Source organism: Daldinia childiae (assembly GCF_008694065.1).
Source record: "Daldinia childiae strain JS-1345 chromosome Unknown Scaffold9, whole genome shotgun sequence".
NCBI classification, from domain to species: Eukaryota; Fungi; Ascomycota; class Sordariomycetes; order Xylariales; family Hypoxylaceae; genus Daldinia; species Daldinia childiae.
This window is the reverse complement of record NW_022984650.1, coordinates 1894108-2018895: the sequence shown is the minus strand read 5'-3', so window position 1 is coordinate 2018895 and position 124788 is coordinate 1894108. Positions and strand designations below refer to the sequence as shown.

General features: G+C 42.6%; 39 protein-coding genes across 42 annotated transcripts; 22 read left to right on the top strand and 17 right to left on the bottom strand.

Moving 5' to 3' along the window:
• Window positions 1–3910: 3910 nt before the first annotated feature.
• GL218_07745 (uncharacterized protein) lies at window positions 3911–4959 on the top strand (the record flags this gene model as incomplete). Its single annotated transcript, XM_033584518.1, has 3 exons — window positions 3911–4141; window positions 4197–4660; window positions 4713–4959. 3 exons carry the CDS (start codon window positions 3911–3913, stop codon window positions 4957–4959), a joined length of 942 nt encoding a protein of 313 aa, XP_033432463.1.
• A 4514-nt stretch (window positions 4960–9473) lies between these two features.
• Window positions 9474–10763, bottom strand: GL218_07744 (Serine-threonine kinase receptor-associated protein; the record flags this gene model as incomplete). The annotated part of the gene is made up of 4 exons (XM_033584517.1): window positions 9474–9646; window positions 9701–10359; window positions 10437–10572; window positions 10634–10763. The coding sequence occupies 4 exons, from the start codon at window positions 10761–10763 to the stop codon at window positions 9474–9476; spliced, it is 1098 nt and encodes a 365-aa protein (XP_033432462.1).
• Window positions 10764–12052: 1289 nt separating this feature from the next.
• GL218_07743 (Ubiquitin homeostasis protein lub1) lies at window positions 12053–14515 on the top strand (the record flags this gene model as incomplete). Its single annotated transcript, XM_033584516.1, has 3 exons — window positions 12053–12100; window positions 12173–13649; window positions 13716–14515. 3 exons carry the CDS (start codon window positions 12053–12055, stop codon window positions 14513–14515), a joined length of 2325 nt encoding a protein of 774 aa, XP_033432459.1.
• Window positions 14516–15619: 1104 nt separating this feature from the next.
• GL218_07742 (uncharacterized protein) lies at window positions 15620–16478 on the bottom strand (the record flags this gene model as incomplete). The annotated part of the gene is made up of 3 exons (XM_033584515.1): window positions 15620–15862; window positions 15918–16246; window positions 16340–16478. The coding sequence occupies 3 exons, from the start codon at window positions 16476–16478 to the stop codon at window positions 15620–15622; spliced, it is 711 nt and encodes a 236-aa protein (XP_033432458.1).
• A 1896-nt stretch (window positions 16479–18374) lies between these two features.
• On the top strand, window positions 18375–19235 carry GL218_07741 (uncharacterized protein; the record flags this gene model as incomplete). The annotated part of the gene is made up of 2 exons (XM_033584514.1): window positions 18375–19003; window positions 19094–19235. The coding sequence occupies 2 exons, from the start codon at window positions 18375–18377 to the stop codon at window positions 19233–19235; spliced, it is 771 nt and encodes a 256-aa protein (XP_033432461.1).
• Window positions 19236–19941: 706 nt separating this feature from the next.
• Window positions 19942–21315, bottom strand: GL218_07740 (putative integral membrane protein; the record flags this gene model as incomplete). The annotated part of the gene is made up of 2 exons (XM_033584513.1): window positions 19942–20537; window positions 20628–21315. 2 exons carry the CDS (start codon window positions 21313–21315, stop codon window positions 19942–19944), a joined length of 1284 nt encoding a protein of 427 aa, XP_033432460.1.
• A 3499-nt stretch (window positions 21316–24814) lies between these two features.
• On the top strand, window positions 24815–26977 carry GL218_07739 (Transcription factor spt8; the record flags this gene model as incomplete). Its single annotated transcript, XM_033584512.1, has 1 exon — window positions 24815–26977. The coding sequence occupies one exon, from the start codon at window positions 24815–24817 to the stop codon at window positions 26975–26977; it is 2163 nt and encodes a 720-aa protein (XP_033432385.1).
• Window positions 26978–27670: 693 nt separating this feature from the next.
• GL218_07738 (Protein rds1) lies at window positions 27671–29071 on the bottom strand (the record flags this gene model as incomplete). The annotated part of the gene is made up of 1 exon (XM_033584511.1): window positions 27671–29071. One exon carries the CDS (start codon window positions 29069–29071, stop codon window positions 27671–27673), a length of 1401 nt encoding a protein of 466 aa, XP_033432556.1.
• A 1730-nt stretch (window positions 29072–30801) lies between these two features.
• GL218_07737 (uncharacterized protein) lies at window positions 30802–33568 on the top strand (the record flags this gene model as incomplete). Its single annotated transcript, XM_033584510.1, has 6 exons — window positions 30802–30955; window positions 31005–32067; window positions 32128–32152; window positions 32269–32777; window positions 32912–32929; window positions 32986–33568. 6 exons carry the CDS (start codon window positions 30802–30804, stop codon window positions 33566–33568), a joined length of 2352 nt encoding a protein of 783 aa, XP_033432390.1.
• Window positions 33569–35183: 1615 nt separating this feature from the next.
• GL218_07736 (Helicase required for RNAi-mediated heterochromatin assembly 1) lies at window positions 35184–39233 on the top strand (the record flags this gene model as incomplete). Its single annotated transcript, XM_033584509.1, has 4 exons — window positions 35184–35219; window positions 35282–35605; window positions 35681–38268; window positions 38339–39233. 4 exons carry the CDS (start codon window positions 35184–35186, stop codon window positions 39231–39233), a joined length of 3843 nt encoding a protein of 1280 aa, XP_033432391.1.
• A 495-nt stretch (window positions 39234–39728) lies between these two features.
• GL218_07735 (uncharacterized protein) lies at window positions 39729–40960 on the bottom strand (the record flags this gene model as incomplete). Its single annotated transcript, XM_033584508.1, has 5 exons — window positions 39729–39784; window positions 39884–40301; window positions 40374–40539; window positions 40636–40695; window positions 40800–40960. 5 exons carry the CDS (start codon window positions 40958–40960, stop codon window positions 39729–39731), a joined length of 861 nt encoding a protein of 286 aa, XP_033432392.1.
• An 893-nt stretch (window positions 40961–41853) lies between these two features.
• On the bottom strand, window positions 41854–44241 carry GL218_07734 (putative glucan endo-1,3-beta-glucosidase btgC; the record flags this gene model as incomplete). The annotated part of the gene is made up of 1 exon (XM_033584507.1): window positions 41854–44241. The coding sequence occupies one exon, from the start codon at window positions 44239–44241 to the stop codon at window positions 41854–41856; it is 2388 nt and encodes a 795-aa protein (XP_033432732.1).
• A 1932-nt stretch (window positions 44242–46173) lies between these two features.
• On the top strand, window positions 46174–46773 carry GL218_07733 (uncharacterized protein; the record flags this gene model as incomplete). The annotated part of the gene is made up of 1 exon (XM_033584506.1): window positions 46174–46773. The coding sequence occupies one exon, from the start codon at window positions 46174–46176 to the stop codon at window positions 46771–46773; it is 600 nt and encodes a 199-aa protein (XP_033432386.1).
• Window positions 46774–47934: 1161 nt separating this feature from the next.
• Window positions 47935–49400, top strand: GL218_07732 (uncharacterized protein; the record flags this gene model as incomplete). The annotated part of the gene is made up of 3 exons (XM_033584505.1): window positions 47935–48275; window positions 48339–48397; window positions 48508–49400. 3 exons carry the CDS (start codon window positions 47935–47937, stop codon window positions 49398–49400), a joined length of 1293 nt encoding a protein of 430 aa, XP_033432387.1.
• An 860-nt stretch (window positions 49401–50260) lies between these two features.
• On the top strand, window positions 50261–50916 carry GL218_07731 (uncharacterized protein; the record flags this gene model as incomplete). The annotated part of the gene is made up of 3 exons (XM_033584504.1): window positions 50261–50350; window positions 50429–50498; window positions 50621–50916. The coding sequence occupies 3 exons, from the start codon at window positions 50261–50263 to the stop codon at window positions 50914–50916; spliced, it is 456 nt and encodes a 151-aa protein (XP_033432388.1).
• A 769-nt stretch (window positions 50917–51685) lies between these two features.
• On the bottom strand, window positions 51686–52333 carry GL218_07730 (uncharacterized protein; the record flags this gene model as incomplete). Its single annotated transcript, XM_033584503.1, has 2 exons — window positions 51686–51945; window positions 52018–52333. The coding sequence occupies 2 exons, from the start codon at window positions 52331–52333 to the stop codon at window positions 51686–51688; spliced, it is 576 nt and encodes a 191-aa protein (XP_033432389.1).
• A 1767-nt stretch (window positions 52334–54100) lies between these two features.
• Window positions 54101–54445, top strand: GL218_07729 (uncharacterized protein; the record flags this gene model as incomplete). The annotated part of the gene is made up of 1 exon (XM_033584502.1): window positions 54101–54445. The coding sequence occupies one exon, from the start codon at window positions 54101–54103 to the stop codon at window positions 54443–54445; it is 345 nt and encodes a 114-aa protein (XP_033432641.1).
• Window positions 54446–56945: 2500 nt separating this feature from the next.
• Window positions 56946–58275, top strand: GL218_07728 (putative phytanoyl- hydroxylase protein; the record flags this gene model as incomplete). The annotated part of the gene is made up of 5 exons (XM_033584501.1): window positions 56946–57248; window positions 57350–57444; window positions 57496–58039; window positions 58093–58185; window positions 58237–58275. The coding sequence occupies 5 exons, from the start codon at window positions 56946–56948 to the stop codon at window positions 58273–58275; spliced, it is 1074 nt and encodes a 357-aa protein (XP_033432640.1).
• A 675-nt stretch (window positions 58276–58950) lies between these two features.
• GL218_07727 lies at window positions 58951–61519 on the top strand (the record flags this gene model as incomplete). 2 transcript variants are annotated; one of them, XM_033584500.1, is made up of 5 exons in its annotated part: window positions 58951–59118; window positions 59169–59385; window positions 59437–59825; window positions 59890–60266; window positions 61258–61519. In XM_033584500.1, 5 exons carry the CDS (start codon window positions 58951–58953, stop codon window positions 61517–61519), a joined length of 1413 nt encoding a protein of 470 aa, XP_033432645.1. The 2 variants fall into 2 exon arrangements, with proteins under 2 accessions (XP_033432645.1, XP_033432646.1); XM_033584499.1 differs by lacking the exons at window positions 58951–59118; window positions 59169–59385; window positions 59437–59825; window positions 59890–60266 and having other exon boundaries at window positions 61259–61519.
• Window positions 61520–62933: 1414 nt separating this feature from the next.
• GL218_07726 (uncharacterized protein) lies at window positions 62934–64459 on the top strand (the record flags this gene model as incomplete). The annotated part of the gene is made up of 6 exons (XM_033584498.1): window positions 62934–63047; window positions 63101–63196; window positions 63249–63285; window positions 63340–63407; window positions 63474–63871; window positions 63937–64459. The coding sequence occupies 6 exons, from the start codon at window positions 62934–62936 to the stop codon at window positions 64457–64459; spliced, it is 1236 nt and encodes a 411-aa protein (XP_033432644.1).
• A 422-nt stretch (window positions 64460–64881) lies between these two features.
• On the top strand, window positions 64882–66983 carry GL218_07725 (uncharacterized protein; the record flags this gene model as incomplete). Its single annotated transcript, XM_033584497.1, has 4 exons — window positions 64882–65715; window positions 65845–65893; window positions 65952–66709; window positions 66774–66983. The coding sequence occupies 4 exons, from the start codon at window positions 64882–64884 to the stop codon at window positions 66981–66983; spliced, it is 1851 nt and encodes a 616-aa protein (XP_033432643.1).
• A 197-nt stretch (window positions 66984–67180) lies between these two features.
• On the bottom strand, window positions 67181–69413 carry GL218_07724 (Siderophore iron transporter mirC; the record flags this gene model as incomplete). The annotated part of the gene is made up of 7 exons (XM_033584496.1): window positions 67181–67205; window positions 67276–67370; window positions 67425–67897; window positions 67971–68039; window positions 68169–69016; window positions 69070–69093; window positions 69166–69413. 7 exons carry the CDS (start codon window positions 69411–69413, stop codon window positions 67181–67183), a joined length of 1782 nt encoding a protein of 593 aa, XP_033432642.1.
• Window positions 69414–70038: 625 nt separating this feature from the next.
• GL218_07723 (Lactose permease) lies at window positions 70039–72103 on the bottom strand (the record flags this gene model as incomplete). 2 transcript variants are annotated; one of them, XM_033584495.1, is made up of 7 exons in its annotated part: window positions 70039–70178; window positions 70243–70473; window positions 70529–70895; window positions 71039–71264; window positions 71327–71588; window positions 71642–71848; window positions 71893–72103. In XM_033584495.1, the coding sequence occupies 7 exons, from the start codon at window positions 72101–72103 to the stop codon at window positions 70039–70041; spliced, it is 1644 nt and encodes a 547-aa protein (XP_033432649.1). The 2 variants fall into 2 exon arrangements, with proteins under 2 accessions (XP_033432649.1, XP_033432650.1); XM_033584494.1 differs by having other exon boundaries at window positions 71642–71821.
• Window positions 72104–73819: 1716 nt separating this feature from the next.
• GL218_07722 (Golgin IMH1) lies at window positions 73820–77437 on the bottom strand (the record flags this gene model as incomplete). Its single annotated transcript, XM_033584493.1, has 4 exons — window positions 73820–73877; window positions 73934–76802; window positions 76854–77340; window positions 77429–77437. 4 exons carry the CDS (start codon window positions 77435–77437, stop codon window positions 73820–73822), a joined length of 3423 nt encoding a protein of 1140 aa, XP_033432648.1.
• A 789-nt stretch (window positions 77438–78226) lies between these two features.
• GL218_07721 (uncharacterized protein) lies at window positions 78227–79581 on the top strand (the record flags this gene model as incomplete). Its single annotated transcript, XM_033584492.1, has 3 exons — window positions 78227–78250; window positions 78378–78613; window positions 78684–79581. 3 exons carry the CDS (start codon window positions 78227–78229, stop codon window positions 79579–79581), a joined length of 1158 nt encoding a protein of 385 aa, XP_033432775.1.
• A 1039-nt stretch (window positions 79582–80620) lies between these two features.
• GL218_07720 (putative cutinase 1) lies at window positions 80621–81556 on the top strand (the record flags this gene model as incomplete). Its single annotated transcript, XM_033584491.1, has 3 exons — window positions 80621–80860; window positions 80928–81242; window positions 81398–81556. 3 exons carry the CDS (start codon window positions 80621–80623, stop codon window positions 81554–81556), a joined length of 714 nt encoding a protein of 237 aa, XP_033432647.1.
• A 1810-nt stretch (window positions 81557–83366) lies between these two features.
• GL218_07719 (uncharacterized protein) lies at window positions 83367–84751 on the top strand (the record flags this gene model as incomplete). Its single annotated transcript, XM_033584490.1, has 3 exons — window positions 83367–83462; window positions 83562–84226; window positions 84286–84751. The coding sequence occupies 3 exons, from the start codon at window positions 83367–83369 to the stop codon at window positions 84749–84751; spliced, it is 1227 nt and encodes a 408-aa protein (XP_033432364.1).
• Window positions 84752–84928: 177 nt separating this feature from the next.
• Window positions 84929–85972, bottom strand: GL218_07718 (putative feruloyl esterase-like protein; the record flags this gene model as incomplete). The annotated part of the gene is made up of 1 exon (XM_033584489.1): window positions 84929–85972. The coding sequence occupies one exon, from the start codon at window positions 85970–85972 to the stop codon at window positions 84929–84931; it is 1044 nt and encodes a 347-aa protein (XP_033432365.1).
• A 3079-nt stretch (window positions 85973–89051) lies between these two features.
• GL218_07717 (High-affinity glucose transporter RGT2) lies at window positions 89052–91000 on the top strand (the record flags this gene model as incomplete). Of its 2 annotated transcripts, XM_033584487.1 has the most annotated exons (9): window positions 89052–89192; window positions 89265–89412; window positions 89473–89618; window positions 89672–90053; window positions 90109–90377; window positions 90438–90567; window positions 90646–90756; window positions 90811–90839; window positions 90905–91000. In XM_033584487.1, the coding sequence occupies 9 exons, from the start codon at window positions 89052–89054 to the stop codon at window positions 90998–91000; spliced, it is 1452 nt and encodes a 483-aa protein (XP_033432358.1). The 2 variants fall into 2 exon arrangements, with proteins under 2 accessions (XP_033432358.1, XP_033432357.1); XM_033584488.1 differs by having other exon boundaries at window positions 89265–89618.
• Window positions 91001–93347: 2347 nt separating this feature from the next.
• Window positions 93348–94310, top strand: GL218_07716 (11-beta-hydroxysteroid dehydrogenase-like 2; the record flags this gene model as incomplete). The annotated part of the gene is made up of 1 exon (XM_033584486.1): window positions 93348–94310. The coding sequence occupies one exon, from the start codon at window positions 93348–93350 to the stop codon at window positions 94308–94310; it is 963 nt and encodes a 320-aa protein (XP_033432359.1).
• A 997-nt stretch (window positions 94311–95307) lies between these two features.
• On the bottom strand, window positions 95308–95903 carry GL218_07715 (putative c2h2 type zinc finger containing protein; the record flags this gene model as incomplete). The annotated part of the gene is made up of 2 exons (XM_033584485.1): window positions 95308–95820; window positions 95895–95903. 2 exons carry the CDS (start codon window positions 95901–95903, stop codon window positions 95308–95310), a joined length of 522 nt encoding a protein of 173 aa, XP_033432355.1.
• Window positions 95904–96304: 401 nt separating this feature from the next.
• On the top strand, window positions 96305–97396 carry GL218_07714 (uncharacterized protein; the record flags this gene model as incomplete). The annotated part of the gene is made up of 2 exons (XM_033584484.1): window positions 96305–96533; window positions 96630–97396. The coding sequence occupies 2 exons, from the start codon at window positions 96305–96307 to the stop codon at window positions 97394–97396; spliced, it is 996 nt and encodes a 331-aa protein (XP_033432356.1).
• A 1556-nt stretch (window positions 97397–98952) lies between these two features.
• Window positions 98953–100521, bottom strand: GL218_07713 (MFS antiporter QDR2; the record flags this gene model as incomplete). The annotated part of the gene is made up of 2 exons (XM_033584483.1): window positions 98953–100334; window positions 100389–100521. The coding sequence occupies 2 exons, from the start codon at window positions 100519–100521 to the stop codon at window positions 98953–98955; spliced, it is 1515 nt and encodes a 504-aa protein (XP_033432362.1).
• A 335-nt stretch (window positions 100522–100856) lies between these two features.
• On the top strand, window positions 100857–101585 carry GL218_07712 (uncharacterized protein; the record flags this gene model as incomplete). The annotated part of the gene is made up of 2 exons (XM_033584482.1): window positions 100857–101279; window positions 101373–101585. 2 exons carry the CDS (start codon window positions 100857–100859, stop codon window positions 101583–101585), a joined length of 636 nt encoding a protein of 211 aa, XP_033432363.1.
• A 101-nt stretch (window positions 101586–101686) lies between these two features.
• Window positions 101687–103045, bottom strand: GL218_07711 (uncharacterized protein; the record flags this gene model as incomplete). The annotated part of the gene is made up of 1 exon (XM_033584481.1): window positions 101687–103045. The coding sequence occupies one exon, from the start codon at window positions 103043–103045 to the stop codon at window positions 101687–101689; it is 1359 nt and encodes a 452-aa protein (XP_033432360.1).
• A 568-nt stretch (window positions 103046–103613) lies between these two features.
• On the top strand, window positions 103614–104339 carry GL218_07710 (haloacid dehalogenase; the record flags this gene model as incomplete). The annotated part of the gene is made up of 1 exon (XM_033584480.1): window positions 103614–104339. One exon carries the CDS (start codon window positions 103614–103616, stop codon window positions 104337–104339), a length of 726 nt encoding a protein of 241 aa, XP_033432361.1.
• Window positions 104340–104519: 180 nt separating this feature from the next.
• On the bottom strand, window positions 104520–105750 carry GL218_07709 (Protein HOL1; the record flags this gene model as incomplete). The annotated part of the gene is made up of 2 exons (XM_033584479.1): window positions 104520–105678; window positions 105731–105750. 2 exons carry the CDS (start codon window positions 105748–105750, stop codon window positions 104520–104522), a joined length of 1179 nt encoding a protein of 392 aa, XP_033432629.1.
• Window positions 105751–116549: 10799 nt separating this feature from the next.
• Window positions 116550–117914, bottom strand: GL218_07708 (Salicylate hydroxylase; the record flags this gene model as incomplete). Its single annotated transcript, XM_033584478.1, has 2 exons — window positions 116550–117005; window positions 117060–117914. 2 exons carry the CDS (start codon window positions 117912–117914, stop codon window positions 116550–116552), a joined length of 1311 nt encoding a protein of 436 aa, XP_033432628.1.
• A 2467-nt stretch (window positions 117915–120381) lies between these two features.
• GL218_07707 (Nitrogen assimilation transcription factor nit-4) lies at window positions 120382–123167 on the bottom strand (the record flags this gene model as incomplete). The annotated part of the gene is made up of 4 exons (XM_033584477.1): window positions 120382–121303; window positions 121356–121590; window positions 121672–121790; window positions 121840–123167. The coding sequence occupies 4 exons, from the start codon at window positions 123165–123167 to the stop codon at window positions 120382–120384; spliced, it is 2604 nt and encodes an 867-aa protein (XP_033432620.1).
• Window positions 123168–124788: the final 1621 nt, after the last annotated feature.

Here is a 124788-nt window from a genome sequence, read left to right as displayed (position 1 = left end):
TTATTAATATTTTTTTTATTTTATATTTTTTTTATTTAAATATATATTATAATTTTTATAATATTTTTTATTAATATTTTTAGTTTATATTTTATTTTATATTTTTATTATATTATTTTTAGTTAATTATATAAATTAATTAAATAAAAATTATATAATTATATTTAATTTAAATATTATAAAATAAATATATATATATATATATATATATATATAAAATTAATATAAAAAATATATATACAATTTAATAAATTTATATAAAAATAAATATAATATTTATATAACTTTTATATAACTTTTAATTATAATTAAATAATATAATTATTATTTAAATAAAATCCTTTTTACTATTAATTTAATATTATTTTTTATTATTATATTTTATTTTTTATTTTTTTATTTTTTTATTTTTTGATAATAATTTTTTATTTTATTTAATATAAATAATAAATTTTATTTTAAATATATTTTATTTAAGACTATTGCTATTAATACACCCTCGTTTTGCTATTGGAACTTATTGGTATATTTAATACATTTAAATATATCTTATTCATTTTTAACTACTAATATATTAACCATTATAATTTATATAATTTTACAATATAATATATAAGATTTATATTATTATTTTCGCCTTAATTAAAATTATTTAATAATATTTATCTCAATTGAATATATACATTATTTAAAAAGTTATTTAAATATATATATATATTTGATTAAATATTTAATTAAATATAAATGTAACCGCAAAAAAGCTTTTTACAAAGCCATATTTAAAGCCTTATTTAAAGACTTATTAAATATATTAACTTATATAACCTATTAAATTTAATAATTTAATATATATAATTTATATTAATATTTTCGCCTTAATTAAAACTATTTAATGATATAAATCTTAATTAAATACATATATTATTTTATAAATTACTTAAATATATATTATTCAATCTAATATAAACAAAAAGATATTACGTAGTTCCTTAAAAACCACTACCACCACTACTAATATACATACTTAAATAACTTTTAAAATAACATATATATTTAATTAAAACTTATATTATTAAATAATTTTAATTAAGGTAAAATAAATAATATAAATTATATAAATTAACTTATTAAATTAAGTAAATTATATAGGTTAATAAATTAAAATATAATTTAATTAATTTAATTAAAATAATTGGTAAGGATATATCTATTATATAAAGTGTATTAATAAGCTTTCGATAACAAAACGAAAGTGTATTAATAGCAATAATTATATTTATAATATTTAAAAAAAAAAAACTATTTAAAAAAGTATGCTAAAAACATGTTTTATTTATATATATATATACTTTTTTTTTAATACGTAAAAAACGTAATTTTTTTTTAATTATTATATAACTATTATATATTATTATATATATTTTGGTATTATTGTTAATAAAAAACATGTAAATATAAAAATGATTTACATTTATATTAAAAATTAATTATAAAAACCTTAAAACAATTTCCAATAATTAATTTATTTTAATTAATTTAAATTAAAAATTTGAAAATAGTTTAAAAAAAAATACTTTTTTTAACTACATTTTTCTTTAATTAATTACATTTTGGTACATTTTTTTAAAACATTTTTAAATTTTTAATTTAAAAGGATTTTAAATATTTTTTATTTAAACGGCCATATTAATAATTAAATTAATTAAAAATATAATAAATAAAATTTTTATATAAAATAAGTATTAATTTAATTATTTAAATAAGTTATTATATATAAAACGTACGTGTTTTAAGTTAAAATTAATTATAATATCGGTTATAACGTAATAACCGTAATAAACGTTAAAACCTATAATATTATAACGTAATATTTTATAAATATACAAAAAAAACGAGAAAATAGTAAAAGTAAAAAACTAGCCTCGAATGATTAAAATAAAAGGTATTTTAAACGTGGTTATAAGTGGTTATAAATGGTTGTAAATATAAACGCATGGGTGCAAACGCGTGAATATAGCGATTTAAAGTTATTACGTATTTTTAAACGTCGAAGCTTATAATATTACAACGCGATGTTATATAAGTATACAAAAAGGGTTAAAAGGTCCGGGTAATTAAATAAATAGCCTTAGATTAAAAAATAAAAGGTATTTTAAACGTGGTTATAAGTGGTTGTGGGTGTAAGTTTGTGGGTATAACGTTTTAAAGCTATTTAAATGTCGAAGCCTACGATATTATAACACGATGTCGTATAAACATGCAAAAAAAACAAGAAAGTAGCGAAAGTAAAAGATTAACCTTAAGTAATTAAAATAAAAGGTATTTTAAACGTTGTTATTGCCTATTGTATTATCGTCGATATAATCTTATTAAATGTTTAACTAAAATCCTAAAACCTTAAAACTTGTGCCGGTTCGCTTTACATTGTGCGAAACTAGCTAAAACTACAATTGACCAAGTTATAATATGGGACAAATGTATCCGTGCGTTTACTTCATTAGTACAATATACTTTTCGATTTGACTTGAAAAAGGAGGAAAAAAAAAGTCGACAAATTTAACATGTTTATATATGAACATTTTCTCAGTCCTTAAACACATTAACACTTATCAAGCATATTGATGTTCTATGGTTTCGCATGTATTAGGTATCGACCAGCTTAGTCTCGACGGCATAGAAGAAGCTGTGCTTATAATGCTCATGAAGTTTGTTTAGTTTCCCCCCGCTGCGTCTGTATAACGTTTAACACTGGGATCAGGGATTGATGCTATTTTCTAAGAGCATCGAGTTTTCAAGTGGCTCTTCTGATAGTATCTCCGTGGGACATGACCTCGTCAATGATCGTATTGGCTTAACTGATGCTGAAAGAGGGTTGCTCGGTTTTCACCAGTCACCGAAACCCCGAGCCAAAACCCTTGGCTAGCTGAACTGATATACTATGTGGATAGGTTGAATATGTGTAAATTGAATGGAAAACAGACTATTCTTTGAGGTGGAGAAGGGCGTGAAGCTACGATATCGCAATACCGTACATATGGCATAGAAAATATCGTTGCATTCTCACACTCTATGTCAGCTTATGCTGTAGCTATTTTTTTTATTTTCCAAATCCCGAGCTAATATCCCCGAAATCATTCGTCATCGTATTGGCGTTTTATGCTAGAACTCGTCGCTTTTATTTCAAACGCCAATATCTTAGATGTATAACAATCAATCCGCAGGCGTGTTTGCTTTTCCACCGGCACATATGTTTACCTGATAAAATGGAAAAAGTTCGGAGTTACCAGAGATTGTGATAACTTCGTATATCAGCATTGCCTATAACAATGTCCCAGGGACATCAAATGTCCTAATCTTATTTGTCATGTAAGTAATTCGCGCTGGAAAGGTTCGCCCAAAACAGAAAACTCATGCATATGTCATGACACTTAGAATGAGACGAGCTGTGCTGGCTTGATTCAGCTCCGATAATGCCACCGAAGTCCGCACTTAGCTCCATCTCGATGAGGGCAATCAGCTTCGAAAAATCAATGGCAATTAAATGAGATACATTAGCTTCAATTAAGCTCATATTGCTGCCAATTACCAACCTTAAAATGAGCTTATCTTGCATTATCTTGTCAAGAACCCATTAATCACAATGTCTAAGCATTTCATCCAACCCATAGACAGTTGAGGAATCCAGCTACTGATATGACCACTTCGGTATCAGATATATTATTGGTTTCTTACGTATCAATGAGGTTATATTTCCCACGAACTACATTCAAACTTGACGTTGCAGAATCTATATATCCTCAAGCCATTCCCTCATAATTACCCGTTGCAATAGGCAACGAGTCGCCACTACTCCGTTAGCATCGGGTAATTCTTATAATTTCTAAGGCCTACGTGACTTTATAGATTAGCCATGTCACAGAGCAAACGGGGACAACATACTACAGATACGCTGGGAGCCGAGCTATACCTTCGTCCGTTAATCTCGTCTTTCATATCAAACATCGGGTACACGACGGCACCAGTGATCAGCAACGAAACATATTGGTCAGCTCTACGCCGACGTGCAGTTAAGACTGGTATTCCACATCCTGAGGGGTCACACGCTTTCAAGTGCTTAAAAGTAGGGGGGAATTATGCTATTGTATTAGCACTAAGTATCTTCTTATTCTACCATAGCTCAGCTAATAGTATCACAGGCTTGCCTTCCCAACCATCCTCTAGACGTCCAAGTATATGTCGGTATTTATACCTGGCTTGCCATTGTCGTTGACGATGTAGCATGTCAGTCTTTGGAAGATTTCGAGCCCTTTCACGAACGCTTCGCTAGCGGAAAGCCTCAGCCGACAATTCTTCTTGAGACTTGGGCAGAGATAATTCGGTTGGCCTTTGATTATTGGGACCCTATGGTGGCCAATTTTATCGTCGCCGCATCCCTTGACTTTCACAACGCGTGCGTCTTAGAGGCGCGTTCGGAACTCCGCCGCCTGGTACGAACTAAAGGCGGTCAGAGCTTGGCCTGGTACATGCGTAGCAAGTCCGGTCTTGCAGATGCGTATGCGTATTTTACATTCCCTAAGGCCGTATATCCTGATATTTCATGTTTCCTAGAAGCGATCCCGGACTTATCTGCTTATTTCTGTCTGGCTAATGATGTATTGTCGTGAGTATAGAAATACTTTCCGATGGAGATCCTACTAATAGTGACGTGATAGATTCTATAAAGAAGAGAAAGCAAAAGAAAAGGACAACTACATCAATTACAGAGCTTACTACGAAGGCAGTGATACCCGAACGGTTCTGTCAGAGGTAATTGAGCAGACGCAAAATACCGTCCGGCGTATGCGAATTGTAGTTAAGGGACGAGAGCCGTATGAGCAGGCTTTAAACAACCACATCTTGGGCTACGTAGCATTCCATATTCTGAGCGATCGCTATATGTTGTCAGAGATTGGTTTGTGAGAGGATGCACCAAGCGTGGTTAATGGCGAGGTTCTCTAGGTCACTTTCGTCAACTACCTATACGTTTGAAACATGTGTATAAAGTATAAGTTGTCTCGTTGAAGATAATGATGGGGTTATCAACTAACCCTCAAAATTAAGCAAGCTATTAATCAAAAAAAAAAATTTTCAAGTTACTTAAAACACCCTTGTTTACATCCATCAATCGACATCGTGATGTTTCTTTCTTATAAGTTCTCTCTACGGTGCTTAAATATTTTCAATCATTGCCCTGAACAAGTGGTAATGATATTGCTATAGTAGTTATTGTCAACATACCGCTACACCACTAAAAGGTTATTTGGTAACAGATTTTATTCCATCACATTTTATATGTCGGAGAGACATTTATGTTGGACAGTTGTTATGTCCGAAGTAAGAATCTACCTAATTTTATGATAATATATACTACATGATGAGTATATGGACCTTAGATTGCCCCGTAAACAACTTATATATATATATAGAAACTAATAGGCTATTGAAAGTTGCTTCTTACGAGATTGAGGTGAGCTATTAAACTGACCACACCTCCTTTTTAAGTTTTACAGTTAATATTCGTGATACGCGCGACACCCAGCTATTTCTCGCACTGTCGACTCCCAATTCTGCTGGGTTGTCTTTCGTACCCAGAGGGCTTCCAGAGCCTAGCTCCGGCATCGGTCCATCTGTACCTAACTCGGCACCTGGATATCGAATCGGTCGTATCGCTGTAGTCTGATGCGAAGGCAATCCGTTCTTCCGGTTCGCAAAAATCCGACTTGCTAAAGTACTAACATCAAAAGGAAGGAATTTCTCTATTTTACCCGCCCGGTACCGCCGGTATCGACGAATAATTACTGTTGCGAAGTACCCTAGTATAATGCCGATTAAAATTCCAGATAATGCCATAGCTGCCGTATTGGCGCTCGAGGTAGCGCTGCTAGAGGAATTTCCGTCGGCCCCGCTCCGATCCGTAGTGCCTCCGTTATCCGCGGAGGGCGTGCCGCTAAGCTGGGTAGACGATGTTGTAATTGGCCTGCTTGTAAGCGGAGAGGATGATAGACTTGCCGATTCTTCCTTCTCAGTTGTGGTTGGAGTTGGTTCAAAAGTTATTAATGATTGGCTGATTTCGATCTCCGTTGTTGGAGTAAGTGACGTTATTTGCAGGGCGGTCGATGATACTTGAGCTGGTAGCGTCTTAGAAGTAGATGTAGTGGCTTCGGGCAAAGCTAAGCTAGTAGGCGTCGGTGTGAAGATGCTAGTTGAAGTTGTAACCAAACCAGGAGTCAAAGGATCCGTAGCGAGGTTGATTAGGTCTTCTTCCCGCCAGCGGATCTGGAGAGCTGGTCCTACGGTAGCTAGAACACCGTTCGCTAATGTTGTACGCGTGAAGCCCCAAACGCCCCCGCGAAAATCTGTGGTATCCGAGGTGCAGGTAAAGCCGCTAGAAATCCCACACCTAAATTAGTCAAGCTACTTCGTATTCCCAACGTCATTCAGACTTACCTTGGAACACAGTACATAGCCGTTTCTCCGGCTGTGATAGCAGGAAAGCCTTCTCCCGATCGACCACTGCTTGCAGTGCAACCTACGATAAATCCACTTGGGCAGATAGCAGGCGAATAATACGCGAATCCTTTCTGGGCGATATTATCCTCCCAGGACGGTGGGTCGCAGGAGATAGGTCCGGACGTAGGGAATGGTGGATATTGTGATGGGACTTTCGTAGTGGTTATCAGCCATGTTACCGGGCAAGGTGGATTGAATATGGTAGTAAGCTCGGAGAGGCGATTGCCGAATGCTGCCCGCCGCGCGGGAGTCGCTTTTGCCAGCGCCATAAGCGAGATGCGAGAGGAGACGGAAAGGAAGTACGCCTCTTATGTCGAAGGCTAGCTCCTCGCGCCCGCCAGCGGCACTACGCAAATAACATAACTGAGTCGCAAACCGGCGATGATGCTTTTTATTTGATCCGGGGCATCTTTACCAGATAACCCCTCTCTAGCTCTCGAGCCTTCAGTTTCCAGCTCGCCTTAATATTATGCGGCTGAATATCCGGTTCGGTCACAATCCCCTCCGGTCTCTACCCCGGCCGCCAACTCTTTGATTCACGAGGCCCAGGATCGATCAGCCATGCTCTCTATTGGATCATTGTTGGGAAGGATACTTGGCAAGGACCTAGATTGCCATATAATTACTGCTCTAAAACACCATCAAAACGTGATACCACCCCGCTTCAGACACCTGGAACCCCCCCTGCATACAGTTTCACTTTGTCACGTCCAACAACCACATTTTACAGGAACTGGCTAGCTTTAGCCAATTACCTTGTCCCTTTCCCTACACCCAAACCCTTAGTTCTTCTAAGTTGGTAGTAAGTACGGCGCCTGCCGTGAAGAACATCCCAGAACATGAATACTGCCTTGCCATCCGCTTTGTCCAACGGTTTAACACGTGTAGGGCCTAGCATATACCGCAGCTCTTAGGATAAGAATCTTGTTTCTAATAGGATCTCGCCCCGAGACCCCTCGGATCCTATGTCTAGATCTTGTCAATCGGGTTTAAGGCATTTCTAAAGTTGTGGTACTAACAATGACATATCTGTGGTTAAACTAGTTAGAAGATCTCGGTTTATTCTACAACTGCCACAATAGAACTCTTGGAAGCTAGCGTCTGTCTAGTAGGCATATAGATTATAGTCACACATGAGCGGACGGGTTATCATCCTTTTCCGCAGTGCCCAGTCATAGTTATTCCACAATGATTATAGACCCCACGGCCTCATGCAAGACTTATCGCAATGTGCTCATAATCACAGTTCAATTATCATAGTTAATCCAAGTTGTATCAATGGTAGAGCGGATATTATAGAAATTTGACATCTGAATATCGATAGACTTGATGCCAGCCGAATCAGGACCTAGATCATGTTCATAGGTAGGATAGTAACTGAATCAAGCAACATTAGAACTAAGTAAAGTTGACCCTATATTAAAATATATCAGTTATTGATTTAGTTATAATTGAGAAGTGATAACTAGCAATTCCTTCGGTAGCCTGTAATAATGTATCTTCGAAGAGATCAGGAGAAGCTATGCCCCTATTCTAATCGTCCAGATTGACGTTGCTGCTGGAGTTGCTATAGCTGTCACTTTGTGGGTGATAGAACACGTTAAGACGCCCTTATAAGCTAGTATAGCTTGTGCCCTTTTCTCCTGTAGTCATGCGAACTTACAAATAGAAGAAGATGATTTATTACGAATAAAAATGCTTACCGAGAGGCTTGAGGTAGGATCGAGCTCGGAGGCATAGGTTGGGACAAGAGAGAAGGGCGCCGAATACATCACCTATATCAAAGATAGGCATGACATGAGAGATAGGGGAGGCTAGGTTAGTATAAGAAGAGGATTATTCACTAGCTTACTCTATAAACCGCAAGATCTTATATTCGACGTTGAAGCCTTTTCGATGGCACCACTATGGATGGAACTTCAATGTTCTTCAATACCATATTTTGATAGTCCAATCCAGCCATTTGAAAATCTATGCTGTTGCCTCGAGCCTTCTAGAGGCGGATGATTACTTTCAAGTCACCTGCCTTAGCCACCTCACACTCGCGGTAGAACTCGCTGAGTGCTGCTGTACGAACACGATCATGCACGATATTAGGATTGGCGGGCACTGCCATAGCTAACCAAAAGTTGTTCGTAACGTATTGAAAAGGTGATCAAATCACGCATCCTGGACCTAGCAAGAGATTTGAATATTACAAGAAAATATATGATTCTTACAGTGCCGATCTGCGTGTAGGTACACATCATAAATAATCTAGTAGCAAAGCCATCAGCAACAGTCGGATTTTACGTCTTGCAGCCACCTTGTCATGGTAGTAGGTACCTGGGCATTCAACATAGCTACCAACGAGATACAGACCCCTGGGATATCGCTCTCGGTCGATCAATTTTAGCTGTCTTTATTACAAGAGAAAAAAAGCCTTTCTGTTCCGAGTCCCTTCTTGTTTTCGTGTCTTGTAGTATCTACTACGCTAATGTTCGACCGAGACCAGTTACCATGTAGTTCACCAGCTGCAAAAACTGACAACGAAGGCAATATTGCATTATGATCATATCTTTGTAGTCTACTCTGGGCTTACTGCCATATCTGCTCCCCAGTTCCAAACAAGATAGTACGGCAATACCCTGTCCCAATAATGGTATTTTCGCACGTCTACCTAATGACTATAAGATGACCAGCAAACATCATCTCAAGTTACTTGTCTACTTGTGACCCAAAATGGTCTAATATGCTCCTCCCTCGAATTCTGCTCACGAGACGGCAAGATTCAGAAGACGCTGTGCTAAAGCTGTTCGAGTGCTCGTTTTAGTCGAGATAGGAGTAGGCGTTGCTTCCTATAGCGACTCCTTGTTAGAGTTCGTCGAAACATCTGGGCTATCTCGGCTTGAGGCGGTTGAAGGTCTTCCACGAAACGCACCACCCTACTCGGCGTTCCTCTCCGGTCCCCCGCCTGCACCTCCGCGCCAGAGCCCGTAAAACCCTTCACAGTTCTTCCACATCTTGATCGTCCCGTCTTCCGAGCCGGTAGCGTAGAGCTTGCCGTCCGGAGAAAAGGCCACCGACCAAACAGGTCCGTGATGGCCCTTGTGGATGTCTGTTCGAAGCCGTTAGCAATACGTGGAGGGTTAGAACCGAGATTAGTACGAACCTATCTCTGTGTCGTCGTCCCATCTGTAGACTCTTGCCCACGTTGCCGGAATATCTTCGCCTACGACGATCTTCCTTCCCTTAGGGTCTAGGGCGACGCTGGCTACCTTGTAATTCATCTTGGTGCGCTTCAGCTCATCCATGGCGCGGAAGCCGCCCCAGAAATAAATAGATTTCCCAGCAGCTACCGCGAGGACTGGCAACCCCTCGCCGATGTCCGTCTTGGACGTAAATTCTGGAGCCAGGGCACAAAACTCGCAGGAACCAATTTCTCCGTCCAAGACTTCCTGCTTCACCACGCTCCTGGTAGGCAAGTCAAACCAACGGAGTGTGTTGTCAGAAGCAGTGATCAGGATATTCGGATCTCTAGTCCAAACTATGAATTTGATAGAGGCGGTGTGGATACCAGACCCTATCTCGAAAGCCGAGGAGGCTTGGATGGTGGACGGTACGATAGCGGGCTCGGGATTGTTTCCGTTCGTAGAGGCATCGGGCGCAGACTTGGGCTTCATCTCTGTCAAGTCGAAAATACGCAGCTTCTTCTCCATCCCGCCGGTGGCAACGAGGTCGGAATTATCGGGTGGGTAGGCAACAGCTCGTACGATGTGGTCATGTTGAAGAGTATACAGGAGTTCTCCCGTATGCGTATCCCAGATTTTGCTGTCCGGGGAGATTAGCAAAAGCATAGGAGACTTGTGGGCGTCACGTCACGTCGAAATTAGAACAGCAGAACTTACGCAGTGAAGTCTGCGGAAGCAGTTGCGGCAGTTGCGGCATCAGGACTAAGTCTCGCTTGCCAAACTGCACCTTTGTGGCCGATGAATGTACCAATCCAGTCACCAGTCTGGCCGTCACGAAGCATTGGGTTACCATCTGTAACGCGTTAGGGATGGATTGGCACAAGTTGTACGGAGCGAGTAACCCGAGCACGCACCTTTACAAGCCGAGATCAAATAGTAAACATCATCCTTCTCTAGAGGCGAGAAACTGATGTGTGGAACAGGACGGGAATGACCATGGCAGGTCAGAGGGACATATTGTCTCGGCGCCTCCGGGGTGGCCATTGCTAGAACAGAGCGATACAAGATAGATTCGTTGAAAGGAATCTTTAGAGTTGAGAAGCCAAGACGGAGGTAATGTCCTCTGGTAAAGATTAGATCAGGATGTCGGAACAAGTTATCCCGTAGGGAAGATCCGAACTCGCGTCTGGCGTGTGCTTCGAATAAGAATCGGAGCGTCGTTCAAGGAGTAAGAACAGGCTCAGCGTAAAAGGTGTGAAAATCCCTATCGGAAATGGGTTATAATTGCTGCAAAATAGATTGAGAAAGATAAAGGATAGAGAAGAAGATGCTCGTGACTAGTCGTGACGGGTCGTAAGATTGATATCGCAAAAGGGTGACGGAAATAGAATCGTATTCATTAATAAAAGGACAGGAGCATGTGGTATTTGGATCGGCGCAAGTCGGGTTTTAGATGCCTTTGAGCCCTCCAACTGTCTCCAAAGTAAACAGAAGAGAAGGAAAATGAGAGTCCAAAGAACAAGACAATTGAAGTGTAAGATCCCAATCGATAATGAGCGACAGGGGAGAAAGAATCGTTTAGCGCAAAGGTTTGAGAGAAGGAAAAAAAAAATCAGTCGTCAAGGCTGTTGGAGATTTGGGATAGGTAGAAATTCAATTGACGAGCCTCATTTGATGCGTCAAGGCCGCCCTGACAGCCCTGGCAGCCCTGGCCTGGGGGTTCGACAGAGGTACGAGGGTACATGAATCATGAGCTAGCAGCGGGAATGGCGTCAAAAAAGGTGGCGCATCTTACCAATACTAAAAACACATTAACTTTTAACTTTTAACAGCTATATTTTAACAAATTTAAAACCAACTAAATGGTAAAAAAAAAAAATTTTTTATTCAAGAGTTCAGTTTCATTCTTTAAAAAAAAAGATTCAATTTTCTACAGGATTGGTTTGGGTGTTGAATAACTTTTTAAATGTATTACCTTTGTATATGCTAGTAAGGTGCACCAGCTTTTTTGAAGTTATTCTCGCTAGATGCATGTACATAGGTACCTATGCTGCATAAGGTGGGGCAGAGATATCAATTACCCCACTTACCTCATGAGCAGCTTCAGCTTGTAAACTGCACTGCGACAAGGCTTAGGTAGCTCATAGAAATCGCCCTATCGCATTAGATAATCTCTCCAACTTCACCATTTCTCCCCAACTTTGTCATTTGTGTCTGACTCCCAAGCTGACGTTGCCGCTGCCGATCTTCCAAATTAGCCTCCTTACCTACACCCTGAATATCAGCATACACAACTGAACTCGAAATATAGACGGTAACAGCCCGGTCACGCTATGGCCGACTTCAAGCTGTCCGCGCAGCTTGTCGGTCATGATGCTGATGTATGCGTTACCTCCAATTATTATTTTCAAACCCCGGGTGTGGTCTTCTAATCATTGAGTACTATTCTCTAGGTTCGACATGTCTGCTTCCCCTCTCCCGAACTTATTCTCTCCGCTGCTAGGGACTGTACCGTTCGTGCGTGGAAACGCACCAGTACGTCGCCTCCTGCGTTCGAACCCTCCGTAGCTACCAAAGGATCCGAGTTCTACAATAGCCTAACCTACTTACCCCCTTCGTCCGACCACCCCGACGGCTTAATCGTATCTGCCGGAACCGATACTATCATTGATGTCAGAAGGGCCACCTCGGCGGCCTCGGATAACGCTGAACGTCTCCTTGTCGGCCACGCTCGAAACGTTTGTGCTTTGGCCGTTGTTCCCGGTGGTCGGTATATCGTGTCGGGTAGTTGGGATAAGACTGCTAGAATATGGAGTGTAAATAAGTGGGAGACGGAAGCTATCCTGGCTGGACACGAGGAGGCGGTGTGGGATGTCCTTCCCTTGGACGATACTACCGTCGTAACGGCTTCTGCTGACAAGAATATTCGCATCTACGACCTCAGGACTGTTGTTACCGGCCAGGTCGAGCCTCGATCCACTATCTACACCTCTGACGTCATCCGAGCTCTATGTCGGGTTCCCAGTGGCCATCCGAGCGGTGCCGATTTTGCTAGTGCCAGCAACGATGGGGTCATCCGCCTATGGAAGCTGAGTGGCCAAAAGGTTGGAGAGCTCCATGGCCATGAAAGTTTCATATATGCCCTCGACACATTACCCTCTGGCGAGCTGGTCAGTTCGGGAGAAGATCGAACGGTCCGCGTATGGAGAGGTACCGAGTGTGTCCAGACCATTACTCATCCTGCCATCTCGGTGTGGACTGTGTCTGTGTGTTCGGTAGATGGAGACATCGTGACAGGTGCCAGCGACGGTGTCATCCGTGTGTTTTCCCGTGATCCAGAGCGCCTAGCCAGCCCTGACACTCTAGCGCACTTTGATGAATCCGTCAAGAGTTCGTCGATACCACAGCAGCAAGTCGGTGGGATAAACAAGGAGAAGCTTCCAGGCCCCGAATTTCTAAAGACCAAATCGGGTACCAAGGAGGGACAGGTGCAGATGATAAGAGAGGAAAACGGTTCCGTGACGGCTCACCAATGGTCGATGAGCCAACAACAGTGGGTCAACGTCGGCACCGTGGTCGACGCAGTAGGCAGCAGTGGGCGCAAGGTTGAGTATAACGGCCAGTCTTATGACTACGTCTTCGACGTCGCTATCGAAGAGGGTCAGCCTTCCCTGAAACTACCATATAATCTATCCGAGAATCCCTACACCCGAGCCCAGAAATTTATTGACGACAATGAGCTTTCGCAAAACTTCTTAGATCAGGTCGCGCAGTTCATCATCACAAACACGCAAGGGGCTACAATTGGACAAGACTCTGAGGGTTCAGGCACGGAGTCGCGGCATCGGCCGGGTGATGACCCTAGCTCTTCTAAGGCCCGATCTCTACCGCAGCGCGAGTATCTCGATATCACGGCTGCAAAATACGAACGTAAGTAACCTAATAAAACTTGCAACATTTTCCAGGGGACTTAATTCTAACCATATAATCGTTTAGCCATAATTAAGAAGATTCTCAGTGTTAGCTCTTCTCTTGAAGCCGCGGGACGCAAAGACCTTTCCCTAAACCCACCAGCGCAAGAAGTATTACTTGGGTTGAGGCAGAGACTAGAAGCGAACCAACCGGTAGTGGAGAATGCCTCTATCAGCTTAGTCGTCATGATGTGTACGGAATGGGACTACTCGGATAGGCTAGCTCCTCTCGACCTTTTCAGATGCACCGCGACGTCGCCCGCTGTAGCCAAGTTCAGATCGGCCAACCTCGGCAGTCCGGTACAGATAGCCATCTCCGCCGCGCTCGAGGGCATCCCGCCTGGTGCACAACCTAACGAAAACTGCGCTATGATGGCGGCCCGAACAATTGCCAATCTTTTCAGATCTACCGAAGGTCGAAGATTGCTCGCACAACATTCGGAAAGCCTCCAGATCGCATCGTTCGTCGACCGGGTATTAGGTATCGGTGGCCAACCTCCGATCGGTCCGTACAACCGTAACCTATTAATCGCCTTGACGACGACCATTGTGAATCTCGCCGTTCTTGCATCGAGAGAGCCGGGAAGCGTCTCAGCCAACGTTCAGGTCCGCCTGCTAACCGCGCTTGCTCGGATTCTTCAAACGCAAACCGAAGGAGAAGTTATATTCCGAGCGTTGGTGGCTGCGGGTACCCTTATTACCGTGATTGGTAAGACTGCTCCTGAGGCTAAAAGCTTGTCGTCGTCCATAGCGTCGAGTAAAGAACGTATCTCCGAACCGCGTGTGAAAGAGCTAGCCGATGAGTGTCTATCACTACTAAGATAGCCACAGTCGAAGGTAATAACATTAAATCAAGCAGAACGTCCGCCTTCCGAATAACCATCCTCGCCAAGTCTTTTAAACTGGTTGTTGACATTGATGCCAATCCTTCTTCTACATCATCAGGAGCCGGTGTTGAGCATCTCGCAGTAATACTCCCTTAAAGAATTGGTATGGTTTTACTGCATTCGGCGCCATCAGAATTACTCGAATAGACAGACTCATGCGATGTGAAATTTTAAAAAGAGTTAGCCACAGTAATATAGACGGCCTCGGAATCTCGTCTAAGTCGTGGTATTATGATAGTTCGTTCAACTGCATGAGTTTTCACCACGTATATGAGGTGTGTTTTATAAGACTACCTGGGTATATTATATAACTCCTAAGTTATACTTTAATACATCTCGATCAACCTCAACTTGATAAATCTTCACAATAATACGATCATTGGTACACATGGTATCGACTACACCTGACCCCTTTACTGTTTCTGGGTAGCATTGAATCCAATATAACCCTTTAGAAAATACCGGTATCAAATGACTTACCCTAGGGTCGATACATTGTAGTTTCAGGACTTTCTCCTAGTTTCTGTCTAATCGGCTGCTCTGACGCGTCTCGTTACCGGTGTAAGCTAAAACACGTTCTTAACCGCCAAGTTTGAACTATACCCTATGACATGCGGCCTTACGACGGATAAGGTATATAGGATGTATTAATCATCTATTCCCTTCTCCTTTATATATCTTAATTCTACCTACTGAAGCAAATGCACTTGAAGAATAGGGGCAGGGTCCTTGTAAGGATCCAATTTAATTAAAGGGGTATCAATTGATCCTCGAGACAATGTAAAGATCTATAAAATCTGCATCTTGAGATGATAAATGGTATAGTGGGATAGATATTTTAATCCTGTCTCCCGAAAATTATAGAGCCCGGTCAGCATGAAAAATCGCTCACCAGTACCCAAAAACGCTCAACCGCCCACCTTGTACGCCAGTCCCAGATGCCACACGGTATATACAGATACAAGGTGTTACAGCCTAAAAAGTGATTCACCTGCCTCATTCGTTTTCCGTCGTTGTCGTAAATTTCCGCGCTCCTTAAATCCTACAGTAAAAACCCTAGAGCACATATGAATATCGGGAAGTAGCCGAGCCAGCTCCACGTTGCAGGACTGTGGTTCCAAAGACCAGAGGCGCTGCTAGTACTCACGTTCGCCGCCGAACCCATCTCTTGCGTTGTAACGGTGTATATCTCAGCGAATCCTAGATCTGTACTGTTAAAACAGTTAGACCCGTTAACTTTAGCGATCCTCTCGTCTCCGGGTTCAGCAAATGTAATATCGGAACACTAGTACAATACGATTAGTCTTTAAATCATAACCGTCAGTGAAATCGTAACCTACCGAAAACAAAGCAGCTCCGTGCTGCGCTATCTCGACAACTTGTATAGTCGCGTTGTCCCCGGCGTTGAAGCTCATGTTCGCGGGGAGGGGCACCTGGGGCAGACAAACCGTCCCGGGATACGGACCTTTCGAGGGACCGAGGAGTTGGAAAGGAGCGATCATAGGGAACGACATATTTTTTGGCCCGTGGTCAGGTCCGTCCGTGCCGAATCCGAGATTGATGTAGAGAAATGCCGTCTGATGACCTTGAAACCAGCCTGGTTGAAACGCGACGGCGCCACCCGTAGTTGGCCAATACGACCTATTCGTCGTTAAGGGCATACCACCACCTGTGTTAAACGCATTAGATCGAATTGATCCATACCGGAATTGATAACAGCACATATAAAGAGAACTAAAGCAAGCTAGATAGGTTCACTCACATGGATAGGTCCATTGCATGCCATAAGGAAATGTAGAGTTCTCGATGAGATTGTCTCCCCGCCATCCGGGATAAGTAATGACTGTATGAGCCGTTACTATGGTCGAGACGACCACAGCTAGTAGTATTGAGGACAGCATTATGCGTTAGGCAGTGTTGTTGTTTTTTTTTTCCCTCGTCTTTCGGACCCTTCAACAGAAACGGTCTAATGAACCGGCGTATAAGGCAATCCCGTCGCACAGCAATCAACCGGCAATTTAGAATGCGGTTCCCAAACTTTCCCGCAGAGCCGATTGCGAAGATTGTCGAACGTGAATGTTATCCCTGTCTGCTGGTATATGCAATCGAAAGGACACCTCTACGTCCAGCTCTAGTCAAATAGTTGTTATGGTCGTGATTCTAGCAATAACCCCAGATATTACTCTGCAGTATGCGTATGTCCGTTTAAAGTGCTAGAATATCGGCGCCGGTGATGGAAGCGATGAGAAAAAGGATCGGGAAAAGATGGTAGGGCAGAAGGTGCTCATTATTACTGACGGGTGGGCGCAATAATTACAACGCCATCCGTGTCTGCTCGAAGCACCTGCATTGCCTAACCAATACCATCGATGGGCTCCCCGCCCCAAGAGATCAAGGGTCAAAAGAAACGGGCGGCATTTTGGGACAAACGGTCCAGTTAGAAGGACAGAATAATGTGCACGACGTGCAGCCGAAGCCTGTCCCTTGTCAACCGATCGGGCATAGCCAATAGGGTATCGATAATAATACTTGGGCGAGTCGCTTGGTCAATGTATAGACGAAGGTGATTTGTTCAAAAGTAACCAATAATATTGATCGACGGCAGGGGAGCTCCGGGATCACAGCAGCCCTTACTGATATAGTTGAACATAACCCCCGAAGAGGATATGGTTGGTGACAATAAACAGCGCCGGCACCACTTAAGACAGGGGTTAGGCACAGCTCCCCAGGGCAAACAACCAATGATGATAGCCATCATTAAGCGCCGACGAAAAAGCCCCCCCTCGGGAAGCCCCAATCTCTTTCGATCTTAACGTAGGTACCTTGGTAGACCCATCCTACCATCTCTCCTTGCAAGGCTGGGTTGACTATGGGGCTATTTTTGGCCGAATATGAGCGACCGGTATCATTCCCACCCACCACGAATCTTTTCTAGCAAGTAAGAAGAAATCACTTTGCCATTTCAGCTAACAAATTTGTACTGCCCCCACCAAAATAAGTATACCTTAGGAGGTAGATATATATTTATATAAGACCGGGCAATACCAATTTGACGTCCTTTCCACTTTGATGCAGCTTGGATAGCCTTGCGATACTTCGCAAGGATGATGACGATGACGACGATGACGGAGAGAATCTTCAGTACCCAGACGGAATAATTATTAACAAGTAACCTTAAGAGACATAATCTTGGCGCCCCTCCAGGAAATTATTATGGATTATTATTAACGACCGATATAAATTCCGAATTCCAAATCAAGTTCCCAAGTGTCATTCGGGTGTTTTCTATGATCGTAAGAACGTGGTAACCCTATAATATGACGCTACCTACCGTACAAGCTCAAACGCATGTTCTTAGGTTGTTTGAGTTATTGAATGAGTTTGCGCCATTGATTCTTCTTTCGCGTCTCATCTCATCTCATGCATGAAGGCGGCTAATACCTATAAGTTAAACGAAGAGTGTAAATCTTAGGTGTGGCTAACAGGTAGGTACTGTGGCTTTAACAGTTGACAGGCTCCCGTGCCGGAAACATGGAATTTTGTTACTAACAATTTGTTTCCCTTGTGTGGACCTTATTGATAAACCACTATCTTAAGTGCTATTTCCAACATATTAGAAAAAAAAAATCAAAAGTCATTCCTAGCTATTCTATCAAAATTATAATTGTAGACAGGTATTTACATACTTCGATCATAACTTACGGCAAACCCCCAATAAGATCGTTTATTAGAATTCTTACCGCGAATTTCTACATGGCCATTCTATTTATGCAGATGTCACTCATATTGATTGCTCCATGGCCTCAACAGTGATAAATGGTCACGAGGAAGCAGCCGAGCCTGAAGAGCAATGGACCCGGGTTCATCACAAGGGACGGCGCCGACCTAAAGCACCTCACTCCGTCGCCCCTTTGTGTATCGCGGGAGGTATCGCTGCCTCGGTGCGGTCGTCGTCCTTATCCGTTCCTACTATCATGGAGGAGCACAAGCGTATTAAGCAACAATGGGAGAATTCGATATGCTATCATAAGTTGCAAGATATCTTCGAATCGCACATATCCCTTTCTAATATTTCCGACGCTATCTGCTTTGGCACAGGATCGTTCGATCCCGAAGATAGCTCTTGGGAGATGAAGCGAAAGGCACATATACAACTGGCCGCTTTTCTTTTCGTCGTTGAGCAGCTTCAGCGTAATAGTTCGCGTACGATCCGATGTATCTTCCAGGAGCCCGTTTTCAATACGTCGGATAAGGCTTTTATTCGCGCTTTGGGCCACGAAGTGGTTGATTCGCCTCTAGCGTTCGAACTAGTCAGCCCAACAACGCTGGCGTTTGGTGTTCACTTATATAGGGACGTTTATGCACAAATCATCGACAAGTGTCTCCCTGCCATGTTCATAGGGACACCGCAAGAGGTTTGGGAAGAGTAAGTACAAGTAACCCTGTTTCCCGGGTTTGAATGGCATGCTTTTTATCTGTTAATCTTGTTGACGGTATCCCGGCTGACAACCGATAGATGCTACGGCTCTGACCCTTTGGACTGGGTTGAGCTGGATAAGCTGAATAAAAGATGCGATAAGGTTAAGTTTCCTGAAGATACGGGATATACTACCTTCTCGAGTACCACAATTCACTGGAGGCGATGTGATGAGATATGAGCTGCACCCCAGAACTCGCATTTGGATAATTGCGATATATTGACGCATCGCTGATTCCACTCCCGATTGTTGGAAACTGGATCGGAATTACGTTCGATATTGTCGTCTACTCATACGGCCTCAGTATAAGATCTCCGAGTAGGTAATAGCAATTCCAGTCGGATCTGGTACAAATTCTGAGTGCGAAAATCCCCCTAAAGAAACAACCTCATTCAGAAATTGGAGGAGGCTACCTACTATTGGTAAGGCCTGAAGAGTCAAGCATTATATTTTTCACTACGTAGAAATATTAGTAGTGAGTGTATAAAAATGCTACATAACGATATCACACCCCTGCCCCTTTCATATTTCATATAGGGTGGTTCCATCATGTTATCAGATACATTTGTCAGTGAATATCCCTCGACTTATTGTCGTTCATTAGGACTTGTTATTCAATGATATTTGTACTGATCTCAATAGGTAACCATTTTCTTTCTCGGGCAGTAATGTAATCGATCGCGATTTCATCAACTACCAGTGCTAATCAACACTACATCTTAATTGATAAGCGTAATTCTAGGACACGGCGTTTACTGTCCACATTTTAATAAAGAAAATTATTATTTCATGTCAACACGCTGTAAACTCAAGTTATTTCATACGCAATAGTAATGGTTAACCTATATAGTATTGATAAAATTTATTTACTTGCTATTGCGGGATTCTATCTCGACATCTCTGCAACCCATGCTTGATGCTCCCTTGCGAGCTTGATGGGATCGTTCATCTCAAACGAATAATCAAATGGCATGTCCTCAGTAAGCGAGCCCAATTCCTGGTCGCCTGCGCCGTGTGAGCTTTTACCGCCGACATGCTGGATCAAGACTGGCGTGACAGCCCAGCGCAAGCTATCGTGATTATTGGCCCAATCCTCTAGAAATGTATCAACGGCAGCGTGATTATCGTGGGTCTCACGGTATAGGGGGAGCAAGTTCTCGAGTACCTGACGCTGAGGAAATATGAGTCCTTGGGCGCAGCAACCGTACTTATGCATAAGGTGAACACCGGGTTCTTTTGGTAGCATGCAATTACGGCCGGCCGCGAAGAATAGACCGATTAGCATGGGAGTACAAACCCCACAGAGTAAGAAGACGACCGAATAAGTCAGAGTTTTACGAAGCATAACGATACGCCAGCGAAGAGTTACCAAAATCAAAACTTCGGCAATTAATATTGCTATGCTTGATTCGACATATAATGGCCATTCCTCGCTATTCCAGCCGAGGAGCCTACCATCATAGAAGACGCGTAGGTAGAGAACTACATAGATGATAATCAGGTTAGTAATAGTAAATACGAAGGTAATAATTTATGGGGAGTGTCTTTGGTAATAGATGGATCGAAACATACAGCTGTCTCGTCCGAGCTCTTGGGTCTTCCTCGCGGCAGTATGCAAAGCGCCGAGAGCTCGGTGATACCACCCATCTAAAGCAATCACGTCGTCCTCCAAGGTCATGATGTATTTAGCGCCAACACTGGTACATTCGCCTAGTAGTACTGTGTAATCAATCTTCTGCTTTCGGGCATGGGCTTCGTAGTCCCCGCTAATCTCGAGCTGTCGCACAAGGTCAGAGGTTTCGGGGTCGTCTGGGTAGGTTGGGAGATTGTCGGCCATGTTGATGAGCCAGGGTTGGTTGAAATCTTCGTGTTGGGATTGATCGGTGTGGGCAAGGAAGACGACAACGTAGATGTGTTGACGTTCAAGATCATCTAAGCCGTCGAGCACCGACCCGAGGGTTTCTTTCAAATAAGAGAACCCATGCCGGCTCACCGAAGCGATGCCGATACAAAGTTCGGGAACGGTGGAGTTTGCGACCCATTTTGTCGGGGTATGTAGCGTAGCTAGATCTGCATATTTCCGGGCTTGTGCCTTGCGAAAGGAAGAATATGTCAGGACTCGGGCGGATTCAGGCCTAAAAAAGAGGGAGGATGGATCGCGGTAGCACTTGGACCGCAAATAGAGAGCGATTATAACATAGCAGAGCAGAAAGCTCAAAAAGAACGACACGACGCCGCGATTTGGAGTTGTAGCGAGCATCTGAAAGCTGCTAGCTCGCCCCCTCGCTCCCAGAGAACCAACAACTTCCCCCCTTGTCGAGTTGATATATAAGAAATAGCGATTTAGGTGGTATAAGAGAGAACTAGCTATAATATATTGTTACATGCTTCGATTGATAGTTAACAGTTAGAAATTAGGAATTGACAATTATCAATTAATAGTTGGGTAGTTGGGTAGTTGGTAAGTTGGTAGTTGGAAGAAATCAACCAGGCTGGACAATGGACCCCCATAGTGGTAGTTGGTAATCCAGAATTGGCCTAGGTAATCACGACTATGCGTTAGCAATCCTATCCGATACAACCGATAATAACAAATTATTGATGAAGGATCGTGGATTCTATGCTTGTAAATCGTATGCCCAGACTTTGCCTAGAACTTTGCCTAGAGGCTAGTATCTAACCAACCGTTGTGCCACTGTGGCGGAGTGGCTGTGCATCTATTTCCCTTGATTGGAGGTAGATATTGCCTTATATCGTGTCATATACGTCTTGCTATGATGTTTAGGCCTTTATTTTCAATTCCAGCCAAACTACATACTTAAGAGTCATTCTATAAATCCCCAACTTCAATTTTGTTTTCCTTGGTATTAATTTTATGATGTTTAACTCTCTTGGTAGTTACTTACTTAACAACGAACAATTACACTTATAGTATAATCATAATTCATACAAAGTCTTAAAAAAACATAATAAAAGACTTATATGCAACCCTAAGAACTACAAAGATGAGTGCTATAGCTCAAAAGCCGTGTCAATACCACTGTATCTTAGTGAGTATATGGGGCGAGTATATTGAGTGAGTTAGCTAACTCAAAGAGTAAGTTCTGTCAATACGTTATAGTTTAGTAAGAATTTTAGTAGACGGAAAGGAGCTTTCTAGGACTATACAACAGCGACGATTTTATCTATAGTTACGAAATAGCATGAGCGTGTTGAATTGGTAATTGGATTTATGCCTAATTTTCCTTGTCAGGTTAGTTGTTAATATTGTGGATTTTATTAGGGGTTTAGGACGTTTAGCGGCTTCGTCTACAAAGAATCCTAGAGATTTCAATTGCTAAGAAGCCTCTTTTCATCTTACCTAGACGCTAGGTTGGATCGCTATATCTCGAGCATAATTTCTTGTCTTTTCCGTACTCGCTTTCAAAGACAAAGGGGCACTAGGTGCCGGCCGAAACCGAAGTTTGACCTCCGATTCAGCTTGTAACCCATTGTGCTCGTAGGTCGTCGGATTCGGCGGAGCACAAAGATATATTAAGAGTTCAGGCTACTAGGAACGCCCACGGCCACCTTTGTTAGCAAGCGACAATATCTTAATAACTTCAACAGCAACCAACCGACGCATCCATTATCCAATAGGTCTGACCTACTACGCAGTGTTACTCCTCAGTGGTGTAATAAACTATACTAGAATTCACCTGTATTTTATTGCGATACACAACTTACACGCAAATACGGCTGTTGATGGGACAACGAGCTTAGTATCACCAGTACGATACGAAATACTACCCAAGGCCTATCATCGTTTGAGATCCTTCATTATATAAGGCAATAACAAACATGCCGAGCACCTCGCCAGCGCAGGTACTATGCGGGACCCAAGGATCGGACCAAGGACAATGTCGGCAAAAGCATATAGAACTACCTGGTAGTAACTTACCTCGTCCGCCCAATGGCTGGCCAGATATAAGAGGTCTTAATCAACTTCAGGCCAACCGCGAGGAATGGCTTAATGGTGATGCTCTTGATAAATCGTTAAAGGTGTACCAGAACAGCTTGCCAAAGTTAGCCAAGGACTTGATCCATATTGCAGACACGAGTATCGAAGGATTATTTGGGAGTAACGAGAGGGCGTTTCAGGACATATTGAACAGAAACTATGCAAGATTTTGCCGCAGCCTTAAACAGACCGAATATACCCTATGGCCGATGAATATTCATGGTAACCATTGGGTATTAGGTGTTATCCGTAAAGTGAATTCGACTAACAAAGCTAACGGATGGACAAGAATTCTTCAGGTCGGCATTATCGATTCGTGGAGAACTAGAGGGGGAGGGGTGAGAAAACAATTCATTGGAAATCGATTGCAAAAGTTTCTCAGAAAAAATCACTTCACGTTTGCTCGAGATTACCATCGTGAAACATCGACATCCCAGCAGTTAGACTCTTGGAGCTGCGGTCTCCGAACGTTTTGGGCAGCAAGGAATATTATGAACCGGATAGTGGGTATGGTGCATGGCGAGGTCTATCATTATGACGAAAGTCTCTGGGAAGATTTGAGCGGGTGGTTTAACTCTGACTTGGTGCGATGGGAGATGATTGGCCTTACCGCATACGAAGCTGTTCGCGAAATGGGCTACAAAGCACGTATCGCGGTGGAAGTGGTTAGCACTGTTCGGGACGGACTTCGAGACGTAGACGCGGCAACTTTGATGGAGCCGCCGGAAGGTGGGGACTCAGTCATAGTATACAACGCAGACGCTAGAAAGCGAGTAAGAGAAGATGATGACGAGGCACAGCCTTCCAGGTCAAGAAGAAGGTCTCAAAAATTACCGGTCGCTAATAAGCCGACAGTGGCACCGGATTATACGCCAGGTGATGATTATGAGTCCTTTGAGAATAAGAAAACCAACGCGGTCTTCCCTAAAGGACGTAGTGCTTCTAGTAGTACTCCGAAAGAGACAGAGACATCTTCCCAAAGCAAGGAGAACACTCAGAAAGTTCACAGAGGGAGGGAAACAAGACTCGGCAGAGGCAGGGGGGGAAGACTCGCCAGAGGCTGGTATGGCAGGGTTAGGAATTAGCCGTTTATTTGACTACTACTTATTATGTCTCTGGGAAAACCTGATGATTGTGGATTGGAAAGTGATGGGGGTAGGGGGATACGGAGGTATGGGAATAAAGGGGCGAAGGGAAGGGAAATGGGACGTTTAGAGTTGTAAGAGTCTTAGGTGGGAGTTGAGGCGCTTTAGCCTTACATGCAATTTGTAAATTTTATGGCTCTTTTATTTACTTACATTGAGATTATACTTGAGGAATTTTGTATGAATAATTTATCACTTATTACTAGATATTTCCGTGATATGTACGTTAAGCACGCTGTAGGTATATATACACACATATATACGGAATCTTGGCAGCGAAGTTAGATGCCCCGCATATGTATCGATCTATACTCGGACATGAATACACTTGTTTTATACATATCATCATTCGTTATTCATTTATCCGACTTGCTAAATCTCCTACGCGCTCGGCCGTCTTTGTCTTATAATTTTAGGTTAGGTTATTATCTTTTCACTCTTCACTTTTCACACATTTAAGTAGACATATTTCTTTAATATTGCTACAATAGCTACAGCATATACTAAATAATCCCAAACAATCCAAAACGAGGCTATAGAATGCTATTCGTAGGTTGGGAGATAATCGTGCTTTGTCGTACTCGATCGTAGTCGATAGCATTCATTGTTCAGCCATGGACGACTTTGACCGAGACTCCAATGCGAGCTCGGATAACGAACACGATGACGATATTATGATCCACGAGGCGGATGGCGATGGCGATGGCGATGTAGATGTAGATGGCGAGGACGAGAATGACAATCCAGATCACGATGAAGACGACAATGACAACGATAACGATAATGAGAACGAAAATGACGAGGAGGAAGACGATGACCCCGACCAGCACGAGAATGAAGACGAAGATGACGCTCATGACCACCAGCAATCAAACGGTTTAGCTAACCCGGCCGTCGCTCGAACCTCGGCTACCCCCGGTCCTCTCGCTACTCCCAAGTGGAAGCCCAAGGTTCGCCCGGAAGCGCTCACCGCAGCTACGTACGATATCGTTCCGACTATGGCAGCTCCCATGGCCACCAGTGTCAATGCGATAGCTATAACCCCCGATCTTCGTTACTGGATGACGGGTGGAAGTGACGGATACATCAGGAAGTACGACGGGCCCGCTACAATCAACGGTAAAACCCTCTTAACCGTAGCGCAGCGTCATCCATTCGTCGACTCGGTAACCAAGGCTGGTGTCTTGATGTCGTATTGGGAAAATGCCGAGCCTCAACCTGCCCCTGTGCGACAGGAAGACTTGGTACTCAGCCCCGTCTACAGTCTAGCTGTCCACTCCCAGGCCTTGTGGCTCCTGTCCGGCCTCGAGAGCGGCGGCATTAATCTCCAAAGCGTGCGTCACGACGAAGGGAAACGGATTGCATGTCTCAAGAAGCATACCAATGCTGTCAGCGTTCTGACTCTTTCTCCGGATGAGAAGAGTGTATTGAGTGGCAGCTGGGATAAGAATATATTTGACTGGGATCTGAATACGGGACAGGTGGCGCGTCAGTTTGATGGAAGTGGAGGACAGATTTCTGCCGTCGAGATTCGGCCCATGGGAGGACAACCGATTCCCCCGGAAGCTAGCGAAGAGGAGATACTAAGCGATACGTTCTTTAGCAATAATACGCATCCTGGTGCCGACGGCGACTTAAAGTTTGAGATGGATGGCACATTTAGCATGGATATCGATACTGGCGTGAACGGTGTAGGAGCTAATGGCGTTTCTGGCCAGATGGCTAATGGGAGAGACGCGATGGCTGATGGTCGAGGGAGTCCTGCGCATGACAGCCTATTTGGTGGTAGTCCAACAGTCGGCTCCGATCTCTTCGGTGACAACGACGGCATGGGCGCTTATGAGGGGGAAGAGGACAACGAATTTTCCCGAGCGATGATGCAAGATTCGGCTCAGGATGCCGACGTTGCAATAGGTAATTATAATATCTCTGGTTCAGCCTTTGAACCAGGGTCGGGTCAAGTGCCAACCACCCAGCCTCTTCCTAATTCGAACTCATCAGACCCTACTATATTTGGCGACAATGCGCTCAGTTCTTTTGGGACCGACGTAAATATGGACCCGTCGTCTCTGCCCTCTATGCCGGAGTTTTCGCAGTCAATCAACCCGGGCGACAGCACGTTAAGATCGCAGCTAGCAGATATGCCGTTGCCGCATGCTCAGGGTGGCCAAGCGGAGTTACCTCAGTCACCGTCCACTGTTTTCGCCGCCCCGCCCCCCACGCATTACGATATGACACAGACTTCGGATAGTACTTTTCTTTCCGCGTCTATGGATGGGACCTTACGTATCTGGGATCGTCGAATGCAAAATCCCGTGGCGCGTATTGGGAACAGGCCTGGTATCCCTCCTTGGTGCATGGGGGCGTGCTGGAGCCCGGATGGCAATTGGATATACGCGGGCAGGAGAAACGGTACGGTAGAGGAATTCAGCATACAGAAGGCAAAGGGTGGTCGCGTAGGTTGGCAACCAGAACGGGTTTTTAAGTTTCCCGGTGGAAGCGGACCGGTTAGTTGCGTTCGATCGATGGTCAACGGACGGCATCTAGTTTGTGCCTCTCACGATATTCTTCGACTTTACGATCTTCGCTCCGAGCATTCGTCTAAACACTCGCCACCACCTTTCCTAATTATCCCTGGCCCGCCACGCGCCGGTGTCATATCCAGCTTATACATCGACCCGTCAAGTCGCTTCATGATATCAGCTGCGGGGAACCGAGGCTGGGAAGGGACAACTACCGAAGTACTCATTGGATACGAAATAAACGTTCCATCATGATAGCAGCTGCATTTTTTATTCATGATACGTGTATGCGGAAATGCAGCAGCTCGCCGGTACATATTCTATCGGACTCACCGGATCAATACTAATTCGGAACTTTGGGATTTCCGTGTGCGCTACTATTGCGAACCTCTCTGCCGTTATTTACACGGCTTATTTTCTCTCTCTCTCTCTCTCTCTCTCTCTCTCTCTCTTTTTATTCCGATGATTCAACAGCTTATTTGGAAAAGTAGATACCCAGTGTTTGATTTGGAAATGGCGAAACGGAGTAATGGTGCTTTCTCCGGAATTCATCTTCTAAGGACTATCACTAGATGACGGGATAAGAATTGATGGCAGTATCCTTACAGTATCTCAGCGTGGTGCTTTGCGAGGAGCTAGAGGTCTTTGGAGTAAGTGACGCATAGATCCGAACATGTTTCCGACGTTGTCATTCACTTTAGAGACTGTATAGTACCAATAGCGTGGAGAGAGCAATCGCGACTGAAAAGTTTGGGTTAACTTGGTTTCTGATCTATTGTGGCTATGAAATGCATCTTGTGCGTGTAACAAGATACCATTGTGGCCTATGTCTTGATCCTGCCTAGTTTCTTGTCGTTTCTCTTCTTACCCTTCCCCAGCATACTGGCTTCAATCAGCCTGTTCTCCATACTCAGTCTGCACCTGAAAATGAATTGTGAAAGCCACAGCTTATCCCGCTTGGTAGATGGCCAATGCATTGACATGTGGGTTCATCTGCGTGATGTTGAATGGCGTGACGTATAAATCGTCGTCTGTGATAGCTAAGAAGATGGTACCGTTCACAGCAGGATCACCTTCGTATGTCGAGGTGTTAGGTTGAATGGTATACGCAGTGTTGCCATTGATATTCTGTAAGGGGGTATAGGTGACGTTGAGCTGAGAGACCCAGGCGGCAAACTTAGGATATCCTGCCGACATGCTAGTGACGTAGCTGTTGTTTGGCCCGATGAGATTGCCAGGGCTATCCCACTTCAAGAAAACTTGACGGCCGGGATATGATAACGGGGTGGTCCTATTATGGGTAATGGCCGGACTGCAGTTTTGACCGATGCCACCGTGCAGGCAGCTCTCTGCTGCTGATATATTTCGAGTGCTGAGTGTGTTCGCGTACCCGCCGGTAGTCTCGTTCCAGGCGTCAGAACCGTTGATACGAGCTGGGTTTGGCTGGTTGATGACGCGTAGTGAAGGGAAGTTCTGCCATATCAGGCGAGTCTGGTTAGCCGGACACGACGAGATATACGGGGCCAGGAGGGACCACGCCCAGGATTGCGGGATGCCTATCTCAAACCACACAGGCATAGGAAAGAGGCCATCGAACTGGCGGAAAATGAGCTGCTGTCGTGCCTCTGTTGTGATAGACTGCAAAAGTATCTGAGCCGATTCACGCGAATCAAGATGATTCAAGAAACCATATACGCCTGACTCTCCCCATCGGGTTAATTTCTGATTGAAGTCGATGAATTCTCGCACGCTTGTCACTGGGTAGTTATAAGTACACTGGACCGGAGCGTTATCTCCCAGCAAGTTTGTCAAAGCTGTAGCATGACCAACTTCTTGCTCAGCCATGAACTGGATGAGATACCGATCTTCGGCATTCAATCCGGCGGCTTCGAACTCCTCGGTGGAGAACCTGGCTAAACCCCAATGGAAGAGATCGAGTTCTATCCACTCTTGGTAGAGGGCCAACGCAATAGACTCGTAGTCAAAATCGCTTATTACGCGATACACTGGCTCGGACCCGTTGGTTCCTAGGCCACCGCCGGGCGTGTATGGTGCGGGTTGTGGTTGGTGAAGCTGCCCGTCTGCCGGATATTGCAGCTTGTAGGGCTCTGGTGGCCTGCTTGGAATCGTTAAAGCTGTGACCTCCGTGGAGAGTGCGCCGGTTGTCGTAGCCGGTGGGCCGGTATATGGACCATGAGAGGTCACATTCGTCACAGGAACGACAGGGACTGTCGTAGTCGCATCGGATTGCACGGTAGTTTGAGCTTCGGAGACGAAGGGAACCGCAAGAGAGTATGGCACGACGAGTGCTAGGACGCCGGCACTTGCCAAACCGATGAAGTGTGGCATGGTTATTCTTACACTGATTCTAGCAAGGTGGAGAAAAAAAAACGAATACAAATGCTCGTACGACTAACTATTTGTTAAAAATTAAATATGTTAAGGGTTTATATGTGGTTTATATGTTGTAAGATTCTATGGTATAGCTGCACGGTCAAGTTACCATGACGAGTCGAAGTATCTCTCGGTCAAGTTATCCGTCCTTGTCCAGATTCTTAGCGTCATAGTTAAATTCGAAGGCCAGTTGGTATAAAACCTGGATATCGCTTTGCCATAGTGAGTGGCTAGCATCCGGGATATTCCTCGCCGAATAATAAGTCATGTATTCCGTGATGGTTACGTTACGAAATCGTAATCCCATTTCATATTGTCAACGTCGGAGGCCGCGATAAAAAGGCGGCATACACGTCATTTATTTATTGGGAAACCTTTAATTGCCCCCTTGGCATTTTGATCTCGCAGAGGGATTTGCTTCTCATGGTCTATTCGTCATCAACACACGAAATACGCGTGGAACGAACTATCGAGACGTCGCAGCCTGCAGTAGAAAGAGGCATATACCAAACCTTTGAATAGTCTTTTGGGTGAGGAGCGGGAGTCAAAAAGATAAGGTTAATTTGGACCATTATCATCATCCGATAATGACAGGCCGGGATGCTAACAAGGGACGTCCCCATGTTGCTGTAAGGGAAAACCATATCTCCCTTCGTCCCTTAAAATCTACTAGAGGACAAAGCTTTAAAGTTTGATATCAGATCTGAATTCTCGACCCTTTCCATCATGTGAATACGATGAGTAATATTCGGTCCCTGACTCCAATGTCCAGGTAGGTTACGGTGACGTTGCCCAGCATAGAGCCGAGGCCGAGGTCGATGACCGCGACAGTGAACTTGGCAGTCAGTGCCTTGTATTCCGGTTCATACTGCACCTAAGCATAGAAGTTGTCATATATCGAGCTTCGCCTTCTTTTTACTATTCGTAATATATTAATGCTTTTCGGAATAAGGTGTAGTTCTTAACTTAGTAGACTGCTACAAATTAATGCAACCAACCACAACGAATACTTTAGCTAGCCAAAATATCTGTAAACATATTCTCTTCTTGATTGCATTTGGTTTGAAATAGTGAAATATCAATCGCCTACCAGAATCGCCGCGAAGAGACCTTATTTACGTTGTTATCAAATAATGTACCTCAAGTGTAGGTAAGGCATTTATTTACCGAATTCCGTGGACAAGTCCCTTGCTTATAACCCCTCACATGGGTGGTACTACGTATTGTAGTCAATTCAGCGCACTGCCTATGTTATATCAATGTAGAAACAATGTAAAAGGTATCAACAATACTCCCCTTATGAATAAGCTAGTAATCTTGGAGATATTAGATTCTATATTGGCTCGTCTCTTCGCGCTCTTCTCATTTGTTTGGACCGGTGTTCGTCTTAAGGCACTGCATTCTGTAAGAAGGAATACTTGATAGGTAGACAGGTGAATAATCTTTGTTCCAATGCTAGAATTATCTGTGCTCTCCACAATTATGAAGATCACCGCATGGCCGTTTGGGCGACCTTTGTAAGGTCAACCATTTCAGGAAGGTCGCAAAACGCCACCGTCTAGGGAGTAGATTTGACGTGGTGTTATTATACATAGACTTGCCGGCCTTGATTTTCTCTTTTGCATTTTTTTAAAGTAAAGTTATATCATCCATAGTCCTACCATTGCGGTCCTTATTAACTTAGGATGGCATGTCGGCGACTGTCTTTCGTGACCCCGCTACTTATTTACATTTTTTCCACCATCTTTCCTCTTGCTGCAGTCTGTATCGACGTGCTCCAATTCGTAGACCCTCTTATTGGTAGCACTAACGGCGGAAATGTATTCGCGGGTGCTACAAGTATGTTCTCTCATTTCCTAGTAGACATCTGCTAAGCATACTATTGTAGGGCCATACGGTTTGGCAAAGCCTGTTGCGGATGTGGATGGTCAGAATACCGGGGGTTTCTCAACCGATGGCTCAAGTATCACGGGCTTCTCAGCAGCTCATGACAGCGGCACAGGCGGGAACCCCAGCCTAGGAAATTTCCCTTTATTCCCTCAGATATGTCCTGGAGGTGACGTGAATAATTGTAACTTCCTCATAAGCGAGAGGGCCACTCACTACGTAGAAGATTCGGTTGTTGCTCGACCAGGCTACTTCGAGGTGGAATTGGTCTCGGGGATAAAGGCCACAATGACCTCTAGCGATCACGCTGCATTATATAAATTCGAATTTCCGGCAGGGGATGATCAGTATCCTTTAATACTACTCGATTTGACGGATCTATGGAAAAGCCGCCAAAATGCTTCAGTTAGCGTAGATGCCGAAAGCGGGCGGCTAAAGGGAAATGGCACATTCCTCCCTAGTTTCGGACCCGGGTCGTACGTGATGCACTTTTGTGTGGACTTCTTTGGCGGCGATGTCGTTGAAAATGGGGTATGGGTCAATAATCGAGCAGGCACGGATCCAAAAGAACTTTTCGTTACTCGTGGTTTCAACCTCTTCTATTTAGAAGCCGGCGGATGGGTTGGGTTCAGCAAGCTGGCTAATAATACGTTAACCGCTAGGATGGGAATAAGTTTCGTAAGTGCTGATCAGGCTTGCCGACGGGCAGCAGAGGAGATTCCTAGCCCGCTTAACGATTTCGACGGACTCGTGGCCGATACGGAAGATGCGTGGCGAGAGAAGTTGAGCCCGATATCTGTTGATGCTGGCGGCGCCAGTGAGGAATTCCAAACTAGTTTCTGGAGCGGTCTGTATCGCACCATGATCTCTCCCCAGAACTATACCGACGAAAACCCGTACTGGGATAGTGGGATACCATACTTCGACTCATTTTATTGTATTTGGGATTCGTTCCGCGTTCAGCATCCGCTCCTTACCATACTTGATCCACACGCGCAAATTCAGATGGTCAACTCGCTTTTAGATATTTATAAGCACGAGGGCTGGTTACCCGATTGTCACATGTAAGATGTTATGGATTAATTTACGCAAGGCTAAACTAACCAAACATTCTACGTATCCAGGTCACTCAGCAACGGCTGGACCCAGGTAAGGAACTCTGGATTTGCTCAATAACCTCAGGGGCTATCCGAATAACTACCTCTCTTATTTCACATTAGGTTTTTATCCGTACCTAGGTATACAATACTTACCAACTCATACAGGGTGGCTCAAATGCAGATGTCGTACTTGTCGATGCCTACGTCAAGAATCTTACAGGCATCAGCTGGGATGTCGCGCTCGAGGCTATCATCCAGGACGCCGAAGTTGAACCATTGGAATGGGCATATCACGGCCGGGGTGGCCTACGGAGCTGGAAGGATCTCCAATATATTCCTTACCTAGATTTTGATCCGGTAGGATTCGGTACTAACTCGCGCAGTATTTCAAGGACGCTCGAATACGCATATAATGACTATTGTCTTGCTACATTAGCACGAGGGCTCGGGAGAGACGATTTATACGATAAATATGTTCAGAGAAGTGCCAACTGGCAGTATCTATGGAAGTCAGATCAGCGCTCGGTTATCGATGGAAATGATACTGGATTTACGGGCTTCGTTGAGCCAAAGTACCAAAACGGTACTTGGGGATTTCAAGACCCGATTGCATGTTCGGCGCTTGCAAGCTTTTGTTCGCTCACCTCCAATCCTAGTGAGACCTTCGAAGCCAGGTTAGTATCTCAAGTTTACTATCTTCTTGATTAAAGTGAGAGAATGTGAGGGGATTTATATAGTGACTCATTTCTTTCCATATGTTCTTAACTAAACTATTAAATATGGTGGTTACTGATTCTTAACCCGGCAGTATTTGGCAATACCAGTTGTAAGTAATAAACTCATTCCAAGCGAAGCGTTCCATATAGCTAACAAACTTAACAGCCTTGTCCCACAGTCGATGTCTGCCTTAATCGAGCTAATGGGGACCGAAGAGCCATTTATTCAGCGCCTCGACTTCTTTCACACGTCAGGGCTAGCTGATATTTCTAATGAGCCCGTTTTCTCGACGGTATATCTATATCATTATGCCGGTCGTCCTGGGCTATCCACGAAACGGCTACACACCTATATCCCGTCGGCATTTAACACGTCCCACGGAGGACTCCCAGGAAACGATGATTCAGGTTCGATGGGCGCATTCGTCGTGTTTGGGATGATAGGCCTCTTCCCGATATCTGGGCAAGATGTGTACCTCATTTCGGCGCCATTTTTTCGGGAGGTCAACATAACAAGTCCTCTGACAGGGAAGACGGCACAGATCAAGACAGTTGGGTTCGATGCCGGATACAAAAATATTTACGTACAGAACGCGACAGTAAACGGCAAGCCGTGGACTAAATCTTGGATCAGCCACTCCCTTTTTACCGAGGGGTGGACGATGGAACTGATGCTTGGAAGCCAGGAGTCTGAATGGGGCACCAAATTAGAAGATCGGCCACCCAGTTGGGGCGAGGTGATGGTGTGATTAATAGAGCATATACCTACCTGGGGACCTCGATATCGAATGTCCCATAACTATAACTACCATTGTATTCAACATATTCTTAGCGAGAAACAATAGCAACGTAAGATATCAAGTAACTAAGCCAAGAACACTATATATTAATTGACTATTTTCATTATACTTTATTAGAGACTTACCTAAATGGAACGCGAGAAAGGTATAAATTACCCGAAGTCTTTGAAGAGGGTAGAGTTGGTATTTCACGAAGAAATGAGAGGTTTTTGTAAGAGATACGTGGGCCTGTTATTTGAGCCAGCTCTACAACTTTGGCAACAACCATGGTAGATGCCTAGGTATATTCTTAGATGAATAGAACTGAGAGAAACACTCACTTTCATCACCATGATTTTAGCAAGAAATTCCAATTACTAGTAACTGCGCCTGAAATAAAATAATATTGTTATATATAATATTGTTATATAAGCGCATAACCGAACCGCAGTGGCCATGATCCTACCGTTATATTTGAAAGGTATGTTTTTAATGTTCATATTTCGCAGATGATCTTATTTAAGTAGACCAATAACGAAGACACAATACATCTTAATAGGTAGGTACCTATACATAAATGGTACCATTACCTTACTCGGTTTGTGCTTATTATATTTGATAAAGACATGACCACTGGGACAAACAGCTCTATAGCTCTATACCTTACAAACATACTCACAAACACGTAAAGTTAAGTTTGTTTACGTAGCCGGGTGGTGAGGTTTCATAACTTTTCGTTATTCAATCTCTACAATATCATCTAAGACATGATACCTACCTGTTTTAATTTAATGAATTTAACAAAGAGAAGACAAGTAGGATGCCGGCATGTTTGCTAAACGTGCTGCATACTTGAGGCATGATACATATATGTACCAAATGTACCTAAGGTACCCAGTGAAAAGAAGGTTATAAGGTAAATTTCTGATTTGAACATTTCAAAGCAACTTGCCGTACTTTCTCTACCAACGGTATATGCATAAGACACATGCCTTCCATGTTTATAAGTACCAACCTTAAGTAGGTTAGGTACATACATGTAAGCACTCAAGGAAGGTACACAAGTAGCCGTACATATAATATTGGTAGAGTGCCTCCTACTTTCAAGTACCTAAGGTATACATCCGTATTAACTTTGCTACTTCCTTGTTTAGTTGTACGAGATCAAGAATACATCATAGCAACCTTGGAACTGTACTCAATATCGAAGCAACTGCAGTCATCGCATCGTTAATAACAAGGAAACAGCAGGGCAACAATAGATTATATGTAATAAGGCAATTATCTTAGATGCGACGAAACGTTTGATCAAATTTGTTTACTTTAGGGTTTTTTTTTTCCCTTTCTCCGCCTCTCCTTCCCCCCCTTCATGTTTGCTTTTCTATCTCAGCCTCTAACCATCATTGGGACCATTCCTCCCTGCATAGAGGCTTTCCCTTTGACTTTGACTTTGACTTCGATAGATGCTTTCTCACTAGGCATCGAGCAGAGCACTCAGATCTTAATCACACTAACCCAATATTTCAAGAACGATATCTCCCGAAACACTACCGACTATCCAGGAGAGTTTAATAACTAGGCAGTAATGGGCGACTTCAGCCCTGACGGTGCTGATACTCAGGTATGCCTTCGCACGGCTGTTGCTTAATATTTTATTGTGTACTAATGATAGAGTACGTTTAGCGCGAGTTAGACATCATTAAGCACCATATCAACTTTGACCAGGACCGTCTACCCCCTATCCCCGGTCAAAAATGGCGAAACTATCCCGAATTACCTACGAGTCGGGATCTCAACCCCGATTGGGATAATGAAGAGCAACTGGCTGAGATACGAAATCTTCCGCCTAACACATGGAGGGAGCCATGGAAGAACAAGAATGCTTATCTCGAGACGCATTACCGTCTCCAGAGGGAAGAAAGCATCACTATGCTACGCTACTCGATTAGAAAACTGAAAGATGAACCTACCATGATGGATGATAAAGAGACATGTATCTACACTAAAGTAAGTCAAGCCTTATGCGCCTCCCCTAGAGTCACCAGGTAGCTTGGCGTTAATTAACTAACTGATCTTCTGAAGGTTTTTGTAAGAGGCTACTTGATGACCCGCCTTGGACCTATGTGCCAGGTCCAATTCTCGACTGAGAGATCTGGCAAGAAGATCCGCTGGGGTCAGACCCGACGACTCACGGTCGGAACCTTGGTCGCCATCTCGACTGCAAAAGATCATTTTAAGACGATCTGTATGCCAGCTGTCATCTCGGAACACCGCATTCGAGATGGACTCGACCAAAATCCGCCAACTATTTACTTTCAATGGAATAATCTTAGCGATGCCATTATGGATCCGAACCAAGAATTAATTATGGTAGAGACACGTTGTGGTTATTTTGAAGCTGTTCGTCATAGCATGATTGGCCTACAGCACGTCGCTAATAATGAGACCCCGCTTGACAAGTACTTGGTCCAGGCAGACAAGAGTGATCTCCTTGCAAAGTACGTCGAAGATAATCCTTTCCGGGATGTTAGGTCACTCGTGCATCACATCCCAGATTCCTCGTCGATGACAGAGAGTGAGAAACGCGCAAAGATAGCCGAGGTGTGTGAGCCTCTTCGGAACTACTCTGTGCTCGAAGGATTTGACGGCCAGCTTTCTCGGTATACCAATCTGGACAATTCTCAGCTCAGTGCTGTGCATCGTATCCTTACTAAAGAGTTGGCTATCGTCCAAGGTCCTCCTGGGACTGGGAAGACGTTTACTTCGGTGCAGGCTCTGCGGATCCTTCTGGAAAGCCAAGAGAAAGGTAGCAATGTGATAATTGTCGCGGCTCAGACGAACCATGCTGTTGATCAAATTTTGCTTCAACTAATCAATGCCGACTTTAATGTTGTACGGCTTGGGGGACGTACTCAGAACGAGGAGATCAAACGTTACAGCATGTACAACCTTCGGAAGCGCACCAGGACGCTATTGAATCCACAAGTAGAAAGAGATTTCAAAACATTCGAGTCGGCTCGTAAGAGGAACATCGTAGAGTTGGAAAAAACCATCGGCAATGTCTTCCCTGATGACTTGATCGATCCCAAGATCTTGAGATCTACAGGTATTATATCGGAGAATCAGCTCGATTCTCTCCTTTCCGAACAGGAATGGGCCGACACGCCATCCTCACAAGACCAGCCATCCGGCCTGTTGGCGGAGTGGTTAGGAGATCAACTAACGAAGGCGAAGCGGCAAGATGAGAAAGATCCCGAATTTGAAGCATTCGAAGACAATGATAGTATTGACATGGACGTGGAGGATTACGATATGGAGCTCGACAACTGTATTGATGATGAGGATGAGAATAATGGTCGCATAGAAGGCAAGTTTTTGCCGATTAAGCATCTATGGACAGGTTTAAATACCCACAATTACACTGAGGATGACCTTGTCATTCGCAGAGAGCTTCGTAAGCCGAACCTGTGGGACATAGACGTTAAGCATCGCGGTGCCGTCTATCAGTTCTGGCAGAAGGAGCTGCTGTTACGACATCGCCAAAGATTCTGCGACATACTTGCCGACAACGCTCGAATAACAAAGAATCTCAAGGTCAGCCGCTGGTACAAAGATACACAATGCATCAAATCGCAGAAGATTGAGATTATAGGGTGCACCACCACGGGCTTGTGCAAGTATCGTGGCTTGCTAGCTGCCCTCCGGCCACGCACTATGCTAATCGAGGAGGCAGCTGAGACTCGGGAGGCAAATATCATTTCAGCATTGTACGAATCGCTTCAGCAACTTATTCTAGTCGGCGATCATCAACAGCTGGCTCCGCATAGCGATACGCCCGGTCTAGGGGACGAGCCGTTCTGTATGCGGGTGTCTATGTTTGAACGCCTTGTCTATCTAAATATGCCTTTTACCTTCCTGAACATGCAGCGGAGAATGATCCCGACGTTACGTGAAGTACTGAACCCATTTTATCCAAACCTTCAAGATCATCCCGTGGTGACCCAGGGCCATGCTAGACCACCCATTCCTGGCATGATGTATCCTTCTTTCTTCTTCCATCATTATTGGGCCGAGGGCCAGGATGAGAACTTGAGCAAGTTCAATATCCTAGAAGCTGAGATGATAGTCCACTTCATAGACTATCTACTCATGAACGGTATACCAGCAAGCCAAATCACCGTTTTGACATTCTACCGAGGTCAAAAGAAGAAAATTATCTCTCAGTTCAGGAGCAAGATGAAACAATGGGTGCCCTTTACGAACGTTTTCACAGTGGACTCGTACCAAGGAGAGGAAAACGACATTGTTATTTTGTCATTAGTGAGAAGCAAGGGTCGTGACGGACCGCACCAAGCAGGCTTCCTCCAAGATAAGAACCGTGGCGTTGTCTCAATCAGTCGAGCTCGCCGCGGCTTTTACATCTTCGGCAATATGGTTAATCTGGCATGTGCGAGCGAAACATCATGGGACATGTGGGGAAGAGTAGAACAAGTCTTTAAAGCGCAGGGTCGATTTGGAGATAAATCTCGTTTCCCAATCACATGCCAGAAGCATCACAGGACAACTTGGATGTCGCACCCAGAAGACTGGGTTAACTGTCACGGCGGTTGCGATATGAAATGTCCAGATCGGCTTAGTTGTGGCCATTTATGCGGACGTCAATGCCATTGGTACGTACACAAGTCATGTTCCCATGGCGGTTGGCGGTCTATTGCAGCAAAGCTAACCTTTTCTTTCTAGGGCAACCCATGATAGGTTGATTTGTCAAGAACCATGCGAACGAGTCCTCTCGTGTGGTCATAGATGTCAACAGCTTTGTGGCGATGGCTGTCAATGTAGCTGTGCTGGCTTCACTGGCGCTTATCCTCACGATGAGTTTTTACCTGAGAATGGGGTCCTCGGAGTACAGGAGCCGGGCGTGGACTATGATAAATCCCGTGTCGCACCGTTCATAAGCCCGGACCAACGTCGCGCGGGTGCAGTATCGGGTGGTAGAAGCAATCTACGAGGTAGTCGGCGCCCCCTTGGCTCTAGGCCAGGACTGGGGTATGGATGGGCCGCTTTCGATGCTCAAATGGATGATGAGAAGACATCAAGAGAAGCTCTAGTGGGATCCTCTCATCCGCTCGTCGGGACTGCGATTCAAGATACTTTCAGGCCAGTAACATTAGACTATGGTGTGCGCAACGTCGGGAAAAGTATTGTTGCCAGGACTTCACCGTCACCCGAGAAGAGCAACAATGGAGTTCTTGCATTGAAGGATAACGTAGAGACAGTTGTCCTCGGCACTGGTTCGCTGAACCTTGGTCATGGTGGTATCCTTAGTACACCGGCTAAATACGGCTCAGCCATACTCCCAGCCCCAGGTGGCTTACTACAACATGACACCGATATAACGCCATCACAGCTGCAGGCGGGAAGGATTGCCTTAGGTTCTCATTCGCAACCTCGAGAAAATTCGTGGTCCTCTAACATTACGACCGCGCCCGCAGGATATCAGGCTGACAAGCCGGAATGGGAATTGTCCACTTATGCCGACACAACCTCCGATACGAAGAAGAGTGACAACGAAGTGGAGGATGATGCTGCGGTGGGACTGGATAGTGACGTTGGAGAGGATTTGATTACCTTTTAATTCTCTGCTTGGCTCTTTGACCAGGAGGGGAGAGGTATTGAGGGGAAAGGTATTGAGGCTTCGAAGATACTGGTATAATGTGAAAAGCTAGGTAAGATGCCAACATTAGCTTCGAGTATTACTGGAAATGGCCACTCGCTAGTCTATAGCTTGATAATTTAAACATTTGCTCTCAGGTACCTACCATTGACTGTTTGGCAAGATAAGACGTGAATAGAGTGTAGTAAGTGTGATTTGTAGCGTAATATCATGAAAAGGGGAAGATTCGATGGAATTTTCTTGTTCGGTATATACTCATGGTTTGATCTTCCTTGGAAACACCTTCAGTCTTGGATTCCATGGGGTAGGGAGGCTCAGCTAGTTATGATACCATATATCCTGTGCTATTCGCGATATTATTTAAAACGGCCTCGGAACTCCACACTGCGGTGTGCTAGACTTCTATCAGGATACTACAAACCCATGCCGAGAGCCAGAGAGGGAGTGAATACTTCACTACCACCTCCCATAACCAATACCTCGATACGGTCCATCGTAGTAGGTGCTATGGTCTATAAGAGTTAGGTATATTAGCATATAAGGTACGCAGAGACCTGGTTATATAGGTATCTAGGTATGTAAGGTTATAGCACGTTGCTACATTTACTTACCTCTTCTACGGCTGATTCCAAGCTGGTCGGCGACATTTACGTAGCCGTCAGAGCCGACGATGCCTTTATTCTTGATCTTCTTTACTGTATCATCGTCACCCTGCCAGGGGGTGCGGCACATAGGACAAGTTACCTGATCTCTGGTGTTCTTTCGTTTGGTGGTCGCCCACATCTCGAAACATTCTTTATGGATATTCTGCCCGCAGGTCGCACGGCAATAGACGGCGTCTTCGGTGCCTTCAAAAGGCGTGAAGCAGATTGGGCAATCATCCTCAAGGGATTTGCGGTTCTTGTCGTACGTCTCTTGGCCTTCCGTCTCGATGGGAGGGGCGTTTTCTAAGATATCCTGCAGCTCAGTGGCTAGCAACGCAAGCTGATAAACAAGGTCGAAGCGTGCACGAAGAACTCTTGACAAGACCTAGGTAGTTAATAGTTATTAGAGTGCACTTGGTTGGATAAAAGACGTCGGGTGTGTCCTTGAGAGACTAACATATATAATATGCTTGCATTGATGGCCGGATTGGGCATGAGGACAAGTACAGGTAGGCTGCTGCGCGATGTGGGTGACGTAGATGTTACCAGTAGAGCCGGTTAACTCGACGAACTCCTCGGGGCAATATACCGTACCAGCGCGCGTCCTCTCAAGGACATAGAATCTAAGTTACCGAAATTAGTGGGTGTCTTATATTTTAGGAACATATTAAGGATATATGAATGCTACTGGTAATACACTCGTATAAGAATATACGAACCTTTGCGATATAGCTCGATCATAAACAGCATAAAAATTTTGGGGAGGTTTAGCACGAAATCTAGGTATAATTTAAGCATTAGTTATTCGTTTGTTTGTTATTTATTATAATTGTACGATCACAAACGAGGCGATTATTGGGTAGAGGCTACATATATGACTGACCTCCTTAGACGTTTCTCTCCAGAATCGACCTTTTTTTGAGATTTCTTAGGCTTTGCATAATCCTCAAGCTCGATGAGGTCATCTTGGATGGGGAGAGAAGCTTTACGTTTTCTCGAAGTATGTGCGCCGTTCGAGGCGTTAAGTTCAAGTTGTGTGCCCATCTCGCATATATTGCGTAATCTTGAATGGCGACTTTATGTAGTCTATTCACGATAGTCTACTCACGATAGGGATAAGAGATGCGTTGGCGCTTACAGTAGAGGGGATTCATAAAAAGGAGAGACATAAGTAATAGAGGGACGGTAGAGCATTTCCATATTTCTACAAGTGTAGATTGCCAAAGTGACACCAAGTCATGTGACGTCATTATCTTCATATGTACGTACCTAAGTACACCCTAAAGGGGGAAACATGGAGGTTGACAAGTTCGGAATGGAATTACGAATTACATGAATCCATAAGAGTAAGCTTGCATGCAATGCTAGTTAATGACTTTTAAACGTACTAATCATATACCTCATACCTCAAAGTGAACGCAGTTAACTCGACCCTCGACAACAAACCACATAGGAGAGTCCAAGTCTCCAAGTAGGCCTAAAATATATACCGAACCGAACCAAACCGAACCGGAGGCTCCGCAACACCGTAATGACTAAACTATAACCCATGATAATGCTATGCGTACACGACGACAATTAACATCTTGCCGCTACTTAGGTAGTCATACCCTCCATTGATGTTTTCTAATGCTCTGCTCCCTTAATCCTCTGCGCCAGGAATCGTGCCGATAGAACCATGAAACGTAAACGACACTTGAGCCGAGACATCCATATGTCACCGGTTGAATCTCCACCTCCGCCGCATCTCGTATAACCACTGCCTATACCGTCGTCCCTAGTATAATACAACCCTATACCGTCTTCGAGTTAAAGAAGATCATGTGAGGTACCCCGTCAAGAATATTAGCCAGGCTACTATTCATGACCGCTTATTTATCAAGTCGATCACAGCGCCCTTTTTAGGAACAGAGGCAAATAGCCTTAACCCCCACCGTTCAAACTGTTTTACCTCCGCAGTCCGGAATCTTGACGCCCTCTTTCAGGTTCCTATTGACATCCATGAGGCCCCATTGATCTTCCCACTCTTTTCCGGGCGTGTCGAAGCTGATTTTCCAAGGCTCGTCAAACATCTCAAACCAGAAATAGTTGGTCCCATTCTCTAGGGCCTGGCAAACCCAATTCTCCATCAGCGTATTCAATTCGTCGATGCCGGCCACTGATCCGTTAGGACAGTCTGTCACCTTGGCGTCACCACAGTTAGTTCCACCCTTCGTCGGCCAACCGATTTCGGAGATGATATTCTTCTCGGTTTCCGTCTTGAAGAATCCGTGGGCCTTGTTCTCCCAGAACTGCCACGTCCAAGAAGCGGCGTCCTTAGCATTGACACCGGCAAAGAAAGGATGGATATTGCCCATGATGTAATCGCTCATACCGGCTAGTTGCGAATCCCAGTTGTCACCGAGATCGCTCGTGGCCACGGGGAGATTCCAGTTATGCTTAGTCAAGTTAGTTCGTACCGAGTCCAGTAGTTTACTAAGCTCTGAAGCGGTCATCTGCTGTCGGAATAAGATCTCGTTGCCAACGATGAGTCCCTTGAATGGATCAGCCCCGTACTTATCCAGGATGTTCCACATCTTGCTTAGTTGGCGCTCATTTGTAGTGTCGTTTCCGTCTTGCCAGACTCCAAGCCATATCTTGATATCATTCTCGAGCTTTAATTGACGTAGGGCATGGATCGTCATCTCCGTTTGGTTGCAATCGGTGCCGTAGAGTCGAATGGTATTTGTTAGCTGCGAGAGTACAGCAACATCTCGGGTGACGTTATTCTGGGAAGGCGGGTTCTTAAGGCAATCCGGGAACTGAACGTTGATAGGCGTGTAGTCGACACCGGGAAAGACCTTGTGCAGGTTGCGATTGTTCATTAGCGTTTGAATCTCAGTAGATGTGTCGTCCAGATCCCCATTCAGAGCTGTGTCCGACTCGGCGGATTGGACTCCACTAGAGCTGCCCGAACTACCACCACCATTGTTTCGACTGGCCAAGATTCCGCCGACCACACCACCTGCTATTCCACCAGCGATAATAAGGCCGACGACAATCAGAATGAACCATTTCCACTTTTTGCGGCTGTTATTTTGACTGGACAACCATTCGGACTGTTTCTCTACCCCGGTGCCGGTCTTATATCCACTACTTACGTCGCCAAGCCTGCCAGCAGAGCTCGTATTCTGTACTGGGTCATAATTAATACCGCTATTCCGATTCCTTCCTATGAGTCCACCTATTACGCCGCCGCCGGCCACGGCACCAGCGACGCCGGCCGCAGCGCCGTTACCACCTCGATTGCTCGATCCCCCTAGACTCAGTATGCTATTCCGAGTGGAACGTCGGTATTCGAGGCCGTCATCACCGTCATCGTCAATGTCGTTCGGATTGAACTGGCCGAGCCTAGGATCCATCCTCTGCCCGTACGCCATATGAGGATCCCGGAACGGATCACCAGGGTAGCCCGGCATGCCCCAGGTTGGCGTCCCTTGGCCCGAATGAGACACGGCCGCAGTTGCTGATGGAGCTAGACTGGGCGAGGAATTGTAGGCCTGACCGGATGGGGGATAGGGACCGGGCCCGTATCCCGGCGATATGTCATAGCCTCGATCGTATACGTGACTCTGGGGCTCATCGTAGGGAGCTTGCTCCGATGGTGTAGCTTGGTAGGCATCTGAGTAAGGGGCCTGCTGGCGCTGCGGTCCTGTATACTGCTGAGCTTGTCTCATAGCTTCCAGTCCACTTTGTCGTGCGTTCTTATCAGCAACACTCATAGCTAGACCAGACATGCCACCAGCGGCAGCCTCGCTAAAATTGTCGGCACCGGGAGTGATGTTAGACTGAGGTGGCTCGGGTGCCCAAGTAGATATATTGCTCTCGCGATGAGACGGCGGGACGGGTCCAGATAAAGATGGGTGGCCCGCAGCATAGGCTCCCCCAGCTAAAGCTCCGACTCCGACTCCGACTCCAGCTCCCGCTCCCGCTCCAGCTCGAATCGCAGTCCTAGGCGCAGCGACTCTTTCTACCCCTCCGCTATATCTATTCTGGCGTAGCCTATTGAATGCTGAGTCGGGGTGAGCGCCGGGGTGTACTGATGCTCTCGTGGGTGAAGGATGCGCTGGATGGCGATACGACTCGGAAGAGGAAGCAGGAGAATCTTGGTAGAAATGAGACTGCGATGTTGGCGAGGAAGGATGGGAAGAACGAGAGGGATAAGTTGGACGGGAGGGAGAGTGTTGTTGCTGATTGGAATGTACGTAGCGATAGTTTGGGTGGTTTGAATTGTCGAGGGGGTCGCGCTCGTCAGGTTCAGAATTGAAAGAGTATCGACGACTCATGATTTAGGAAAAAAAAGTAGAACAAGAAAGAGGGAAGAGGGAAGTGCGGGACTCAATTCGATACAATTGCATACGGAAGTAGCTATCGTCACTGGTACTAGGAGTGGAACACGAAAATGTCCGGTCCTTGATCTGAAAGTGGGTTAACGTTAGTACAAGTAAGGTAAACAACGATGTACCTATCAAGGTACATTACCTTTAGGTAACCTAAGTTCACTTAAACCACTGTAGATTGTACCTAATATACATACATGTACCTAATAGCAGAAACAAAAGCAGTAAGAACGATGAAAGAGTAGAAGGTGAAGAGACAAACAATGGGAAGCAACAGGTGATAAAAAGTTGAGGAAGATTTAGAACCAGATGTAACACATGCATATGTATTGTAGGTAGGTACTATACCTGCATTGATGTACTACGTATGGTTACATGTGCCTTATATGTATCGTTGCTAGTAAAATGCTTGAATGCAACTATAACAAATGTAAACCAAGTGGTTGGCGACAATATATACATACACTAACTTAGACGCTTATGTGCCGATCTAGTTCTATTCTAAGAAAGATACCTAAGGTATCAACATCTAAAAATGTTATTATTATTTCATTATGGAATACATATCTTGTAATTATATGTACCATGCGACAAAAATACAACTTCTTGAAATAAGTGTTAAAAAATCAACATGGTAAAGCTATAAATGTATATTATACGAAATATTTACTGACTAGCCCCCGCAGTCTTCGTATTGGTTCTCTTCCTTGATCTGAACTGCTTGAATCCCTGTTTTGGTCCCTGCATCGTATCGAAAAGTCATGTACCTGCCAAATCTAACCGAATAGCCGGGTACCCAGGGTGCCTGAATCGTACCTAGTCCAAGCGCTATTTACATAAGTGTCGCAGGTATCGATATATACAGTATAGGCCGATTCTATTGGTTACCTCCTAACGTTGTAATTGACGGTAGTGAATTTGGCCCAGCAACCGCCGATGGACCATACAGACAATAATTCTCTTATATCAATACCTGATATAATAATTATTTTTATATCCCATTTATCCAAATTTTGTATCCTGGTAGCTTCCACATTTTAGAACGAGAGGGTTGCTATAAAATACTACTCAGACACACGAAACACTACACGAAGTAAATATAGAAGTTTAAAGTGCTAGGTAGAGGTGGTCTTTCCGTCCAATGCCAGCATACAATCGCCCCGGGGGCTCGGAGAGGGGAGGAGGGGGGGTTGGCTTATGTATAAGGGAATCGCAGATCTGTAGTTGGCCAACCAACCATCTACTATGTACCTACGGAATATATACATTCACTACCTCGAAGAAATCCCATATCAGATACCCCGTGCATGAAGAAGGAAGTAGGGCCATGTCATCGTCCTAGCGTCCTACATAATACCACCCGATATACACTATGACCCTCTTTCGTAGAGCCTCAACTCTGATATACCTACCTAATAACTACGACATCCATAACGTGGATTTAGATAAATGCTATCACCGAGACTTCTAGATCGAAAGAAAATACCAATCTAGGTAACTAATAGGTAACCAGTATGTGATATGAGCACATTGATAAGTGCTATCCGCAGCAAAAGCTCCGACCATGTTGTCATCACGTCGATCGTGATGCAGAAAGCAAACGCCATACATTGTCATTCTCACCATTAATCAAAGTTAACTGCTTTTCTCTCCTTTCGTTTATCTTCCATCGATGCAACGGTGTTATGTCAGACCTCCTCATAGCAGCTTCGTGACGTCACCTCACTCATCCCTCACTATCCTCTTATTACATAGGTAGGTAGGTATATATAAAGGTCTACGACCATAGCTCTAGATGAGTCTGACTAGTTCTTTCAATTACACCCAGAAACCTAAACCAACATCTTCCTTTCTCTGTTTTCCTACTACACGTTTACAATGTCAGCAGCTAGAAATACCGAATCCATGTCTAATCAGGGCGAATTCCATAGCCGCGTGCCGCCTGCGGAACCTCTCACAACTACCGGGCATAAACCTGGCGTTAAGGTCGGCAACGATGCCGTGCCAGAGTTCCACGCTGAAAAGTATCCTTCTGGCACCGCGCCCCGGGAAAACACCTTTCAACCCCGACCCGATGGCGAGAGACCAGCTGAGGCTCCGAACGTCGGGTCCCAAAGCTTGACCGATCCCGTGGATAGCCTCGGCGGTACTACATCTCAAGCCGTCCATACCGGTCTAGGTAAACCAATCCAAGGTCAATCGGGAGCTGAGCTGCACGGCAGTCTACATGGTGATCATACCAACCGACGAAAGAAGGAACATGCTGGGTTAGAAGGTACTGGGGCAAGTGTTGGTGATAGCGTCCGTCAGAAAGGGGGAGACTTACCTGAGGGCGTGGGGAAAGGCATGAGAGGGAAGGGTAGCACCGAATATCCTTCTGCAGCAGACCGCGTCCCGACTAGTGCGGAAGAGTTGGCGGCAGAGACCAAGGTACCGGAGCGCGCCTACGATTACACGCAATCTGGAAACTTCAAATAGAGAGGTTGTATGGACAGTATGAATGATAGGAAGAAGACAAGTATAAAAACAAGTATACAGACTGCTTAGTAGAGGTGGTTGTATATAGGTGTTAGCCGGTTGATCTAGGTGTCCCAATAATTCGAGTATATCTTACCAACCCAACCTGGTGATTATCTAGTTGACTATAATTACCTAAGTATCAAGTATAATCAGATCGAGACGGTATAATCCAGCTATCAGAGCTCCTCACTGCTTGCTTCACGATTATCATGTGTAGGACGATAGGATTGGAAGACCGAACAAATAACGTCAGAGGAGATGCGGGTACCAAGTAATAATCTACTCGATATACATAGAGCAACCAACACACGTTATCCAGATATTTAATGCAATAAGATGTTTAATTTCCCGGTCCTATCATAGCACCTCTCGCTTAATTTATGGCCATAGCTGAAATAACCCCTGTCGTCCGCCTAGGATTTCAAACCTTCTCTTCTGGTCTACACTAGCATGAAGTTGGTCCGTTCCCTATTTCTTTAGGGTATATTCTGTCGGCTTTTTCATATTCAGATCCGGATATAGATTATCTCTTACGGGGAGCCCGCTATTGTCCCTAACCTACATAAGTCCAATCGTTTTCTTTGAATGATCTATCCCGCAATGGTAGACTGTCATCTATTTGTTAACATCCACGAACTTATATGCCAAGAATCCGCATCACATATCTTGGACCCTGGTAATATGAGATGAGCTGTACAAACAGCGTTCGCAATGCTACTAAAGCAAGCTACCCTAGATATGCAAGGAAAAAAAAGGTCACTTGGCGACTGAATTAAGCAACCAGCTCCAACTTTATTGACTTTACGTCCCAGCCCTTGTCCCCTAGCATCACCGCCATTGGTCTCGACTCTGTGGTCGCCAACAGTGCCAAGAAAGCTTTAAGCCCTGTGTGTTCTGACGAGATTTGACTAAATGGTCTTGAGACGCCGTGGGACGATAGAGACGGTCAGAGAAAATTTTGGGAAAATGTCTTCTCTCTTCTCTTCGCTCCCCTTGTTCTTAATAATTGGATGAAACTGTTTCCTGGCCTCTCCGTGACGAAGAGCATTCATTTATCACGCTTCGGATCGTTGTATTGTAGGCTGTCATTCGTTCCGATCTATCCCCATAATTATTATAATGGGATTCGCACCGCTCACAACGACGATCACGCCAACCGCTCTAGCACCGCGGGCGACTTCTGTTGATCATGACGGTACACCACCTGTAGCTGCGCTGACTACGGTATGGACGCCTTCCGATGGCTGCTTTCCGGTTTCTACCCGTCCTACGACGGACATCGATATATTTTGGTCTTCTAATCCCGAATGCGCTCCTCCTGGCTACGCTAGCTACTTCGAAACGTACTACTATTCTCCCGCCATATGTCCCAGTGGGTTTACTGTTGGCTGTTCGCGATACGGCAACTTTCAAGGCCCATCTGTCGAACTCACTGAAACAGCTGTTCTTTGCGTTATGAGGTAGGTTTACCCTCAGCTAGGCTAGCTTCTAAGGTTGTCATAATAAGGCTTAACTCTTAACAGTGATTATTCATGTACTCCCGATGAATGGAACTACTACGCAACTAACACCGACTTATCGTGTATGTTATATTGAAGGTCCACCCTGACCCGTCAAGAATTTCTCAATCCCTACATCCCAATATCCCTATATTTCCCATGTGATAGAGCAATCACTAATACGCCCTTATAGATGCACAAGTAATGATACAGATACGTTGGGCGTCGAGTGATCTTTCTATCTTGGAAACGCATCCCTTGACGCCTGGCCTGACTTTAGCGGCAGGAACTTTAGGTGACGAGACCGACGTATCAAGGACCCAGTCATCATCTAGCACAGCAGTAACAGGGCTATCTTCAGATCCGGATAGCAACGGCGTCAGCTTATCTGTTGGTGCTCAAGTTGGGATTGGTGTCGGCGCGGGCCTGTTTGGTCTCTTAGGTCTCGGATTAGCGATCTTCTTTATACTTAGATACAGGAAGAAGCGTACGAACGGACAGGCCGCCAGTCAGCCTCCGCCCATGCAGCAGCCTCCTCCAGGCCAGTATCCATTTCATCAATACCCTTATATGTCCGGTTCGGGACCTGCTGGACAACCGATCCAAATATATCCCCAGACTACCTATCCAGGATATTCAGCCTATGTCGACCCTAAAACTGGTACCACAACTTATTATTCCGCGGTTCCCCAACCTACGGAGTTAGCAGGCACTGCTATCAACGGACCAAACACGCCTAGCAGCCAGGAATTATCATCCGTCCCAGGGTCACAGCCAACTCAACTTCGAGATTCTACGTTTTCTAACGGCCAACCAATGCCGACGCACTCAGGTACCAATAACAATCCTTCTATCAGTCACTATGAAGCTTCCGGTGAGCTAGCAGTAGCTGAGATGTCTGCGGATGAGGGACTTGCGCAATCTATAGGAAGTACCGATAAGCCGCAAGTGCAGCAAGAAATGGCACATCTGATGGCTGAGCAAGCGAAATTGGATGCCAGAAGAACTCGACTAATGGAATTGGCTGACCTGGACGAAGAGGAACAACGGATACGAACAAGAATGCAACAACTCGGACAGGCATAAAGATGAACCTCCCTGGCACCTAGACAGTATCGGGTTACAGGTAGTTACCTCATATTATAATAATTATTTAAGCGTTATAGAAAGACTAATGAGAAGCATAATATCCGGTTAGATGTCTCTATCTTTCCAATTATCTGTTAATACTATTCAACCGAACATTAATGGGGTATACGCGTGATATTCTAGTGCAGTTTGCCTGCCATTGGAATGTTTGGCTTTGAGCAAAAATCAGAATACCCGCGGCTCATATTGGCCGAACTGAAGGTTAAAAATCAAGAAAAAAACATGCGAATGTTGAGCGGGAAACGATAAAGATATATTGAGTGTGTGGCTTTAATCCTCGCCAATATCTCTTATTTATAGAAAAATATAGATAAAGTCACGGTCGTTCTTCAGTTCAAGGGTTATATATTCACATCAATATACATCTCCGTAGCTGACAGAACACGAGGGGTAAGGCTGCGTAGTTACTTCCCAGGTATTTATTTGCATAATTATAATAAGACCGGTAGTAAGGCAATCCTGATAATCCTACCGCAGACGCATCGACAAGTTACAAGTCATTTCGTAGGACTTATGAAAATACAATTAGAAAAAGCAAACTTGTCACAATCAACCAAGCGCATCTACCTCTTCCTTGAACCCCCCCGTCAAAGCTTCCTCACCATCTTCATCGTTGCCTACCTACCTACCTTCCTTCTCTTTACAACTTCTTCATACGCTTCACGCTATCACCGCCACCACTTTCTACCACAAACATCACCCTTCATACTCGTCTTTTCTATTCTCAATCACCAAACCACCAAATCATAGTATCGTTCAACAACCTACTTAAACCCAAACCCAGTACTACTGTCATCATGGCATCCGTCGACAAGAAGAACGACATTACTGAGAAGGAGACTCAAGTGCTTGCCATGGCTTGGAAGTGCTTCAAGGCTCCCCCCGAGGTAAGCGCTTCCGGATCTGCTATATCTAGGCTATCACATATTGCTTGTAAAGTGACATACTAACATATTTCTTTATAGGTTGACTATGACAAGCTTGCTAAGCTCACAGGCTATACCAACCCCAAAAGCGTCCAGAATGTCCTCTACAGTGAGTTTTTTCCCGTATTTTTGCCAGTCCCTTGGATGATATGTAGATATACGGCCATCATACCATTAACTACCGACATCTTCAAAGGGGGTTTCATACCTAATTCTAACTTATTATTACAGCGGTGAAGAAGAAAATCGAGAATGGTGACGAGGGTCCAGCTACGCCTACCAAGCGTACCCCCAAGGCCAAGACTACTCCTGCCTCGCGCAAGCGCAAGGTTACTCGCAACGATGAGGAGGATGGTGACGATTCCATCACTTCGACTCCGAGAAAGCGCGCTCGTGGCAAGAAGCTAGCTCTCTCCAAGGAGACCGTCAATGATGATGATGACGATGACTCAGAGTCCGGAAAGAAGGATAGCACACAGGATGATATCGATGTCAAGGAGGAGATTAGCGAGGGAGTCGTAGATTAACGTCCAATGAATCATTGGTAACCCGGCGAATCACTTGGGAAGCATCGCTTCACGATGACAGTCGATTGATATCAGTCGAAAACTAGTCTTACCCTGCCTTGATATTCCTTATCACTTTAAGATAGCCGATATTTAAAACTGCAGCAAGCTCATAGTGAATCGTACTGCTTAGTTTTCCCATATTCCAACGAAGCTGCCTAATTTGTGAAGTGCCTCTATCCCTATTTTTTCCATAGGGTAACATCAACTTGCTTGAGCCTACCTTGTCCCAAGTCTCCTGACCTATAACTACTGTCATTTAACACTACAGGAAACCACCCCCTTACCTATGCTAAATCCACCCTTTCCAATGTTAATACTCGCACTCGTTGAATTGGCGCAGTAGTTGCCCAAGGAAGAGCTCATTTCCCCCTGATTCTACATATAGTGGAACACCATAGGGATTCTTGCCTTGATTCAACGAGACCCCCGGCTGATAAAAGATATAAATAGATAGGGCGCAAATAGCTTCTAGAAGCCACCACCGTTGTTCAGACTACTGGCACCCGTTCCAAAAATACGACTAGCGCGTATGCGTTGTGGTCATATGAGTGCGATTCAACTACAAATCATAAATCGAGATACTTCAAACAGGCCAACAAATTTGAGAATAATAAGGTAGTTTACCTAGGTAATTAAGTAAGTTAGGTAATTAAAGCGCGTATCTAACTTAGGCAGTTAGATTCGATTTACATGAATGCAACCTGATAAACTCTGCCGGCTAAACCAATTACTCAGTGTAGAGGCAACCATTAGGGTTAGAAACCTCTACAGCACGCGCCGAGAATCCAAGACATCCTTCATTTCCAGCAGGCTGGTCGACGCCGGCAGAAACCCACACACTCCAAGCACCGTCGATGCTATTAGGGCAGGCGAGGAAGCCTGCTCCGTTAAGCGTCAAGTCGTTTGATTCATCGAGAGCGAAGGTAGTCCTCTCGCCGTTTCTAGGGGCCGGCTGAGCGCCAGTTGTGTATCCGAGCTTGCCCTGGCCTATAAGTTAAGAGGTTAGCATAAATTTTGTGAAATGCCTCGAAATTGACGAGAAGATGTCATTCAACATACCCATTCCAGAGCGATCAGCGTAAAGCTGCTGCGGCGTTGCGGAGGCAGCGTAGAGGTATAGTCCGCCGTCCTTAAGGTAGAACGTGGCGTAGTCGGCAGGGCCAGCATCGCAAGAGGCGTTCTGGCTGGGTAGCTTCAAAAAGAGACTGCCCTTGGCCGCTTCGAAACCGGCAAAATGAACCTCACTGGCAGACCGGAGAGCCATTAATGAGAAGGTGGCATCGGGTGCAAGTGCTGCTCCCGAGGCTGCTTGTGGCAGAGCAGTTGAAGCTCCGGCGAGGAAGGGGACTGCGAGGGCGAGATTCTTGAAGAACATTCTGGCGGTTTGTATTAATTAGAATTAATTAGAGTGATGTAGAGGGTGATATTAAGGTTTGGTGAGATGGTGAGATGGTGAGATACTGAGATGGTTAGATGTATCGAAATGAAAGAGATACAAGAGCCTTTTATATCATTCTCTATCAAGACTTGAAGTCTTTGGGGCTCTGTAAAGGAGAAGCTCGGCCTGACATCATATGCCTAGGTAGTAGCCTATGTGCAACAAGGTCAATACGAAGGTAGAGAATACGAGGATTCGAAAGTGTTCTGGGCGATGCCCCGTTACAGAACAGCTCAGTACCAAGTTAGCCGATTGGCTCAGCTCTGGGGCATTTCAAGGGCCATCTCGAGATGTGGAACCGTCCGCTGGAGATGATCGACATCATATGCCGGCGAATGAACCCACAACCTCCTTAGTCCCTTTTCTACACTACGAAATCTGGCCTAGCATTTTATTATCATTATGCGTTATCGCCCATTTTGAACTAGACTGCTTTATAAAACTGTCCCATAATAAAAATACATATGAACTAGGGAGCATATGGGGAGACAATATCCTTACAAGGACGTTTTTAGCCTAGCTACGTAAATGAAATGTTGAACTGGTGATTCGAATGTATAGTTATGTTATAATATTTGTATACAATCGCAACATACTCCCAACTATAAAATCCTAATAAACAGATTTTAAAAGCCTGAGCTGTTAACTAAATCAGAGTTTACCGTAGCAGTCATGGTCATATTTAGCACAAGACACAATGTTATGTATTCTTGATCAACTTTATTCCAATAATATTGTTGAATTAACGGGCTGGTTATGGAAGAAAAAAAAGGGGGAAGGGAAGAGGGGAATGATATGGAGAAATTAATGGGATCAAATGATTTAGTTCGTTTGAAGCTTTTCAATTTCTTAGAGTATTGGTTACATAATTGCCTACCTGGTTACTTTATAGTTGGGTAGTTATAGTTATTAATACTCTCGTCAGTTCTCGTATTTATGGCTTGGCTACGCTGCCACGCAGTATAATACCTACCTATGTACTATAAACTTGTGCTAGCTTCTGAAAATATGAAGATACTACCTAGGTATCTACCTATTTATCAGATTTAAATAGTATTGGTATTAGTAGCTTTCGCCTCCTCGTACTTAAAAGGTACTGCGCATTAATTATGGAAATGGGCAAGACTAAAAATAATCTCTAAGCTAATAAGGACCTTATTCGAGTCTTGAAAATAATTGGAGATACAAATTTTAGCGGTATTTAAGAAAAGTACTTCGAAATAGGAGGGAAGCCTGCCCGTTCGGGAGTACCTCGGATCGGGTAGTCTTGCCCCGTATCCTTAATTATATAATGCGCAGCACCTGAGGAGGCGAAAGCCACTAGACACCCTAACAAAGATAGTTATGACATCAGATCCCGCCCTATAACTACCGTAGTGTGTACTACACACCTAGGAAGCTAAATAATTGCTTATTATGGCATTCCATATGGTATTATGGAGTCTAATTGGATGAGAGTGTGAAGTGTATACGTCATTTGCCATGCTTCGAACAAATGAGTGTGTTATTTTATAGTTGTGTCATAATAAGAGGCTTGCGTTGATATTTACCTATCTAACCAACCCAAATATTTTGAAAGCTTTCGATATTCCTTTACTCTAAAATCCAGCAGCAGATACCATCCGTTATATAATATCGCTAAATTCAGGCATCTCATATCATACGAGCGCGTCTAAATTTCCTATCTCGAATCAAGCCGCAACCATGTCAAAGTTAATAAATGACGTCAAAACAGGCATCAAAGGCATTCGCGGAGCTGGGGACGCCATTCGAGGAGAGGCAATGGAGGTGACGGATCAAGTATTTGACAATAACCCAAACCATCCCGAAACCCAAACAGCGCAAACAAAGAATCGAACGATCGCAGAGAAAGGGAAGCAAGACGTTAAAAATGTTGATAATATGTTTGCTCAACGTGAATGGGAACGTAAAGGTGTTCCGAGAACAGATGGAGCTGTTCACGGAGCTTCCCATCACTCGACTACTCCCGGTGGGACAAATACGCCTACCCACAACACAACTAATAGCGGTGTCCCAAAGGCCATCTGAACGGAGTAAAGGGATTAAATATTAAACACCAGCAAGAAACTGTGGAGAATTCTTGATATGGCTGAGGAGTTACTCGATAACGGGTATCATTATCTTGGTCAAGCTGTACGAGGCTTAATAATTTTTAAGTAGCAAGGGAGTCTAGGGGTAGTTAGACAAATATCATCTTGGAGGGTCCTCAAGATGAACAATGCCGATTTTACTGTTGACTTCTGTTCCACTTCTCCTTGCTAGCTTACTTTCGATGCCGAAAAGAGCAGACATCTCTTCAAGCGTCTTCCCCTTCGTTTCCACTGCGATTGTTAGACCTAGTGATAGAAGAAATAGGGGTTATGCTTACCCATCGCGTATCGTACGAATATAAATGCAACTACACAGATGCAGGAATAAATGATATAAAGACCCCAGCCGATAGATGTGGCTATTGGGGGACTTGCCTGCGCTACCACATAGCAGCTCAGCCAAAGGCTCGCGGTTGAAAGAGCGTTTCCTTTTGCCCGATACACGACGGGGAAGATCTCTGTAGCGTATGTCCAACTTCCCACACCCCAGCTGATGTTGAAGAACACATAGAACAAATACGGAAAAGCAATGATAGCGTAATTTCCATTGGAGCCGGGGTTTCTCTCGGCATGCCACTGCAAGACGGTGATGCCTATCATTGCACAGCACATTCCAACCAGGCCTATCTGTAGCCATGTCTTGCGTCCAAGACGATCAAATAGAAAGATCGGAATCCAAGAAAAGACAAACAAAACTATGCCAACCCCTCCTGTAGCTAAGTTGGCTGTCCTCGGGTCTATGATTCCTCCACGCTCAAAAAGGGATGGCTGGAGATCGTTTAGCATATCATTAGCCATACAATAAATGGAGCGAACGTACAGTATAATATAATATCGAGTTAGTACCTGTGATCTGCTGGAATGATTGGACACCCATGGCGAGCAGAGTAACACGTAAAACGGGCGACTTGAACATATCAGCCCATCTCGCTGTAGCCACTGTTTTCTCAAAGGCTACCTCTTCGGCTATCTCTAACATTTGTAGATCGGCTGCTTCATCGCCGTGAAGCCGGGCGAGTACTTCACGAGCACATTGGTGTCTATCTTGTTGAACCAACCAACGGGGGCTGGGTAGAACCCAAAACCAGCACCCGATTCCCAAGACAGCCGCTGGCACAACTTGAATGGCGAGTGGGATACGCCACCAATCGGGAGTATCTAGAAAGTTAAACCCGTAATTCAACCAGAAAGCCACAAGCTCGCCGAAACAAAGAATCATCTGCTCTATTCCGATAATGCGACCCCTTAGATTTGCCGGTGCGATCTCAGATACGTACAGCGGTACGCCGCCGGCGCATGTACCTACACCATATCCTAATATGACACGTCCGACCGTGATAGAGATGATATTATAGGATGCTGATTGAAGTATAGCACCGATGATAAAAACTACACAGGCGATTGATAGTGTTCGCTCACGGCCACAGTGGTCGGCAAGAAAACCTATAGACATAGCACCGATCAAACACCCAATATCGTAAAGCGATACTACCGCTCCCGTAACCCAGCTGTTAGCCGGTTTCATAAGGGAAATCCATCTAGCGTCCGCTACGATGACTCCCATAACACCTTGATCTGAGGAATATCGTCAACCCACTATTGTGCGGAACGTAGTAAATTCGACCTAATAGATGTATAGGCGAGCTTACCATATCCAAAAAGCAATGCACCAATGGAGACGAACGCAGTAAGGAAGTAAACGTAGCGAAGGTTTTCAGGACGCTTCCCAGCTTCACCAGCCGTTCGGCGAATAGGATTCGTTTGCTTTATGTTGAACATACTCTACTTATCTTAGGTACCTAACTTCGAGATGATCGAATACGCATCAAATTCATAATGCAAAGAAGTTAAAGGGAGAACTGAAGCATTGTGCCTTCTATATCTAGTTGCGTAAGTACTTATATGTAAGTTATTAAGTAGGGGATTATTTCTACATAGGCGATTGTATCGGCGGATGCGGTAGGGGAGGGTTGGATTTCCCCACACGTGAATTTGGGATTCTGCGGGGTGATCATGGAGAATGATGGAGAAGATACAGACTTGATCTGGGGTGCTGATCGAATGAAAGTTGTTGCCCTTGTCGTGATACCTTATTTGAATCCCAATTCAGTCAAGATCGTCGCGATGATAAGTACCGAGGCTTGAACCGTACTGAATCCTAATATCAAACTAGCTACTAATTACACAACGTTAGTGTTGCCGACAACGGCAGACTCAACTTTGGATAGCCAGTTAAAAGCTATCTGACGTTCCTCAACAATATAGACCAGCAAGATCCTTCAGTGGAGACTCCATATCGTTCTCGCTGAGGTCTATTTCTTTTTCGTTACTCTTTCCTCTCTTACTAGCTAGCTCTAGGTTCTTTATCTCAGGGGTTGCCCGTGTCTCGATATAGAAATACTGCAAATAACAACAGTTGTTACTTTTTGTCATAAAGTATGCCGCACGCTGCAAATCCACCTCTCCCCGTTCCTCTATATGTCAACGACGGGCTGTTAGAACCTGAGCAAGTTGGCTCTCTCCGTCACTCGTCGCCGCATGAACCTTTGGAGGACCTACGTCAGCGGTACAAAAATGATGGTTATCTTTTCTTGAAAAACCTCCTGCCGCGGGAAGACGTACTCAAGGCTAGAGAGGCATATTTTACCCTTTTAGCCCCTAGCGGCGTGCTTGCACCCGGAACTCCTCCTGTAGAAGGGGTGTTCGATAAGGAGAAAGATAAATTGAATTTCCCAGGAATGGTAAGTGTCCTCTATCAGTATTGTGAATCCTCGCTTAGGGGAACTCATTATATACTTAACTACCTAGGTACCTCTATTATTACTAACAAACCTCTAATTAGTATGTAAGGCATCTTAATTGTACTCTCCTTATCCTGTTCCATGGTAATACCTATCTGAAAGAATGCTTCTTCACTAGCTCTCCGAATCCTACGTTGTATATTATGAATAAAAGATAATCTCCCGAAGAGAGCTAACGTAGAACCAGCGGAGCTGGTTCAACTGATGCGAACGGGCGTCCTCGCGGAGGTCTTTTTGTTGATCTCGCATTGCAAGCCCATGAGGAACCTTGGTATAAAGATGAATTTTGTAAACATCCAACGCTCCATTCGTTTATCAGCAAGTTCACAGGATGGGGTGATAATACTCTCGGTCTGACCAGGTCCCTTTTGAGAAACAACACGCCGCAAAACAAAGCAATAGGTGTACATTACGACCAGATTTTCCTCCGATATGGTGAGGATACTAGTATGACTGCTTGGATACCTATGGGCGATGTCGCCTTAGACGGCGGTGGTCTCATTTACCTAGAAGGGGGCCATACTCTTGGTCAAGATATCGAGGCATCTTTCTATGATCTTGCTGAGAAGACCGGGCTTTCCGAAGAAGAGACAAGGAATGCATTTAATAAAAATATGATGAGTGGAGGGCTACTTGCAGACGGGCCAAAGGAGTTTTCTGAGGCGCATAGACGAAAATGGCTTGCTGCGAACTACGAGGCTGGAGACGTTGTTCTTCATACACCGTACACGGTAAGACAATAGAGTGGAGGCACAACAAATATTCCAACTAACCATTGTTAAAGATTCACGCCTCGACAATTAATAAGGACCCGAAGAACATTATTCGTCTTGGTACGGATCTGAGATTTGTCGACTCTTCTCGGCCGTACGATAAGGTGTGTATGGGGATCTTTCGAAATAGAGTGTTTTGCTAATATGCTTCATAGCGTTGGTTAAATGTATACACGTTCGGAGATGGTGTATAGTAGGTTTAACAGGCGGCCAGGCGGCCAGCACATTGGTATAACTTGGAAGCAAGATCTATGCCAACAAATAAAATTGAGCTGTATTGGCTATTCTTTACGAAAAGAAGGCAGATCTTTACTTAATTAAATGTCGTACTTACCTAATAGCCAGTTAAATATCGTGGTTGAAACATTGCATTCATTAGATGCACTCATAGTGCAAGCCTCAAGCTGTCTGCCCGCCCTATCCATTCTAGAACGTGGTGCTCTTAAAGTAAATTGGCCAGAAACTACGACGTATAGAGCTGAAGCTTTAATCCTTGAATAACTGGTGCTTAGATGTGGCTTATACTACAGCAGTTCGGATATAAGTGGTTAATAGGAGTTAATGATCGTATATAATTAAGATATCTTAATGTACTTCTCTAACACTGGGGAGGATTAGTATTGGCCTGGGGCGTATAAGATGCGGTGAAGATTAAGCACTGAGTAATCCTTGTTTGTACATAATCCTGCGCTGGATTCTAATCGATTATATAACCCCCAACGCCCCTGGTGCAAAAGCGTCTTCTCTTCTGAAATTCTTGGAGAGATATGGATAGTATTTAACAACTCAACGCACTGTTGCTTTCTGAAATTGTTAATACTATTATGGACACCTAAGCTACTATATAGGTACCTAGGATTATTTATAAAATGGAGTGGCCATCCTTAAGCAGAGAAATTCAGTGGCCTAACGGGACCATAATTCACTACTCAGGATCAGAAGCATTTGAAGCCGCAACGCTGCGATGGTCTACATATAAAGCCCCCAGGTTCGCAGCGGCCATTACTCCGATGAATGAGGAAGCAATAGCGGATATTGTAAGTATTTAATAATTCGCTAAAGTATCACGGTGGCTGATTCACTTTAGGTCAAGGTTGCAAGAGCTGCAAATATCCCTTTTCTAGCTACAGGAGGTCGTCACGGCTATGGTACTACACTAGGAAACCTACAAGGTGGACTAGCTATTGATCTTAGCCAATTGAACGCGATCAAGGTTGACAAAGCTGCTGGTACCGTGACAGTCGGCGCTGGGGTTCGAATTGGCGATGCTATGCGCCCCGTTTATGAAGTCGGATATGAGCTCCGTAAGTTTTGGGGATTCCGCCAGTTGATAATAGCATATTAACAAATCGCAGCCGTTGGTTCTTGTCCTAACGTCGGCCTAATTGGTGCAACGCTTGGCGGTGGCGTAGGAGTCCTCCAAGGCCTCTTTGGTTTGATAATCGATTCTCTCCTATCCGTGAGACTCATTACGGCCAACGGAGATCTCGTTGAAGCGTCAACCAGTTCAAACCCAGATTTATTTTGGGCTATTCGCGGTGCAGGATTTAACTTTGGTATTATCACTTCCGCCACCTATAAGCTAAATAAAGCTGTCAATGATGGAAAAATCATGACTGCTGATATGGTTTACCCTCTCAATATGAAGTCAGCCTACTTCAAAGCTTTACAGGCGTTTGAAAACGAAATGCCGCAGGAGTTGGCCATTATCAGCACTATTCGTTGGGATGCTGTCGCCGGTGAAGTAGGCAATCTAGAAATATCCCCGTTCTGCTCGTTTATATGGATGGTGCTAATAGTATATGAAGACTCAAATTATAGGCACCTTCGTGTATAGCGGTACCGAACACCGAGGTCGTCAGATTCTTGCGCCATTCTTCGAATTAGATCCCCCCGTCGTCCGCGTAAGCGTCGTTCCATATACTGAATTGTTTCCCACTATACTCTTTGGCTGGATTCCTGCAGTCAGTACCCCAGGAGGGATTCACGATATATATTCGGCCAATGTCCGTAAGTTTGAATTAAGCACACTGAACTCTGCCTGCGACAAATTCGACGCCTTTTATAGGGCGTATCCAGATGGAAGATCCAGTGTTGGTGTACTAGAAACTTTTTCTACTCACGCTGTCAGCTCTGTGTCGGCTGATGCAACGGCTTATCCTTGGAGAAATGCAAAAGGAAACTTGTACGTGTCTTGTTCATATTATCTACAGTAACTCTAAAGACACAGTACAGATCGACTAAAGAAACAGCACATCCACTTTGCACGTGATGAAAGCCACTACAAGCCACCACAAGCCACCATGCACGGCCATTTGAAACTGTACCCAACCCCATGCATATACCCCACTTGCATTGTAACCAAATGAAATTTCTATAATTTTTAAATATTATCTTTTTAAAAATATTAATAAATATATAAATAAAAATAAAATAAAATATAAATAAAATAATAAAAAATAATACGTAAAATATATAAAATTATATAAATTTTATATAAATTTAATATATTTATTTAAAATAAAATTTATTAGTAAATAAATTAAAAAATTATTATAAAAAATTAATAAAATAATTAATAAAATAATTAATAAATATTACGTAAATAATTAATAAACGTATAAATTAATAAAATTTTATTATTATATTATTTTAAATTTAAAATAATTTATTAATTTTATTTATATTTATATTATATAATAAAAAATAAAAATAATTAAAAATAAATATAAATAAATAAATAATATTAATTATATTACGTATTATTTTATTTTATTTATTTTATTTATTTTATTTATTTTATTTATTTTATTTATTTTATTTATTTTATTTATTATTATAACATTACGAAATATTAATAAAATATTTATTAAAAATATATTATATTTAAAGTAAAAAATTAGAAAAATAATAAGCCTAGTTGCACGTGATTTGGACCGAATTTGGGAAAGTTATGTAAATTAATATATATTAAATATTATAAATATGTCAATATCTACCTAAGTATTTATGTATCAAATGTATGGTCGGGTGCACGGTTGGCGCATCTCACGTGAAAGTGGATGTGCTGTTTCTTTAGTCGATCTGTACTGTGTCTTTAGAGTTACTGTATTATCTACCTATGGTAAGATTTGAGACGTCTATTTCCTAAGCTAACACCCTAATTACTAATATAGCATGTTTCAAATGAGCTGGTCAGAACTAGGTAGTTCCGTCGAAGAAGCCGCAAATATTCTTGCTCGTGAACTTCGGCGAGATTTTAGCAAAACATCGGGGTTCGATGACCTTTCTGTATACGTGAGTTATGCTCATGGAGACGAAACAGTTGAACAGATCTACGGCAAAGAAAAGCTTCCTCGCCTTGTGTCCTTAAAGAAAGAATGGGACCCAGATAATGTTTTTAGGTATAATAATAGCTTACCGCTAGAGTACCCATAAACAACTGCCAATAGTCAAGTGCCAACAGTTCGTGCAGATAGGGATATAATTCAATATCACTAACTTTATAGAATGGTATCTTGCCGATTGTCTTATGTATACCTACTAGGTAGGAAAATGTTGAAGTAGATTAATCGTATTTAAACTTACTTGGCTGCCCTTTTCTTTCTGGTTTAAAGGCACTGCCAATCAAGAAGCGTGTATTAATTATCCAAATCAAACGACGACATTGCTAATTACTACACTAGTTGATGTTTAAAGGGGAGAAGGGTTTAATACAATTTGTGCTAAGGGCGATAAGGGCATCTTAAGATTGTAGCCGCCAGGTAATAGGTTTATATAAGTAATGTTCTAGGGAACCCAGAACATCAGGAGCCTAAAGCTTGCTGCAAGAACTTATATACATGAAAGATCAAGATGCCTGACTCCTGACCGTGACAGCAACCTACAATTACCATTAAATTAATTTGCAAAGGCGTAGAGTATATATTATATATGAAACAACCGCATCTAGGCTGAAAATGATGATAATGTCTCAAAATCTAACAGAACTGGGTAACGATTAAACGGGCTGGGAAAAGAGTAGTAGAAACGTCAAATCTCAAGATCAGGACGTTTTCTTGCTGAATTTAAACTTAAGACACGTATTACTGTTGTAATAGCTACCGTTATAGTTATTCTTTCAAGATTGTTAAACATATTATTGGTTCATATAGTTATCCTACCTCTGGAGGGAAACTACCTAATGTATTTCCATTATCAACGTTTAATCGTAACTACATTCGTTTCAGCTCGTACGACATAATTCACTAGCGCTGTTAGAATGAGCTGATTTCGAATTCTCTGCCTCAAAAAGGTTGGTTTGCCTCCCATTCAGCATAGCGCAGTCTAGTATTTCCTCTAGCATGGTGCTAAATGTTTGCAAAGCCCAAGCGAGTTGCTAGCCTTGCCGCACCAGTGACTTTAGTAGCCCAGCTAAGTGGATTTCTCCAGCCTTATTGCCCCTATAAGCCAAGCGAATGACAGAAGGAAAGAAATTATTCTTGATTGAAGGCTATTCTACTGGCTGTGAGGCGACCTACTAAGGCCACTAATCATGGTCTATCAATCGCTACCTATCTACCTACCTATGTAGTTAATAAAGATTAGGTGAAGGTAACAGAGGTAAAGCTAAAGCTAACATCTCATAAAGATTCGCTGTAACCCACCACGCGACGAATGTTACATTGATCTTCAGTTTCCATAACGCATCAAAATGAACGATGATTAAAGACTTGAATTTATTGTGGTAAACCGACAGGGAACCAAATCCGGGCCAAAAACATACGACGAAGCCAGACGTTTGGAATGATTTACTAGGCATACATAATGTCTAACATTCAAACGCTCATCTGAGAAAAGCGACATACCAATCATGGCAGAAGGGGAGACGCTGCTAGATAATATAGGGATCTACAACAACCTCGATGAACCTATACCGTCATGGAATCGCCCAGGAGTTATTGCGACTGTTGCGGCCTCTATGTTTGTAAGTGTAGTTAATAAAACCGATATGAAAACCCTTCTGACATTATTTACTAGTGCATCTCTTCTATCTGCGTAGTCTACCGTCTTTACATACGATTCTTTGTGCTGCGAGCTAAAGGCTGGGATGACTACTTTATCTTGCTATATCTTGTAAGGCAGTACTACTAGTGGCTAAGAGAATAGCTAACACTGTATAAAAAAGGTTTCAGGATTAATCGGCGGGATAACGATCTGTCTGGGTGAGTAGGGATCAATGAGTACTGCGGTTTCGAAAGGCGCTGACCTTTTTTCAGCTCCCCAGTATGGGTTGGGTCAACATTTCGTAACCCTTGACTACGATGATATGCAATCGTACCTAAAGGTATATTGTTGATCGTATAAATAATTACGAGATGTAGTATAAAAGTTAACTTAACGGGTGTTCTAGATATTCTACGTAACGAATGCGTCTTATAACATGTCGGCGACCCTGATCAAGATGTCTCTCCTATTTCAATACCTACGCGTTTACCATAGCGGCAGCCTCCGTATAACATGCATTATAATGTTAATCGTTGTTAGCATCTGGGGTGCGGTGTACTCCTTTATGGGTTGGGTACCCTGTTTCCCAGTCAGCGGATATTGGAAAATGGGAATTGGAGCGAAATGTTATGGATTCGGTTCTACAAACGCCAACGAGGTTTTCAAAACATATATAACGCATACTTCGGTTAATACGATACTGGATATGATCGTGTTTGCGATCCCAGTGCCACTATACTTCCGACCAGGCACTGTTCGAAGGACTAAACTTGGATTGATTGGATTGATAATCATGGGGGCAATGTATGTGAAAACATGGTTAAGCGATGCGTAAATCAATGCTTAACTCAATGCTAATCTTACGATAGCGTGAATGGGCTTACAATGTGGCGGCTTGCGACACTCGTTAAACATAGAGCAACAACCAGCCCGACTTTCGATCCGACCTGGTACAGTCCGATTAGCATCGTACTTGGGGCGTTGGAGGTTAACGTAGCAAGTATCTGCGCCTCGGTACCTATTTTCTGGCCTTCTTTAAAGGCCCGACTTGATGAGATATTTGTCACCAGAGAGGTTACAATTACGCTTCACCGTCGTTCGAACAGATTCTCTGGTGATGTTGCAGATAACATCGAACTTCAGCGTACAGCAAGCGAAGATCGCGAGAATAAATGGAAAAGGTGTCCTAGTAGAGCAGGAAGCGAGTCGAGTCAGAGCCGGTTGGCCGAAATAGCCCCCGTGGAAAAGAGAACTCAACATTACATGGACGATTTTATCTTGAATCAGGTAGATCCTCTTAGGAGAAAAGGCGGGTTTGTTGTCGAGTCGGAGATTGTCTCGGATAGTCTCTCAAGGCAAAAGTCGAAACGGCAATCGCGAAATAAAGGTTAATAGTTGATACCTACGCGTGTATATTTATTCGGAGCGTTCATATAGGAGGTACCTAACATATCCGTGTCAGAATTGTTACAACTTATTTAGTCAAGAACCGTAATTAGTAAAAAAGGGGTAGCAATGCCCCTCCATTTGTAATCGCATAATAGAATATGCAGCTAATAATATTAGGTATGTATTCAATTATACATGATGCAGTCAACGTTGATCTGATAAGTATCGAAAGGGTCCATCCATTTCAAAGTCTCTCCCTTTCAAAGATAAGGAACCCCCCGTCCCCTCCTCTCCCCTCCCCCCCGGAAAGCAACCGCGGCTAGGTTAGGCATTTAACCTAGATATCTTCCTACCTGTCTATATCTCGGCTGCCTCTCCTTAGTTCTAATGATGTTTTTAATAAATACCCAAGGCTGTCCATCAGAATGACGCAGCATTACGCGTTACACGCTAAGGGCCATATCCCGTTCTCACCAGACGGGTCGTTAGCGGTATCACGAGGAGTATCGCGACCACAGGCTTGGAAATTGGTGCTCAATGTCTTCATTAGCCTCTTCTTGCTAATCCTCCTGCTCTGCCAAGTAGACGGGGAACGCATGAAAACGATAATCCATCTTTTTACGAAATTAAAATCTCAAGATACATTACAAGTATCTTCCACCGATTGGGATTGGAGCGATATCGAACCCAGTAGAACTTTACAGTGGCAGCGTTGCTACAATGACACTTATGACTGCGCAAGACTCGATGTGCCGATGGACTGGCTCAGTCCATCTGAGGATGCCCAGGCACGGGTCATTTTAGCCGTCATACGCCTCAGAGCTGTTGAACTTGACGACTATAAGGGTCCCTTATTTTTTAATCCCGGAGGTCCTGGAGGATCCGGGGTTTATGCACTTAAAGATCGTGGCGCACTTCTACAGGCTATTGCTGGTAAGAACTACGATATCATATCCTTTGATCCAAGGGGTATCGGCGCATCGCTTCCGCGGATTGACTGTTGGGGATCTCAAGAGAAGAGTCGCATCTGGGCATTGCAAGATGTTGGCGTAGTAAATTCCCATCCGGGAGTCATATACGACGCATTTGCACGAGCAACCGCCTTTTCACAGGCTTGTGAGAGAAATATGAACGGCTCTGGTCTTCTTTCGCACATAAGTACTGCATCGCATGCTAGAGATTTACTTGAAATTCTCCATCAGACCGGGCAGGACAAGCTCAAATACTGGGGCTTTAGCTATGGGACGATACTAGGCGGCGTAAGCATCCCCTGAGACTGAGTATATCATTTATTGTGCTTGTATCGACGAGGAGATCCTCAAATAGGGTCGCTTCTCTATATAGGCAATTCACAACGTCACCATACTAACCTCTAATAATTTGTCTAGGTATTCGCCGCGATGTATCCTGACAAGGTCGAAAGGCTCGTTAGCGACGGTAAGATTGGCCTTACGGCAATACCTGGCTAATAAGTATTAACGAGAATGTTTTTTAGGTAATGTAGATTACCGGGAATGGCACTTAAACTCATATATCAACTTTCTGCACGATACTGATAAAGTTATGGAAGCTTTCTACAACTTCTGCTACGAAGCTGGCCCTTCTAGTTGTGACTTCTACGCGTCAAGTCCGACTGCCATAGAGAGAAGACTGGCCAGCCTTCTTGAGCGGATCAGAGAGCATCCCATAATTGTGCCAGCCTCTGAATCAGGGCCTGATATGCCGCAGCTAATCACTTGGTCCCACCTCAAACGATTGATCTCGGCTTCTCTTTACCGGCCTATCTTCATGTTCAAAAAGTTCGCCAAAGTCTTGAGGGCCCTGGAAGGTGGTGACGGCGAGCCTTTCTACCAATTAGTTAAGTCGGAGAACCCGACGTCACCGATATGCTCGATAGAAGCAATACCACCCAACGTACCAAGATTAGAGGAAGGAAACGATAACGCCTTTCCCGCGATTCTTTGCGCAGACTCGCCTCCTATTTCTGACACAGTATCAGAATTTGTAGAGTTTGTCGAAAAGCTTATGCGTATTAGCTCTGCTGCTGGCGATGTCAATGCTCTCTTTAGATTAGCTTGTATAGGCAGGACTATTAGGCCACATTGGAGGTTTGAAGGTCCATTCGAAGGCAACACAAGTCATCCAATCCTCTATGTAGCCAACATGGCCGATAACATATCTCCGCTCATCAGTGCAAGAAACAACTCGCAAGGTTTCCCAGGCTCTGTCGTCCTAGTCCAGAATTCCTACGGCGTAAGTGATCGTATCTTCCGACTTCTATATAGATCCTTATAAGCTAACATAACCCCCTGTGCAGCACACTAGCCTTTCTGCCGCTTCAACTTGCACCGCTAATTATATCCATGCCTACTTCCAGAACGGCACACTTCCAAAACCAGAAACTACTTGCGAGCCTGATTATTATCCATTTCAAGATACATATCCTAATCATGTTGATGAATTATCATCAGCTTCTCGCAAGTTGTCCCAAGTCAATTGGGGTTTTCAGCCTAGATTAACCTCATAGTTATCAAGAAGTATGATTTACGATCCCTTTTATAGCCTATAGAACACAATTATAATTGATTTTAAACTACCAAGGTATCCTTTACTATATTTACTTCAATAACTCGAATACCTAGCCCGTCGTGGAATATAAGTAGGATGGATCGGCGGTTGCCTATATAAAGTATCGGAATATTAGAGCTTCGTCCTTGTCATTCTTCACTCGACAAGATTGTTTTTATCGCTAGTAATTCATTAACAACCATGACTTAGGTACACCCCAGGTACGCAGAGTAAGCCATTATGATACTTACGGTAATTCATAGTTGGGCATAAACAGTGATCCGATTAAGGCAATCGCAGAGGGCCCTACGGCTGCGTATGTTATGTATTTCATTACCTCCGTAAACTGTCGCGAAATGAGCAGGATGTCATAAGTAATGCTAGGCATTAAACTACTCACTACAATATTAACAGCAGTTCGTTCGGGTGAACCCCATTCGGGAAGAACGGCTGTAATCGAATTTGCCAATGCAGATACGGTGTCCGTCGTCGATAGGTCGCCTAGGGCCATTGATAATTCAGTCTGTATCATACCTGTGTATATACCACCAGCGATGCAGGAACCTACGCTACTCCCGACGAAGGCGAAGCAGACAACCAACGCAGTGATTTGCGGCATTTCAGCGTGGGATACAACAACCTGGGCTGGGATGAGTAGAGTTGAGCCGACCATTCCGCTGCCAATTCCCTGGATAAGCTGTACAATAAATATTTCCGCAATACTATTATCGGAACCTCGAAGGCGGAGCATAACCCCATAACCTATTAAACGTACGGTAGCACCGAGTACGCAAACCCATTTATAGCGTTTAGTCTTAGCTATTGCCAACCCTGCAACGATTGCAATTAGGCATTGGGTTACTCCGTTGGTATCTTGCGGCAGTTAGCGTTCAGAGGTGAAATCTAAGTACCTCCATATTAAAGGGAGAACGTAGTTCAGTCTTACAGGTGAAAAATGTAGCATCACGGGCATCAAGGCCTCGTGCCACGGTAACCCAGGCGTATATGTACGTATCTGTTGCCCAACGTTAGCTTATTCCTATGTGAGGTTCCAGCATTATAAGACTTTAGGATACAGATTATCACGGTTCATGTAACCAAGATAGTGCTACATCGGTAGGGAGATGTTCCAAGGATATCTTACGCGTTGCAGAAAAGCCAATGTTGTCCATCGCGATAAGTATACAGCATAGGGTTATTGTACGACTGGTAAAATAGCGAGGAGGCACCACGGGGTGTTCAGCGAAATACCGTTCATAAAAAGGGAGCGCAATAAGTAACACCGTGCCAAGTACAATCAGCGCATCAACCCATGGAGCCTTCCAACTCGATGGAGTTGTGGCAGCTAGAGTCATCGGAATGAGCAAGAGGGCTAGACCACCGCTAAACAAGATCACACCGCCAAGGTCGATTTGCGAACAGAACTCGTATAAGGAAATCTTTTCCCTGAGTACAAGCCCCTCTTTCTGTGCTCGGATCTGGTAATACAGTAATGTGGTAATAATGAAGCTTGCACAGAACGGCATGATAATAGCAAGCATACCTATCCCCCAACGCCAGCCAATACCTGTAGGTGCGGTTACACTATTGATAATAAAAGCGGCAACCCAGGGTGTAACCAGGAAAGGCCAAAATGAGAGGGCAATGCCGAAGGCTCGATACCGGGCTGTCGTCAAATCTGCAATCACGATATCGTTCATTAGATTTGTCGAGGATTGGCCGAGTGAATAAAAGATAGAGCCTGCGGCATAGGCATTGAAGGTTTTAGCTGAAGCCATGATAATGTAGGCCAAGATATAGAAACTGATGGCGATGAGGTATGTCCCACCACGGCCGATGACATTTGACAACTTGGCAATAGGTGGTTTCGCAACAGCAAATATGATCGTCCCAGCTGTACTTAAGGTAGCAAGTTTGGATAACTCCCCAAACTCTGACGAGGCATAGTTGCGGTAAATATAGACAGTGCTATTGTCGATCTCGCTATACCGACTAGATGTTAATTGGGAGTCTCAAATCCGTATGAACTTCTCGAGATTTCTTACTATACAATCATGATTAAACATAAACTAAGGATATTAGCTATATCATCCCAGGTGCCTCATCATCAATACATCTCAAATCCTCAAGGCAAAACCTACCCGATGATGACGATCAACCGACCTCTCTTACCCCAAATAGCCTGGACCACCTCGATAGCCGCCGTTCCCGTTTCGACAGAAACATCAGGAATTACCTGCTTCCCGGTATCGATGCCAGTTTTCTCCGTATTGGCCTCCCTATTAAGCTCTTGGTCATCCCGAAGAGTAGTGCCGGGCGGTCGACTTCCTGGAGGGTTGTCAAGAGGACCAGTACCGATTGCTGCCTGTATAAGTTTAATGAAGGACATATTTATGACCCTCTTAGATGGGTATAATATTCAAGAGAGTATGTCGTCTCTGATAAGAAAACAGAAATCCTACATGTAGTAAACGCTCACTTTTATTTAAATACTTACCTAACCTATGTGCTTATCAACGCTGCAACGTTATTCAAGCTAGGAAGGATAGTTGTATACATAGGTAAATATATTTAAGTTGATTAGTGCTACCCTAGATGGATCCTGTACCTCTTCTAACATACTATAGTTGCATAGTTCCCACCATAGCTTATCACGAGAAACCAATGAAGAGGGACTACACTTAGAACAAACCTTTCCGAAGAGAATGTATTGGTTATCATCAGTCTCGGATTGGGGGGTGCTGTGGGGGTATGCAGGGGATGAAGACGGGGAAGTGAGCCAGGTTTGGGGTAAGACTTCAGCTGCCAAAAGATAAGGCATGTCTAACACTACGAGGTAATTTTTAAATTCGACATGAGGGGTATCTGCGTAATATGAAGCTCACGTATGTCTCCTGAGCACTATCTTCAACTAAGATCTGCTTACATTTTTATTATAGAATGACCATAGCCGGCACTTTTTATCATGCAAGGCTATGATATATTTAGTAGTTAGAATATTAAAGATGCAATACTTATACTTCTTCTTTCGTAACTGCAGAGGCTGCAACATTTCCACCCGACGTCCCCTTACCGATAATGGGCTCTTCGTGGTGAGCGACTACTTTCTCCACAGCGTGGACAGCTTCGTCAGCTAAAGCCTTATCCTCGAATACTACCGAGAGTTGAGAGGTTAGTTTAAAGCTTATACATTTAGTTCTCGTACGATGTCAACTTACAGAAGGCCAACTCCTCTAGTGTTCTGCCGAAGGTTTCAGGGAATATAAAATAAACAAACCCTATCTCGAATGATAGGAAGCAGCAGTAAGATATTAAGTACCGCCAGCTAACGTTCTTAAGGCCGATAGGATTGACGAAGGTGGTGAAAAAGCTAGCCAAGCGGCCGAAGAGCTGGAAGAATGCGATACCGCGGGAACGTTCAGCAAATGGCCAGAGCTCAACCAGGTAAGCTACATAGAGGTTAGTAAACGCTGAAAAGTGAGTCGCCAAGGAGTATATGCTCACTATAAGTCAAGGCATTATATCCAATGTTATAACAGGGGGAATATGCAAATATCCAGAAAATCGTAGCCGCATTCGCTGCATTATTAGGGTGTCCCGATTCCTTCCCTGTGATAGCCCTCTCCATACTGATGGTCCAAGAAATATAAACGAACAGTAGCGAGATGGTGCAAGCAAGGTACATTTGACGTCTCTTGAACTTGGTGACAAGGAACGCAACACACGTTCCGCAGACCAGTTGCCAGCATGCACTGGCTACGTTGATTTGTTGTTTAAAGACCGAGTCACTCTTGCCAATCATAGCGAGGAGATCGCCAAGATAGTACGAGATGAGAGTATTACCGGACCATTGTGTGAATAGACCGAGCATCTTAAGTATAATTAGCAGACGTCTTGAGAAGATACGTATAACAGAGTCGCCATATCAGCCTCTGAGGTGGAATAGGCTCTCGGTCATGACATGTAGGCAGAGGCGACTTGAGGAAGAAGAAGAAATAATAAAATTTGACATACACCGCTAATCAGCATCCGGCGACGCATACCAGCCGTAGCAGCCAGGTCAGCCCACGACCGTTTAGAGTGTTCAAGCTCTATGTTAATTGTTGCCTGAATCTGAGCAAATTCGGCCTTTACGAATTCAGACTCTCTGTTACCCTCGCCGTGATATGTAGCCAAGACATCAAAGGCCTCTTCTGTGCGGTCTTGCTGAACTAACCACCTTGGCGATTCAGGTAGAAAGCTTTGAATAATATCAGATTATCTATACTTGCTGAAAGGGTAAACAAGCGTGCCAGGACTTACAGGACGAAAGCGATCTGCACCAAGGATGGACACATCTGAAGCCAAGAGGGGATCTTCCATGCCATGTTGCTTTCGATGCTGTTAGTTCCGAAACAGATAGCCGCAGCAGTTATTTGGCCGACAAAGTAGGCCACGTTAAAAAGCGAAGTCAGGACCGGACGTTCTTTCGGATACGCCAACTCTCCGATCAGTGATGAAGCAGAAACAATACATGTCGGTATGCCGAATCCTATTATCAACCGAGCCACTACGTACATTCCAGCTATTGCGCTCATTAGATTAATCATCCTTTGGTATTAATAATGAGTCCCTTACCGTTGACAGAGAAACCCTGAATCAGAGCACCAATTACCATGATGACAGACCCACCAATAATAGACCAACGACGACCGAATTTGTCGTTTACGATACCGATGAATGGCAGTGAAAGAATAGCACCGAGTGAATATGCGGCGGCGATGATGCCCTTAAGAGCTCCCTGAGGATCGCCAAAGTCTTCATTGTCCTTGTTAGCAAGAGAACCTTTATTAGGGGGGGGGGGATGACCTTATACATAGCGGACTTACATGTAATCCATGACGGTACAATCTGCAATGCGTTGATCATTTGCGAGTCAAAGCCAGAGGTCAACTCGATACCCATACATGTTGGAAATAATAGAAAATAGAGATATCGTAGATTCGGCTTTCGGTACCATCTGACCTTATCCTCGTTTGCGAGACGAGTGATGATAGGATCAGCCTCACTACCCGACCCAGCATTGCCCGCGCCACCCATTTCTATAGAAAGTTCAGTTGGTAAAGATGAGGGTTAGGATGCTAATTAAGACGGTGTTAACTCTATGAAAGAGATTACTATGCAACTGGTGGGCTCCCTTGTCCTTTTGAGTCGTTTCCCGCTGCCTCTTCTACCGTCTTAACCTTATAATAATACTAGGAGAACCAGCTGCGCCGTCGGGTAATATATTTCTGCTCCGCCATGGCAGCACCGTAGTTGGGGAGAAACAAATACACAACCAGGTTAGTTTTCTAGCACGTTTTCCTCTTAAACCCCATATGGGAATCGAGATTCCGGGGTAAAAAGACAGGGACCTACCCCAACTCGCATACAGCAAAATCCGGGGGGTTTCCTTTGGTTCGTTTCCTCCTTCATGGGTCATGGGCCGTGAGCTAGAACGAGCATCCCGCGGGCTATCTCGAATCTAGCCCATTCTGCTGACGCCAAGCCGCCGTTTTCAAGACTCAAGTCGTTGGACTCATCCGCTCGGCGTGCATACCATATCAGAATAGCGGCTTAGCGCACACACCAGCTTTAACCTCTTCCAGTCCCTACACCAATCGCAAGTACTATACCCAGGTCCCAACTCAGCTAACCTGGCCTGCCAAGGCGGAATCGAGGAAGACTTCGCCGATACATATCCCGCCGCCGAGGATTCAAGTTCAGTTCTATGTTCTATGAGTGGTAATGGTTATGATGCCAAGTTGATTCGATCCTCATATACATATGATGGCCGAGTTGCTAGCCTTCATTGGTTATATAGGGGAGCTTGGCATCTCGTCTAGCCGGCAACGCGTCTCGGCTGGCCGATTGTGTAGTTTGTCCTAACGGAGGATGGATTCCAAATATGTTCGACTGTGGTGAAAACCAATTTTTTGTAAGATACACAAATCTTGTCTATTAAGTCTATCTTGTGATATTGACTTTATGTATTATGCGTGACATTCTGCAGAGCCCCAATCCCCACGGTCTGGTTCTTTTTAGGCTGAATTTAGCGACTCCAGAGCATTGGTGTTACTGCATGCGATGGATTGACGATTGGGGACGGTTAAATTGTTTAGCTCCGATTCTCGAAATTCTTTTATAAGGGTGAGACTTTCCATATAATGTCTTCGCTCCAGGTGAGATCCTCTCGTATATCCCTCATATCCTAAGGACCTAAACGAGGAAGTCGAGGAGTCAGAACGGAAGCGCCGCCGCAAAGACCATGCTACTAAGAGGTTTATACAAAGCGGAGTTATTATTATTAAATCCTAGCTTATTTTTCTAATCAAACGGCATCTGCTTGGAAAAGGTTCGCATTAATCGAACCGTGTGGCTAATCCAAAAGGACCCAAGTATGTCGAACGTTACTGGGTTAAAAAAGGGATAACTCCTAAACCACATCGACAGCCAGTAAAGTATGTCTGATACATTAAATACTAGGTTCGTCAATAACTACAAGTCGAGGCTTAGGTAGCCATAACATAGCTACTCCGAGTCGAATGCCTCCCGAACCTTAGGTACGCAGGTCATGATGCCGCTGGCCTTTCATTGAAGATACGATGGGGTTGGATTACGCTCGTAGTCGTTAATAGAGTATATCCAAACGGAATAAGTTAGGTACATTAGGTCAAATAAATAAACATATTTATATGTTTTCGTACAATTCAATGGACTCCTGCGCTATGCAGCATCTATAATACACATCAGTCTTCCCTTTGTCGGCCATTTGCTCTATCTGCCTGGTCTGGACAAGTGCTGAACTGCTGCCATCCACTTCTGTTCATCATTGCTATAGTGGTTATTAGCAAGGAAACGACAGAATCTATGGGCATATAAATCACTTACCGATCAAATCGCAAAAGTTTTCCCAACACTGGTACCAGCTGTGATCGAACCTTTTCGTCTTTCACCTCGAGGAATTGTAGTAGAATAGTCTTGAGATACATTGTATCTGGGACGGTAGAACTAGTACTACCAGAAGCACTGTTAACACCGCTCCGGGTGGAATCAATGCTGGACCTTCCACTGCTTGCGACATTTGGCGCAGTACCACCAATGTTGAATCTGGCCTGAATGGTCTTGAGCTCTTTGTTCGCTTTCTCGTACCGACCTCTCGCCTCTTCTAGAAGCTTACGCAAATCTGCGCGCTGCTTTTCCGCCTCCCGCACTTGCTGTTCCGATGCATCCAAGGCAGACCGTAGATTAGTAACCGCTGCACGCATATCCTCTACCTCAGCTGTAGATTTTTCTTCGATTTGCTCAAGCTCCTCACGACGGCGACGCCACTCTTTCTCTCTCGCTTCCAATTCATCTTTCTCGCCGGAAAGTGTTCGAATCTCGCGTTCGAACTCGCGCACTTTGACCTTCAGCTCTTCGGACTCACGCGCTCGACGCCGAGCTAGGGTGGATAATTCATCTTCGATACGATCGCGTTCCTCAACAGCTGCCTCCATCCTGGCACGCATGTCTCGTATTTTCGCGTCCGCTCGCTCATCGACGTCAGCTAACATCCGACGCATTGTTTCGCCCTCGCGTGTCCTCTCGGAGAGGTGCTTCTGAACTTCCGCCAATTCTTCTTCGAGACTCTCCGTCTGGCTTTGCGCTTCCTTAAGCTGGATCGACAGCTCGGCTGTTTGATCGCGCATAGAACTAAGAAGGCCCTGAGCATTGTTGAACTGTTGTACCTTCAGCTCCATTTCCTCTCGAGTGGCAACTTTCTCTTTCTTTAACTTCGTAATTTCGTCTTCAAGTTGTTTTACTTTCGGGCGGAGTGTAGAGAGTTCCGACTGAAGGGACTCTAGCTCACGACCAGCCTTTTCGGCTTTTGCGGATAATTCTATCTTCTCGGCCTCTGCACGGCGATAGTCTCTACCAGCGACACGTTTCTCATCTTCAAGCTTAGCCCGGGACGACTTTTCAGCGGCCAATTTGTCGTTGAGCAGCTTGATTTCAGTTTCACGGTCGGATGCTAGGCGCTGAGCTCTTGCAACCTCACTTTTAAGATCCTTCTCACGTTTTTCGAGAGTACGGAGCTCGCCCTGCTTAGAAGCTAACTCTTCCTTGGTTATTTTCAGCGCTGCAGATTCTTGGCGTAAACTTCTAAGCTCAGGTTGGGCCTTAGTTAGGACTTCGCGTAAGTCCGTGAGGTCTTTGTAGCGACTTTGAGCTAGTTGCTGAGCAGCACCTAAATCTGACTGCAGAGTTTGGGATTTGATCCTCAACTCGTCAAATTCGGCTTTCATAGAATCAAATTCCGCCTGTAACTTGGAGCTCGCTTTAGTGTCAGACGTAAACGCAGCAATCTCTTTCTCCAGCTCGGAGATTCGAGACGTCAGCTCTATTTTTTCAGACTCCAGGCTCTTGATTCTCTCCTTAGCTTCAACATGGTCGTGTCCTATGTTAAGCAGGCTTTCCTGCATGTTTTCAATCTCCTCCTTGAGGTCTTCCTCGGTTTTCCTCTGTTTCGATAAACGCTCGATTTGGGTATTCTTTTGGGAGATCTCATCTCTCAACTTCGAAACTTCAATTTCGAGAGCCTCTGTCCCTGGACTCTCGAGGACGGATGGCTGAACAGGATCTGATGTTTCGTTTGCAGCAACTTCCGGGGTGTCGGTGGAAGCACCGCCTTTCTTCTTCTTCTTATTTTTCTTCTTTGAACCGCCAGCCGTAGGCGCAGCAACTCCTAGTGAGTTTGGTGTAGGCGAACGAGGTTGGACGGCAGATTGGATTTGTTTGTTTAGCTGCCCAATCTTCTCATCACTTTCAGCTTTTGCCTTCTTCAGCGAGTCAATTTCGCCAGTTAGATCTCGGATTTTCATCTCTAACTGGGATTTTGCTTCATTTAACTTTTTGAGCCCCTCATCAGACTCTGTATTCTTAGTATTAGAAGCCTGAAGAATCGTATCCTTCTCCTTTATCGTAGATGCTGCCTTCGACTTTTCGTCCTCGAGATTGACTTCTAAGCTTCGCAACGCCGATCGAGTCTGCTCGAGCTTTTCGGTTAGTGCGCTAATCTCTGCATTCCTTGCGTCCAGTTGTGTCTGCATAGATTCCCGAGTAGCAACATCGTCCCGAGTATCACTTAATTCCCGCGTAGCCTTTTCGAGACTTTCTACCAAGCCAGCACTATTCTCTTTAGCTACTGTTAGCTCTTCTTTTAGATTACTGATCTCAGACGTAAGCTTAGCGATCTCCTCAGACTTCGACGCGACCTCGGCTTGAAGTTGAGGGATTTCCTCGTCGTAGGAAAACATATCCTCGCTCAAATCCTTAGATTCCTCGATAGCTACAGGTTTTTGCCTTGGGGAAAAGACACCTAAGATAGATGATACAGGCGATTTGCTCGCAGAAGGCGACGTAGCTTGTTTCGTATCCTCGGCAACCCTTTTGTCTTCTGGCGTACTTCCTGCCTGGTTATCTGTCCGTATTGGTGCCTCTTCGGCCTTGGCGGCTTTGAGAGTGACAAGTTCGTCTCTAAGGGTGCCCAATTCCTTGTCGGCTTCTTCAAACTTCTTTTTAAAGCTATCCTTCTCGGCCGAAACGCGCTTGAACTCCTCCATAACCATATCACCCTTCAGGTTTAACTGGTTAAGGTACTCGACGAGGGCTGCTGGGTCTTTGATGGTAGTCAAGGGCGTATTCTCGCGTAGGGCCCGTTCAAACGGTTCGATAGACGTGGCCCGTCCATGTGCGATTCTATACGACCGTAACAGTTCTACAAGATTAGCAAAATCCATCATTCGCTAGATCGGGCACTATGATTTACCTGGATATGTAGCTTCTAACTTCTCGAGTTTCCTAAGCTTGCTCCTTACGTGTGGTGGGAGTTCTGCCGGTGCAGTAGGCAGGCTTGCTTTGGGATTATCATCTTCTCCATTGCCAATATGGTCTTTTGTCTCGCCATTTCGTTCGGTTGCGCTTTCATCCTTTTCATTACCCGATGGAGTCCCCCCTATCGTCTTCTCTGGCACCTCCGGCTGGGTAGGGCCATTTTCGATATCATCGTCGTCAAGTACGAAGGCGGCCTCAAAAACAGCGGGGTCGGTGTTCGCAGCGCTGTCACCATTTGAATTATCTTGGCTCGGCTTCTTGATCTTCCTTCTAGCAGAAGAGTTGGTGCTATTTGTTCTCGAAACCGATCGTGGGCGTTGACCAGGGGCGGAAGGGGAACTGGTATTAGATCTTTGCTCGGTGAGTGCTTTCTGACGAGCTTGCTCTTCAGCGATGCTGCGGTCAATAGCACCTTTTATTCTCTACATACAGATATATATCACATAGTCAGAAGCCACGTCGCTTCAAATTTAGGTATTAGATTGTATTAAACAAGTAAACGTAACGTACAGAAAACATGGTGGCTTGACGAACAGCCTTCTTTTAAAGCGCCGGCGATAAGTGCGACAATTGGGTACAACTTGAGATTGTAGCCATGCGCGTTTGCGATAATAAACAATCTTTAAAGAGTGATATGGAAATGAAGCATGGACAGTGGTACTAGTATTGGGACTGGTACTGGTATTGGTACTAAACACAACGACGCCTTTAAAAAAAAAAAGGATATAGAAGGAAAGAAAGGTAAAGATGTGTTTCCAGTTTGTTTCCAAAACTGCGACCAAACGTTGGTTGGCTGAACTGAACGAGGCTCAGCTGTGTACGGATTACCTTAGGTACACCCTGCTTTGTGTTAGGTACTGCATACATGTACATAGGTGCCGTACATATGTAATCCGTAGTACCTAAAGACACGTACACTTAAAGTTACGTGTACCTTGTTAGGTACATAATGTATGTACTTAACTAGTGACATGCACATAGATGCCTGTACGACCTCGATAGCTCTAGTGGACATAGATGCAAGTAGTGACCAATGAATTTTATTCTTTGTTACTTTCCCTAATTGCTTCACGGTTCACCTGTAATGTCGTCACATCTGTCATCTGCCATCAGGTCGCAACACTTTCCTTGCCTAATATCAGTTCCTATAAGATTCCTATAAGAGATACTTAAGTTTTAAACTTAAACACACATTTCTGGCCGTCGCCTTATATTTCTTTATATTTATTATATTCTCGATTCTTTCTTACTCGACTGGCCTGGACGCCATGGTCTCTCGACGGTAAACCCCGTCTTTATTTCTAAGTCATGGTGTCTTTTTGGCCTTGGAAGGTTAGTGGGGGGAAAATAACGTCCCAACCCGACGATTTCTTCGTCTTCCATGCCTATGATTCTTCTTATCTATTAATATTAAAGAATAACTAAAGAAATAAAACTAACTATTTATTCTTACGAGCAGGGCGATGTCTCTTCCCCGTCCTCTTTCGAGAAGACCCTCTCGACTCTATCTAACAAGATCACAACCACCCAAACTCAACTTGACCGAGCGCGATCCCGTTCCCGTCGCATCAAAGTTCTCTGGACTCTCTATCTCGCTTTCGCTTACCTCGTTTACGCTGTTGTCTTAACCTTAGTGGTCGGGTGGCAGAACATAGGTCCGTGGGAATGGACTGGAATGGCTGGCGGCCCCGTGTTGTATGTTGTCACCATGACAGTTCTTTGTTTAATATCAAACATCTTGCTTACAATGAATCATACAAATTAGCATTTATCTCGTTAGGACCTTCACCAATGCCTACTTCAGCTTTCGCATCGACACACTTGAGTCTCGTCTCAAAGACCACCAAACCGAACGCGCCAGTACAATACAAAAGCTGAAAGATGCTACCAAATACGACTCCACCCTAGAATTACTAGAGAAGTATGGAGGTTCTGGAGAGAAGCGTGTCCAGCCTAGAAAACAGACGATAGAAGGCGAAAACCTCAGCAGCGAGCAGAGAAAAGGGGGCAATAAGAAACCACGACAAGGTGAAGGTTCCGATATTTCTAACTCGAGAGTCAACATTCCCCCTCCGCCAACCGCCAACATTCAAAGACCACTTCAGCCTCCGATTCTAGGAGCTCCGGAGTCTCGCCCGGGCTCTTCTCGTATACCCAACCATCACGCACCACACCTAGACCAGCAATCTATGGAAGAATTCGCCCCTAATGCTGGCCCGCTTCCTCCATCATATTCCCATTATGAAGTTAATACAGGTTCACACCACTGGTATGACCGTATCATGGACCTCATGCTTGGTGAAGATGAGATGGCACCCAAAAATCGAATCGTATTAATATGTAAAAATTGCCGCCTGGTGAACGGACAAGCTCCTCCGGGAACACAGTCATTATCGGAGTTGGGCCGGTGGAAATGTATGTCCTGCGGAGCAACAAATGGAGAAATGGATGAGGGTAAGAAGATCATTCGAGAAGTTCTCAGATCAAATGAACCAAGCACTGCATTGGGAGGCGATGATCGCGATAGTGATCTATCAAGCGACTTGGTCAAAGGCGAGAATGACAGCGAAGATACTGGAGATACGGATGGAGGAGAGGCGCCCACTGCCACTCAGCAATCGAACCAGAGGTATCGCAACAAAAAATCACAAATGGTTCCGTAAAACCTAGATTTTCGACGCCATCAATTATATTATTCGTCAATCTACCATTCCATACCCATCTACTAGGTGAGGTCTCGATATGGTATCTATCAGAAAACAAGGACAAGAATTACATAATAGAACGGTATAGGAGTTTCTATCCATGTACATATAGGGAGCTAGAGGTCTTCGGTATTCAGTACTCAAGGGGGGGAGGAGGGGGCGGGAGGGGTTATATTATTAAGTAAAGAATTTATATATTTGCTAAACGCACGGCAATGTTTATAATCGCTAACGTAGTCCTAGAGTTGATCAAGCAATGTAAGAATAGTACTATCAGACATAGGTATTATTTCACCTAGATATCCAGCGCCAATATTCTACCAGGGTGACCATCCGAAGGCGGGGTTATCGTCTTTTCCCCCAACGATCTTCCAGATACTAGGACAATATAGTTGTTCTATAACCCAGTATTACTTGATTTACTATATACGCTAGTAGTTTGGCCGCACACGCGGTCGGCCTTTGGGATCATCTGCGAGCTGCACGATGCGGGATATATGTGGAGGTAGTTCGGCAGGCTTGATTATCCCCGCATGTTCATTCCAGCTCCGCCCTTTTCAGGTGTGCCCTACCCCGATGTACTATGTGTAAGCTCACTCACGGTGATAGTTTTCACTACTACCTTCTATGTTAAGGATAGTAATAATAGCCGGATTTTCATACTTAAAAACCTTATTATTGTCTCTATAACGCACGTGTCCATCAACTAATCATTTTAGCAACTTGTTCCAAGGTGTCTCTTCGGAGCAATACATCTTTCTAGGAAGGTCACTAATGTGATTCAAGTAAGTTCACATTGATATACTGTTTCTTAGTGAGGCTTCTGCGGCTGTTCGAGGTGTATATAATGTACGAAGTTTCCCACCTGATCTTAATTGCCTTTGTGAATGTGTCTTTCCAGCAAGCATCCTCTAGAGAAGGTATCCCAAGGGCTTTGCTCTTATAAATACCGAATAAGTTAGATTGTAGTCTTAAGACTTAACCCCAGGTTCCAACTATGAGGCTGTCACTTTCTCTTCTCTTTGTCACGCTGGTGACCTCTTCGGTTGCTAGTCCCTTAGTGTTAGATTATTCCGAAAGTACCATTCAGAAACTTAAAGATCGCCGGTCTGCAACTATAAAAGCGACTACACAAAAACGACAATCAGCTGGAACTACGGAGAATGAGTTTCTTCAAGGCGGATGCCGGGATATCATATTCATCTACGCTCGTGGCAGCACCCAAGATGGTAATATTGTAAGTCGCTCTTCCAGTTTAGCTACTAGACGTAGTTATTAGTTAACCATTTGGCACATTGCAACAGGGAGACGACCCAGGTCCGCAAACTATAGATCAACTCAAAGCTGCATTGGGTGCAAATGCTATAGCAGCTCAGGGGGTCGACTATCCAGCACTGCTAATCGACAATCTGAGAACAGGGGGTTGTGACCCTGAGGATGCTGACAATATGCGAGCGTTGATAACGCAAGCGGCAACTCAGTGTCCGTCATCGAAACTAGTAGTTTCGGGTTATAGCCAAGGGGCTGCACTTGTTCATCGATCGATCGAATCTGCATCAACTTCTGTTAAGAATCGGATCTTCGCGGCGGTGACTTATGGCGACACCCAGAAAGCGCAGGTGCGTAACCCTCTGAAGTCTCTTAAATTGCGTTAGGAAGTAATAAGTAATGCTTCCTCAACAAATGAAAGAACGCAATCAGTTTTCCTATAGTTAATCTACCCATACCCCTCAGTCAACCCAGAGTATACAGATATTAACCGTTGCTACTACAGGATGGAGGGAAAATCCGAAATTTCGACGCGAGCAAGACCCTAATCCTATGCCACGACGGCGACGAGGTTTGTAAAGGTACATTAATTGTAACCGACGCTCACCATGAGTACCACGATCTTGCCCCCGACGCAGTGGATTTCATTGTTAGCAAGGTTTAGCGATGTCGACTTTATTTTATTTTGGTTAAAATTTTAATTTGTATGATGATTGATGTGGATGAGCCTTAAACCTGCCTGAGTGGACACGCCGCCCTCCAGTGCGTACTTATATCAGTACGATCAGAAGATTAGAGTGGAGGTGTAAGGAGGGTATTGTAGCAAGTCTAGATCCGATCCATATAAATATAATAGAAGTTCATACATTTAGTTGTGCTTTGTAAATATGAATCTTCAGCTAATACGATATATAGTGGTATGCGTACTTGGATCAATTATGCCTACCAAGCTGTTAATTATTAGTCGTTCTAATCCGAGTATAATCATGAACGTGGTATGTTAAAACTCAACAATAAGCTAATACCTAGCCGCAGTATAGACATCTTGATGTTTAATTTTTTGAAGCATATGGTTCATATTTGTTTTGTTTTCATTTTTCAGCTGGGTAGTCAGCGCGATAGGGCTACCTGCTAGGTGGGAAGATCGATGTAGATCGGCTTTATGCTTAACTGTTTCTTGAAGCAGCACTTATGATATTATCTTTAGTTATAAAATAGTTTAACTTGTAAGACTGCGGAAATACATTGTAGGTGAGATGTACTTGGACGATATAATATGACAAGATCTGATGCCCCACCAGTATGAAGTTCTATACATATTTTAGTTACATCTTACATAGAATCATGTGTAGTGGGGGTGGAGTGACTTGTGGATTATGGACGAAACAATGGTTGGACCGTGATCCTACGAAACGAGCGGATCGTCAGCCGCTTCCGAATAGCAAGATATAGTGTTTAATCTCAGGACCTAACCTACACTATTTCACCACTGCCGTGGGATCTGACCGGCACGGGGATCGGCACCGGATGAGGTTCCATGGTTCCTCGAAAAGAATATTCCTTGATTTTTAGGTACGTGTCTCATGCAAGATGCATCCTAAAATTGAGCTTACAATAGGGGACAGGCCGCGTTTTGCTTTACCATGTACCCACTTTGCCACTTAATAGCCCTGTCTTCCATGTTCGAGAAGTCGCAACGATGTAACTCTAGGCCGTCAACGCGCAGGCATCAATACCGATTACAGTCAACTGGACCGCTTAAGCAGGCCGTCGGGACTGCAAGCTTCGAGACTTAGAGGTAGCGTTTGCAAGGAAGGGAGGTTCAACTTGCGCACGTATCCCATTGGGATCCGGACATAAAAGTAAGTATCTAGATTGGCGCGTATAAGATGTGATTGAATAAGCCCAGGGATTGTTTAACTAGTTAAGTAGTAGGTATGTGTGAATTCTTTTTGTCGTCTTTCGGCATAACTTTAGGTATAAAGTAAGCACGTCTGACGTTGTGAAGGACCTGAGAATCTTCCCAATTTGGTACAATTATATTCGAAGGATTCGAGTGAGCAGTGGATCCAACCGCCTGTCACATCCTGTCACTTTTACAAGGTAACTTAATGGTAATGGTAATCAGGGTTATATGTATACATACAATATGCACCTCGTAAAAGTAGGAGCAAACATTCGTTACCATCCCTTCTCATCATCCCTTCTAATTCCTGCCGTCCGTCTTACTTTATCTTTCATCGAGCGCGGTGTCCTGGGATTTCATTCATTTTACTCGTCTATTATTTTCATCAGCTAACTCGTACTTTATTTTATTTTCCCTCTTTTCTATAAATATTCAGAAATTTATTACCTGTTCCTGATTCGATGCTGCCCTTTCGTTTAACCCACCTCCGATGTTCGATGTAAGGCTCCGGTCCATAGAGACTTCACGGCCATTTGCTTTCCTAGCGCGCGTTGTCGTAGAGTAGATCATGTCGGAATTCCGCTATTCGACTGATAATTTCGATGAGCCGGAACCAATATCCAACAAGCCAGAAACGATCTGGGGAATCGTTATATCATGTATGGTATGTCACCTATTATGCAGGCATTGCCTTTGCCGATTCGGCTATGCGCCGGATAATCTTAAATAGATAGACCTTGTTCTCACATATTTAAAACATTAGATACTATCGTGGATATGTGTTTGTCTTCGACTGTACGTACGGTTCAGGATTGTTCACGCCCCAGGCTGGGATGATTTATGCGTAGGACTTTACCTAGTAAGCACCGCTCATTTCACGCCTGGTAAATGGTCATTAGTTAACAATATTACTCTCTGGAAGCTCACGATAAGCGCTGGATCAATAGCAGTATGCTTTGCAGTTACGTACGGACTTGGCCAGCACTTCTTACAACTTGAGTCGTGGCAGACCAATGGTTTCTTAAAAACATTTTACGTCGCAAACGCAGCATACGTAACATCAACAGCATTGATCAAAGAGGCTCTTTTACTACAGTACCTACGCGTTTTCGATCAAGGAGTATTGGTTCGCCGGTTTATTATTGCGCTGGTCGTTTTTACGGCGCTCTGGGGATTTGCATATTCCTTTTTAGCTTGGGTCCCATGCGTGCCGGTTCACGACTTTTGGGCCACAGGAAGTGGTTCAACTTGTTATGGATACGGTTCACAACATGCTAGACCATTTGCTGCTACATTTGAGAGCCACGCCGCTATTAACATGGTTCTCGATATTATGGTTCTTTTAATACCCTTACCATTACTTTTTAAAGAGGGTTCGACAGCAAATACGCGTGTGAGATTAGCCGCGTTACTTTCTATGGGCATCTTGTAAGTCTTTCGTTTCATGCACTCACTCTAAAGACAGTACCACTTACTCATATTTATAGCGTGCTTGTCTTTGCGATTTGGCGGCTAGTGACTCTTATCGAACATAGAGTAGCGACAATCCCGACAAGAGATCCGACGTGGTATGGTCCCATTAGTATCGTCCTAGCCGTCTTAGAAGTTGACGCCGCGAGCATCTGTGCAAGTGTCCCTATTTTCTGGCCTGTGCTCAGGGACTTAAATTGGGGTAAGATCTTCGTGACGCAAGAAGTAGATATCACGAGGGAGACGCGATACATGGAAGATGACGAAGATCGTTTAACTCATGGGACAACGCATAGCAGAGCAGGCAGTAATACGGATTTAGGGGCTAGTGGCGGGAGAGGATCGAGGAATAAGGAAACGTACTATCAAGATTCGTATGTTTTAAGCCAGGTAGACCCTTTCCGACCATCGATTGAGCGCGTACATGCGAGCGCGAGGAGTGATATAGCGAAGCATGGTTCGAGAAAATGGATGAAATTATGAGATATGGTTGGTCACACGTGTAATAAGATCATTGGCTATACGTCTCTTTAATTCTTTTTTCAGCGTTGCCCTTTTCTTTCTCTGCTAACATCCATTGAAGAGTTGATGAACTGTGTATATGAGCAACCAATTCTGAGGACGAGTATAGCCGTTAGAATATCGTAGGTGCAGAATAATCTAGTTATTAACGAAAGTGGTGCTTTGCTTTGCGTTCCGATCCCTCCACAGTGCTTTCTTTTCCAACTCCTTTTCTGAGCCTTGCCAGGTGCGTCCCTGAAGGTGTCTCAAACACAATCTTTGCCCATCCTCGGGATAGTAAAGCCAAGTAGCCCACTTAATCCAATCACCTTGCTTCATCTGGTTTCTAGCCCGCTGTCCGACGGTATCCTCGATGAATGCGCCTCGGGGGATAGAAAGCCTTGTTGGGAAGATGCGAGACAGGTAGTGCTGAGTGGATACCAGATGCGGTTTATCGTGCCAGAAGAACATTGGAGTTAAAGGGACGTTTACTCCGGACTTCGTTATGAAATCACGCTTGAGAGACGAAGTAAGCCCCTTTAACTCGGGAAATCGTGCGACATGGGCCGAGTCCGCATAGGAAAGAAGGCGTATGGATGGAAGACAAACGTATTTGACTGGTGCGCTTTCATCATCTTCAGTAGCCCACATGACATCGAGTAGTGGTTCTATCGGAACATCTGAGATCAGTGGCCAGTCATGTTGTTGTACCCAGGCAAAGGGTGTCTCGGTCAACCTCAAAGCGGATCGTATAGCCAATCCAAACCCCAAGCGTTTCGAGGGCTCTATAAATATAACTCGTTTATCGACTGTGTGAGCTATTGAAAAGGGGACGAAGTTTGTCTCAACGCCGCTATAACCAAATTCAGCTTTACCTTGGCCGTAGTCGAGTCTTCGCTCCTTATCGTCATGAACGAATTCCCCCAGAATCAGCTCCCTGACTTCTTGCTTATATAGATCAAAGGTTTTGGCCCCTTCTGGAGTAACTTGTCCTTTTTTTAACCTTGCATGAGATGCAATACGATCATAAGTATCAAAAACAACTATCACTCGGCAGAATAGCAATGTTGTACAATAGCTGCGAAACGACGATAAGATGGCCGATATGAGTTCTGTAGATGGCGCAGAGGGTGTCGGCGATGTAGTAATAATTACTGTCAATAGGTTGGATATTGGCTGGCCCGACACAGTTATTGGGGACATTGCGTTTGGTTAAATAAATGTAAGGAAAAGAAAAAAATAGGCTTGCGAAATCTGACTGATCTGACATGGTAGCAGGTGGTCGTCAGCTGCTGTCAGCTGAGACTGTACTACCCCTATTCTATCTCAAAGCGTAGTATCACTTCATAATAAATCATTTCGAGGTCTTGCCACTTACTGAAAAGTATTCATTCAGACAAAATTAAGTGCAAACTACTATTCTTAAAGTCAATTATTCATGTACGGAAACGCTTGTAAATTATCAAACCTAACGCTAGGGCTTTTGATGCTATTCGGAGGTCACCTCCTTAAATACAAAGATGTATAAAAGAAAAATAACAACAATGCCACATCCTATGAACCACTAGAGTATGGATATTTTCATCTCTACCTAAATCCTTTTCCAGTATGCTAATGCAATCTTCAAGTTGCGCTCCTAAAGTCAGTCAAAGCTTGTGTCTTGTTCAGTTTGGTCTTGAGCATTGAGGAAGAGGTCACGATTATGGTAATAGAACTCTCTAATAACACTCTCAAAGCTCACAAAACTCTTATTACACGTTCCTTCGTCCTTGAATTTCCAGTTGCATTTGTATCTGGACGACCCTAGGGCATCATTCATAGTCTCAGGAACAAGAACCTTCATGGCATGCTGCGAGCGTAGATGCTCACGCACTTCAGACTCAGTACCCTGGAAACCACAGCCCTTCCACATGCAGCAGTTGCCGATATGGGTATATTTTACATGCTCATTTAAGTTTCCCTGTGTCTTTCCTTTGTACTTGTTGCAATACTGGCATTTAAACCGACGCTGTTGGGAGTTCGTAATGTTTGCCTCGGAGCGAATACCGACATGATCCATATCAATTAAGCTGTCTTCGAGGATATTATGGAAATCACTTCCCATAGGGGTATTATCATTGGCATGGCTGACACTTGTAAAGCCAGCACCGCGGTGATAGTCTGTAGAAGGATCTGTATATGAGGTGGGCTCGCCATATAGGTGGTTAGAACCAAGATCGTGTGTGTACGTAGGATCGTGGCGATGATAGAATGCATTGGGAGGGGTACTATCAGAATATCCAATACCAGGATCGTTGGCGCCTAGACCATCGAAACCAGGATGGTAAGTATAAGGGTAGTAAGTACCCTGAAAGGGGACACTGAAAAGGTCATCATAGGTAGCTCCCATGGGACTTGGGCCAACGTAACCGGAACCAACGATATCATCTTCTGCAGTTCCTATAATAGATTCGTACATATCAGTGTCATATTCAATCCTAAGAGTATAATGATTTAGAAAATAAATATTCGAGAATACAGGCATATAATTTGACGTTCCCTGCAAACTATACCCTCAAGCTCAAACCATTCTTTTGTCCTGAATAGGGACACCGGGATACTTCAGACTTATGATACCCTCCAGCCTTATCGGAACATCGAGAGATTCTCCAGCACAACCCTGATTATCATTTTATTCGAAAGGCCGTGGGTACGGACGATACAAGAACAGATAAAATCGTAGTTTTATTTAAATCGGTAGATATTGCTTTGCCGATTCATTTTAATGAAATTTAGAAGATTAAGAGAAGAAAAAATATCTAACTTACCATTATTACAAAGCCAGGAGAGCAAGGCGTCCTCCTGACTGAGTGGCCTTTCAGTTGGTTGCTGGTGACCATCCATATTATCGAACATAGGAGTTGATGTTGCTATATTATATCCGGATCCTGGGACAAAGATGAGAATTAGGTGCCTATATTTCTGTAAATAGTTTTTAGTAGTAGAAGATATCGTCTAGACAAGTTGAGAATCGCGATATTTGGCATTTCTAAAAAAAAATTCTGATCATCGTGAATCATGCTATGTTTATACAATGCATCTACCCATTACGCTCTCTCAAGGTACCTGCCAATTATTATGATATATAAAGCAGTGACTGGGCAAGAAGTATTGCGAGCAAGTTGAACATCGCATCTTTATCTAGGAGCCTCTAATCATATTTCTTAGGCAGTTACCATATGCATTCCTACGGAGTTTGCCTACTTGTTACCTGCCTCAGATAATGATAAATTACCTAGGTAACTTGGTATCTTATTCTTTCCTGTGGCATAAAAGATACCTAAGCTGCCACGTGCTTTACATTGAAGAGTCAGGTAAAAAGATTGGGCGTGACTCATCTTAGTAGGTAGATGAAGCTGCCCAAAAAATATTTATTCTTAGAAGGATAGCTGTGTCAACAAGGAGAGATTCCTTAGGAAAATATGTTCTAAAGAATAGGGAAAAATAAATTGCCTCCTTTCGATGGATCCAGTATCAGGTCCCTTATTTAAGTCTACACTTTAAAAGTTCAAAACAGCTCGCCTCCAAGACCTCAAAAAGCTCATCTATATCAATGACATCGCCTCCTTTCATCGGCATTTTTGCGAGATAGGTGCATACACCTAAGTAGAGACTGCTAGTCTTTTTAATACCCTTTTCTATTTCCCAAGTAAAAAACGAAACTTCGTTCCGGATTGGTCTATCCGATTCCAGCTCGTTAAGCAAACGACAGATATTGGTTAACCCGGACTTTAGACTTTTAATCCATCTTCTGGGGAATTTAGTCATTGCGTCTAGACCCCAGCGGTGACGAGAACCCCGCAGGTAGTAGGACTATTACCATCAATAGCGCCCAATTATCTACAGGGAAAAGTTAGGGGGCTCACGCTTTCGTAGCAATATCGAGTGTCACAACAGCCTGAATAGTTATAGATTAACAACAGGTTGCGCTCTATTGGGGACTTGGAGACTGTGGAGAACCTCATTAGATTGTCCATATTGCCGGCCCTCCCTAGCCATCCTCCAAACCTGGGGTTATGGGGTAACGGGCCAGCTAACGAGATGAGCGCTTCTTGGCGTCCTTGGGAATCCTATAGATCCTTCGGCACTTGCAGGGTTGCCATCCTAATACACACGTAAATACGACTCCTCGTCTGGCGTAGGTATAGGACGTTGTAGCTCTTATCTCTGAAAATAATAATAATAATACGACTGCTTACATCGTCTCAGCTTGTAGAATGCACGACGCATTAAAAAAGTAAAGATGACGATCAAGGACAACGACACTATACGCGCACATTGGCGATGCTTTGTGGCATGCGGTCTCATGGTCCTTTCGCCGTTTCAATATGGCATTGACTTTGGTTTGATAGGAGGCATGCAGGCGATGCCAGGCTTCCTGAAGGTTCGTTAACTCAAGCATTATACCTTAGGTATTCTTGAGTGTTACGTATCTATTCTAACAGCAGTTGGACAGATCTACGGGCATCCAGCTCCGAATACATCAATCGGCTGGAACATCTCGACGGTGCGGCAACAACTAATTACGTCGCTGATGACCCTTGGTGCTTTCGTCAGCTCAGCTACCGCAGGCTTGGTGGCTGCGAAATTTGGTCGAAAGACCTGTCTGTGGATGGCTTGCCTTGGCTGTGTTGTTTCTAACATTATAATGATGACCACGACAGATATCAATGCCCTTTACGTTGGAAGGCTACTAAATGGATTAGCAAATGGTTACTTTATGACTTTCTCTCAACTATTTATCCAAGAGAGTAGTCCAGCCAAGTACCGTGGGCTCTTCCTGACCGCGTTCCAGTTTTGTACCTCTTTCGTAAGTCAAACATTGCCGCTGGATGGTTGGTAAGTTCTAACCCAGCTTCCTAGGGCACACTAATCGGTACAATCGTGGACTGGGCAACGGCATCGCGGCCTGATCGATCAGCTTATCTGATTCCTTTAGGACTTATCTATATTGTTCCTCTTTTCTTGACCGTTGGCCTGTTCTTTATACCCGAGTCTCCCCGCTGGCTGATCCTGCAAGATCGCATCGAAGATGGTCACAAATCCCTTAAGTGGCTAAGGCCGACTGGTGCGCAAGTCGACATCGAAGTCGCGGAAATAAAGGCGGCCATTGACAAAGAACGTGAGATGGGTAGCCAGGTCAGCGTGTTAGATATGTTCAAGAATCCCATAGATAGGAGACGTACGATTCTCGCCGTCTGCGGAGTAACCCTACAGGCTGCTACAGGCTCTATGTTTATCATATGTAAAGTCATCCACACCAACACTCACGTTGAAAGTTTTCTCACGGGTTTCTCTAGCATACAAGGCATACTTCTTCACTATGGCCAAGGTAGCCAACCCCTTTGCGATGGGTTGCGTCCTCAGCGCAATTGGCCTATTTGCCATCGTTCTCAACTCCCTGATCGTAGTGCGATACGGTCGACGCCGCGTGCTTCTAATGGGTGGTCTTGGAATTTGTGGCATCCTACAGTTAATCGTCGCAGTGGTATACGATCAAAACCCTGGCGCAAAGGCTACTGGTGAAGTTCTTGTAGCGTTATCATGCCTTTACATGATGAGTTACAATGTAAGACCTGAACCCATTTAGCGAACAGAATAAGGATCGAGGCTAATGACGAATTTATAGGGAATGGTCGCGACTTATGCCTGGTTAAGTGGCGGCGAGCTTCCGTCACAGCGTTTACGCAGCTATACGTTTGGGTTGGCAGCAGCTGTGGCATTCTTTGCCGCTTGGCTTACTACCTTCACAGCTCCCTGTAAGTTACTGAATATGCGTTCTAAAGGACATATAAAAGTTAGTCTAGGGATTCAAAAACTAATCTTGGGTTCTATAGATTTTATTAATCCCGATTCTCTAAACTGGGGCCCGCGATACGGTTATATCTGGTTCCCAAGCTCAATCGTAGCTGGTGTTTGGGTATACTTCTTTCTACCCGAAGTCCAAGGTAAACCAGATTCCTGTCAATTAACAAAACAGTTGCTAACAGCAAGGTATAAAGGCCGAACATTGGAAGAGATCGACGAAATGGTAAGTGGAACATACAGATATTTATTTGACCTTATCATACATTTGACTAATTATATTTTTCATAGTTCGAGGAGAAACTGCCCGCACGGAAATTCAGGGGATACAAGTGCGTTCGTCGACTTGCTATGGATCAAAAAGTAGATACCCAACACGAGGAGTAACGGTATGCCCAGATGTATTTTTGATCATGTAGAAATGAGAAAAATACTTGGTATATATATTCGAAGTGTGAACTAAGAGGTAGGGCAAGACTCCTGAGTTAGCTACCTATACAGCGCATGTTATGCCAAGACGCAAGGGTCAAACTCTTAATACGGTCTGTAACGAGCATAAAAAATATATTCTATCCGTGACCCATTGAATACCCAACAGAAGTTTCTGAAATTATCAAGTCCAGCGTGAACAGATCAGATACATCATACGTATTGATACCCTGTTTTGATTGGGATGAGAATTAATGTCTACCACAGGCTTCTTATCATGAGAACGTGGTATAGGTAATGCACCCTACCCAAGCCATAGCCACATAGCCTCATAGCGATCGGCAAAGTAAATATGATTTGGGGTTTAAATGTATGCATATCAAAGTCTCAATTGTTGGCGTCACGAAAAGCTATATCCATGTCCTCGTCGTCACTACTGAAGTCTCTATCAGGAGGGATTGGGTTAGCAGTATAAGGATTACAAAGAAATCGTTCTGGGTGAGACGAGTCGTATCGAACTACGAATCTGGGCAGCGGTTCATTATGTAGGAATGGTGGAATTTTCTTCCGGGGTTTGTTGGTGAGAATACGCAAACGCGAATATGCTTGACAAGCTGGAGAATGTTCGGGGTTTGCCTCTAAGCGAGGGCGAGTGGAAGCGTTTTGGAGCTCTTGAAACCGCTCCCCAAGTTTATTTATAAGTTTTCGTATCTTTGGCCGCACGTCGTCACCGTTGAAAAGTCGCCTTCGAAGAAGTGGCGAGAGATGCTGGAGTGAAATATCAAGCGTGAATGGTAGGCCGGAAGTTTCCGAATTTTCTAGCAACTCCTCGACCGATAGATCTGAGAGAAGCTTGCAAGAACGGTCCTTGTCTAACATTGATATTCCGTACTCATCCAGCCGTAGAGATTTTAGAGCTGGTGGAACTGGTGTATCAAGGATGTATTTGAATTGGGTTTGACGAAAAGGTCCAAGCTGAAGGTTCGAGAGGACTGGGAAGTTGGAAAGCGAGAGGAGTAGAGTCTTCCCATCTCGTGAATATTGGCTGAAGCGGTGGATACGGAGGCTTTCGAGACTCTCGGCCTGCTGGCCAATAGCGTGGTTAAATGCGTCCGTATCCTCGATGGCGAAGGAGTCGCCCATCATCCAACGGTGATAAAACATCTCACAAAGGGTTAGGCTCTGTAGCGCTTTCGGAATTGAGAGAATGGTATGTAAAGCTTTAATAGAAACAACGCATTCGGTAAAGATTAAGGATTTGAGCGTAGTTTTGCGTTGGAAATCTTGTAGCTTTTCTGCTTGCCAATCAGTTGATTCATTTTGGCCTATCTTGGCACAGGATATTTCCAAGGACTCTAGGCAAGGAAGTAAGAAGATTGGACATGTCGGCGCTATGTCCCAAAATCTTCTCTCTGTCCCAGTCCAATGGAGCGTAACTGCGTTGGGAAGTAAGTATCATATATGTGCTATGAGAATACGTTGGGACTTACGAGACCTGAGGCTTTGAAGAGGCCTTGGTGCTTCGAGGGATTCGTTTAGAAGGGAGGCTTGCGTAAATGCTTGTGTGTAAGACTCTTTGAAAAGTCCCCAGTGAGTCCCTTTGACGGATCGAGGCTGACATTCAGGACTTTCCGATACGAATGATTCCAAATTGGGAAATAAGGTGAGGTCCGGAGGATAAGGCGGATTGTAATAAGGGTCATAGTGATTAGTGGAATATAGAAGTTTTAGATCTCGTAGGTAATGTTTTCGACTAGGTTCGTCGGTATGGGTAGCAGCATCTAGAAAGCGATATAGGGACGATAGCGTGGTAAACTCAGCAGTAGAATATAAGTATATCTCGGCGACTTCGCGGAGCTTCTTGCAGGTGAGAGCGACATATTGGAGAGCTTGAACATGTCGTGAATCTCGAAGATGTTTCATTATCTGCAGTAACAACTCATTCGGAATAGCTAGAAGAGACATGGTATAGACGATGGTATATTCTCTTGCTCGTCTTAAATCTTACATATAAGTACCTGGATCTTCAAGAGAGTTTGAAGATGAGGAGAGGTTATTGTAGTGAAGACTATGAAGTGGAGGTGGCAACGGGGTAAAGAGATAGCTACCTAACTTATATGTAAATAAGACAAGCAGCTGTCAAGAACCCCGCGCCATCTGATCCGGGCCGATTCGTTAGCAGAAGACTCTTAAGCTAGGATCTTAAGCTGGGAGTGTATTTAATTTTTGGGGGCCGTTTGATCGACCAACGTTAATACATCTTGAAATTCACCTACCCACCTACGAATCGTAGGTATTCTCCAACATGTCAAGTTGGTCATCACGATTCGAATCTGCCCCCTTGACAGGAACAACACTGGTTATTCTAGCCACCACCCTGTCCCTCGTCTGGCGCGCTGCCCGGAATATTACTCGTAGCAGACAGAGTAGAATTTACCCAACTGAAGAGCGGGTTCTAATTATAGGGGCATCAAGCGGGCTTGGGCGTGCCGTGGCTAAACAGTATGCGGCTCGCGGTGCTCGTGTGTGCCTTGTTGCACGGCGCGAAGAACCGTTATCAAAACTAGCCCAGGAGTGTGGAGAGAAGTGCTTCTGGGTTATCGCCGACTTCAGCAAGGTAGAAGATATGGTGCTAGTAAGGGATAAAGTAATTGCAAAATGGAGTGGTTTGGATTCCCTTCACGTATGTGCTGGAGTCTCTGCTGTGCAGCCTGTCATGAGTCTGGCCAACGTGAAGCCAGGGGAGGAAAAGGACGCAAACAGTATCGACATACAGAAGGCTTTGGATATTGCTACTCGAACCACCCAGGGAAATGTTTATGGACCCTTTGTTGCGGCCGTGACATTTATCCCCTTGATAACGCGTTCTTCAACCTCTCCGTCTATTCTATTAGCCTCATCGATTGCCGCAGTGATCCCAGCACCAACACGGGCACTTTATGCTGCTACGAAAGCCTCGTCACTGCTCTTATTCCAATCGCTCGCTATTGAGCATCCGAAGATTACTTTCACCTTCATCCTGCCAGCAACTATCGAAGGCAACTTTCGCGCCTCTGCCGTCGATGCAGACCCAGCAACCGTCAACGCAGGTCCAAACCAGCGCGGTCTCAACGTAGATTACGTGGCGAAGAGATGCATCGATGCGATGGATAGAGAAGTGAGAGGCAATGTAGTTGTGCCTTGGTTTCCGTATGGGATTGCGCAATACTTGTACAATATGTGGCCTTCACTTATTGAGAAACAAGCGAGGAAGAAGTACAATTTTTAGAGATTTGTTACAACAGAAACTTGAACCTTTGTTATAACCTGTATTCCACGTCAGGTACCTACCTAAGTTATACCTGTATTGAATTGGTATATTGAACTGGAGATACTTGATTAAACAAGTACTTGTATTGGAGTGAATGGATTTAGCAAGTCTAAAAAGAAAGAATTTATCTGATTGGTTAACAACAATGGAACTCAAAAATACAAAGGTACAGTCACGAAAAAAAGAAAGAAAGAAAGGTGGGGTACTTAGTACATGTTAGCTCCATGCGGCAGAATATTGACTGATCTCGTACACCGCTTTCGTAGTACTTAAGAATTCTCTCCCTCCTGCTACTTTTGAAATTTTCCTTCTCTTGTTTCCCCATCTTAGTGCACGGGCTTTACGCGTCACAGTGAGGAGCAATCCGAGTGCGTGTTTTTGCTAGTTGAAAACTATTTACTGACCACTCCATCTTGGCTTCGGCCGGGTTGGGAATTTTTGGAACCTCATCTCTTTTTCGAGAATTTGCATGTTTTCATTACCATCGGTCCCTGGAGGAACGAGGCAAGGAAAATTGCGATACGATACTATTGCTAGGTTTCTAGCGTGGCGAAGAGCAGTAGGAATGAAGTCCTTCAGGAGGTAGACGAGATAACAGCCTCATCAATTTAGATGAGGCTGTAGCATTACAATAAAATGTACATAGGCGCATAGCTTAAATCTAATACCGCGAATTTGAATATTACGCTACGATTTGCCTAATTACCTTGGAGCCTTCAGCCTATGATACCTAAAGGAGAAGGCTGTATCGGCCTTTCTGTTGTATTTGAGCTACTCGGACGAATCCGTATGGCTGCCTTCAATAACGCGGCGTGCCATAGCTGGGTTTTGATTCGAGTCCCGCGTAGATCTAAGGTTCTACGACTTCAATAACCCTTCGTCGCTGTGGATGCCAGTAGCGATGATATACCTCATCCTAAGTATCAATCTAAGTATCAACCTGCCTAGCAGCGCGTTAATCCGTAGGGAGTCGTGGATCATAAACCTCATATCCTTCGTCTTCTGTATCGCTTTCGGCACTTAAATCTTTTGGTATAGCTTTCTCGTCTTTGTTAGCACTCATATTCGTATCCGGATCTTTTGTCTTGGTATCCTCGTCGTCCACCATTCCACCGATAGGCGTGAATGCGCTCTTAAAACCAGATTTCTTGAAACCTCCCTTCTTAAATCCACCACCGCCGCCGCTGCCGCCACCACCAATTCCGATCGGATTAGAATCGCCGCCGAGCTTGATGCTGATTAGACCGTCTGCTTTAGCTTCGGCTTTTCTCGCGCGTGCCCCCGCCGTCGGATCCTTAACCATCTGCTTCATATCCTTCATGCGCTGCCGATGGCTATGATCATAACTCCCCAGGTGAGCCTCATAGTCGTTCATGCGCGAGTAACCTTTAGAACAGAGGTCGCAGTAGAAGGACTGTAGGGCGGCACGCGCTGAGGAAGTCTGCGCTGGCGGGAGAGTCTGGTGTCGCTATATATTTCGAACTGTAAGTTATCTGACTACAAGTTATGGTGTTAAATATGAAGCTCAAATAGCATACTCACAGGAGGCATAGTGGAATGTATTATGGTTGATTGCGTATAAAGATGTAGGTGGAAAGTTTAGAAGTTGAGCAAGCTTCAAGCTTCACTACCAGGTACCTAATGCCGGTATTGTACCTAGAAAAGGTACATAGGTAATGTACCTAAAACAAGCTATCGCGGGGCAGATGCCATACATGATGTCAATATAGCATGTGTTAGGTACCTAAAGTTTATGTACCTAAGCCCAAGCACCTTCTCATTCGCCCACGACTAATAAACTTCAAGTGGTTTTTTTTTTGGGCCACAACGAACAACTCCAAAAATCTCTACCAACTCCAATTCTAACACCAACTCCGAAATTTAAAATATCAAAGTATTTAATAAATTTAAATTTAAAGATCTCAACAGCAAGGAATGAAGCTCAACCACTCATGGCGTCCGATAATCGCACATTAAATCCAAAGGCTTCGCAAGAGACGTTAATATCTCTGCTCCAGCTAGATCCTTCGCCTATAGACAATGCATCCCTCTATGATAAGGACCTTCCACCTTTACCTGAGGAAGATCAAGAGTCTTCAAGTTATAGTACGAGACATACACCAACCAGTTCAACTTCTACATTAGGTCTCAGCGGTAGTGGTCGTGGCCCGATATATTATTGTACGATTTCAAGATTTCAAGATTCCAAGATTCCAATTCTTTTACTCGGACCAATAGGATCGAGAGCTTTACTAACCATAAATACCACATTTCCAGTATCACGAATTCAACGATATTCTTCCTATACATTTTCCTTCTTCGCTGGTCTTCATGTCGCCAACACCGCCGTATTCCCACTGGTTTACCAATCTGTTCCTTACTCCGAGCCCTTTCTTCTTATGGCTCGTGAGCTTTATCAGACCCCTTTCACCGAGCCTCTACTAGTCGCCCTCCCCGTCGTTGCCCATGTCACATCAGGTATTGCCATACGCCTACTGCGCCGACGCCAAAACCTAAAACGGTACGGTGGCGAGACCCCGGGTATGTGGGCTTTACATCACTCGAAGTCACCCAACCCGAAGCACAGTATTAAGATATGGCCTCCCTTAACTTATATTTCGGTTTCTGGGTATATCTTCGTTGGGCTTCTTGCCTCGCACGTAGGGATGAACCGTATATTACCTCTCGTCATTGATGGTGATAGCTCCAACATTGGGCTGCAGTTTGTATCGCATGGCTTCGCTCGATATCCGCTACCGCCCTGGATAGCATATTCGCTACTACTATCAGTCGGAGTAGGCCATATGGTTTGGGGCTGGGCTAAGTGGCTAAATCTCACGCCGCCTGCTAACTGGAAGAAGATAACTTTTGATAAGCAGCTACGAAAGAGGCGCCGGCGCGCTTGGTGGGGTATCCAGGCCGTCTCCGTCGCACTCGCGGCGCTTTGGGCTGCTGGGGGCCTTGGAATCGTGGCAAGGGCCGGACCTGCCGAGGGCTGGCTTGCTACCGTCTATGACAATATCTACGTCGCCATAGGTCACTGACCAAATGATTTCAGGTATGTGTATATATGTTTTTGCATATTCAACGGCATCGACATTAGCGATTATTTGGAGTTAAGACTCTTCAAGAATCAAGTGTGCGTAGCCCTGACTTCTATCGAGATCGTCCGTGACAAAGCTTGATCTAGTTATTTCCGATGGAACGTAAGAATAATATGGTATGATATCTATGGACAGTTTCGTTTCAGACGATGGTGCATTACCACCATATACGCATCTATCGTCGACAATGCTGCTTCGGTGATTCATGGCGGTTCGATAGGTAACATAGTGCAATTCTAGGTTTGTTTGCTTCCTAATTTTTCTATTTCTATATTTTCTTTATCCCGTCAAATCCGTTGTATAATCGAGACCAATTATCAACTCATCAGTCATCTCCTTATACTATCCTTTTCTACAATTATTTCTTGGTGAAAATTGGCATTATCTTGTTCTAAGGCATGTTCTTCATATCGCATAATACGTTCCCCTCCTCTAACGTTCGCCCTTGTAAGATCTTGAGGTTAGCGAGTACGCCTAAAATAGAACAATTACGCCTCTCTTAAATTTTCTACATCTCGAGTACAAATTCTCTCGTATCGAGGTCCGGATACGGATAGAGCAAAAGTTCAACAGTATACACTCTGGTTATTATTGTCACCTCGGATTGAACTATCAAAGTTATTGCATAGACCCCCAACATCAGACGAGATGTGCACAGACTTAATTCTCTATGCAACTTGTCCCTCGTGCTGGAGGATTTTGACTGGTCAGGCCATCTACCAACGGGCTTGCGAAGAAGCTATGGATGCTAGTCGCGCGATAAGCAACTTCGCCGTATCCTACAGCAAATGCTCCGGCGGTCTGCATCAAGAGAGACGGGCTAGGATTGCAGCTGAGCCGTGCGGGTTTTGTCGCTGGCAAATGTGGGTGAAAGTACGGCAAAGCCTAATAAGTCGGAATGTCTAGGATCTTAATACTAGGAGAAGAAGACGCAATACAACCTTACAGGCACCTTCGACATGTGCTTGGTTAAGCAAGTGGGTAGAATACTCGCATGTGGTTCATATAGGAGGATAAGAAAGGTCAGGCGGCAAATGAAGGAGAGAAGATAGGGGGAGGAAAGAGACGGCGGACGAATGAGAGATAATATATTGTACGCGAGACATTATATTAATATAAAGATGTCAACGGAAGTATGAACGATAAGGGCGTTGGATGTTAATTCAATATGGATTATGGCATATACCATCATCACTTACGGTACCTCACTAGCAATACTTTATACCGTACTGTTACGACCTCAAATTATGATAGAAACCCTGTCCTACGAACGTACATGCGTAAGGATAGCGACTCGTAAATTTATCTAACAGAGTCGTCAGTTTTGGCCTAAATTATATCTATTATGTGCCTACCAGCAGCCTTTCAACCCCTATTTTCTTACAATTTACAATGCGGCAGACAAGGAACCGCGCTATGGCATTAATAATAATACAATACTAATGGAATACCTCTCTAATTCCTTCTACCATATATTTGCTAAATTTCACCCTCACTCACATTGTCTCATTTTTCTTCTGTCTCCATGAAGCAGCGAATTTCCACTGGATGGCTACGCCCGATAGCGCAACAACTTGAACGATAGAACATATCGTAAACGCCAAGCCGACACCAATGCCGTTCACCATGGGCATTATAAAGCTTGTACCGCCGGCCGCGAATAAGCACCTGGCAAGGTTTAAACTTGCGCTGGCAGCGGCGCTACGGTCGGAGAAGATGTCGACGAGGTAAGTCATAACCACAGACTGCGTAGATACGGCAGTCCAGCCAGTGATGAAAGTGGAAACGATGGGGACAGCGATATGGACGCGATCGGGATACTGAATGGTCCAGCCAAAGAGAATGATTGACAGACACTGAGCTAGGGAGAAAATGGGTATGAGTCGGAGGCGCGCCTTTTCAAGAGGAAAGTGGTCTTCCATATATGCCGTGGATCGTATTTGTCCATCACTTGTTTCAGAATCGTGTTGAGTAAATTGAGCTTCGTATTGAGCCTTGACTCGACGATAATCGGTGTCCAGAATCTTGCCCGTGACGAGCGTTCCGATCATAGATCCCGCCCCATTTGCAATAAACGTCAAGCCGATCTGTGTTTCACTCAGGCCGTAACGATCTTGAAAAAGAGACGACATAGCGGTGATACTCATCTGCCAAACAGCGTAGTAGATAGCAAGGAATATGATAATAGGCGCTGCGTGTTTACTGATGAGAATGCGTAATGGCCCCGTGACATCGATATGCTTTGTTGCTGCAGGCTCTGACGAAGCCGCGTCAGGATTCCATCTCACTTTGGAGAGTTTTTGGTAAATCCGTAAGGGATATGCGGCGATTGGGTTTGACGGATTCCTGCTACCGTTTGCAACAATCGACCTCAATGTTTCAGGAAGAAGAACGATCAACAGTATTAGGAAGACACCACTGTAGATTGCCAGAAATACGAAGATTGATCTCCATCCCAATGATCCCGCCAGAGCACCTCCAATGACTGGTCCGACTGCAACGGGAACGAGCAACCCGGCCTGAAAAATTCCCATGAAGCCACCGCGTTCAGCGCGGGTGGTAATATCACCAATCACACCGGATCCGATTGCAATAGTGCTTGCGCTGCCGGTACTTTGCAAGCATCTTAGCACTATAAGGGTCGCGTAGCTCTTCGTCTCTGCTAAGCCGATACATGCGCCTAAAAACACTAGAAATGTAAAGACATATGCAATTTTGCGCCCCTTGACGTCTGAGATGGGGCCCCAGAAGCTGGGTGCTAAACCTTGGAAAATAAGATATGACGTTATTGTAAGGTTGACCAGCTCTATCGAGATATTCAGGTCATGAGCAATGGTAGGAAGTGCGGGAAAATAAATATTTGATGCAAACCCGGAAACTGATTCGTGTGAGTTGGTCAACATTATAATGGTATTATTGATCATTCACTTACAGGTTGCTGCAGTAGAAACAATAAGCACGATTAGAGCTTTCTGTCGTTTGTCAAATATGCTATATGGCTCCTCCGGGGGTGGTGATGCCGGTGGCGTATTCAGTGACACTTCCTGCCGCTCTTCAGATGCCATGATTTATTGCCGTTTTTACCATTTGTAGTTCCAATTGTAGTGGTGAGATGTTGTCAGTTACTACAGATTGGAATGTCTTTCATATATCCAATTCTGAGCGGAGTTGAGCACCGGCAGTGTACGGAGTTGAGACTTCAGGGCCGGATTATCAACCAATCATAGCTCACTCCATCAGAAACTCCGCCGGTCTCCCGGATTTGAACTGGGCAGCCCCTGGATCCGAAGCAAATAATACGATCGATAATTACCTGGATGTGGTAGGTGAGTATCGATGAAATATACACTGCTTTTCTTACTCACTCGACTGTCCCTGGGACCTATAACCATCTTTAACAATGGCGCCTAACCAACATTCTCCTGAGGGCAGTTTGAACTTCGGCAAGAATTACGCCGTACTCAATCTTGACTTGATGACGGTTCTCATAGATGCCGTCAAGAACACCACCGAAGGACGAGCGTTCATTTCTAGCTGTGCGCGTTGGATTGACGCCGTTCACAAAAAAGATCTGCGCCCTCCGACCATCTTTACGACTCTCTTCTTTAATCCAGGAGAGCCCGAGTTAGCACAAGACGCTCCATTCGGAAAGCTCATCCGAGACTTCGGTTCTTTCGCCGCTGGGTCTTCTGTAGTGCAGATAGCATCCAATTTCGAGGTAGATAGCAGAGACATCGTACTTCAGAAAACAAGGTGGTATGCCGGCTCGGGAAATATACTGGAGCAGATTTTGAAGGCACGAAATATTGACACCGTCATCATAGTATGTGACCTGGGCCTTGCTTTCTTTCTTTCTTTTCCATTTGTTTTTATCTTTTCATTTATTTTCCACGCTGGCTAACATGGACTTGCATAGTCTGGTTTGAGCCTCTCCGGAGTCGTAATGAGCACGGTTTATCGTTTGTTTGACCTAGATTATAATATCTACGTTATCTCGGACAACGTGTTAGAACTGCCGCTGGACCAGTATCAAAAATACTCTCAGGTCATTCTAGGGAGCCTTTTGCCGAAAATGAACTTGCGGGTAATTTCCATCGACGAGGCCTTGAGGGGGTTGGAGCAATCTTAGTTGGGCTGTCTTCTTAGGTTCCTATTATCGACTAAGATCGTGATATTGGATATAGGATATATGCGGATTACTTAGGGTATTATTAGGTAGTAATATTACGGTCAACCGCCGTGTGTGCAACTAGTTACTGCATACAGCATTGTGCCAAATTCATCGACATTTTCTAGCCATCGGTCTACTCTATTGCGTCTCTCAAGAAGACCAGGCTCGTCTATCCCCGCAGGAATCGGCCAGAGTTCATCAATGCGAAAGGTTTCCTCTGGCCAATGTGCTAGATATATGTTATATGCTGTTTCCCAGTCGCGTCGAATTTGTGCCCTCCATAAATATTTGTCTGCTGAGGCGGGTAGCCCTTGCAGTTCAGTGCCGAGAAAGGTCTGAAGACCGTCTTGAGTAGAAAGAACACTGTCGAAAAGGTACATCGTGAACAATGCCCGCCGCTTTGCCTCGGCTACAATCCAAGCTTCCCATCGAGGTCGAGCACGTTGTTGCTCGGCTATGCACATAAGCCCGTTCCGGCTACTCGAACACGCAAGCTCCTGGAGATTCATCATCGCTTGTCGAAGGAAAGATCCTGAAACTTGGTTAAGTTTGAAGAACAAGACCATGGAGTAGATCAGATATGCCTGGAAAGCCGCTAATAGAGTGAAATCGTCGTATGTACCCTGTTGCTCATAAAGATTGTTCATCTCCCGTTGTAATACATCAGCGGCAACACCCTCACTGCCTGGCAATGGATTCTCGCAGATGCGAACCAAACTCAAGCAGGTAGAAAGCGGTGGTCTTGTCGATGTGACCGAGATTTGGGAAGGGTGTACAAATGGGGGCACACCGCGACCGCGTACGGCAACGGTTGCATAAGACTTAAGAAGTCTATAGATGAAAGCTGTAATGGTAGCGGGATATTCTTTAACCTTTTGGCCGGGAATGGGAATATAGGTGTTCAGCCAGCGATTGCTAATACCATCTACATCAATAGGGCTGAATAGTTCCAGGTTTGAAAAGTCAAGCACTTCGGAACTCCCAGGTGCACGGCTAGTGATGCTTAATATCGACTCATCCGGGATGTGACTTGTGACGAATGTAGCAGAGGAAGTATCAGTTGGGCTCATGCTACCAGATGTTTGCATCAACCCAACAGCCAGACTCTGAGAAGTTGAACTTCGAGAACCTAGACTTTGAGGGTCCGGTCCAGTTGATATCTCCGGCCCGGGGTTTGCTCCGGATAGAATACTGGTGTCGGAAATGGAGTTGTATAAACCGGCTTCAGTGCTTTCACCTGTATTGTCACCTACATCCCGTGAGGAGGCTCTAGAAAGTGAGGTCTGCGGATAAGAACAGGATAGGCCTCGTAAGGCGCATCTAGTACAACATTCCGCCTTGCGATCACATTTTGTCTTTGCAGTAGAGCATGGTTGACAAGCTTTTTGTCGAGAAATAGAATATCTCGTTCCCTTCATAACGAATTACGAATTATTTGCATGGCAAGGTGTCTCCATTAGACGGTAAAAAGGCAATAGAAGACGGCAAATTGGCCAGTTAAAAGTTGCTAGCTCAATGAGCGTAATATAGTATCACATATTACAGCTTATGTGAATGGCAAATGTATTGGTGATGGATGAATTGAAAATGGATGCATGCAACATGCAGAATGAAAGGTACCTAACGTTAGGTACCTAGGTACCCCTTATCTGGATCTCTAGGGGTACATTTATGCGTGTTGATAGGTACCGTGTGGCCTGTAACCCCGCTAGACAAAATTTGACCTATTGAAGATTCCATTCCCTAAAGGCGCGCCCTTCTTGTCACCTATAGTACGTCACTCTTTTCTTTAATAACTTCAAAACCAATCAATGAAATGTCTGCTTCACAATCGGTATATGAGCAACTAATAAGTATCTACCTAGGCGCTTAAGGTAAGTAGTATATTAGAACTTGTAGTAATTATTTCCTACCTTATAAGTGAAGGATAGACTAACCCCTTTCCCTCCCTATCATTCAAACCACGACAATATCAACTAAAAAACTATGGCAAATCTAAAAGATTACCGACTTCTCTCCTTCGACGTCTATGGCACTTTGATAGATTATGAAACTGGTATACTATCAGCTCTGGAGCCTTTCCTCGCTTCCAATAATCGCACAGACATTCCCCGCCTTAAGGTGCTAGAGGTCTACCATGAGTGCGAAGTTAAGCAGCAACAGGAGACCCCTAATATGCCGTATTCTCAGCTCCTCTCTACTATACACCATCAACTCGCCACTAAGCTAGGCCTGGCACCACCAACAGCCGAAGAGTCACGAGCTTTCGGCAATTCGGTAGCTGACTGGCCAGCTTTCCCGGATACTGTTGATGCGCTTCGTCGACTATCCAAACAGTACAAACTGGTAGTCCTCTCTAATATCGACCGTGTCTCCTTTGGTCTAACTAACTCCGGCCCGTTGCATGGATTTCCTTTTGATCTCATCATCACGGCTCAGGACATCGGCTCATATAAGCCAAACCCTCAGAATTTCGAGTATATGCTCAAAGAAGTCAAGGAAAAGTTCGGGGTCGATAAAGAGCAAGTCATACAGACGGCACAGAGCCAGTTCCACGACCATCACCCCGCACGGGCCATGGGAATAAAATCGGCTTGGATTGTGAGACCGGGTGCCGTTATGGGCAATAGGGAGAAGGAAATCTATGACTGGAAGTTCAACACATTAGGAGATATGGCTGATGCACTTGAATCCGAAATAAGTGCTTCATAATCGAGTATAAGGGCTACTTGACTTTATAAATTATATATAAGCTAGCCACGAAAATCCTTGCAGTATATATGATTTACATTCATGTATTTCGTTGACGTGATTCGCAAATATTCCTCCCATCCCTTCCTGCGAGTATATAATCGTTCCCGAATTATCTACACATTATCACTAGCGAAATCCCTATGCTTTCATAACTTTCTCAAACACCTTCACTCTGCTTGTCCAGCTCCTACATCTCTTCCCAAAAATATACATGGGGATCGCACATAGGCAGATGAAAACGTGTATCCCGCCAATTATACAAAATACCTCCTTCGGCCCCTGACTACTTATCCAATCTGATATGAAGTAGTTCATTCCGAAAGAGTAAATATTCCTTAAGTTGATAGCCGCAAACGCTTCGGGGGCCTTGTCGCGATGACAGTCTGTCAAGTAGCCATATACAGCAATAGTCATAAATCCCACGCTAAAATACTGAAGCCCGTAGAAAATCACCGGGGCAATCCAAGGGTCTTGTTGTTGGAGCGACCAGCCGAAGCCGAAGAACGACATACCCCCCAAGAAAAATGTAATCACGATGAGTACAAGTCGGAATTCGGGTTCATATATGCCACCGTTTCTTCGAGACATCGATTTGATGATCCAGTCCGCGATAGGTCCTGATATGAAGGCTCCCACGATCGCGCCGACTAGGGAAGCAATGGAGACAAGCCCGACACCCGAGACACTGAAATTATACGGAGGGGCCGTAAAGAGCTGGGCCAGAACGCTACCCACAACAACCAGCCAGGAGGTTGTAAGCCCGTAGGCAAAGAAAGAGAATAGTACTTGGGGGAATATAAGCATAAGCAGCGGCCGAGTAAGAACCTTCCAAAATGGGTCGTCACAGACTCTCCCGTGGAAAATCCTCAAATCGTGCCAATAGCTATGCTTTTTCTCTGACCAGGAGACATCCGTAGTTGCACGTTCTATGATCTCGACCTCGACCTCGATATTTTCAGCTTCAGATGATCTTCTATCTGCTTTCACTTTCGAGCTTTCGTTCTGCGCAGGCTTCTCTGCTTGTTGACCAATTCCGGGTACTATCCCGAGATCGGTATTAAGGGACTCGTCCCGTCTGTATGCTGTCTCGGGGCAGAACAGGAATAGTACCACTATCCAGACGCCGAACATAATCGCACAGATACCGTAGGTCCAGTTCCAGCCTAAGTCTTTGATAATATAACCAGAGATGATCGTGCCTCCTCCGACACCAATAGATAGGCAGAGGCCCCAAGCTGCAAGTCTGACTCCACGTTGATGTACGAAGTAAATGTCTGCTATCGTAGTTGTAACCAAGCTAAAAAATGGAGATAATAATTAGTGTTGCCACCTTTGGGGCAAGATGATACATAAGGAAAGATTTACCCATTGAAGCTATCTAGAATGGGTTAGACTAGTATAGGTTTATTCTACTAAGGCTTATTGCCTTAATAAGTGCACTTATTATTTATAAGGCTGTATAATATATTTTCATAAAGTTATATTATAATATAAAATTATTTAAAAGTATAAAAAATAATTAATTATATATATTATAATATTTTAAAGTTTAATTTATTTTAATAATTAAAAGTTATTTTTATTTTTTAAAACTTTTTTAAATTAACGTTTTTAATATATAACGTTAATTATTTATTATTTTTTCGAATTTAATTTTTTTTAGTTTTTTTATTATTTTAATTTTTTTAATTATAATAATTTTATTAATTTAATAAAAATTTTCCGTAATTTTATTTTTTTTATATTTTTATTATTATTTATAATATATTATATTAAATTTTAATATTTTTTTTTTTTTAAAAATATTTTTAAAAATTTAATTATTTTATAAATTCTTTATATTTTTTTTTAATAAAGATTTGGTAAGATTATTAATTATTATAATTTTTATTTTTATATATAATATTTAAAAATTTTTTCGGTTAATTTAATTAATTATTTATTTATATTAAATATTAATATATTAAATTTAAATATTATTAAAAAGATTTAAAATTATTATAATAACGTTAATTAAATTTAAAAATATAATAATTAATTTAAATTATTTAAAGTTTAATTTTTTAAATAATTTTGCAATTTATATTATTAAAAGGTTTATTGCGGTAAAATTAGTAAATTTAATTTTAGTGTTACTTAATATTATTAATGTTTATTTTTTTAAAAATTATTAAATAAGATATTTTATAAAAGTAATAATATAGGTATTTATTAATTTTTAAAATTTTAATATATTTATAAATATTATATTAATTTAAATTTATAATTTAAGGTTTTTAATTATATATTTTCTTTTTAATATAATATTAAATAATTTAATTATTTTAAAATATTATTATAAATATTTTTTAAATTTAAAATAAATTTTTTTTGGTTTAGCGTTAATTTTTAAAAGATTATTAATTATTTTTATAATATTAAATTAAATATTTATTATTAGTTAATTAAGAAAGTTTATTTTTTAAATATAATTATATTTCTTTATTTTTATAATAAATAATTAAATATTAGGTATAATAATATTTAATTTTTAGGGTAATTTAATATGTTTATTTATATTAATATTATATTTAATTAAAATTTTTTTAGTAAATTTTTTTTAATTAATAAAAATTTAATAAGACTTTTTATTATATTGTATTTAAAATTTAATAAATTTAATAACTTTTTTTATTTTTTTTAAAATAAATTTATTAATTAATATATTTTTAATTATTTTAATAATTTTAATATTTTTTTTAATAATAAATAAATTATTAATATATAATAGTATTATTATTCCTATTTTATTATATTTAAATAAATAAATTTTAATAATTATTAATTAAAATTTTATTTTAATTATTTTTATTAAAATAATTTAAAACTATTATATTAGTAATTAATGTAATTTATATAAAATTTAATAGAATAATTAAATTTATTTAATACTATTAAAGTATTTTAGAGTTTATTATATGTAAATTATTACTTTTAAAAAAATCGCTATATATAAAAATATTGTAATAATATTAAATTAATAGTAATTAAAATTTAAAATAATTATAATAATAAAAAATATTTTAATAATTATAATATTTACTATTATAATATAAAGATTTTATATAATTTAATTATTTTTTTCGAAGTTATTATATACTATTAATTTAATTTTATTTTTTAAAAATTCTTTTTTAAAATTAAATTTTTAATTAATTATTTATTTAATTAAAAATATTTTTTAATTAAAAAATAATTTAATTAATTTAAATATTTTATAATCTTTAATATTAAACAAAAGCTAAATAACTTTTGAAGTAAAACTATACACTTAACGTATTAGGTCCTTATAAAAAACATCCCTAATGGTTAAAGATAGCACTTTATTCTCGAATATATAACGGGATTATGCTAATCAAAAATAAGGCTTAAGCTTAAAAAGAAAAGAACGAATATATATTTAATGTGGAAAAAAGTATGTATAATAGGTGTAAATGACCATGAAACTAATAAAATTGATATCTATCTATTAACTATTAATAATGAAAGAATTGATGTCGATGATGATAATCAGGAGAATGCAACGATTTAAAGACCTTATATGGCCTTAAAAGTTAAAATTACATAATAAACCCTTGCATACGATGTCATTGCAACATTGCACCTGTTTAATATTTTAAAATTAAAGATTAAAAATATTTTTCTATTAATTTTATAATTTAAAATTACTTTTAATATATTTAATTAATTTAATTAAAAGTAGTATAATAATTTTTTTTATTATTATAATTAAAAATATAAATTTTTATAATATATTATTAAATTTATTAATTATTAAATATAAAATATTTAATATAATTTTTTTTAATAAAATAAATAAAAATTATTTAAAAATTTTATTTTTAAAATAAATAAATTGTTTAATTAATTTTTATTATTATTTCTTCTTTTTTTTAAATATTAATAATATAGTTTAAGGCGTTAAAAAAAATTATTATTATTTTTTTTAAATAATTATTTTAATTTTAATATATAATTATATTCTTAAATTAAATTTAAATTTATTATTATTGTTATTATTTAAATTAACTATATTTACCTTTAATATACCTATATTATCTATAATTTCTAATTTAATGTTAAATTAATCTTTTTATATATTTTTAATATTATTACCTCCATTAATATTATTTTTTTATAATGAATATTATATAAGAAATAATTTATTTATAATTATTTAAAATATATTATTAAATTTTTTTTTTTTTAAATCTTTAAAAAAAACACTTAAAAATAATTTAAATAAAAGGTTTTAAAATTTAATTATTTTTAATATTTTCGAAATAATTAATAATATTAAATATTTATTATAGAATATTATTTAAAACAATAATATCTTTTAATAAAAAAATATTTTATCCTTTTATTTCTAAAATTTTTTTAAAGATATTTTTAATTATTTAATTTTTAATTATTTAAATTTTAATAATTATTTTAAAAATATTTTAATTAAAACTTTAAATTTATTAATTTCTTCATAATTAAAATTAATAAATATAACTTTATATTTAATTTTTTCCTTTTTTAAATTATTTAAATATATTTTTTTATTAAATTTAATATTTTATATATAAATAATATAATATTATTTTAATATTTAAATTTTATATATTTTTATTTATTTATTAATATATCCTATTATATAATCTTTTTTAATTTTAATTATTTCTTTTTAAATTATTAAGATATTTATATATCTAATTTAAACAATAATGTTAAAAATATATAAATATAAGAAATAATTTTTTTATATTTTTTTATAAAAATTTAAATAATTATAAAAATAATTATAAAATAATTTATTTTTTATATTAAATTTAATTAATAATAAATTAATTATATATATAATTATTTTTTTAATATATGGTTATAATAAAATAAATAAACTTAAATTAATTATTATTAATTTTATAAATATAATAATAATATTATTAATTTTTTTATTTTAACCATTTTATTTTAAAATATAAGGTATTATAATTTCTAATTAAATATTTTTATTTATATATTTTTTTTTAATTACGCCTTCTTTATTAAAAAATTCTTTACTACTATTAAAATATAATATTTAAATTTTTAAATTTATTTAATATTTAACCTTATTAATAAATTTAATAAATTAATTAATTATTAATAATTTATTTTAATTAAATTTAATTTAATAATATTTTAAATAATTATTTATAAAAATATAAAAATATTTAAAACTTATTAAATTTTTTTTATTATATATTAAAAGATTAATATATATAATTTATAATAATTTTAAAATTAAAATAAATAATTATTATTTAATAAACCTTTTTATTTTTAATTAAGTATAAATTTTATAAAATTTAAAATTTAAAAATATTTTTAATTTAATATTATATCTTTTATAAGCCAATTTAACCCTTTTAAAATTAATATATATAAAGTATTTATATATTAAATTAATATTAATAATTATATATATTAAAATTTAATAAATAATTTTATTAAATATTTTAATTAACTTAAATAACTATAATTAATAAAATCATTTAATTATAACTATTTTCTTATTATTATAATCTTTTAATATAAATATATTAAATATATTATTAAATATAATTTTATTTTTTTAAAATTAATTAATATTAATTAAATTAATTAATATTAAAAAATAATAATAAAAATTAATAAAATTTAATTTAATAATAAATTTATTTTTATAATAAATTATAATAATTATAATTTTTATTTTATAAATTAATATTTATTAATTGTTTATAATTTTTATAAATTATGATATATTAAAAAAATAATAAAATTTAAACCATTTTAAATTATTAAAAAAATAATTTAAATATTTTAAATTATTAATTATTATATTTTTAATAAATTTATTTTTTATAAAATTAAAATTTAATATAATAAATATTATATTAATTAAAAAAAAAGAATTTTTTTTATTTTATTAAAATTAATATATTAAAATTTTTATATTAATTTATAAGGTTTTTTTTAAGGTATTTTTAATATTAAATTAAAATTAAAATTTTTATTTATTTTTTAATTTTAAATATAATATAAAATATTTATTAATACTACTTTTATAATAATATTAATAGTAAATATATTAAAATAAATTAGGTAAATATTTTTTATTATAATTATTAATTATATAATTAAATTAATTTTTTTTTTATTTTTATTTAATTAAAATAATTTAAATTAATTATAATTAAAATTTTTAAATTTATTATTTAATAATTTAATTAAAAAAATTTTATTAACATTTATATTTTTATTATTAATTAATTAAATAATTTTAGTTTAGAAATTATTTAAAATAAATTTGCTTTTTTAAAAATTTTTTTTAATAAAATTATATTAATTAAAATAATAGGTTTTAATTTATTTTATTATTAAAAATATTTTTATTTTATTTAATATAATAATATTTAATTATTTTAATTTATTAATAATTTAATAAAATTTAAATATAAATTTTTATAATAAAGTTTTTATATTTAGTTTAAAATTAATAAATTAATAATAAAATTATAAAATAAATTATTTTAATTTTTTCGAAATAATAATTATAATAAAATTATATAATATTTTAAAATTTTTTTTTTTATTTTTTTACCTAATTATTTTAAACTATTAGATTATTATTAAAGTTTTAATAAAATATATAATAAATATTATATAATATATTTACCTTTTTTTTTATTTTAAAATTTTAGTTTTATTTTTAAATATTTCTTTTATACTGTTAATAAAACTTTTTAAATTAAAAAATTTTAGTTAATAATATAATTAATAGTTTTAATTTTTTAAATTTTTCTTTTTAATTAATTGTTAAAAAAAAAAGAAATAAATAATATAATTTATTATAATAATAATATTAATAAAGAAAAATTAATAATATATATATAATATAATAAAAATATTATTTATTTTTTTTTAAAAATATTACTAAAAATATTTATATATTTTTTTAATAAATTTAATAATAAAAAAAATATAAATAAAAATAATAATAAATTTATTATAATATATTATTTTAATATAATGTGTTATATTTTATAATATAATATATTATTATTAATAAAAAATTTTAGCTTATTTACAATTTAATATTAATTTTTATAAATTAAAATTATAAGATAAAATAAATAATATTAATTTTTATTATAAAAATTAATTTAATAACTTTTAAAAGGTATAAATTATTAATATTTAATAAAAAATAATTAATATATATTAAAAAGAAATATTTTTAAAGATTATAACTTATTATTACTTTTAGGATAAAATAATGTATAAAAAAAAACTTACCTATTAAAGCTATTTAAAATAGGCTAGACTAGTATAGGTCTATTCTGCTAAGGCTTACCGCCTTGGCAGGTGCACCTGCCACCTGTGGGGCCGTGCAACAATTAGCTACCTATTATCGTATACTTTATCTTTAGAAGAGTCGGAAGTTGGGTTACCTACACTTCAAACGGGGACATGCCAATACAGCCTATAAGTCGGAATCCAAGAAGACTGCCAAAAGTATGTGCGTAATACCCTCCGATGCTGCTAATGAATAGCAGCAGGTTTCCAAGAAGGAAGACGGGCCTACGTCCCCAGACCACGGCCATGGAGTTGGTGAAGAAGCATGATAGCCCTATGACTAGTACGCCATATCCGAGATCGCCGTTAAGTCGATTATAGGACATTCCAAATTGGGCAGCCATTTGGGCATAACCGGGTGAGATCATAGGACCCTGCGAAGAACAGTTTCTGTTAGCTTTAGGTACTCGTAATACATACCATAGGGGAGGTCCGGGGGTATAGGGAATCATTCCGTATAAATGAAACCATTTTACCTAATAGTAACATGGGAATCAGTTTGGTACATTCCAATATTGTGGAATGATTTTATTATTAAAATAATTTTATAAAATAGAACAATTTGCTTTTTCACGTAACTTTCACGTGATATTCACGTGAAAAAATAGGACCAAAAAAGAAAAAAAGTCAAAAAATTAAAAGGACTGGTTTTCGAACCCACTATCCTTACATTTGCGTAACCTAACCATTAACCCCACTATTAAGGTTAAAATTTAAAGTTCAAACGTTTAAACTAATGGAACGAGGTGGCCAATCTCATCGAATTATTTCATTATAGAAAATTTCTTGTTTTTAGGCTTTATAAACTTTACATCAAAAAAAGTAAAATTTTAACTTAAAAAAAAAAAACTTTTAAAAAAAATTTTATTTTTTATTTTTATTTTTTTTCATTTTATCCTTTTAAAAAAATTTAAAAAAATTAAAATTTTTTTTTTAATATTTTATTTTTTATTAATTTTTATTTTTTTTTATTTTTTTTATTATTAAAATTTTTTATTATTAATAAAATAGTTTTAAAAATTGGAACAATTTTACGGGATAAAATAGTTTTACGGTTATAAAACGCTTTCTTTAAAATAAAATATTAAAAGTGGATACCAGGACCCATTACATCCAGATTCTGACCAATCAAAGCCCTTAAACCTTAAAAACGTTCCGCCGCACGGAATCATTCCAGTTTTAGAACGATTCCCCCAAACCCCCCTCCTCCGTTATGGTAGTCTTATACAGGGGATTTATCTTGGATATTCAGGGGTCTATCAATATTAAAAGGTAGCCACTCACCCATGCTCCTACCACTGCGGTATCAATGCAGATAAAGAACAGCATAAGATCCTTCTTCCATAGAGGCCAGTTAAGGGGATCATTCGGACTATTACTAGGTTGGGGCACCAACAGAACGTCAGAGTCCCTGCCTTTTCCGTGGAGTAGATTCGATGCGTTGAGCCGGCCATGGTGATGGACATCTTCTGCCCCGTCAACGTCCGTAAGGAGAGCAGTGCCGGGGACATGCGATAGATGCTTATCTTCAAGTACACCAAGACCCATTTTGAAAGGATACCTCTCTACAGATTTATGAGTAACTATCAGAGGTAAGTTGATGGGTTCGCTTCAGGGGCGGATACCGCTGGTTATAACCAACACGCGGTAGGCAATGGCAGGGCATCTCCAAATCATTAACATAAACACTCCCTCCATATATTGGGGTATTATTAACGGGATCAACCCCAGGGACTGTGGGGCATGTATTTAATCCACCATCTAGCATAGCGGGTTGGTGCAGATTGCGGGGAACCTTGCTCGACGTGACATGAAGGCATCACGGCAATACTTTAGTGTAGGATAATTTCGTAGCTAGCAAGGCACACGTGTAGATAATTCCACTATGTCAGCTGCTAGGATGGGAAATATTACCTAGCTAACAGGATCTAGAGTTCCTAGACACATCTAATGCCCTTTAGCTAGACGCTGCAGACGTAGCTACAGAACTGTCAGCTCGGCAAATATTCCGTTTACGATTCCTGTCACATACAGTAATTCCATATTGCGCACTTGGAGCACGTAGAAAATTATCGTTGCATAATCATTTCCACGATCAGATATCTTTGAATCAACTAATAGAAAGACACCAAACGAGCGTTTATACGTTATTAAATACAATTTCTCCTAGTGTTTGACACTCTCCCTCAACTAATATGCCAAACCTCCTTTTGATGATATCAAGCCCCGCTTCCATCTCCCGGAAGCTGCTCGAGCCCTACTCGTTGATTAGCAATCAATTTAATAGGTACTTAGTTAATATATATGTATATAATTCGGCTTACATCCTTCGGTGACCTCATCGACTGTGTTTGGAACAGAGCATTTGTTCGCTTCAGCAAATTCTTGCGTCTTAACTCCTTCGCAAGTGTTGCCGAAGCAAGCTCCATCCATTAATCTTTGAAGTGCGTCGTCTTTCCATCCAAATACATAATCAGCGTGTTGGCCATATCCGGTACTGTCTCAACGTTAGCATCGTGGTTATGTACGCGGATTTCATGGTGTGAATTACTCGTCTCCTGTGCTCAGAACGAACGGTTGGGATCCGTCTTCTGGCCAGTCATCTGGGTTATTGAATGCAGTTGTATCCCAGACAATCTATGGATAATTTAGCTTAGATTATATATTTTTGATTATTACCAGCCTCATCATCTGAATTTCTTATAAGAAAAGGGGTATAGGTTACATACCTCGAGCATCAGTTGTGGAATTTTGATAGGATGACTCGATGGACAATCTCCGGTCGTAGCGAATGACGAAGGACCTCCAACAGGATAAGCTACGTGGTCCTGGTGGTTTGGACTGTCTAGACGCTCTCCGTCCCAGCAACTATATCCATTATTAGTTTCAACTCGTCATATCTAGATGAGGAAGACAGGTGATCTTACGTTGGAAAGTGGATATTAGATCTAATACCGCCTAGGCATGGTGTCGAAGGGAAAGTCTCAGTGTCCAATTTCGGATCAGCACAAGGTGAATAATCGTCGCCCTTAAAGTCGGGGCCTGTAAAGCAACGAAAACAGCTCTGAGACTTTAAACCTGATCCTTTCTTCTCGCGTCGCATAGAATCTCCGACAAGCATGCGGAACCCCTGGTTATGAGAGTTAGCTAATACCAAAAGTAGATCAACTTTCCATTGATCCTACCGGTTTAAAGGCGGTGACCGTCTTCTTGCCAGGCGAAAGGTAATAGACCGTAACGCCACCTTGAGACCCCTCGAGAAACCTATTCGGGATTTGGGGCACTCGCTTGTAAGTACCATTTCGCGCCTTGAAGTAAACATTTGCCGTCCAATAGTTGGAAAAGTCATCGCTAAAGCTGCACGTCGTACAGGTAGCGAGGGACGAGACATCGGCGGAGGGAATTGAAGCATTGAACGCATTCTACGAGAGTTGAGTAAGGTATACCAGAAACCAGTATCAAGTGACTTACTCCTCCGACAATCTATTAAAGAGTAAGCTAAGAACAATTTCTAAGGAGGTTCTGAGAACTGTACCTGGTGAAGGTGCGGGGATGGATTCACTCCTGGATTTACGAGGCTAGAGCAAAACGAATCAGTCGTTATTCGCGGAACTGACCCTAAAGAACTCGTATCTTACGGGTCAAGACGCTCAATAACAACCTGGGAACATCCGAATCGAACAAGGCTATTGGCTCCGGGTCCTTTTATCGGAGTTACCTGCGGCGCCGCATCAACGAACGCCGCAAAGGATAGCAGTGTAGACCAAAACATTGTGACTCGTCCAAACAAACCAAAAAATACGATGGAGCACCTTCTATGAGGGAAAGATGAGCGAGCATGTCTAAGTAGGAGATAGTAATGCAAACCACATTGTTGAAACATAAGCCATAATAAGCTAAAAGTTGCTCGATACATCATAAACACATGCCGGCTTTATGCTCTTTGATATCACTATATGGCAGTAATATACATTAATTGCCAATATGATACCAGCCACTCTAATCCTAGTTCTAGTTCTCAGGGTATAAACAGATGTAACCTAGAGAACTGTTCATTGGCCTATGGCTATTCTACCATAACTACCGGATACATATACGCAAGTCTCAATTACGATCTCTAAACGCCCAAGGGAAATTTTCCTTTTCAAGTCACTGGTGCCCTCCAGTGTCAATAACTAGGTAGGTACATAAGTATAGAAATAGTATTGCGGGGTTTCAAGAATGGTGGTTGTTTGGGCTGTGATCAATTTTGACAGCCACAGGAAACTATAAGATACCTTATATTTGGTCGATTATTAGCCGGATAGGATATCTGATAAGTCGCGGTTAACTCACGTAGCTATTACCATATTATGAATAGCCACTGTGCTTTGATTATCTCCTTAGTTGCTCTCCTAGATAAATGTAGCTCTTTGCTCCTCAATGTAGCTCCAGGCACAGCACTCATGGTATTCCGAAATACAACTGTGCATAGAAGAATCAAGAAGTAGTTAAAGATACTAGTTACAAGCAGGAACGATAAAGTTATAATACAATCTACCCTCTGATGTCTAACCTCCATGCTCTGTAAATGCCCATTTCCACATATATACGCCTCCAGCCCAATGCTTAGGCACCTAACCGATCGCTATGCACAATATCCGATATAAAGCTACATGTTCCCACCTCCACGTGGTTGAAACGGGATAAGGAAATAAAGTGATAAATGAAGAAAGGGGCGCGAAAGCCCAACCCAAGTAATCATGATATTGCCAACACTCATCAAGGCCATGCTGCTCCAACTCCTAATAACTGATCCATAATACTAACAGCAGCAGTCCGGTGCGCTTCAATATCGACATTCAGAAGGAACTCGAACTTGTGCCGCAAATGCTGCTGAAGCAGATCCGCATTAAGCCCGATCCCCGGTGCGCGACCCGTGATGAGCAAGCCCGTCTCTGCACTCAGTCGCGTAGCTTGTTCGGCTCGGGGCCGGCATACCTGGTCAAAAGCCCGGAGCGCAGCCGGAATCGCAGCTTTCGACGGCAATCGACCTATTAATGTGCTAAGGAGTAAAGCCTCCTCGATGGAAAGGCTTATGCTAGCATCCTGGAATGGCAACATGCTATGGGCAGAGTCTCCGATTAGACAGATGTTCTCAGTCACGTAAGTTGGTGCCGGCTGGTGTTCGAGCAAGCAAAGAGCGGCTACTTGTACAGTATATACGCTCAAGATAAGCTGGAAAGATGTTAGTTAAGACACATATCTTCTTACGGGATAAACTCCACTTACATCGATCGTGCCCTGACAGACTGGTACTCGATTGCTTGAGAAGGCCTCCCGAAACTCGTCAGGGGTGAACAGCTTTGCCCATGACGGTTCTGAAAGCCCATCTTCCTCCCCAACGTCATCCGCTTTACCGAACACAACGATCTGGACTTCGTTGCCATTATCAAGCAAATCATAGATGATAGTAGTTCCATCTCCAATCCAACCTACATGACGGGGGTTTCTTGGGTCAAGAGACTGCGTGCCCATTAGCTGCTGTGCCCTCTGAAGAGGTACTTTAATAGGTAATCCCCAAAACCCTGTAGAATGCGGCTTAACCAGTGATTCGTCGGTACCGAGAACAAGCTGTCGCGTAAAGCCATGAGTACCGTCCGCACCGATTACGATGTCGTATTTCTTTGTTGATCCATCCGCAAAAGTGAGTAATAGTCCTTGCCTTGAGGGCGGTTCCGTGACGGATGCTATCCGCGTGCCGGGGTGCATCATATGCGGCGGTACACAATCAAGCATCTCTGCTAGAAAAGATTGACGGCTGACACTCTTCTTACAGCTCTCCCCGAAGCCGTTTATCTTTATCTCCTTTCCAACATGAGGACCAGCAGCCACTCGTGTCTCAGTTGTGGTAAGTACGGCACCGGCACGGTCGAGGCAATATTCTAACTCCGGATCGATAGCAGCTAGAATATTTTGTACTCTTGATGTGAAAGCGAGCCCCGGCCCCTCATCTCTAAACGTAGGCCGTGATTCGTACATGTCAACAGTAAGGTGAGGATACCGCAAAAGCCCGCGCAAAAGTGCGGCGCCAGCCAACCCTCCGCCTATGATGGCAACTCTTATTGCCGGAGGAGAGCTTGACATTTTTCTTGAAAGAACCGTACGTAGCTGAAAGAATGGTATGGAGGAAAAGGCGTACTCTTGATGAGATGACTTCTAAGATAAGTTTTTAGTGATTTTAGATTCCATAATCGGCAGACGAGGCCTTTTAAGGAGGCAACTTCCTGAGGCATGTTTCGGCATTGTTTAAATAAAGCTATCAAGACACATGCTCTATTCATGGTGATCAAGGGTTATTCTAAGCATCACCTATCACCTACTCTGTATCAGGATGTGAACTATGTAGCTGTGCTCTCTCATGTTACCGGGTGCGGGTCGAACATGACCCTTGCTAGGATGTCATGATTCTAATAAATCCCGCCATTCCATTCTTAGCCATTCTTAGCATAGGAGTAGGAAACCTTCCCACGAAATAGACTTTACTCTATGAGGGAATATAGGGCTGAGAATTCATATAGATCTACACTAGATTATAGGATCGGTGGAGGTTTGACCAGCATAGGAGGTGTATGTATAGTGTGTATCAGATCGAAGAATAAAAGAAGCCCCAGTCCAAGAACATATCCGACGAAAGCGGTAATGATCCTCTAATTTATGTAATCATCTAGAACACGGCGTAACAAGTAACAATGCATAAATCTTTTGCATGGCTCAGTGCAAAGGGATCGACCTTAGCCTCAAGTTCTAAATCTTACAACATCAAAACTACCTGCGACGAAGCCTCTTAAGCATTTACTCTATTGGGTAACCGGCGCGAAGTATTCTTGGCCAGCCGCATTAAAGATATTTTAGCCAATCGTAAAGCTGTATTAAGATCTGATGGGACTTGGTGAGATCATCTTAACCAGGGTTTATTAGTTGCGATTGGCTGATAAAGTCCATCCCAAGGACTGGGCAGTGAAGATCCAATCCATCCTAGGCATCGAAATAAACCCGGACTTTTGATTCTACTGACGGTACAAAAAAGATTAGGACTAATCGTTGAACTATAGGTAATATAACGTCTCGTGGGTGTTACTAAATTCGTAGTAGTAATTCCATAATGTCTTGAAACCTCCCGAGTTCCCCGAGTCTCGAATATATCAGATATTAGACTAAACAACGCATAACTGAGCATACATATAGGCGTCATGCGGTAGCGGACACGGCCTGGAGACCCCGTTAGACTATGTCCGAGCGGAGGAAAAATGGAACATGGGTTCGCTCATCTAGACTCCCGTTTCTAGCGGGTTGAAACCCTCTTATTCTTTCACCCGAGCCCATCTCGCGGCTCTTTAAAAAGTTGAATTCTATTCCTACATAGTAATTATTATAACCCAGCTGCCCAGAAACCAATATAGTCAGTCAGCTGAGAAGCCGAAGTTGGGGTCTGTGGGATCTAACGATAAATAGGCACCCGAATTATTGACACTGAGAATAGTCTCAAACTTGATAAAGACCTAATCCCATCCCATAATTTTGACATAATTATTTTCAATTACTCAGCTAGATCGAATCTACATGATACAGTCGTGGCCCCCTGAACCGAGTTCCATATCCCGGTCGATAAATGTTTTCTAGATCTACTATTTGAAGATTCTTAATTGGCCAATTGACAAAAAATGATATTCTTAACTTGCAATCGGTATAGCAACCTGATTCAGGCAGCGATATTTCCTTCATATGATCAAAAGGCTTGCTGCACGGCAATTGCTAAAGTTGAAACTGTCCATATTCCATAAGAGGTCATTATCACGAATAGATCACCGAGTATTAATTATAGGCCACGGCGGATTCTGTCGCGGATTTCGGCGATTTGAACATAGGGAATGATCATATCTTAGGTAGGAAGAGCAGGAGTCGGCGTTAAGCATTTCAATTCGAGTTTTCACATGAGCAAAGGGGGTTTGAGTAGTGATGCTTGGCGTCTGGCCGTCTACTATGTGTATACTCTGTCCAAGCCAAATAGCTAAGATAGAGGTTTACGATATAATTTTCGATTAACGCCTTTTTTATATATATACCTCAATAACCAATTCGTCGTCACCTATCTAAACACAATCCAGAGAGGGGTTCCAGAGCTACGAGCTCATTTCCTAGGGCTAGGTTTAAGACAAGCGCGTTCGTATGTCGGGGGTATCATCTACTTGCATCTTAAACCTTTTCCATCATCGTCATTATCATAAAACTTTTACCAACCCTGTCACGTCAAATCCTAAAGCCTTTATCGTACCGCGAAATTTCCTCTTTTCCTTCGCTCAGCTGTCGACGGTGTCTCACTTAGCATATACTATATTTTCATATTTAGTAAGGCTTGAATGCCGCTGTCTCTAGGTTGGCATACCTATAGACCTAGGGCTCGATGTCCTAATGTTGGTAATATCAAGTGTATCTATCGCAAACTCTTACCCTGGAGGTCGGCGATGTAAGTTGAAGTGATATAGCTAGCCCATAAGCTCATTTATGTTTCTAATAGCTTCTAGCTCGCATTAGATCTCCCCTGCCAAGCTACCTACAGAGGGCGAAATCCGGCATCTTCGAGCTGTTTACCCTCTGGTAGCATTGGACGACCCTGCATAGGAAATGGCCAAAACAATGGATTCTCTAGGTTTTTAGTGGTATGCGCCACCGGACCAGTGGCGCCCCTAGGTCGAAAACTGGGGATTTGATCTTGTTCGGACGCCCCCTTATCTTGACTATCCTCTATGATGCCCTCCATTTTCTCCCCACGATTGAAATGTGTTTGCGGTGTGGGTGAACCGTGCCTTCCTTGTGCGCCCCCAGGACCGCCAATATCTCGCGTGTTCCAAGAACAAAGGAAGTCGTCTTCGCTGACGTTGGGTGCAAAGAAATTTAGGCTGCTAGTCGTCGGTCGAACCGAGTTATCAATTTCTTCTGATACACCCGTACTGGGCGGTATATTCACCTCAATCCCCCACTTTTTCGCAAGGAATTGTAAAATGTTTAGTGCTTGATGAGCGAAATGATGACATGGTGCCATCTCAGTTAAGTGTGCTATGCCTTGGTTTAGAGCTTCAGCTACCCTGGGGCTCAATTTTGCAGTGATCGTGCTCGAAGGCGAGATCGGTTCTAGTTCATCTCTGTTGCTAGAAGACAATCGCCTACGACCATGCTCGGTCTCGGTCTCTTCAGGTTTCACTGTCGAAGGGTTCGACATTTCCGCTGGAGAGGTGGACGGTGCCTTAGATGCCTCGGCACCTACAGCAAGATGCATGATAGAGGATGTAAGTACAAAGTATGGCACAAATGACGGTGTACGGCGAAGTGTATAGAGTTGGGAGTATGAACGAAGTAGGCCTTGGATGGCATCAGCGGCTTGAGCACAGACATCGCGAGGAAGTATGCCTGAACCAATAATTCGTAGCTTGATCAAAGGCCGAAAAAGAAGCAAAATGGCGAAGTGATAGTACATACTAATAGACTGATGAGCTAAATTGGATAGTATAAGCGCATAGAAAGACTTACTGGGCGAAAAGGACCGCAGGCGTAAAGTTATGCCCTAATCGTAAAACCTCGGGAATCCTATCATACCAATTCAAGTATTGCGTATAAATGCTGAGCAGGTCTCTGCTTGTAATCGGTTTGCCAGGAGAGTGTAATACATATAGCGACTGATGAACAAGCTCACTAAGCTCGCAGAAGCATGTATAAACAGACCTTACATTCGAAGGCTGCTCGCAAGATCGCTGCAGGGGGGCGCCTATACAATTGGTTAGACTACGCACGATACCGCCTATGCCGCGAAAAAAGCCTGGCAAAAGTATCTGTTCATTTGACTTACCATCGTCCGTATAAGGGACCCACAGAGAGGCTTCTATATCATCAATAATGCCAGGCTTTGGTGGCAAATGCGGAAAGCAAGAACATTGCGGCAGAGAACCGGTCGCTAGGGACCATGCACTTTATATATGTTAGCTGGAGCACTGGAGACAATCGGTGATACGCTTACTGGTCTAAGGCAAACGCACCCCAAAACGTCGCGGCCTGTACGGCGATCTCATCCTCGTCGCCATCGTTCTGTAAGCGGTGGAGTCCCATTTCGATGGCTAACCGTATGCTTTGTCCCGCATAATACCAGGATTCCGAATCTCTCCCGCAACTCGCCTCCCGAATAGACATTATCCCTAACGCCTGAATAGTAGTCAAAGTATGATGGTCGTTTTCCCGATAAAAAAGTCTCAGAGACTCTTTGAAGAAGTGGTCGCCCGCGGTGCGCGGGTCGTTCGGATTTGCCCGCGTATTCGGTTGCGTCGAGAAGCGACAGCCGAGAGCTAGCAATGCGTTCACTAGTATCGACGAGCAATATCGGTCCCTTCCACTAATAAAGTCTTTCATGAAATGCTCCTTGCTTAGAGACGCAAACGTCGGGTATTCCCAGCAGAAATAGAGCGCCAAAAGATGCGATACTAAGCCATTGTCTCCGGTGACTGTGGTCCACGTGCCAGGTGGAACTTTCACTTCGGGAGAATCTAATGGCGCAAGAATTTGGTCTACTCCACGATATCGGGGTCCTTCCGCCGTCGATGACTGCTCTTGGAGCCAGGTCCCCACACGGGACCGCGGGGGCGCCTCAGAGTTCCACTGCATGATATCAGGATGAGAGTCGCTACGGGTGGACACGGTCTGACTGTGCGATGAGAAGTTCCAAGGGCTATTTTGATCGAAATCCTGGCTCATAGTGTGCGCTTGGCCCGTCGCAGGGCTCATTCCTATGGCATTATAACCTCCGGGGCCGGCAAGCGTACCGCCATAAGTTGAAAGAGGAGGTAGAGTACCTCCGCCCCTAGTTTCCCCTGGCCGTGCGAACCCAGGCCCAGCAGAAGCTAAGGCAGTACCACCACCTAACCATTCCGATATCCCTTCGACAGACTGCCCCTGCCGCAGTCTCTGTAAGACCTCCTCGACTAAATCAGGGCGGACGAGAGCGGAGAAGACCGAATCGCTTTGGCGCTGTTGACGTCGCAGTGATTCGATCTCGTGGCGTAGATTTTCCTTGGATTGTCGCACGGGAATCTCGTATATGCATTCGACATCCTTCTGCGATTTGCATCGACCGCATGGCTTTTGGCCGTCGCACTTAGCCCGCTTTTTCCGGCACTCGGTACAGGCATTAGGTGTGACAACGCCGAGACCCCTCCTCCGTTTAGACAGCTGCGCATTCGGAGTACTGCCAGTTCCGGAAGCGCCAGAGGGTACAGAAGCTTCATGTTTGGGGGTAGGTTTGGACGAAGAAGACGTCTGGCCGGTGGATGGTCCGCTACCTGGATCCCCCTCCATCGTAGCGGGTTCAAGGCTAGCAGGAGGGCATGCTCAGATGAGAGAGATGGGGGATACACGAGTAAACACACCTCCTGCCAGCCGGAGGACAAGGATGGATAATTTCAAGAGGCGCGTCGCGCGTGCGTGCGACCTACCTCGGGAGAAGGCGTACTTGGACTAGAGCACTAGATTAAGTGAGGAAGTGAGGAAGTGAGGTAGTGAAGTGAGATATAGCGACGAGTGCGATCCGAAGAGATTCTCTCACAATATCCAAACCAATATACGAACGAACGTGGGAAACGCGCGGGGCAGTATGACTTTGGATAAGCAGGAGAAAGGCAAGTTTAATATTGCATTATCGCACTATACAAATGCTCCGTATTCGATCGAATAGAATAGATGCATGAAAATAATATCTATCCATATATGTACTGTTGTATGTATTTGTATATGTAAAGGAAAAAGGCATTGAATTGTTCAGAATTAAGTTTGGGATTTCAAGGATGACAGCTTTCGCGCTAGTTTGTCTGCATACATAGGAGTTAGCTACTGCTAAGGTAGTAGCTAAGGTGGTAGCTAAGGTAGTAGCACTTGCCCAGGCTTCATCTTTGCATACATAACCTACCTACCAATCAAGTACCTAAGGTACCTAATACATACCTACATGTATGAAGTACAATGCTAGTACATCACGGATCTCAATAGCTACATGTATGTTGTGTAATATGTAGAAAGCCTGGTGCATGCTTCCAATATTAGGTACGTTTTACATTTCTGCTAATTATATAGTTCTAATAGCACCGACCTTAGATAAAACAGACCATAAGCGGGTACTTAAACATGAACATAAACGGAAGAGCGGGGAAAAAATAGTAAAGGGATTCTGAAATTCCCATATGTTTAAGTGTGCTAATTATTTTGACGCCTTTCTAACTAACCTACCTAAAGTTAGATAAATATGTACCTCCTACGTAATGCAGTTAAGTCTATACACATGTACCAATATTAAGTACTATGCTTTATAATAGTTACCTGTTTAGATGAGCGAATCTCATCTCACAGTTGGTAACTACATGTAGCTAAGAAGTTCGTACTATCAAAGTACTTACAAGCTACGAGGGGCACCTAACCGAGAACAAGGGACTTATATTGTACATAACAGATGTTAGGTAGTATCAAGTGGGGTTCGATGTCGACTTACTCGTGGTTAGAAAGCCGGAATAAGTTTAGTATGATGCTATGATGTGGGACTTAGGGAACAAATGCTCCCGTTCTTAAAATCCCATTAAGAATTATCAGATGTGAAAATTACCTGTGTAAAGAGGCAGTGAGGTGGCTTTCAGCCGCCTCCTATACCTCAGGTACATAGGCACCTTAAGTTGTATGATCTGCGAAAGTATCCTGACGGTAAATCGTACATCATGTCATCCCCGTGTAAGTCTATATATATACCTAGGTTACAGCTTAATAAAAATATTAAGTATCATATCCAACAATCCAATACAATTCGTAAATACGTCATAGTTTCGTAGGAAATTCGTCTAATGTTTAGATCCCCAGAATCTTCTTAGGCGGTTAGTTATTACAGGGACCTACCACATTTGCAATTATGGGCTTCTAACCAATCATTGCTTAACCC